At 44.3% G+C, this 144,179-nt stretch overlaps 1 protein-coding gene and 1 long non-coding RNA gene across 5 annotated transcripts; one reads left to right on the top strand and one right to left on the bottom strand.

The window, feature by feature from the left end:
• Window positions 1-55,569: 55,569 nt before the first annotated feature.
• On the bottom strand, window positions 55,570-84,860 carry LOC126531603 (dermonecrotic toxin SPH-like). 4 transcript variants are annotated; one of them, XM_050179202.2, is made up of 7 exons: window positions 84,745-84,860; window positions 79,985-80,065; window positions 78,354-78,600; window positions 69,920-70,051; window positions 67,186-67,308; window positions 62,271-62,502; window positions 55,570-56,115 (listed from the first exon to the last, which is right to left on the bottom strand). In XM_050179202.2, the coding sequence occupies exons 2-7, from the start codon at window positions 80,042-80,044 to the stop codon at window positions 55,908-55,910; spliced, it is 1,002 nt and encodes a 333-aa protein (XP_050035159.1). In that variant the 5' UTR covers window positions 80,045-80,065; window positions 84,745-84,860; the 3' UTR covers window positions 55,570-55,907. The 4 variants fall into 4 exon arrangements, with proteins under 4 accessions (XP_050035159.1, XP_054927260.1, XP_054927259.1 ...); XM_055071285.1 differs by having other exon boundaries at window positions 67,186-67,257; XM_055071284.2 differs by lacking the exon at window positions 84,745-84,860 and adding an exon at window positions 81,131-81,322.
• LOC129385145 (uncharacterized) lies at window positions 79,313-91,834 on the top strand. Its single transcript, XR_008612729.1, has 3 exons — window positions 79,313-79,372; window positions 82,803-82,900; window positions 91,660-91,834. It is a non-coding gene; the product is annotated as an uncharacterized lncRNA (long non-coding RNA).
• The last annotated feature ends 52,345 nt before the right edge of the window (window positions 91,835-144,179 follow it).

Genomic DNA, 144,179 nt, shown 5'->3' with positions numbered 1-144,179 from the left:
GGTTACAAATTTAAGTGAACTGGCAAGCCGTTCAAATGAACCGGTTCATTTCAGTGAGCTGAGATGTTCCGCGCCGCTCACTGAAGTGAGCCGTTTTGCCCATCTCTAGTCGTGTACGGTTCTCCAACGTTCGCCATATCCGCATCGATACCATTTTACCGCCAGGTGCACGCGTCGTCTGCTTAGATGCTATATCAAGGCATCTAATGAGAAAATTAGACAATTACCAGCCCAGCGGATTCGCCAAAATTACATTGATAGTATAAGCTAAGAATTTATAGGCAATTTACCCAAGTGATATTTCGTTGTGCACTTGGCCTTTACCTGCTAAATTGCACTGAAACTTGGTTGAGTAGTCAGGTGCCGCGATGCCTGTAAATACTCCAGCACCAGCTACATATATCACTTTGAGAAACTGAGGCCACTGCGACCCTTTAGGTTCATCCTCAACTGACGCTGTTCTTGACATATGCTCATGAATTATGAGTTTGTACGGTTCAGCAGAAGTTATTTTTAAAATGTCACTCGTTACAAAGCATGAGATATACGAGATAGCTTATAGCACCCGTTAATTAATGATCCAAATGATCGCGTGACCATTGGCACGAACAGAGTCGTTTATCTCCACAGCGTGAGCAGGCGAGACCGACAGGTGATTTTGCAACAACGCCATAGTCTTGCTGACGAGCGCAGCGCCACTGCATGCGTCACGATGGTTTGTTTTACACCATGGACGGCATTGCTCCCGCCTTCGTTGAGGCGGCTTAACACCCCCGTATACCTCCGCCATGTTTTACATTTCCCGAGAAAACGTGCCTCTTCGGGGCACCTCAGCGATGGTCATGCGCTGTCTGGCCTATAGGATTGCCAGGCTGATGAAGAATCGTCATCTTTAGACCGTGACCGGAGACTACCGGCGTCTCCTCGGAGCAGCGACAGCTACCGGCAGCTGGACGTCCCCCTGTGCTTTTAATGCATACTCGATGTAGGGGCGTAGAGTGGGTGTCACGCACGCATGTCCATCATAGCTTGAGAGACCCTGTTGTTACGCCCTTAAGCTTTTGGGGCACGTGGGACAAGACACCGACCCTATAGACTGGTTACGCCCGCGTTCGCGTTGGAGACGGAGCCGATCACGAAGCGCCTCATTTCGCTGTACACATGAGAAATAAGCTGTTCTTGATGGTGGGCGCCACGCCGGAGCCATATTGCAATGAGACTGGCTTGGTGCGATCGATGAAACTGTTTGCGCAGACGTCTGCTCCATCAGTGTCACCGACACGGCAGGCGCGATCTGCGCCTGTGTATACCGTCAGCTACGCGGCACGAAAAGATAAACGGGTTTCTTTCGGCGAACCTGTCGCGCGTTGACGGTCGAGGAAAAATGAGTACACACAGGTGTTCGGCAACTATTTTGCAGATGCTTTCCGCTGCATGACTGCCTGATTTTCTACAGTTGTTCAGAAGTGAGCTAGATTTACACATATTAGGAACAGACAACATCAACAAGACAACAGTATAAAACACGGCACCATTGCCAATAACACTAACGAGCGCCGACAGTGAGAGCTTCAGTAGTCTCAGCGTAGCGGAGGCTCCAACGCGGTGTAGCCTGGTGAAGGCGGTGTAGGCCTTCTGCTGAGGTGACGACGCAGTTTCGGCACATGGTTTGTCTTTCGCGTCCGATTAGCCTGTGACGCCTCGTCGCCTCGTCGCCTACGGAGTGTAGCCAGCGCAGCTTCAACATGCATCAGCAGTGCTTACACGCCGCCTACCGCTTCGCTTGCGATGGTACCAACTAAGAAAACTGCTGCGCTAAGCGGCGCAGAAAGGCAACGACGTCGACGAGCGAATCTCGCTTTTGTCTGGCGAGAGACACGCCAGCGTACGCTGCGAAATCTGCTACTCGCATTCGTGAAGCTGAGCGCGTCGAAACTCAACTGGCTGCCTGAGATGCGGAGCCGGACCAAAACCCTCGTATATATATACCTTCGCAGAAGCGACTCGGCAGCTGGACGCCGTGCGCTAAGCAAACCTGCAACACGGTCGCCGAACTGTAAATCGTGCGCGTTTCGCTGCAGCAGACCCTGAGTTCACGAAGCAAACATACGACAGCTTCTGTAAATACACTTTTCACTTTTGTGTTCCAGCGATTCCTTTGAAAGAGGGATCAAGCATAATTTTTTTCATTCTGCACCACTCTGCAAGGTTTTATAGCTTAAAGCAGCTATTTACCGGGTGTAATACAACATTGAGCCTCCTGGTTAACGTTTTAGGGACAATAGATGAGCTATCAGCAGGCTTTCCTATCTTCTAATTTTTCTTCTTATTCGTTTATTTATTCACACCGAAGCGCTCATGCCCAAGAGCAGCGGAGGAATCAATTAGCTTATTAGCTGATTCGCGAGCCACGAGCGCCTCAGGCATGCCGATGCTGTTGTTAAAGGTAACGCGGTGTTCCCAGAGCTGCCAAGTCCACTTTCATGTCTTTCTTCATTCCTAAATTATCGTTTTTTTTTTTCCTTGGGGGATGTCTCCGTAGCTACGATTATAACAAACTTTGCTCTGAAGTATTTTGGGCGTGAGATTACTTGATGAAGAAAACGCAAATGAATCCTGATTCTTATTTATTATGAGAATGACGCTGGCCACTAAATTTTTGGCACACAGGGTGGATAGTCTAATAATTGTTTCTAAATACTTTTACTGCCTTCTATCATTTTTACACTCGCTAGTGCATTGAAAAGCTTAAGTCACAGCTTTGACGTCGAAGCCCGCTTATCTCAGTTGCTTAATGACTCCTTCCTTCAGAAAATGCAAGGATCCAAATCTCAACGCTATGCGCGCCCTGACATACGCAACTGGAGTCCCAAGGTGCTGTGGCTTTGGTAATGAACAAGGAAGTCCTGAAACGCGCTCCTCGTTTTGCCCGAGAAGCCGAAAAGGACGTGCTCACTGACCCGCAATGTGCACTTGGCGCATCCATTTTTAAAGACATAGGCTATAGGCGGGTGCGCGTGCTTGCAATATCCTGTTCAGCGCAAGGCTAAGAACAAGACATGTATTCAACGCTGAGAGATGCTGTGAATATTGCGTGATATGCTAACACTGCTAAATGAATACATGCGAAGTGCGAATCAGTTTGAGCGCTTGTTGGGATGGACCTGACTCACCCTATACCATCAGAAATGTCTGTTCAAAGCTTTCGTGGAGAGATTCGTTTTCCTTGTACAGTAAAACGTTTTTGGATGCGGTTTATTCAATTTTCAAAGTTTGCTGATTGCGTGGACAGGAGACGTCCTTGATGTGCAGTTAGCGCAGAACACTCTTTAATACATACACGCGGCCTGAAGTCAAAATGCGACCCCGCGGGGCGTACATAATTAGAAAGCGTATCGTGTTGGGCAGGATGGTGAGGCTACGCACATGCGCAATATCAATGCCGCAATGGAGAATGCCAACACAACTCGTTTCCGCATTATATAAATCGTAGAAACAAGTAGGTTCGCTTTTCGGATACTTGAGGGATTGATGCTTTGAAAGGATGCTTATAGTACATCGCAAGAACAGATTTTCCCCATTGCTGTTCCATGCACGGACAGCCGTTAGTAGTGCGTTTGCAACTTGGTGGCGTCTCGACTGCAAAGTTCATGCCTCAATTGGTCACCAAGGTAGGTCTTAATGCAATGGGCAATGCCAGTTTCACTTGACTTCGCGAAAAAAATCCCAAGATTGGCGTCCTTTAAATAACGACGGGTGTGTGCGCTTTACTCTTACCAAGAGCCTATATGCCAGACTTGAGTAATAAGCAAGGTGTGTTTCTTTTAAGTCCCCTGAAAGATAGATGCTTTGTTTTCTGGTATTGCTCGGGGGTACCTAAGGTTTCGTCGGTGACTCAACAGAATTGAATTTTCAGGCTTTGGTAAAGTGCCATTTAAATCCACCGGAGAGCAACTCACGAATGCCATTTTGAGACATGCTGTTCTTACGCACAATAAAATGTTGGTCAAAAGGTGGCGATCAGGGATATTTGGTTAAAGTTTATGTTGAACAGATTTTGAAGCGCACTGGTACACTTACAAAGGTTACAGAAAATCAGACAGTACTCTTTTTTTGTTTCGTAAACTTTTTTGTCTGTGTGCCGGTGCGCTATAAGGGCTGTTCAGCATAAAGTGTCGGCTGTCTTTTGGGAGCGACGGTGCAGCTTCAGCACAGGTGATACCAAATGATAACTTTAAACAACGTTCTAGAAAAGTTTGGCCAGCTTAACTCCTCTAGAACAACGCGGTGTCAGATACAGGTAATGAGTGCATAAAGCGGGCACTTGGCGGGCACTCATATCGTGCCGCATGAGGAACATGCTGCCCTAAATTGGAAAGCTTCCGAGACGCTCAGTGGAATATTATAGGATGAACGTGAGTTTCCATAATACATTCAATTCAATTTCTGACAAAGTCAGGCGAAAATACAGCAGACCTTAAGAAATGAATGCACCCAAACGTGTGAAGACGCATCTCGCTGTGTTTATATTTTCTTGCATTTCCTTGCATTTTCTTTAGTGTTCATTAATTTCGCTCAATTTTCCTCAATGCTAATAAAGATATCCGCATTTTTTTTGTTTATGTATGCCAAAATTCAGAAATCTGAACACTAATAGAATAGTCTAGTGGTATTCGATTCGTACTCGATTCAACCATGCACTATTCGAAATTGTCGAGTATTCTTTTTTTGTTGTTGTTCGAATTTAGGAAATAACAGCGCTTACTAGAGTCACGAGGGAGGAAAACCTATGCAAGCATTGACTGGTTTGAATGATTCTGTTTAGAAAGGAGTCATGGTTACTGCCCAGATGCACCAGTTTCTAAGTTAACGCACGCGGCACATTATGCTTGCTCAATAATTTCTAGTCATGCAACCAGAATACCTCGGTTTCGGACAGCTAATATACGAATTTCATGTCTCGTTCTAAGCGAAGCAAAGCATTATTTGACCAGTCTCACCATTTTTGCACAACTTTAAAACAATACGCGGTGCTGTATTACCACAGTTCTCTCCTTATACGAACAAAACACTCTGCGTTCGCGCGCTGTTTCCTTGTTTTATTGCTGTCATTGTTTCGGTGCGACATAAAATTGGAAGCAGTTGTTCCTCATTTACGAGCTCCTCAATTGACAGGTTCCCAAAATTGGAGCGGGAATACAAGCATGTAAAAAATAACGTAAATAAACGTCTGTTTTTTTTTTTTTTTTTTTGCTACCGAAGGGACTGCACCATGGGGACTTCATACTTCACTTTGTTTAGAAGTGAGAAAAAATATTCTATATTTGATTCAATATTCAGTCGTCTTTCCCGAATATTCGTATTTGATTCGATTGCGAAATTTCGGCATTAGAGCTCCCTTACTGTTTGTGAACGACCATTTCTCAGCGACCAGGAATGATTGACTAGATTTGATGTGTCGGGATTAATGACAACAGCAGACATGACCATCGATATCTAAATCGCAAATGTCTTCAGCGCTGTTGTTCATATATATTCGTGATCGCGAAGAACGCCTCCAGAAAGCGGCACAAGGTTTCGTTGTTGGTAGCCAATGCTTATGCTCGGCAGTGTGAACATTTGCTGTTGTACGCAAGTTTCTAGTGGCTTGATTATGCCATCGAGTTTAGTGACTATCCAGCGAATCGTCGGATCGTCGAATCGTCGGATGAAGAAGTTGTAGTTATTTGTCAATGGTCGGATGGATGAATGAAGGAGGCGACACAAGGAGGACGTCTGTTTTGTTGTTTATCGCAATAAATTATTTCTCAAGGAGCCAGTTAACCTCCGATAGCTAAATGTGATAAATTGATGAGCACTACACCGACGGTTGTACTTTTTTACCCACGGTGTCTGTGGCAATACATGGTTTCATAACAACTATAGCGTCCCATGCGGTTTACGCACATTCGGCGCGCGACACAGGTACGTAAATATTATTGTATAATAAACCAAGCGGACATTGTCAATCTTTACTGTAAGTACCTTATGTAATTTTTCGTTTAAATTGTTTCACTTTTGTTAGCTATGTAATAATTTCCACGCATTGTATTATTTCAAAATATATACAATATAACGGACCATTAATTATTACCCTGTAAACTACGCAACGCCAATGAATCTGTTTTCTTTTGTGTGTGTTATATGCGTATATATACTAGTGGCAATGACCAAGGTAAGCAGCAAACTCGGTCATTTTTGTATCTATATTTTCCACAGTGAAGGCAAGAATGGCGCTGCTCTATATGGTTTGTCAATTCAAACCTTATTGTTAAGCCAAAAGACACGCAGCAATATGTTGCTGAACTTTCTACAAATAAAAAAGGCGACTGCATTTTCTTAAGGATCTGGCTGAACGCATTGAATTCACTCTCGTAGGTAAACACCAGTATACGCACCAACGGCGGAAAAATGGATGCCTTACTTCGCAGGAACAGGCGACCCATTATTTGAAAGCAGAACTTTCCACTTCTCTGAAAAGGAACGTGATACATAGGATTTGGCTTCAAGGGCTGAAAATTCGTCTCTAACTCGCGCGATGAATAGCAATCCTCTCAGCGATGCATTTCTTTTTACTTGAGCCACAGTCATCTGCGAAATTCGCCCCCGAAATGCGGTCAGGACCTGCGGGGTGGCTCAGAGTGAAAACGACTGGATGCGGAGGTTGCGAAATCCGGCCTAAAAAGTTCAGCGGTGCGTGACAGCGGGACGTGTAATAAATCGTCCCGAAAGAAGACGAACGGCTGGGAATTATCCCCCACTATGCCACAAGAAGGGAGGCCCCCAAAGCTTCTAGGGCGCGCATTATGATGCGAGCTTAAAACTTGGGTGCACCCCGTATACACTGGCGCGAATACGTGGACCTCACAGAATTGCGGTGATTGTCACCGATTCCTAGAATGTCGCTGCTGCTAGCACTTCATACTGTGCTCGCGCGTAGACGCAATGTCCACAGGAGTACTGTACTTTCTGCTACGCGCGAGATGTATTCTACGTATTAGATGCCACGTACTGCTGGATTAACTCCTTAATGCAAGAGTAATTGCATGTTCAAGAGAGCTTGCTGCTGAGTTATCAGGTACATGGTATTCGGAACTGAAAGAGCGCACAGAAATGGAAAAGGAAGTGTTCGTATTCCGTGGCGGGGTTGCTTCAACGTCCTGTAACCTATATCAGACTAAAGCTGCTCCATTGGGATTCGTGAGAACTCTTGAAAATGAAATTAAACGATTGTACAAGTAGTCACTCCCACAACACCAGTTGCCAGAACTTTTTTTTTTGTTCATAAAATGTAGCAGCGATGCGCTGGAAGTGGCCCAAGAGCATAATATGCGGAATACATTTGCGACTAAACTATAAGTTCCACTGATGCTAGCTGTTATTGTTATGGCCTCAAATTATGGGAGCTGTGTTTATCTTCCTTCGCCGTGTCCTTTCATCTGGCTTGATTGAAATACTTTCAATATGGTTGAAATTCTCCATTGGCTAGTGACCTGCCGTGGTATCTTAACGGCTACGCGTTGCGCTGCTGATCTCGAGGTCATGGGTTCGACCTCGGTCGCGCGATTGGGGCGAAATGCAAACACGCTCGTGTACTCAGATTTGTGTGCACCCGAAAAAACCCCAGATGGTCAAAATCCATCCAGAGTCCTCCACTACGGCGTGCCTCATAATATTATCGTAGTTATGGCTCGTGAAACCGTACAATTTACATATTAAAAATATTATTAGCAAAACGGCGCTTTTAATGGAAATCGCGGGAGAAATCTGGTGGCTAAAATAGATACGGCTCTAGCGAAGAAATTCTATTGAATTATTGATTTAATTCACCCTATCGGATGCGACATTGCAACAAGCTGCGCCGCGTACACACGCTAAATATAGTTAAAAAAAACAATACTACCTTCTTATGACACTTTCTTTTCACTTTAAGATGCTCTTCAGTGAAAAGAAACGTGGGCCACAAAAGTTTCTTTATTACAAAAATCTGCAAGCACTGCATGTGCTGCCCCTCACTTCAGCGCCTACATTATGGGCATAATCATAGAAACGTGGTCATGTCAAATAAAAGGCTCATTATATTTTTCAACTTTCGTCAGCAAGTGTGAGATTCACATCATTCATTAGTACGCAATCAACAGTAGTCGTACGAGGGATGTTTGTGTTTATCACAGTGTTGATCACCAAGTCTCGCATCTTCCTGCGCTCTTCTGTGCTGTTCTGGTTCCTTGGTACTGCGCTTTAAGCCTATAGGGCCTATTTACATACCAAATATGACGTCATGTCTAACAAAATTTTAAAGAAATTCTAACAGGTACGTGGTTAGATTTAGGTGCACGTTAAAGAACCCCAGGTGGTCGAAATTTCCGGAGTCCTCCACTATGGTGTGCCTCATAATCAGAAAGTGGCTCTGGCACGTAAAACCTCATAATTAAATTTTTTTTACGTGGTACATTATATTTATGTGGTTATATTCAACTCTATGCTTATGGTAACCTAGAAAAGCGTTTTCAAAGGTGTTCGCAGTGCCGGAAATTCTCTGTCCCTCCCCAGTTGCCTTCGGCCTCAAAATACATTCCACGAAGCCTTACGCGATAAGCAATACTTGCAGCGCTCACTGCCACGTCCAAGGATTTCCGCATTTGCTTTCATGAAATATCCTGTCAGTAGGTCTCGGTTGCTTGAGCGTCCTTACAAATTCAGGCAGCAACAGAAACATTTCCTCCAAAACAAGAGCTGTCAGGGTGTCACAGCCGGAATGTCGAGGCCATTTCAAAAGCTGTCAGCTAAAGCCAGAATGCGGCCATCATGGGAGACCATAAGCGATGCGCGAAACAAAGCTTACATCGCAAAAAGAAAAGGCGGAAACAAAAGCTGGTCGTATGAAACAAAAGCAGCGAAACAATGACAAAACAGTTGTGAGACAGCGCCCGTCCTGTGTCCGTCTTTACTCTCGGCCATGTCTGAACTTTTCGCTGTAATTTCTAGGCCATGAAAACAACGGGAGGCGTCCTTGGTAATAAACATTTGAAAGCAAACTAACTAGAAGACAAGAGTCTAATAGCTTGGATTTTCTATTTTCTGCCCAGCTGTCACGGTCATCCTCGATACTGAACGATTTCAAAGGAGTGGTATACCGCCAGAAATTTCACCATTTGCACAACGTGTCCAGGCGACAGAGCATAAATGAAAGCAGTGACACAAACGCGTTGACGGAAAATATCGGTCGCCTGGGTTGCGGGAAAGCCTTCCTTGGGGCAGGAGGAATAAAAATGGCCTGACCGCTGTTCTTGCGACGACGGGTCGCCGTCTATATAACGCCAGTGTCAGAACCTATAGAAGTAGCCACTGTAGTTGCAAATAGAAGTTTCGTTGCTGACGATGAGCGTTGTTTCGTTTTTGTGTCAGTGCTTAAGAGTCAGAGTGAAATGCGGCAGCTGAGCAAGATAAAAGCACAATGAAGGTTGTCACATTTAGCTTTGCACGACAGCTAGCCCCACACAAGCCGGACTCAACAAATCAGAGGCAGTTCGCCAGCCGCTTCTGCGCTGTTTCTCAACATTTCTTCATGATGTGTAGTAACAGAGCACGAGTTGGCTATATATAAGAAAAGGGCGCCATAAACGAAGGTGAAAAACCTCCACTGCAGTAATCAACCTGCGATAATAACGAAGCTGTGCAATTAGTGACGAACGTTATTGTCGATTCTACAGCCATCGATTGCATTTGCCAGTGAAAGAGTAGCCCTATTGTTTTCTTTTTAATAGCAGAAGAAGCTATGTTTCAGGTACGTAACATGGCAGAAAAATGCAGTGCAGTCGCTAACAGCCTGCACTGTAAGAGAAGCATTAGATATTTTTCGTGTAAGCAAATGAGGTTGTTTAGAGAAAAAGAAATGATGTTTACTGCACAACTTTAAACCTTACTCGATACCTTTCTCGGTATTTGTTTCAATCGTCCACTTATATAAATATATATTCGAACTTCAAGTGGCTGAAGTTAGGTGATTGTGTAACGATTTGCACGCACAGTTCTGTAATGTTTGGAGAGAGAACTAGGCAATCATCTCGCAGATCGCTGTGTTATGTGTGAATGCATACTATAACAAAAGTCTATGCAGTACTTGTACAGATGAGCCAGAGTTCAAGACAAAGGCTGCCGGAAGGAAGAAAGTCATTGTTAAAGCTTCAAGGAAAATTCAGACTGGCATCGCGGATGTCTGCTGCTAAATTTCCCACGTCAGAGTGAGATATACTTCTAGTAGACGGAATATTTCAAAACATGTCAAGAGGACTCATTTCGAATACAGTTTTGGCATCATTACTTTTCCTTGTGCGTGGTCTTATTAGTTTGTTGAATTGGGTAATTTCTACGTGCTTCTGGCGCTGCAATCTACGGAGGACCCTTCATCTTTAAAGAAATTACGTGATTTATGAATTCAGTGATTATTATCTTCGTCAGGTCCTTCTTCAGGGCCTTCCGAAGACAGGCTTGCTTTTCGAAACATTGGCTCTGAAGATATCCCTAGTTCGACCACTGTTTTTGGTTTTAATACATGTGTCACGAGGTACGACTGTGCCTTGGGCAAAAAAGCTCCTCTTGGATAAATGGCTTGTCCTGTCCTGGTGTGGTGATGTGGCGCGGCAGGCAAAACTCAAAACTGCAATGGCGCACTTAAGGAAGCAGATTTCAATAATAAATCTTGCTTAACTAAAATGTGATAAAACGTTTGCTGTTCTTTTATGTGAGAATTTAAACTAGTCAGTGCAGAAACGGCAGGCAAAGAATGTACCCAAAAGTAAAAATAACAAATGCAAGGACGTGACCTGTTACAATATTTTACAGCGCTGCAGACCGGCAAAGGTAGAACGTAGATCAAAGGCAGATCGTTCAATAGCTGAAATGCCGCTGTCGCAATAGTTTCCAGGTTAATGCATGTATTCGTATTATTTCTCGCCAGGTCAATCCTGTGCCAGTCGATAAAATATTCAGCATCATATGCTGAGAAAATTTTCGCGGGACACCAAGACTAAGCAAATCGTGCGTGATAAGCGTGATAAAATTGAATATAAGGTTACCAAGGAGGCGCAAGTATGGGTGAAGAAAACTGTGCGCCCGTCGTTCTCTGCTAGTTTAGGAGATATAGTTGCAGAGTCCTCAAACGTACCACCGGCAGCTTCTCCTACACTCTATTTTCATTTATTTCTTGGAGTGTACACAGAAGGCATACGCTCATTTTTACATAAGTGTGTGTGTATGAGAGAGAGTCCTTACTGAATCCTGGATAGGTTTGCCTGGTAGAATGCCTAGCATGCTACTCCATATGGGTATGATGAAAAATGAAATCATAGATCATAGCATAGATCACAACACAGATACATAACATACGCAAAACACACCACTTTTTTACGTAAGAGGATCTGCACAAAAGTAGCGGTGAAAGAGATGACAAGGAGGCAGCGTCGTAGTCGTAACTAGCAGAGAGAGAGAGAGAGAGAGAGAGAGAGAGAGAGAGAGAGAGAAATCACCTAATTCTACGCAAAAAAAAAAATGAATCGGTGGATGGACGGATGGATAAATGGATGCTATGAGCGTTCCCTTTGGAACGGGGTGGTGGGTTGCGCCACCAAGCTCTTGTTGTTATATTGCCTAATGCTCTACCTATGGTAACAAAGAAAAAAAGGGAAGAAAAGAAACCCACGATAAATTCCCATAACCAAACTTTCTGAACCCCTATTGTGAACTTTGTTTTTGTGCGCCACCACTGTATGTCGTTTCTCTACTTTTCTTCCACCAATATTCCAATCGGCCCCTACTAATCTCTATTGCGGACATGTTTACCTTCCCCTGCTCTCGCTGAGCCCAAGGGCTTCAAGGAGACCAGATGTGCCTAAATCGACTGCTGAGCAGGTATCTTCACATTCCAGTAAAACATGCTCCATCGTTTCTCTAGCTTTGCTCCAGCAAGCACATGCTTCTTCCTTGTGTCTCGCTTTATAAGTGCGTGTTCTAGGCATCCTGATCTTACTTCGAAAAGTAAAGCGTTTCCCTTTGAGTTATTATAAATTGTTTCTTTCCAGATTTATTTTTTCCTCTTAAGTAGTTACTCACAGCAGGTTTCTTTTCCATTGCCGCCACCCATGAGATTATCCAGCCTCTCTCATTTTCCGCTTGAAGTCCATTGTTGCCATGTTGCTCACCAAACAGGTCGTATACTTGCTGATAAGCTTCCTAGTTCTTTTCCTCCACTGTGAATCAATGTTTTTCCTGCACAAATACCTGAACAGTCTCCCAGCCCGTTTACTTACTTCCATAGTCCTCACACGTTCTTCATAATCAATTTTACTGTGACCTTCCCTCACTTCAAAACTTGTCCAGCGCATATCACCCTGCACAGCTTCATTTGTAGTCGTCCCATCAGCGCCCAATGCGAGGCGTCCCACTGACCTTTTGTTGCCATCGAGTCCTGATTGTACAACTGATTTAAAGCAAACAACCGCATTTTCAAATGAAGTTCTGGAACCATTCATTACACCTTTCCACATACCCCGGAGCACCTCGTACATATTGTATCCCCATTGCGCTCTGTGTTTCATTATGGCCGCATTTCTCTTCCCCTTTATTGTTAGTGTTTTTTTTCAGTGTTTTCATATAACTAGTGCCTTCGTTTACCCATATACCAAGGTATTTATATTCTTTTACGCGAGGTATTTCGTAGCCTTGTATTGACACTGTCTGTTTACTGTTTTTATGAAATATCATAACACCTGATTTTCTTAACGCGAAATTTTAGACCTAAATTCTCGCCTTCCTGTCCACAGATATCAGCCAGACGTTGCATATCACTTTGCTTGTTAGCCAGCAACGCAATGTCGTCCGTATAAATTAACCTGGAAGCTGCGGCTCTACTACTGTACCCGCATGTTTGTATGAGAGATTAAACCCGATATTACTACTTCCTTCTGGCGCCCTTTCCATCGTCACCATGTACATCATAAACAGCAGTGGGGATAAAGGGCATCCCTGCCTCAGTCCCTTCTTTCCCATTCAAGGAAAACGGCATTTTATAAGTAAACCTCTCTCAAAAGCTTATACAATCGTCGCTTGAGCCTTTGCCTTCCAGAATATCCCACAACATGTTGTGGTCTACGTTGTCACACGCTCCTGTAATGTCTAAAAAGGACACATATAACGGTCTCCTTTCTACTCTGGATATTTCAGCACACTGAGTAAGGACAAATAGGTTATCATCCAGACGCCTACCTATTTTGAAGCCATTCTGAAGTTCTCCCAAAATGCCATTATTTTTTGACCATGCTTGCAGCTTTAATTTAATTGCCTGCATTGCTAACCTGTATATTACCGATGTAGTGGTCAACGGTCTATATGAGTGAGTTATATAAGCTCATTAGGGCCCAGGACCAGACCTCTTTAATCCTGGCAGTCCAGAGGGCCTGCGAGAGGGCCGTCAGGTTTCACCTGATGGCCCCCGAGTGGGTCTAGGCAGGTAACGTTGAGTTTACTCGCATCTATTGTGCACCGAATAAAGTTGTTTCACTCACTCACTCACTCACTCACTCACTCACTCACTCACTCACTCACTCACTCACTCACTCACTCACTCACTCACTCACTCACTCACTCACTCACTCACTCACTCACTCACTCACTCACTCACTCACTCACTCACTCACTCACTCACTCACTCACTCACTCACTCTTTCCGTTACCTTTATAAATTAAATTCATTCCACTTTGTCACCAACTGTCTGGTATTCGTCTATATTTTAAAGTTCTTTTCTACTGTTTTCAACAGCGCTTCCTTACGTTTTGGTCCTAGTTCATTAATCAGCTTTACGGGCCCGGAACCTCGTCTAACCCTGTGGCTGTGCGCTAGGAAATTTCTCTTCGGTTTTGTTCCAGTTAAAATTTGTCAACACCATCTCCTTTTCCATCTGTTTCTCTTTCATGCTCCTGGTTTCCTCAACTACAACCTCGTCAATTACTTCGAAAGATTCGGCTGTTATTTTTCGGATGTTATTTAATGCCGCGCCCCCTTCCAGTTTGTTTCCATATTCCTCTAGGATTTGTTGTAAGGTTCCAGACTTGGTGCCTAATAATTTTATGTTGTTCCAAAATATTATAGGTGCGGCCTTCTTTTTCTCACGTATTCTGACAACCAACGTTCACTTTCGCCTTTTATCTTTGCTTGCACCAGTATTTGAACCATAGATTTTTTTCTCCCGGTATATCTTCCCTTTGTTATCCTTTTCGCATGATTCGGACATGACAAGGGGCGTTGACGCCTGCGTTCCTGCTTTTCCTTTGTGGCCGCCTCAAGGTAAATGCAGCATCTTCAAGCTACCCTCTCCCCACGTTGCACGCATTCTATATGCTTTGACGACACTCCCTGCTATGTCACGTCGGGAGCCGGTGTTCCATTGTCATGACCATTCTTGTTAATGATGGTAGCCCTGTTCAGCTTTCCCTCGGCTGCTTGAAGTCTTTTTTTCCACCCCCTTCCGTGCATCACGCTCCATATTTAGCTAATTTTTGAGCTCTTCGACCTGTTTCACAAGCTCATCCAGGAAATCCTCCATTTCGTTTGGCCTAGAATCGTCATCACAGTGTCTGCCGATTGACCCGATTTCCTCTCGGTTCTCATTCGTTCCCTCGTCTACCTTAAGGGACTTCCCGCACACTGCACGCTTTACCATCTTTCTTGCCATGCGTTGCACTTATTTTTCTCTAAGGCACACATCGAAGCTTTCAGAGCACGTGCCTTCTAGCAAAGGCCGATACGCACACAACCTAAATGCTTAAATTAGCGCAAAGTAATTATCACCATTGTTTTAGAATCAATAAATGCCGCACAGACGTAAGGTATGTTATGAACTGTTATAGTGGTTTTAGTGTGTGTGTGTGCATTGGTACAGAGAATATTGTTTTGGTGAGACAGTGAGAGCGTGGCCATCAAAACATTTGCGCAATGCTGAACTCGATACAAAGATTTGCAAGAGATGCTCGAGAAAAAATTTTCAAACCGCGATTTGGCGTCACTTGACTGTATAATTACAGTCAATTTTTGTTTGCTGCATAGTCAAACACCTGAAGAACATTCTCACGCACAAATAAACATGGAATCTGTGTTATCTGGTCCAAAATCCGAGGAAGAATTGGAGGTTTGATTGGCTACTTACGAACACAAAGATATAGTGCATTGAGATGCAGAAATGCTCCAAAGAGTTCTAGACACAATTATTGGATTAGTTGGCACAAGCCTGAAAGTTACACATCGGATAACATCCCGGTTATAGACGAAGCAGTGAATCAAAGCTAAAGCGTTACTACTCCTGAAAGTTGGGTGAGCTTGTTACTGACATTATGAGCCTTGGTTACGCAGCTAAAGACGACAAACTGCACAGGACGGACGCTGGTGATGATGATAATGATGATGCAGATGATTCCTTCAACAATGACTTAAACCCACTGTGAGGGATAACCTAAAGACTCGGTGACAATACTATTGAACTACTATTACAGAAAATGCCAATGAAACCGACCATAAATGAAATCAAATAATGCGTAATTGAGTATTCGGCCGTGCATCAAAAAGAAGAAATGTATAGAACCTACGAAATAAAAATAATTAGGGAAAGGACAGGTTTGAGGCAAAAGGTAACTCATAGATTTAGAACGCAATTTTTTTTTTTTCATGCAACCTTCTTGTGTGTTCTACGGATACACAAGAAGTATTCTGCTCGCCCATCGCCCTGGTGCAGGATACTTGGAGCTACCGGGGAGACTTCATTTTTCTGCGTGCAATAAAATTTTTTTGCGTGGCAATATAATGTCGTCGTATGCGACAACGTTCTGCCATCAGTTTTCGTTGATGATTCGTTTTACCGTCATTTTTATACTTCTATTGCACGCCGCCGCGGTTTTCGACCAGGGACGGCCGGCTAAGCAAGGGAAGACGGACCAATCGCAGACGCCGCCACCACCCTCCTCTCTACTTTCAATGCGTTAAATTGAACCCACCGAGACCTTCCCCACTTTGCGCCGTGCTCGCCTCTTGTAAGCTAATTAGATAAGAAAAACCTGTCAAGGAGGCAATGACATGTGCTTTCAAATCTCACATAAGTGACCTTCTTTGAAGGAGGAGAGCGTCTGATTGGGACGTACAAACAATGCTGAGGGTCACCACTCGATGATTGCGTTGGCCGTTACGTATAGATTTGACGTCAAGAAATTGGAATAAAACCAGAGGGGAATAGTTTTGCATTATACAGCCCTAAGAGACGCACGGCGTCATATGCTATTATTTTTGTCCATCCGGCTAGATCCTATACACTTCATGCAAGGAAGAGGTGGCGAACTCTCCTAACATGCACTATCGCGCCTGTTAGCTATCATGCTTGGTAATATAACAATAACCTGGAGAAGGCATTCGAGGTTGGGCAGTAACCAATTGTGAAAGCCTTCCTTGGCTAAACATTTTCATATCTCGAGCTTTTGGTATCTGATTTCATCGAACATGTGCGTAAACCAGTTGAAAATTGCTCACCACTTGTAGGTGGTTCTAGGTGAGTGTAGTACACCCCTGCTATTGAGCCATTGAGGAGGAGGAAGAAGAGTAACATCCTCTATGGTGTCCGTAGCCCCGGTAATCTCAAGTGCTCCATTACAGACCACATGTCCCCTTCCTCCGAGAGTGACATACTGCACCGTGTTGGCTACCCACAGCTGAAGGAAGAGATGATCGTTTAAGAAATTGCAACTCCGGAGCCGCGCCATTTGGTGTAGCAGCGAGGAGCAGCCTTCGCCCTAATGAATCCCTGCTCCTTGGGTATGGAATGCGCCGCGCCAGAGCCTTACAGTGATGAAAGTTCAACATCGCATCAGCCGGTCGGGGATACTGTCTTCAACGGTCAAGGTTCGAGCCTGTCCTTGTGGAAAAATATCATCATCCTCAAACGGAGCCGCGATCCGCAACAGCCATCTTCCAGCAACACCAGCGACGGCGACGGACCACGGGTTCTTCTTGAGCGGCGGCCCTCCCTATCCGATGCATCACAACTTTACAGCATGGGCGAGTCTTCAAATACGAACACGTCTTTCAGGGTCACGGATTTCGGAGGAAACGCCAATATCAAATGTACGTCACCCGGAGGCGACGATAAGACCTCGTGCACACGCCTCTTCCGGTTTCGCAAAGACAAGAAACTCAGGCGCCATCACAAGTCTGGTCAGAGGGCCACGTCCGACGGCGAGGCTAGTGAGATAAACGAGGAAAGAAGCAGCCACTGCTCCTCTTCGCAGCTGAACGTCGGTAAGCTTGCAAAGGCGAATCGGACCGACCACGCTCTGCGACTGCGACATCGCTATAACGTCACCGACGTTGCGAATACCAACGAATTCCCAGCTGAAGAGGAGGTCAGTTTTACTCTTCGCAGATCTTTCAGCACCACTGCCCCAACCACAGAAGCACCATTGCTGCCAGCAGAAGTTGACCCACCTGGCGAGGCCGTCGGAGGACAAAGTGCCCAATATTACGGCAACACTGTGGTAACGCAGTTTCGAAGCCTCGTCTGCTTTGTTCAGTTGACAGAACCTGGTGATTCTAACCATCTTGAAGAAACGGAAGATTTGCACGCACAGGACGTCTGCGGCGAGAAATGTCACAAGTATCCAGATATCAGGTTGATGAAGAAATACAAACGGAGCGTGAGAGGTGAAATAACTGTGTTAGAAAACGAGGTCGCGGCTGGCATGTCCATTTGTAGCTACATTGAGCAAGAGCGAATAAGTATCAATGACGGCGACGTATTAGCTACGCGGCCTGCTTCACCGCCATCAGAAGATACGGACAGTGCCACTAAGGAGCACTATGATCACAAGAAAATGCCGGAAGCGAACAAGTCACAGATTTCAAGTGGTTGTTTCCATCGTGCTGTATATCAACGCAGTCGCTGCTGAACCTTTGCGGATCCAACAAGACAAACACCAGCCTTGTACTCACAGTGAAAGTTCGCGCTTCTAGTGGAACCTAATGCGATTAAGTTAAACCCAACGCATTTCTTCGCCCGTCTAGAAAAGCTCTGTGGCATCCGTGATGGCCAGTCATCCCCGCACTAGTGAGAAAATCCTCCGTAAACCACTGTCAAGAAAAAACTGCACCTTCCAGACTGATTTCATGAGACTGTTACCGACAGCGATAGCTGGTGTCGCGGTGCCCTGCCGGTATGAATGCGCCTTCGCGAAACAAAGAAAACTGCCAGAAATACAGCGAAAAACATGGCAGCAAATAAACACAACGAAAGTCAAAGAACTCCGCCTGCGAAAGAGACTCGAAACAGCTCTCGCGCTCTGAGGCGCTTGCTCTGCTTGTCTCGCAGGAGCCCGCGGTCACGTATTTGTGTCCTTTAGGAGCTCCCGAAGCTTAGTTCCAGGGGTCACCCGACTTAAAGGAACAGCGCCAGCAAAGAATCGTGCAGGAGTGGTGCAAATCAGTGCAGTATCGCTGCGATTTTACACTAATTTATTTCGTGATAATTGTGAGTTATTGTATATGTGATATACTTACGTGACAATGTTTATGTTAACGTATTTGTTTGTTTTGTATTGGTATACATGCAAGGCTATACGCTTATCGAGAATTTACAATAAGGGGAATTTGAATGCATATTATTGTGTTTCTTTGTCTTTTTTATGGGTGTACTTTATTCTTTATTCTAGAAGAAAATAAAGGTGTCAGATAACTGATAGGTCGTCGACCAACAACCACTGTATGCTTATAAGATGACGAACGGATGGTTGTATGAGAAAATCAATTTGTGTGTGTTTGTGTGCGTGCGTGGGTCTGTGTCTGTGTCTGTGTGTGCGTGTGTGTGCGTGCGGGCGCGCCAATGTGAATAAAATAATATTAACGCCCAGAAGCCAGCAGCGTCGAGCCTTGTAGATGACTTCGCGATGGTGCACGATCCTGTCATGGAATCCGCGGGATCTTCGACGCGAATCCTAGCGCTTCAAATGGCCGCACAGTCGTCGTCCTCTTCTTCTCTCCTCACCACCGCATCTGTTTTCGTGCGTAGCTTTGTCACACAGGGACGGGGAAATGTATTTTCTGATCGTCCTTAAAGCCGTTCAGCAATTGCCACCGTTTTTTTAACACTCTTAGCCTCCTGCGTCAATTTAGACGTTAACATTGGGACCATGCACAATTATAGCATGTCAAAATTTCGGTTTAAATTTATTGAAATTGCTCGTTTACATGCGCTAGCCTTAGCGTGGGAAACTTTCTGACCTGTGTGCATAGGTCTGTCTGTTCACAGTTCTGTCCGCTCTTAACCGAATGAGACATGATGCAGACCTGTATCACCTGTCTGGAACAGAGCCTTGCAAGTATATGCAAAGGAGACCATATATGTCGTTTCCACGCATCACACGTGCGGAGCATCGCAACAGAAATAAATTCAAACAAGAATTTTCGAGTGGTATTGTAGTGCACATTGTGCAATTAATTTCTGCATAGTCGTTTTGTCGTCGTCAGTGGCTGTCGTAGTTCGACGACTCCGAGTCTTCAGTTACGTTAGCGTAGCCGGTAGCCTAGTTCAGCAGTATCTACTGCCGAATGCCGACGCCCCAATCTAGTCAAACGATCCCTTCCGTCACAGACACATTGTCATTGTCATGTTTTCCTGTCTTCGAGTCTATTAACAATAAAAGTACGTAGTTCAAGAGGCATCTGCGCGCTTCGGACAGAATTGGTTATACACCACCAAAATGTACTCTGTAAGGTGAACAGAATGTTTCTCATAAAGTGAAACAATACAACTGATTTTCATTGGTTCGGCTCGACACGCTGGGGATAGTGGCCACTCCGGAATCAAAGTGGGCTTGAAAGCATTCGTAAAGTAAAGAGTGCAGAAAAATAAGAAATACGCCTTGAGTTTTTGTAATGCAATGGCATTGCGAACGCTCCTCCGCGTAAAGGCAGAGAAGCGTTCTCTTCGGCTCAGCGTGCTGCAAATAAAAGCATCATCCTGCAAGAAGCCGCGTATCTGGAGCAAGCCATTATTAAATATGGAAAGCAAGGGACGTTGTCGTGCGCGAACTATCTAACAAGGCACGTTTATTCTTTTTATACTTATACTATTAATGTCTCACGAAACAAAGACAAGTGCTAAGTGCGTTTCTCTGCGTCGCTGTTGCCCCTGTTGCGAGAACCGCACTGCAAGCACCGCTCAGCGCCGTCGAGAAGTGCGTCTAAGAAAAATCGTGGACCGCCTCCGTGTCAACGAGCAGGCGTGTAACGCATGTGCAGAGCACCGTGCATCTTGTTCGCTCTCAGTGGAGCGAACAAGAGGAGCGAACCGTCCTAACTTGCGTGGTTCAGTAGCCCGGCTATCAAGGCAAGCCGGATCCCCGGCCACCGAAAATTAGCCGGCGAAACAGCTTCTGACAACCGGTGTACTCACGCGAAATGCACTCGTAATAGGTTGCTTCGTGAATGGCGTCAGGGTGTCTGGAGGGATGCTGGAAGAAAGAAGTGATGACGAAGCAAACATTTGGCTGCTCCTTGGTGTACCCTTGGCTGAGGAATAGAAACAGAATAACGAATTAGTGAGCTAGGTGCGTAGCTAGGACGCGAAAAAACAAAAACCCGCAAATAAAAAAAGAGAGGATTAATAGAAGCGCAATACTACTGTTAGCCATAGTGGATCACGGGAGACACTGAAGCGTTTGAAAAGACACAGCATCAACTGTGGCTTAGCACCGATAAGAATGTTGTCAAAAGGGAAAGCAAGTGCAGTGCCGATTTCACTTGAGAACGTTGGAGACACGCGGCAATTTCATGCTATTTCATGTAATTTCGTGCATGCTATGCTTGCTTATCCTTTTAGTTTTACGAAAGGCACTTCTTGCAGCTTAGTACTGACAATAACGACAATAAATCTAAGTGTCACTAACCGTCGACATGTGATTCTGCAATGGAAAACTACATGGAAGACGTTTGCTCTAAAGATCATTATTTAACCCATCATTGATAACCACCACATTTAGTTCGTTTATACTAAAGACAACTCATAATTTTCCCACCACAGTAGTTGTTCTCAGCTGCCACCTGGAATGAAAGTCGCGCCCGTCGCTCCGACTGGCGTTTTCCAAGGTCACTGCTCGGGCGACGTTCTCCAATGTCGATAAATATCGTCCTCCCTGTGGAGTCGAGACGAACTGATGAAGCCACATCGATGATCGCACCTTTAAGGTCTTCAGATGACCACGATTATAAATTCGTTTCTCTCCGTCTCTCTCACTCGTGCCAACTAGCACTTTGAGAAGCTATATGCGTTATTGCACCGCCCTGGTTATCGACCAAGGTCGGCCCAGACGCAATACTCAGCAGGTGTAGTCTACATGAGTATTTCAGTGACTCATTGTACGTGAGCGTCTCCTCATCTTCTCTACGCTGACTTATTGTGCTTTGTGCTCCATGTGGCGTTAGGCGCTCTCTCAGTCAGTAGCCTCCGCGACGCGCTTGCACAACATGCTGTAGGCAGATGTTTCAGAGTGGCGCCAAGCGTAATCTCTTTCTTCCTTTCTCGTACACAGGAGACGATGCGTCAAGTTAAGCTTCGCCTGCGTGCGCGGGAGTGGCTCTTCCTTTACGTCGCCCTGATCTGTTGCGAGTCCCACCCGAGATGGCGGTTGGTGTTATACTAAACATGGCATTAGGGATATTAAGGTCACAGTCGTGTTGTAATGACCGGGTGCTTAGAGTGTATGCACCGGTCTGTTGCTGAAGACGTCTTAGAGAGTCTGAAAGAGGAAAGTGAAAAACATTACTATGCACGCGTTGTGCGGCAAATGTTTCATATTACCATAGGTTCCCATGGCTCGCGAAATCTGTGTTTCTTAATTTGTTTTGTCCTTTCCTTCCGTTACTTTTATTTTTAGTTAAGCTGTTAAAGCACCCCTCACCAGGCCACTTGGGAAATTTCGAATATATTGCAGGTGATATGAGAAACAAAAATGTCGCATTGACATAGTTCCAAGAGAGAGAGATTAGGGGGGCGGGGGGGGGGGGGGCGGAGACGGGTGCTGTTTTCTGCAACATTTTAGGGAGCGCGGATCAGCGCCTGTTATAGCTTCAGGAGGCGAGCTTCACTGGTAACATAGAAACTCTCGATTTGCCTCGACTAGCGTCTACAAGTGTCTTTCAGTCTCTGCCTTCTACCACGCCGGTTCCAAGGAACCGCGTCACGCTTACGTCAGTCACAAGCTCGGCTCCTTTTTTTTTCTGTTCATTTTCTTCTTTTTTCTTGTTCTTTTTTTGTGATGTATCTATAATGGCAGTTTGGCGCGTACTGCACTGGGTGATTTACAAAAGTCCCCTTGTCTAATCAGTGACGTTGCAGGCAGTGGGTCTGACCTAGAGGCGTTTACGACTTGATCCTTCCGCACATCTGGCTGAAGAGGAAGAACAGACGGGCTTTCGTTTGAAACTTTGGCTATTGGCTGTTTTCGCGGCCGTGCAGTGGTTTGATACTACGTAGACACGATCACCAGTGCTTTATCTGTGTTCTGTTCTGCGTTATCTGTTTGCAATGCCGATAATGCGTGAGGGGTCCTCTAAAGTTATGTTTTCTGTCGATAACGAAACTACAGTGCCAACACAGGTAGTCCATCAATCCAATACGCATTCGCGAAATCGAATTTCACCTCGTGAAGTGACTTGTTCGAAGATATCATACGGACTCCGTGAACAACTGTCACTACTTAAAGTTATTGACATCTTTTAGTTCGGTCCACTGCTAAGCTGATCTTTAAAGGTTACATGCTGGAGGAATTCGCAGGTTTAGAAATTGCGTCAAAAATGTGGCGCTTTTTTAGATGATCGCGGGGATGAATTTCTATGCTTCTCGAAAATTCTATTGTTGCTTGAAATGCGCGTTTGATGTACTGAATTATTTCTTCAGATACCGCAACGAACACAAGAGAAAGAGTACTGTTATCGCTCCGCGAATGGCCGCTCTTGCTACGCATATATCAATTACTTCTACGTGTAGAATTCGTAGTGTCCAAAATTCGCGTCCGAAAGCAAAGCGAACTTGCGCGAACGTTTTACCGTAGCAGCTGTCTTTCTCAAGGTTTCGCGAAGCTACGTCATCGGTCGACATGCTAGAACCCGGCCTGGCCAGTTCAGGTCGGAGGTGTAGCCGTTTCTAATCCTTTCTTACTACTTCAAAACATTTCAGGACATACGCATGTAACTCATGAGTAATTTTGGCCCTACGGCTCTCATTTGCTCGCGGGATCTCGCTTTTTTGAGACGACTTAAAGGATAGTTTGTTCACAAACGAACGAACGTGTCGGACGCGGACCATATCGTCATTGGCTAGGATTCGCGCTGCTTAAGGTGGCACTCGCCAATGTGTATGCTCCTCTCGCTCGTTCATCGAAACTCGGACGCGCAAATAGCTTTTATAAATACTCATGATTCGTTAACGCGTAGTTTGTCCCTGCTATGCAGCAGCGTCCCTGAGCATTTTCAGTGAACAAATAATTACCATACCCTTCTTGGCGTAAAGAAATATTTTCTTGCCTTCTGGTCCACGCACTTGCAATGTACGCTAGCTGCGTCCATGGGTATATACATTTCAATGGCACAGACGGGCAGCCCTATTGCAACCCAGCTCCTGCGGTAACATATAGATTGGTCCGGAAATCAAATAGTCCCAAATTCTTTGAGAAAATAAAATGCAAGAACATCAGCAGTACATTTCTTTTTAAGGCTGCTGTCACTACATTTCTGACGAATTGCCACAATGAACGCCACCGGCAATGCGGCCCGCAACGGTGACAAGTGGGTGAAGCAACTTTGTGATGGTCTTTCTTTTCCTAGAAATTCCCCACTTCCCACAACCTTTCATCGGCAGTTACACTTGACATTTGGGCGCGATCATCGACATTTTGGGGTGGCCATTGACAGATATCTCTCCTGGACCCCTCACGTGAATTATGTGAGAACACGCCTGACAGAAATTTGCCATATGTTTAAGTTCCTTGCAGGAAAGACCAAGGGAGTGCCAATACAATCTATGCTGCAACTGTACGGGGTCCCCTTTAATGGATTCCTGAGGTTCAGCCTACCGGTAATGTCCAACACCTGGAGAACTAACATGAATATAATCCAAAGCATCCAAGCCCAAGCCCTCAAGATATGCCTTGTTCTACCGTGGAGTGCGTCAACGACGGAAGTTATTGCAGTAGCTCAAGATTACACTTTTAGAACACACATTACCATTGATACAATGCGTGTGCACATGAGAAACTTCGCCCGGGCCCCTACTCACCACCTCGCAAGGCTCCCAGTAGATAGGCTTCACACGACATGGGCAGTCTTCTGCCCATGTCGGCAGAAGACTGCCCATGGGCAGTCTTCTGCGATTTAAAGCCGGCCTTGCAATGTGTGCAGTCATTTCTCCGACATAGAACTCAGGATCAGCTCACATGCGATATTATGGAACTTGTCCATCACTTACGAGAAAAAGGCAATGATAGCTTTTTTCAATGGATTCCAGGTCATTGCGGTATCATAGGAAATGATGACGCAGATAAGGCAGCTCGGACGTACAACCAAGAAGACCACTGCGTTCGCATTCCTCTCTCAAGGACCGACGCCGCAAAACAACTTCATAGTCTAGCTCTCACAATGTCCTTCGCAGAGTGGAATACCGCACATACAACGCGCGCAAGACTGCACAGACTAAACCCGTCACTGCAACTCAGACCTCCGGCCGGTCTCCACCGACGCGAAGCGTCTCTTCTGTGTCGGTTGTGGCTTGGAGTTGCCTTCACGAATGCCTACTCGGCACTAATTGGAATGGCTGGTTGTCCTTCATGTGATGTTTGCGCATGCGAGGAGAACATCGACCACTTATTGTGCCATTGCCCTCAATTTCAAGCGCAAAGACAATCTTTGTCCAACACATTGAGGAAATTAGATGATCGTACTCTGAGTGAACAGACAGTACTAGAGCACCGTCCCCATCGATCATCGGCTCAGAAGGCAGTGAAGGCACGTTTGTGCTTTCTAAAAACACCTGGTTTGCGCGAGCGGCTTTAACTCAAGTACTGTCCGTACACGTCTCTACACGTTCTCTCTTTCTTCTCTCTCTCTTCCCCTTCTCCCTTCCCCCAGCGTAGGGTAGCCAACCAGACCCTTGACTGGTTAACATCCCTGCCTTTCTATATGTCCTCCCATCTCTCTCTCTCTCCACTTGACATACTGCTACTTTACTCTTTATGCATGCAGAATAAAATTGTTGGTTTTCTTTTGCCCACGTCATCCGCTAGCTCGACACGCAGTGGGAACTTGTTAACTAGGAGTGAAGATTTTTTTCCTTTTTTTATTTCTTTTAGCAAAGTTCTCTTTCGAAACAACTTGTATGAGCTCCAGTGTAAACGGCTGGTTGCCTGGGAGACCGGGCGCTTAGCGACCAAATGAATTTCTTCCAGTCGACGTGATTAGCCTTCTGCTCGTCAGTTTTTATAATCTGGCCAGGCAGCACTGCTTTTTAAAGTTTTCGTAGGTATGCTACGCAGCAATAAGAACACTCTACAGAAATTTCTAAGTCATAGAAGTTGACTATACAAACAACAAACTACGGATAACATCACTGTCTCATTAGCCCGAAGGTACACCGCGGAACTCTTATAACTCACATCCACAAATGCAGCGGGATGGTACATACACAGTGACCCAGCAACAGCTACTCTTGAGGTATGTTCCTACGACTTCTGGGGGATATATTTTTAATAATGAGCACGTCAGCTTAGTAGAACCACAAACAGAAATATGGCATTATTTAAGCTTAAAATGGTACTGGTGAAAATCGACCGATACATTTCGCACCAGTTCATTTTGCCCTTCTGAGTACCGCAACTTACTTATATGGTTGCCAAACGACCCACAGAAGCATTTCGTCGTCACTGACGAGACGAAAGGGCGCGCGAGGTCCCTGGGACTTGGTCTGGCCAAAAAAGAATAAAAAAATATGCTTGACCTCTTTGTTGTCAGCGTAATTTTGGCAAAGGTGGTCTTTACAAGGCTGCCATGCAAAAACCAGGTAGTATATTATTTTCCTTGCAATCCTATGCGCAGAAGCTGCACAATATCGACGACGACGTCGGATTACAGCTATCTGCGACAAAATAAACCAGCCAAGCTTTGCGTTAGTAGGTTATGTGCAAAAGATTCAACAGTGCAGTCCATGCAGCGCACAATTCGTGATGTTGTTTCTTTATTTCAGCTGCAACATTTTTTTTTATTACAGCGGCGTAAATTACGGGGACGTTATGTTTGAATTCGAGGGTCCAGATTGGGAGCCGTTCTATAAGAAGTAATTTGCAGAGTCGACACGCTGCAATGACTCAGTGGCTAAGCCGTTCTGCTGTAGAGTAAAACTGCATAACCACTGATCGATAGTTCGTTTCCTTGGCTATAATGTGCGCCATATATAGAGACAACTATTCACTCAATAGACTTATTACAGTGAGTGAGGTATACTGAACATTCTCTTTTCAGGTTAAAGTTGCTGTATCATGTCGGACTTCAGATTTTAAGGCGTACTGTATAGTGATTGATTACAGTGACGAAAAAGAAAGAAAGAACCAACACACTAGAATTAGAAAGCTTGAAAGTTTACAAATGGTGACGTAAATTTTCTTCGCTAAATGGAGTTTATATGTTTATGTCCTGAAACTGACCGCAAGAGTGACCCTAATGAGGACAGAAGCGCCCTTTTAGTCCAAAAAGCGGATAGGCGCCACAGTGTGCAGTCAATTGCATCCTTTATCTGGCTAACGAAGGGGCCAATATATTTATTGGCATGCCGGAAGGTTCTAAATGATGATAATCAGACTGCCTTTACTGGAACCCCACGCTTGTGCAAGGCGTATCTGGAACCTTCTTTATCCGAATGATAGCCAATTACTCGCGTTACCAAGCTAAATTTTCGAGTTTTGAAACTTTGAACTTTAAGTTAGGAGTTCCCATTTCATGTGAAGACCTCTCACTTTACACCTCTTTTGACGCTGACGAGCTGGCAAAGAACGATGACTTGGAGCCACAAGCAGCCGCATCTCCAAAAAGACTCGATAAACTGGGCGGCATGAACCTGCGTTTTGAAGGTGAAATGCGCAAAACATAATGGACAGAGAATTCCGATAAAATGGTGTGTGAGCCAGACAGCCTTCGCGTCTCCATCCACCTTTTCCGAATTTATTTTCTTTCCGACAAGCGAGTTTGCGTTCGTGATAGGAAAAGCTCTCCCCCACATAAATAACGTGCTTGCAGAGAGCTAAAGCGGCGCTCCGTCTGAACTATATCTATAGCGACTTTCTTGTTCTGTTTCTATAGCTACTTTTCTATATTTTATTTAGACATCAAACCTCGAGCAAGAAAGAGGCTATATATATGTTTGTTGATTCCCGTATTCTCGCCGAGAGATAAGTAGTTTATTTCGTTCAATGTGGCGCATTATATTCAAACAAAAACAAGAAAGAAAAACTCCCAAAGTGCTGCAGGTGACGGCCACCTCGAGATTAAAAAAAAAAAAAACGGTAAGTACAACTTGAACCTTATGTTCAGAAAAAAATATATGCACGTCCTTCTCGCGCTTCCTGGAGCAAACACTTTTTTTCTATGAGAAGCCGCCTTGTATTTCACACCTCCTTTAAGTTAAAGATGACGTGAGAAACTAATGTGTTGCACCATTATGCGCGCAAGCTTATGTCCTGTATATATATATATATATATATATATATATATATATATATATATATATATATATATATATATATATATATATATGTATATATATCATCAGCCTATTTTATGTCCACTGCCGGAGAGGCCCCTCCCTGCGATCTCCAATTACCCCCGTCCTGCGCCAACCGATTCCAACTTGCGCCTGCGAATTTCTTAATTTCATCCACCCCATCCAGTCTTCTGCCGTCCTCGACTGCGCTAGCCTCCTCTTGGCACCCGCTCTGTAACCCTAATGGTCTACCGGTTATCTAACCACTTTGACAGCGAACTACTTGTGTAAACAGGGTCTCAGCATTTCACCTGAAAAATGCGCACTAGTCGCATTTACTCGGAAACCGATGACGCCTTATGTCATCTCAATCAATGGGCGGACCATTTCCTATGTCCGAAACCACAGATTCCTTGGCGTCATTATTGACCGAGACCTCTGTTGGAGCCCACACGTGGCCTACATGAAACGGCGCCTGACAGCTACTTCCCAGTTGTTCAAATACTTGACAGGGAAGACGTGGGGGATGTCAGTAGACGCAATGCTTAAACTCTACAGAGCTCTCTTTCTCGGTTTTTTAAGATACAGTCTACCTGTACTGAACAACACCTGCAAGACAAATATTCGTGTTCTGCAGGCAGTACAAGCTCAAGCACTCAGAGTCTGCCTTGGTTTGCCCAGATGTACGTCAACAGAGGCGACTCTTGCGATTGCTCGGGACCATCCAATGCGAACTCACATTACGGTGGAAGCCCTGAGAACGCACATCAGACATTTTGCACGTGCCCCCTATCACCACCTTGCAGCACTACCTTCAGACAGGCACCAATCATCATTCTCTAAAACTATCAACAAGTACAACGACAAACTTCCCTCGGGCTTCACCGCTGCATCTAAACCATCGATACCCCCTTGGTGTCTTATCAGCCCCACAGTACATCTCAGTGTACCAGGAATCGGAAAAAAGTCTGAACTGTCGTCGCCTGTCCTCAAACAACTGTCTCTGCTTCTTCTGCACGAGAGGTACGCGGACAGTGAACACATTTATACTGATGGTTCCACAAACACCCAGTGTTCGTCTGGTGCTGTGGTTGTCCCAGCAAAAGCTATTACCATCAGCTTCAGGACTGACCACCCGACAACGTCGACATCTGCTGAACTAGCTGCTCTTCGCGCTGCACTCCGTTTCGTCAGTCGGGAGCCACCTCGACAATGGTCCATCTTCAGCGACTCAAAGGCAGCCCTACAATCTGTACTATCAGCTCTGCGTCGCGGGCCATTCGAACAGCTCGTATTCGATATTAGATGCCTACTCCATACATCACAGGAGAAAGGACACCACGTGACGTTTCAGTGGCTGCCAAGTCACTGCGGCGTCACTGGAAACGAAGACGCCGATAATGCCGCTCGGGCAGCTCTTGAAGACGCACAAGAAGAGGCCATACCGCTTTCACGATCCGACGCAGCTAGCAGACTTCGAGTGCTTGCACAGGAGATGACGCTCTCTTCATGGTGCACACCAAACAGCCAGACCAACCAGAGCAACCGTCAATACCACCTGCCCTCTTTGATGCATCTCTATATGCCAACTGGACTCCGCCGAAGCGAGGCGACTCTGCTTTATCGCTTATGGTTAGGGGTGGCTTTCACGAAATCTTACTCATTCCGCATTGGAATGGCCGACAACGCTCTCTGCAATGCCTGTCTTTGCGAGGAGACGCTGCAACACATTCTGTGCGACTGTCCTGAATATAATGTTCAGCGACAGTCCCTGGCATCCGTTCTCGCGCACCTTGACACTAGACCATTGTCCCTCGACACGATTTTCACATGCCGCCGACAGAAGACATCGCAGGTGAAGGCGACGAAGGGACTACTTCAGTTTTTGAAAGAGACGGGATTGGACAAGCGGCTCTGACAGTGTTATCACGTACAATGCCAGATTGATGGACTCTACCGGACGATGTTTGTGTGCTGTGCTATGTGCTCTCTCTCTCTGTCCCCCTTCCCCATCTTTCATCGCCCCCATCCCTCTCCCATGTGTAGGGTAGCAAGCCGGTTACGCTAAACTGGTTAACCTCCCTGCCTTTCCTTCTCTACTTTTTCCTTCCTTCCTAACCTACGCATTACATGACCTGTCCAGCTCTATTTCCTTATCTTAATGTCAACTGCAATATCGGCTAACCCCGTTTGCTCTCTGAGTCACAGCGCTCTCTTCCTGTCTCCTTAACTTTGCGCCTAACATTCTTCGTTCTATCGCCCTTTGTGCGGTCGTTAACTTGTTCTTGAGCTTTTAATATATATATATATATATATGCGGGTAATGCTCTCGCGCGGTCTTATATAATAGCACGTGACGTTTGTTACGTATATGACTGCTACAAGCGTATATAACACGTATTGAGCGAACATTGCATATTTTGAAAAGTAACAGCACTAAACGGACAAGGAATCAGGCAAAGAAGAACACGATATTGGCGGCAGCAGTGTCGTGTTCTTCTCTACCTTAGTCCTTGCCCGTTTGGCGCTGGTATACTCTGTACTAACCACTTTATACTAACACGCAGAAGTTTACAACACCGCCGTTGACAGTGATTGGTATAGGCAGCGAAACGTTGGCCAGCCTGCCTGAGGCGTTTTATTCTGTTTCTTCCAATTTTTATTGCGCAGTTATCAGTCGTGAGGCCCTCGTGTTTTATTAAATAAAATATCCGCGATAAATAATCATGAGATCCTACGAGGGCAAGATTATACAGTATATCATTCGACATCCCGCTTTCGCCAGCGGGAGTCCACGGAAGATGCAATGGTCACAGTCTTGACGTAGTCGGCTAGCATCGAGAAACACCTCTTGGTTTTTCCTGGTGTGAAGAAATCTAGAAACAAAAAGAACTGTTCATTAAACAACTTTTGGTGTTTTTTTGTGTATAAGGCAGTGGGCAAGCAAACAGTTCCCTTTTGCGACTCACTGTAGAGACATTGTGTTCACGATCGTAAGTGATCCACTCTTGCATTAATTGACAGCCACATAGTATCTTCTGCACCTAAGAATGGAGTCCGAGCGCGAATGCTACAAATCAGTCGTGCATCGGTTATGCCGACAAAGGCGGCGGCTGCGTGATATCTCCCAAGCGGTGGGAAGGGAGCAGCCTCGAATAGACACGTGGGAGACCAATGCGATTCAGCGTCATCCCACAGGCTGCGGTGCCGATCGTCGAATGTACACTTGGTCGAAATGGCGCCGGATCACGCCGACCTATACCAGAGCGTCGGCGTTGGTCTCTCACGTAATAGAAGGCGGAAGTTTGTTACTTTCAATTTGTCACCTTCCTCTACGCTTGAATATCAACCCGACAAACGGCTTTTTTAAATAAAACGGATATCGTGTTTGCGCTTACGTGTTTTCAGCTGCGCGCTACAGCCTCTCGCGGTGGCGCTTTTTCCGCGTGTTTACAAATATGCAACCTTCCACGAGCTGGTTTGTAATTTCTCCGCTGCATTTAACGTTGCGGTAACTTATACTGAAAACTTCGCTTGTGGTTGTATTCCTGTCGTTGTTGGTAAGAACACTCTTCACTTCATGGTAAAAATGCATTTACTCGCCAAACAAGCTTCTGTTTAGCATGTAGATATTCATTCGCTGCTTTTGGACTCGTCGCATTGGTTCTTCTTTCCGTAAATTTTCGAACGTAACTCAAAAGTTGTGACTCTAAGAGGTCCAAAGTATTGATGGTGAAGTGATATTTTTTTTCCTCTACAGATGCTAGCTTTTTAAAAAGGAAGCTGCAAGTATGTACGCTATGCTCGTGCGTTCGATCCTGATTTTTCAGTGCAATACGACGTGTTTGTGTCTTAGTTTTCTAAGTGTTAGTAAACGCTTAATTCCGATGCCGAACATAGCGGCTTTCCTTCTTGAAAACATCGACGTTATCTGCGTTTCCGTGTCTGCAAGTTAGGCATGGTTCCACAAGGCTAAAGACGGGATTTGTTCGCCATCCTGGGTACTTCTAATAACGATAGCAATCACGTAACGTATTCGCATTATTCATTAAATTGTGGAAGAATCATCGTAAGTACGGCACGAAAAACTGCCTAATATTTCTTGCAAGTAGTGTTGAGCATGAAAACCGACCTTGATGGTAGTTTTCTCGAATAAAATGACTTTTGACATGTTGATAATTAAATAAACGGCGCATAAAATTGCATTTGACAATGCAACTGCCCCAGCGGGTGTTGATAAGGCATGTGAGGCTGTTTAGGTTTCTTCCATAAATTCCTTTCCGTTTTTGCAATTGAACGTAAACCGCTAAATCTAGAAAGAACGCACTTTGCAGCGTATAGGCTATTTATTGAAGCCAGTCATTGTATTCGTGGTAGTTTATCGTAATTCAAGCAGCTGCAGTGTTGCTTTCAACGAGCATCGTTTACTTACACTCCGGGAGCGGGAGGGAGCAAGAAGGCTCGTTTCATGTTGCGTATCCGACGAGTTATAGGCAATACTTTTGGATCCCACTCAGCGTCTCGGTTGAAGTTATTAACCACCACAAATTGGATCAGATACAAACAATGTGGTGAGATTCGGAATAAACTCCACTTAATAAGTCTGCGTGGACTTCAGCGCTTTTCTTTGCGCCGCGAATTCACATTGCGTCTGTCGATCTACTTGTCTTTCCAAATACTTAAACAGTAATATTTAGATGTAATATTTTAATTTGCGTTACTTCCAGTTGGCGCCATTAAAAAGCTGTGGGCATTTTTATTTTAATCCCTTTGTTATGGTCGTAAGTTAGATTCGACAAATTCATACTTTGATCTGTCTTCAGTTCTCATGTTTCTCTTCTATATCACCTGTACTGTATTGTTATGCTGTTAATGTACTAGTTCGACTTATATATATATTTTCATTTATGGACTTAAACGTAAAGGATGCAACTATTGACTGACTTTATATGACTAGCTTGTATTAACCTGTTACAGCAACGCTTAGGTGTCAAAGTTGTCGAATTGCGATGTATTAACCTGATCAATTGCAGCTACTGTAAATACGTTTTTTTCTCTTAGCGACTTTACGCTGTATTTCGCATGAGATTGACAGTGTTTCTAAATAAATAATAAAGAAAATCCACCTTTGTCACCAATTTATTTTATTTTCTTAGTACGAATTTGCTGCATGAGAGGCTAATGCAATTCTATTTCTAGCTTTCTGCTCTCTGCTCTACAGAGAGTGTAATTCTTTCTTCGTTCAAGACAAACTAAAGCAAGAACAGCAAGAAAAATAAAAAAGAGAGATAGAATGACAGGGCTTTCTAGTTGCAGAGTTCCTGGGACAACCGGACCATCAGGGCCGATTCAAAGAGCTCTGTGACGGGGTTCTGAAATCCGCCCCGTTAGTAAACCAGAAAAAGAAAAGAAGTTCGGCGCGTTCAGAACAAACACTCATTTTCGATGTCTTCTGTCCACAATCGCTAGAAGGCGCCGTACAGCCATTGCAGTAGGTGCTGCCCCATCAAAAGACATATGGCACTGGCACAGCTTGATTTAGGGCCCCATTAGTACAGCGCAGTCGTTAGTTCAAACTGCGGGGACCGTAACGCGCTGCCTGTTTCTTTTTTGTGCAAGGGCGTGAGCTGGGACACTTAGGACTGGTACCTCGGAGCAAAAGTGCACCACTGTCAAGAACGAAACTTCGAGAACCGTCAAAGAAAGGATTTTGGTGGGCACTGTGCTGTGTCCATCTTTCTTTGTGTTCAAAGTGACGTTTCTGTGGTGCTTGCTTCTTGCTGATGTTTGTTGCTTGTTACGGTTCCCAATCGCGCAGTGGACCCCGTGCATCCTTGTTGCTTTTTTCTTTCTTTATGCTATTTGCGCCGGCCCTTCTGTATTGATTACACCAACACATTCCCGTTGTGACTCATGCGCCAAAGATACTGAGAAGTGTTCCTCATTAAGTCGGATGCATTTCTTTTAGTTTCCCCGTGTTGTTTCCTTTTTCTGTCTCATATTTTGATTTCCCTTCGCCCCAATCTGTGCCTTCTATAGCTCTTATCAATTTTTTACACATATTGTTTGAAACGTATAGTTACGAACACTTTTGGACAAATACGCGGAAGGTGCTGATCATTTCTTTGTACAACTAAATGAAAATAAGCACCAGGACTACCTGCCTTCGCAGTAGAACCACCAAATGTGCGAGGCAGACAGTTTTTATTCCCCGCCAAAGCCGCCAGGATTTCGCACTTTTAGCTCAAAGTTGACTTAATTCAAGAGGCCTTTGGATGTGAAGCCGGTTCTGCATAAAGTTTTCGGCTGTCATACCAAAATGTGTGAGATCAGCTGGTTATTATGTGGCTCGTTCCCGATTACTTTTAATTTTTGTACCGCCATCTGATGCCCTAAAAAGCTTTGTTGAGGCTATAGTGTATACCACCAGTCTTTTCCACGTCTTCATGGAACTCACGATCAGCTCGCGTGTGAAATCGCGGATATTGTCCACCACTTGAGAAAAAAAGGCCATGATATCTTATTTCAATTCATACGAAGTCATTGCGGTATCATTGGAAATGATGACGCAGATAAGGCAGCTCGGACGTCAAACAAAGAAGACTGCTGCGTCCCCATTGCTCTCTTAGGGAACAACGCTGCGAGACAACTTCGCATTCTAGCACACACTCTCTCCTTAGCAGAGTGGAATACCGCACATACAAGGCGCACCAGACTGCACAGACTAAGCCCTTCACTGCAACTCAGACCACTGGCCGGACTGCACCGACGCGAAGCGTCTCTTCTGTGTCGGTTGTGGCTGGCAGTTGCCTTCACGAAAGCTTACTCAGCACTAATTTGAATGTCTGGTAGTCTTGCAGGTGATGGTTGCGGATGCGAGGCGAACAATTATTGTGCCACTGTCCTCGATTTCAAGCACAAAGACAATCATTGTCGAACACATTGAGGAAACTAAATGATCGTGCTCTGAGTGAAAAGACAGTACTAGAGCACTGTCCTCGCCTATCATCGGCTCAGAAGGCAGTGAAAGTACTTTTGTGCTTTCTGAGAACGTCTGGTTTGCACGAGCGGCTTTGACTCGAATGACTGTTTGTGCACGTCTCTATACCCTCTCTCTATCCCTTCTCTCTCTTCCCCTTCTTCTTTGCCCCAGCGCAGGGTAGCCAACCAGGCTCTTGACTGGTTAACATCCCTGCCTTCCTTATATCCCCCCTCTCTCCTCTCTCTCTCTCTTCATGTCTTCATTTTGCTTGCGGGCTGAGCTTTGCATGTAGGTTGGGGTGTTACACTCGTCAGTGTTTTTCAGTGATTTCTCGGCTTTACTTTTTTGTTGGCTCTGTGATCAGAAGTAGTCGAGCTCAGGTGAGTCCTACAAACTCAAATTAATATTATTAAAAAACAGCTACTATATATGACTATTGCGCTACAAGATGAAGAAATCAATGGCGGTATCACACGCACACCAGATACATATTTTATGCCATGTCATCAGTTTTAGAACATGCCACAACTGTCCACCGCAACCAAAACACACCCTTCCTGCATTACCTTTCCCATCTCCCCCCCCCCCCCCCCCCCTAATTCTTTCTTTGCCTTGAAAAATCAGCTTGAAGTGATCACATATGTACTAATAAAATACCGTCGCTCCCTGCTCCGGCAAATTACAATTGCAGTATAGAATGTCTTGCCTATTTTTTCTTGCTCATTTATTGCTGCGGTCTTAATACAGCTGAGGCAGACAACGTTCAAGAAAATGTTTCTTAGAAAATGGTGGTACTTCCCTTCGCTGCCAATACCGACATAATAAGCAAATGTGAAACGAATAAGTAGCTGTTAAAATTGCTCAAACCTGATGAGGAATAAAAAAAAGTTATCAAGATTGGGACGAGCAGCAGTCAAAAGTCATTAGCAACAGACGACCACTACGTTGATTATATTCCTCATTCATCGCCTAAACACCGATTTACAGAGCGCAAACGCACGTGATCATAACCGGCAAGGTTTTTGATCGATCAGTCTCTCTTTCCGGCTTTACAACACTCACCATGCAGCCCTAAAGCAACCCATCATTCGGCAGTGAATATCGTGGCCCGTTTCTCTGGAACTAATATTCAGCTGATGTGCGGCGTTTCGCACTCGCTGCGTCCAGCGTTTTAGCGCACGATAGAAAAGATTTCACGCAGTACTGAGCACAGCGCTAGTCCCGAGTCCAAGGTTTTAATACTGGCCTGCCTTGCAAGCAGTCTTCAATATTGTCACTTGAAGAGCATGCATCTGTAGCACATAGGTGAACCTGGCTGTCGCGTACTTCCGGACGTTTGTACGGCACGTTGGCACGGTCTGTTATAGGACCAATGTCGGATTAAGATACCCGGTGAAAAGGCACTTCTATAGTTGTGAATCACGTTTATTTGGCAGTAAGCACGACAACTGATTTCGTTATTGTTGTGATAATGCGTTTTGTTCAAATGAAAGTAAAAGTAAGAGGAAAGGAGTAGGGCCACCTTACATTGTTGACTTTGTTTATCATAGTTATCATATCTATAGTTGTTTGTCCCATCCTAACTTCATCTGGATTAAGGTATGCATATAATATAACACTAAAGAAAACAGCGAATGTCTTTAAGCGACGATTATAAGCAAGGGGACGATGATGATATTGGATGCAGGCGGATCTACCCGAGACATGTCGGCAATTGCTTTGCACGGACGCCGCCTTTCACCAGAATATTAAGAACCGTAAAGTACACATTCATGTTCATTGCGTCATCATTCCGAAGCGCAGCGGGAGACAGGCGAATTCATCGCACAATTCGTGGAGCTTTAAGATCCAAAGCAACACTGGGGCTAAATGAGAGACGCTAAATGAAAGACTCCACGTTTGTACAGCTCTAAGTCAGATATCAGATAGGAAACCGTTCACCTTGACCAAGATCTTCGGACCACGGCCTCGCATATCGCAACTACAAAAGACTACAAAAGCACTTCTGCGATTTTTGAAAGCTATTGGATTGAGTGATTGTCTGTGATCCGACAGAGCGACCATTAGGGATATAGAGCAGAAAATTGCTACCACGTCGGCGATATCCACAGTGGACTTTCTCTTATTTTCTTAATTTTTCCCTCACCTTTTCCCTGCTCCCAGTGTAGGGTAGCCAACTAGACTCAGTCCTGGTTAACCTCCTTGCCTTTTATTTATTATTTTCACTCTCTCTCTCTCTCTCTGTTTAGTGAAAAGCTCCGGATAAATTTTGACCACCTCGGGTTCCTTAATGTGTGGCTAAATTTAAGTACATAACCGTTTATGCGATTCGCTGCCATAAAAATGTGGCCGCTCCTGCCAGGAATCGAACCAGCGACCTCAGCAGCAGCTCAGCATCGGAGCGCCACAGCCACTGAGGCTCCACTGTCAGCGGACAGGTGAACAAGGCGACTAGAAACGCGAGGCAGGAACGAAGACGGGTTTTCACACCGCAATACGGTGTGGAAACTGAAAATAACGCTCCTAAATAAAAAGATACGTAAAGAGAAATAAAAGAAGAAAGGCAGAGAGGTTAAGCAGAGCAATCGTCGGATTGGCGACTCTGAATTGTTGGGGAGGGCATAGGGGAAAGGGAAAAGGTAGGAAAGATGAGGAGAAAAGATATGAAACGGCTCTGTCCGTCCAGGCACGAGGAAAGCAACTAGCAACTGCAATCTTTCATATAGTCCCTATGCTTATCAATAACTCATTACGTTTGAGCATGACAATATTCCAACCATGTGTAGAGGGGATACATTAAATGAGTGAAGACAATGGGGAGTTAGCGTTTGTTTTGTTTGAATATGACCTGTTTTGTCTTGCACTACACAACATTTTTTGTTTCTTCTCCGTAAGGTTGAGTGTTAAGCCCCGCTGCCGTTTTCACAAGTTTCAGCAAGCCTTTGGGCACAGCGTCCTGGTCTTTCCGCAGAAGGTACTGCAATGTGGTCTTCAGGATATCAAGAATCTATATCCCCAATCAATCAAAGGTCATTTTCTAGTTGAAAAATTTTTCGTTTATCCAGGCCCACAAGGAAAAGTTCGTACAGTGTCAAAAGAGCGCAGCGGAATTTTGTGTCCCGAAGCCAGCTGAGCGTATCTGAAAGCGTGAGCTTACTCCTAAAGTTATAGGTGATCAGCGAATGGCTTCAAATGGCATTGTTGTTGACGTCGTCGGCTACGACTGCAGAGCAAGTTTCCAGCTTTCTGTAGTATATGATGAAGTTTATTTTATGCAAATGATGCATTTATCAATATTATGTACGAACGTAACGTGTACGTTCACTTTCCGGAAATCCCCGTCAACATATGTGCATTCAAACCAATCAAGGATCACGATCATTTCAGTTTCAAATTGTGGCTTGTCTTCTAAATGCACATGCGTATTGTTGTGTCTTTTACCAAATACTGCGATGCCAAACATTTTTTCGAAGAGGTACTATAAATACAAAGGGTCAACTCATAATCATAGTTCGTGTGGCTTACTCGTTTAAAACAAAAGCTACATTTCTTTCATTCTTTCTGGCTAAATGCACTCTTTCTTTGTGGCTTTCATAAAAAAGATAATTTAATGTGCTCAGTAATATCTTTCTTCTAAAAGTCGGGTATAAGTAGTTACGCTAGCACTATTTCTTTGCAAGCTGACGTACTAACTTGAGTACTTGTCTCTGCTATTTTACCATTCAGCACTGGAAAACACCCGAAAAAAAAAAAAGAAATGTCATAAAGGAATTGTATTTATGCGGGTATTTTTCCATCAGAGCCGAACTGCACACTGGCGTATGACATCCAATCGTCGGGGCCAACCGACTGTGAAAGCGAGTCATCAGGCGCATTTCATCTCTGCTAGCAGGTGCCTCCATTCAGACTGAGCGAATGTATACGACATGGGCTGCTGACTGCTCTATTGTCCATGCAGGACACCATTCAACAAAGGAATAACTTCAATGGCTTGAAATCATTCCAGTACAGGTTACCTTACAACGCCGTTTTACACTGAATATAATAATAGTAAACACACTTGCATAATTGACGATGCAAAAAATATCACTCAGATCTTTACCCTTCGCTAGTTTTACACAGACGTAACTATTCGTAACGGTAACGTCACGTGTCTTGCCAGCAGCCCGTGTCTTTTGCCATATCGTAAGTTGCATGAAACAGTCACAATCGTTACAAAATTAACATAGACGGCGAAATAACAATGGGAAGGTGTAAAAAACAAAATCACGGAGGTGAAAAGGCTGAACTCATGGTGAGCAAATACTCATGTCACAGTAAGGAGGCTCAGGAGGAGTAGTTACCAGTGATGTTTGCGCGGCTGGCGCTGCCTGAAGCAACATCATCACCACTCCCACAAGAATCTGTCTGAAAAGAGTGAAAAATAAATTAAGCTGTGCTCGTAGTGGGCTATGTATTCAAAGTGAGCTGATTTTTTGCGGCATTTCACCTTTCATATCTTCACGAAGTTATGTCCTTCAAGATTCCGGCAGAAATATCAATCGCCGACGGAAAGAAATAACTTTTCAGAAGCAGCTTCCGACAAAAATCCTAGGCTGTAGTGACGTGAGTCGGGGAAAAACGGCTTGCCAAAAGGTTACACGAAGCCTAAAATAAGTTTAACGGAATGCTGAAGTCAGCTGTATCCGATCAATTTTGTGGTTGTCTGAGTATTGGTTTTCTGGGAAATAGTACTCACTTGAATTTTTCTTCAGTTGAGAAGTATAGTGCGAAGATGATGTGAAAATAAATTAAACTTTCGTGACTTGTACGTTCAAGTGTTTCTGTTTTCAAGAGAAAACATTTGGTTCTGAAGCATTATTCAGCAGTTTTATTTCTAGATACCGTGTTTCGATTGTGCAGAAGTCAACGCTCGCTACATTGAGAATACTACACATCCTAGTGGCAAGGGAGAACATGCTTTGTTAAGAAGTGCAAGCTTAGTTTGTCGAGAGTAGAAACAAAGCAACGAGCGAATATATGAATAACGCAGGTGAATAAGAAAACAACTGCTGATTAGGTCCAGAAATGTTGGGTTGACATCGACATTTGCTTGCAAGCATCGCGAGCTACGGGAAATATATACCTTATCTTGACTATTTCATATTACCATTGTTATTCTCATATGAAATGTTAAACTTCCGCTATTGCTTTTGATTGCTTAAGCGACACTTTGATGCTTGTGTAAGCTCATTTTGTAATAATTGTGTGCGCTGTAGCGTGCTGATGCTAAACGGTACTTAGGGGCTGCAGGCTTGTCAAGCTGCATAACTGCAACTTTTATCTGCAGTCCTACCTTCTGTTACTATTCTACATGGTGCGAAGTAAATTTATTTCATTTTAACTCATTTTATTTATTGTGCCGCTTTCCCGCGCGGCGCAGAAATGCAGATATTTGACACAGCTGTGTCGGACGCCGTGAATTAATACATACGTTTGAGTGAGATAATTTCAATATCTAGATATTTTGAACTTACGAAAAAATTATGGCCACTGGTAGGCATTCTACCTTATGTTGTATCCGATGGTAAGTTCGGAATAGAATAAGCCTGTATAGTCAAGCAGGAAGAACGGCAGCACAAACATCTTCGCTTGCCGGCCGAGAGAATCCACACGCGCATAAACGTGATAACTGTACTTCTTTATAAGCTAAGCGCTCGCTTCCTGTGTAAGTCGAAAAACATTAAATGACCATTTATGCGATGTCGAAGTCTCGAAATAATCAACTTGCTGAGTGTTTTAGTCTGTTTTCCAGAACGTATTCTAATTGTTTCTTCGTAGCCACAAGTGCTAGCTTTCGTTGCCAACGTTGGCTACAATTTTCTTTCTTGTATTTTTGTGTGTAAAGCGTAATTTAACGCAAAATAAGCTCTAAGATGTAGTAACGCTTCTCTGTGGAAACTACATATCGCATCTTTTTTTTTTTTTCTGCAGTGACGCAAACTAGCATAAAAAGCGTCGTGGCCTGTCACTAAATTAGGTTTCTTAGAGTATTGCTATATCATAGTCGCATAATGAGGGCAAATAAAAATAACATTCTAAACTGCTTAGATTACAAAAGCTCTTTCTCTTTTTATCTTTATTTTGAACGAAAACTTTAAGACAAATTTCCAGAGCAGATTTACTTCAACATCTGATGTTGTCTTTGTAGACCCGTCTGAACATTAAATGTTCAATTAAAGTAAGTGATCGGCTCTACGTGCGGAAAGCTGATTCAGGCCTGTATGAATACAGGCAAGCTGTAGGAAAGAAAGAAATCTGCTCTTTATTTTTTTTAGCCGTCCACACTCAACGGCAGCACCGCGGAGGCAGACCCTTGTTACCATTCCGTGTCTCACCGAAGAAGCCGGACAAGATTATATTCACAAAAACTCTCTTCCTCCTCCGGCAAACGGACCAGTAAACCAATTTCCTATTAGCTGCATTTCTACATATTCCGTTGTTTGGCTCGCTGTGGTTGTGTTCTTTTGTCTCTGGATATTGCGGAAGTAAGGAAAGGGGAAGAAAAGACAAAGGAACACTCAGTTGTTTTAGGCAGAAACCTTCGAGACCTGCGCTGTTCACCCTGGTGAGGTTCCGAATTAATTTGACCTTCATTTGAAGTTCATTTTGACCTTGGGGCTAGGGGAACCTCTGTGAACGGTCAACGTTCAATGCCGTCAGTTTTAACTTGGTGTACATTCTTTTATTTCAGTTGGGCGCTTTCAAAATTTTCTGCATAGCTTTGGATCCCTCATTTCCTCAACTTTTTTGGCATCGGCCACGTTTGAATGCTGTGGCGATGGAGCAAACTGCATCCAGCATTGGTTCTTATTGTGCACAATTTTTTTTTTGATGGGGCCTTCAAGTTGAACTCAAATACGTTAACAATTAAATTCTCGATGAAAACGCACTGCATCACAGAAAAATGCTACAAACAAAGAGCTTCACACTAAACGTGGTGAATCTCGTTGCTTGAAGGATAACTTTTGGTTACGATTTGCTTTCCATACGAATAAAATGCCTCTCCTGACGAATTACATAGTGTAGCTCATTGTAACGAAGGATTTTCGCTTTAGCGTACTAGAATATAACTTTGCAGGCAGTGTGACAGGCTGTTGCAGTGACCATGCTCAATAACAACAACTGAACTAAACGTTCGAGCAAAAGCGGACGCCTTCCATTTCTCGCATATTGTAGAGGCCAAAAGAAATTTAATTTACTTGCCTATAAAATGGATAGCCGATCCCTTCGAACACAGCTCGCGTCGACAGTGATTAGCATTTCATTCCTAAAAAATAAGGTTGATCCCTCTTTCATAGGAATTCGTGGAACAAGAAAGGGAAACCTGTTTCCATAGAAGCCGTTTGTTTGCTTCGTAAACTCACGGTCCGCTGCAGCCAAAGACGCACGACTTGCGAGCCGGTGGCCGTGTTGCATGTTTGCTTGGCGGGCGGCGTCCTGCGGCCGAGCCGCTTCGGTGAAGGTACGAGCATTTAGGTTTCCGACTCCGTAGTGTCTTGTGCAGCTAGTTGAGTTGTGACGCACTCAGCTTCAGGAATGCGAGTGGCAGAGTTCGCAGCGTGCGCTGCGAACGCGCGAGAGCGTTTCAAACGATATTCGACCGATATTCGAACCAAAACGATATTCGACCGTTTGACGTCGTTGCCTTTCTGTGCCACTTAGCGCAGCGGTTTTCTTAGCACCGTCGCAAGCGAAACACTAGGCAGCATGTAAGCACTGCTGATGCACATTGAAGCTGCACTCCGTAGGCGACGAAGTGTCACAGGCTAACCGGACGCGAAAAACAAACCATTTGCGGAAACTGCGTCGTCACCTCCGCAGAGGGCCTACACCACCTGCACCAGGCTACACCGCGCTGGAGCCTCCACTACGCTGAGACTATCGATGTGCTAACTGTCGGTGCTCGTTAGTGTCATGATGCAGTACCTCGCTTCACCACTCCTAGATGACGGCGCCATCCCTGTCAAGAGACAGCACATTTTACGCGTTCATGCCGACGTCACATTTGTTACAGGAAGTTGACAGTGGACCCCGACATAACGCACTGTCGTGTTAAAGGGATAATATAGCGGCACACACTTGTGTTATTCACTGCCATATTTACTTCATTAAGTACCAATGACGAACACTGTGTTGTCAAGACAGCGACTCAGCGTGAAGTCAGCGATGCAATATGAGGAAGTGGCGAAATTAGAAAAATTAGAGTGATCAGTAGAAGAAGCTTGACTGAAATTTATATGATGTCAACGTGAATTTCAAGCACAAATGATCAAGTCACCATTCACTGTTTTTTGTCAGTGGTTCCCCAGGGGTAGAGAGTTACGTATCTATCGCAAAACGAAGGTTCGTTTGACACTTTGATGAACAGTAACTGTGCGACAAGCGCCGAAAAATAAAAGGCGACCTAGTATTTTTTGTTTACCTTTATTTTTATTTATTTATTTACTTTTATATAAATGCACTAGAGGCTCCTGTCGGAACATTGAGTGATGGGCGAACAGAACAATAAAATACAAATCTAGCATGGACAAGAACAAAGAGGACTCTATCAGCAGCAAAAAATGGCATCATGATGCATTTTTTAGGAAATGTGCAAACAACTGCTCACGGAAAAATTTTTGGTCTGTGATTGAAACAATGGCATCTAGAAGACAATGTCAAAGTGCGATGACTCGTGGTAAAGCTGAGGAATAGACAGTATTAGTTCTATTAAATATATGTTTGATGCTGAGTGGATCATGAAGGCGCCTGGATGTACGCAATAGTTTTCGAAGTGGCAACTGAAATAGTGTTATGCTAGAATGCATTTGTGTATCAGGCACAAAAAATCACCAGAGTGACGAGGACTTGACGTTTGGAACACAACGTTTAGCCTTCTTTTTGTAGTGGAATGGCAGTCATAGTTTCATAAAGTTACTCGATTGGCCTTGTTCCGAACTGCTTCTAACATCAAAATGAAATATTCTTGATGAGTTGAAGAGATTGTCGAAGCAAATTTGAACTCCAGCACAAACTATTTTCCCCAAAAACTGACTGTCATTAAGATCCCATTGGTTACGAAGGTATGACAGGGTAAAGGGAAAATGCATGATACTTTTCTCATTGGTATTTCATAGGCAGTATAGCATAAATGTGAGTCGTTCGGAATGTCGGAGCGGAACTAAATGTAACTAGTAGGCCCTAAAACTCTCCTTCTCGATCCTGCTCTTTTTTTTCTTCTACATTTCTTCTTGCCCTCGTGCAGAGCGAAATTAACGGCACTCAAAGTAACTCAACTGGGTCAACGCGCACTCAGAACTCTTCCTGATGGCGAAGAGTGCGTGCCAGGGACGTTCGCACTCTCTACTTGCCGGAGGTAATGGGACAGAGGCAATCAAGTTCGTTGCAACGAACCTCCGCATTCCCTATTCATTCCCTGCAAGCAGGCTCGGATGCCGAACCAGGTCCATCTACGTATTGTCTACCAATGTGGCTCCCGCGGCTCTACTATCCAGGACGCGCAAATGCAAGCACTGGACTGCAGCCAAATAAGACAGCGCGGAACTGTTTTATCCTAAGTAAGCGCAAGAAAAACAGGAGGAAGAAACCTGAGAACCTCGAAGAGAGCAATTGACCGAGGGTTCCTATTACACTGAATGCCGCGCACCTGCTTTGTTTATCTGAACGTGATGCAACACTGCAGCGGAGTCAGCCACGTTGCTGTGGAATAAGTCCATGGCTTCTTGCACTTCGATTGGCCTCACGTGGCGTGAAACGTGAATAGAAGAGCCTATATTCCCTGTATAGCCGTCACGTGGCGACATGAGAACGTGACACCTGGAGAGGTCGTTTCTAAAAGCTTGGGAACTGAGTACGCACGTGCAGAAAAGAATGTAGACGAGGTAAAAAAAATAATAAAAAGATAAGTATCTCCACGCGGAATTTTGCGCCACGTCCTCACTTCCCTAATTCAATTTTGGCACTAATGAAAGCTCTGTGGTGTGTGTGGAAACGGCGCTGAAGCTCTCAACAGCACATCGTACGATGCGGCGCTAGCTGGTTTGTCGAGTGCCGCAGGAGACTACACACAGGTGCGAGACACTTACGAACACGTTTACTGATAATGGCCTCAATAATTGTATGCTACTACTCCGACGTGTACCTAAGTAAGGGCTTTGTTCCCTTTAACTGCCTAGCGTGGAACTCACGCTAACCATTTCTGTGTTGCTGTCACCTCCCTTCAGAAGAGTACGCAGGCGTTGTGCCCCTTCCGGTGGCAATTGCCAGCCTGCTCCTCGCTTTCTCTTTCCTGTTAACTGTGTATATGTGTATATGTGTTCAAAACAAATAATAATAATAACCACTGATCCGCTGAAGCAGTGCTCGCACTCTGAAAGCTGGAAATAAACAAAATAAACTGACAGTAGTTGTTTAGCAGGGTTTAGATTAATGCTTTTTGCCTCTCGAGCGGCAGACTATTCAGTTTCTTAATTTTTGCCCTCTTTGTGCAATGTCTCATAATAACATAACCAGTGCGCCCTTTTTTTTGCATTGAGTTTTGCATTGGTTGGAATGGCGTTTAGGGAACTTTATGCACCCTCCGCGGCATAAGAAAAAAATAGTGTTACGAAAACGCCCAGCTTACCGTTCTCCTCAGTAAAAGGAGCCGGCGAATCACAATCTTTTCCTTCCAACAAGCAAACGCTCTTCATTCCGCAACTATGCGCGAAAAGACGGGAGATGGAAAAGAAAGCTAACAGTACATAATATGAATCGAAAACCATGGTATCGTCAGGCCTCTGAACCAATTTTCGACGTCCCTTCGATGGTTTAGAGTTTGGTATCAGCCAAGAAAATAAGAAAAATGAAAAAAAATAAAGGAAGACGTTGGAACATTGAACTCCTGTAAAAAAAGAATGTGGACCAAACGTCGGAAACAGAATAATCCGAATTCGCCTGAGTGAATGGATGCAATCATTGGGTTCAGGAGACGATATGTACAACGCGCTTCTCATGAGATCGATAGGCGAGTAACTTATGAGTATGGTGGTGTCGGACAGAAGTTCTCTGAAACGACGTGCACTTGTTTTATTTTCTCAGCAGCTACGTCGTTTTCTACGTGCGCCTTTTGCGCATTGTCACCAATGATCACGGCGCCATCTTCTTGTCACTTCATTCATCCTTCCACGCACAAACTGGTTCGAAGTCATGCTTCCCCGCATCGCTGTCATTCCCACAGTACTACATGCAGGTCTCCATACAGAGCGAGCGTGGCCGATTCCCATGATGCCCGATTCAATCGGGAAAATCGTGTCCTGCCTTCTCAACTGCAGCCACCGAAAGATCTTCGAGGTTTCGACATCGACCCGGACGAAGCTCAGACTAGCGGTCCTTGGTCTAGCAATCTTGGACTTGCTCGGCTGTATTCTCGTCTTTCCAGCTTCAATCGTTATTTCTCTCAAGCTTTTCTCGTTGTGCCAGTAAAATCTGCTTTGTCCCCGTTTTACGCATGCACAAGACGCGATAGGCACTGTGGTATACCCGCCTTTGAATAGTTCGTGATGCGGCATGCTTACCGCATCCACAAGCTTGCCGAGTGGCATGTCAGCGGCCGGAGTGATAACAATGGCGGATCTTTGCTGCGGGCATTGGAGGAAAAACTTGAGCAAAAGCGCGTAGTCAACTGTCGGCCTGTTCGTACTGAAAAACCGTTGAATGTGGTATAAAATTTGCGACTGTTCAGCATTTGTACAATTCCGCGTGGTGGATCGTGCAGATGACAGCACTCGGAGTCTATGTTTCACTTGAGGACCAATGCATTTAGAAAGTCGTATGCGTTTTAGTTACAGCGAACACGTCGATGTTCAGTGCTAAGGGTTCAGTGTGTACTAGTTAAACCAAAAAACAAACAATAAAAAACAATGAAACTAGCTTAAGCTAACTGATCCAAATATGAATTTCACAATGTATGAGCAAATGCAAATACTTGAAGTAAAAATCAGTGATAATAACAGTTCCAAAGTTTTTCGAGTACGAGGGCCAATTAGAAAGTATTTTCCCCTATTCTTTATTAGCCAAAATAAGGTACATACAGGTAATTACAAATACACGTACTAGTCTATGTACCTTACACTATTTTTCCACATAGTCCCCACGCCAATTCAGACATTTGTCCTATTCAGCACTGAATTTCGGGTCTTCATGGCCTTTTACGGGACTTCATGGCGTCACAACACCACCACCTCACACTTCTCAAAGCGAAACATCTTTCCCCAAACGTGGGCTGCATTTACCTGTGGATTTCGATGGGCATTCGTCCCTTTCTCTATAGAACACGAATCACACTTCGTTGCTCATACGCCGTGGACGTGTGAAGCACAACCGCCATCTTCAAGTGACAGCAGCGCCGTGCCGGGAAGCTACCGGCAGAAAAGGCTGGGCCGTTCCAAGAAATGTGTATCGCTGGGAATGGATATGTTGATTCGCATTTACAGCCGTAATTTGGCTAATTGAAAGAGGGGCAAATACTTTCTAATTCGCCCTCTTAATTGAATTAATAATTACTTCAAACATTTTCATCAATTCCCTTTTCTGGCTCATGATTGGTGAATTTTAGTCCAGTTTAGTAAGTTTATTTTCTGCAACTCATCTCTTCGCTTTCAAAGTTTCAAGCGTAACGACTTGGTGCACGTTGTGATATCTAAGAGATGCAAACAAAAACATTCTCTGTTTTTTTAGCATAGCTCGGATTCATATGAACACGATGCTTTGTAGCAACCCACCAACGCGAGAGCCTCGCTCGTAATGAATTTTTGATGCCTTTTGGAGACATACACACACACACAAAAGGCGTTCCAGTTAAAGGCGTTCGCAAAGGCCGGTCGATCGCAAAAAGCGCAATAGCGCTTGTGTGTGCGCGTGTGTGCGTGTTTCTTTTTTTTTTTTTAGCGTTTTCCTCTCGGTCATCTTCCTAACCTTTGTCCCCCATCCCCAGTGTAGGGTAGCAAACCAGAGACTCATATCTGGTTAACCTCCCTAACTTTCCTCTTCACTCTCTCTCTCTCTCTCTCTTGATGCCTTTTTCTCCTTGCTGACTCGTTAGTTCGAATTAACATTCTTTCGGCAGCTAACTATAATCTAGCTTTGGAAACAACGCTTATTAGTGTTGGCGGCCTAATTGCAGTACTACGTGCGTACGACTTCGTCCTACAGTTACGCGCTCTCTCTGTCTGGAGGTTCATTACGAACAGAAGGGGCCTTGTTTTGGCCCAATCACATTGGCTAGACTGCTTCCTCTTCGAATCGCCATAAGACACACAGTTACATACAGTACTGGATACGGCACGCGAGGCCAAAAGTGAATAGCACAACCTCAGGAGGACGCAGGTCCTAATGAGATCAGGGTCGAGATATTCGCGGCACGAGCCAGAGGAACTGTTGCTCGTCTTTCCTCGGGAAGCACTTTCGTCCGACTACATTGGCCTCTTGTTGGCGCCATGAAATGCTGTCAGCGAGGGATGGCATCTTGCTGCTATCACCACATGCGTATTCTCTTTGTACTCTCTCGGCCTCACTATACTGTCAAGAGCATTAGTGAACGCAAGAAGGTAATTCTGCACATATAGCTAGCTTGGGCACGAAGTCTAGTACATAGTAAACCAGCAGTACCAATAAGAGATTTGAGAGAGTATGCAAGACTTCCTTAACCCAATGTTTATTTCGCAGCGTGGCAGCGAAGAACAAGATCCTGCAGTTCTACAAGTTAAAACGAAGCCTAAAACGCCAGTGCGACGGTTTCTAAATTGGGACACGGAGAATTGAATTCAGATGAGGCCTAAAAGTCATTTGCAATGTTCTACGCTGGTTACAGGTATTATACCACAAAGACTTGTTGCCACGCGACTTGTGCCCACAGCATATTCCTTCACAGACAGTGCCAATTTTCAAGCAGGGAAAAGGGCGGCAAGAGGGCCACTTTTCTCAAGCTGCTCATTTAAGGGGGTAGGGGGAGGAGAGAGACGGAGTGAACGTTATAATTGCGAAAGCCGGCAATCGAAGTGAATGACATTTCTTCACATGCATAATTTTTCTAGAGCAATACCTGCACAAACGGCTTCTTGTGCCCTACAAATGATACGCTCGTATCGCGTTCGCAAGTCCGGCAATAATTATTACACGCTCGTTTTGCTTTACTCTAGATAACGGTTCTGTCCCCTAAGTATTTCTGAAACCATTCTTCGTGGCCTTTGCGTTAACGTCAAGTTCAATAATATTGGGCGACATGATTTCCGGAGAAGAGAAATTCTTTTCAAAGTGGCTTTGAAATTGGGAATAAACGCGCACTTTCATTTCCGTTTTAGCACTGAAATAACCCTCAATATATTGTCTAGACAGACTTGTATGCAGTTCAAGGCTTCACATTACTTACGAACTACATTTATTTTCCTAAATTGGTCCAGAATTCAATGCCTGTTTCAGGTATTATGCAAGCGCGTGAGTTCAAAGAAAATATGTCTGATTCTTTCAACGCACAGACTCCAAGAGAAACAAATCTCAGTTCTTGTTTTTCTGCTTGAACTGTTGCGCCACGCTTTGTCATGAGAATTTAATCATGCTTAAGGCCCTTTAGTGGATAAGCTCAATCATCAGGCATGTTAACGTATTTCCTCTATAAAAAGAAAGGGATGTTATAACACAATTCATAAAGTTTGCTTTAGACGCTTGCATTATCAAACTTAGCTCTCGCTCACTCTAGGGTACGTCAGGTCTAATATAGCCGACGCTAACTCTTGACTAATTGCGCTGGAACGCCAAACTGCGCTGGAAGTTCGTTCTCGAGGATTTCGTGCCCCATTTGCAAGAACCATTTGTACCGTCTGAAATATTGAACCGTTTCTGAAATGAATTTCAAGTCTGAGTTCTTGAATTGTTTCCTGAACATTTATCCTTGTAGTTTTAAATATTCCTTTAAAATGCATTCAATTAAAGCTGTAATTGTCTGGAGAGTTCTCGCGTTCTAGCATGCGTCTAAAATAGGATGTGAATTTACCTAATGAAGGTTACTTTAGTCTTTCTAAAGTCATTCGCCAGATTAACAGCACATTGTAGTTCTAACCGAAATTAGGAGAAGGCGCTCCCGATGTATGGCACTGCGCCGTCTCACACAGAGCCGCTCGTAATAAGAGTGCGTTGTTGGAAATCCTGGCTTCATACTTTGTCTATACGTACGTACTACCTTGAAGAACTAAACGCTGCTTCATATGCGGGTAATAGCTAATGATTACCGTGATCTCTTGGCTCTTGCTTTGTGCCGATGCGGTTTTGATATTATAGCAGAATTTGTGTTTACTTTATATAAAAATGAGTTACCAGAACCTTTAGCGAGAGAGAAAGAATTAAAATTAAATTATGGGGTTTTACGTGCCAAAACCACTTTCTGATTATGAGGCACGCCGTAGTGGAGGACTCCGGAAATTTTGACCACCTGGGGTTCTTTAACGTGCACCTAAATCTAACAACACGGGTGTTTTCACATTTCCCCCCCCATCGAAATGCGGTCGCCGTGGCCGGGATTCGATCCCGCGACCTCGTGCTCAGCAGCCCAACACCATAGCCACTGAGCAACCATGGCGGGTGAGAGAAAGAATGAACTTTATTCAATAATTTGAGTCGGCTGTTCTTGACGCGAGGTGGGCGGCTTCTCTAGAGTAGGAAACCATAAACCTGCACTGCCTGCTTGGCCCTGTCCACCAGGCGTGGCTGGTCCTTAAGCATCGCGCACGTCAGCCGATCCGCCCACTGCTCTTTTGTCGTCGCTGTATTGTTGTTTAGCCTTGGGCTGCATTCACACTGACATGCTATGTGGTTAGGGTGTTGGGCGAGAGATCGGTGGGATATTGAGCAAAGAAATACACATAACTGACACAGTTGCTATTCTTCGAAATAGTGTCTGCAATCATTACGAAACATTTAGTCCATTAAAATCAGTTCGCATTTGTTAGCTCTGTTGTTTCTGTGCAAACAATATAGAAAACAAAATAAAACGATACATTGGTCTTAGAGGTATATAGACGTAAAGCTAAGCGTGTAAGTTTTTTTTCTACCATAACGATACGACGATCCTGCAAAAATTGTTTCACCTAGCCCCCCTGAAATGTGCTTGTAACACTATAGTTGGCATAAAACATGCGTCAAAGCACCGCGTCCCATAATCACACGCCTGGTGTTACCTGCGCGGCTACTGCAAAGAAGTGCTGATGCTTATACATAGGAGCGCCAACCATCAGCATTCTCAAGTGTATTGGGGTGCGGATAACGCTTTCGTATGCAGCCATGGATACTGTCCATGGCTGCATGATATTATCCACATGGAAATTACAGGGTCCAAAAAGAAAAAGAAACCATGTCGTATGACTGCATATAAAATTTATAGGGTCCTAAATTAGGATCGTGGTATTTTTATAGTGGTGGAATAATTTTCATAAATTTAAATGTGTACGACAATTGACACGGATACAAGCGTCGTTTTCGTTACCGAAGTGGCGATCAATTAGCGAAGCTAAATGCAAGCAACAACGAACACGTTGGGGAAGAGACAACGAACCCGTGTTCATGGCGCCATAGATTTAGCACTGCTATATGGCGCTCAGAGTAACCAAATCGCCCAGAATTTATTATAAACTACTGTGACCGCTAGTATTTTCCGACCTTGAATTACTGAGCAAGCTTTTCTCTGTGCGTTACATTCAAAGGAGGAAGGAAGTAGCACACTTACCCTAAGCAGGGCCAAACCGAACGGTGGAGACGTAGGGTAATAGATGTTGATTTATATTTTTTTTGCACATAAAAAATAGACAAAAATTCAGAGTGAAATAATAAACAAAGAGAAAACAACGCTGTCTAGACTAGAGCACTGTAATAGATTTCGAAGAGCATAGTCCATGCATATTGAGAAAATGGGAAAAGGTAAAGAAGCCAGTAGCAACAGGGTAGCTCCAATGAGACTCTCCATTCACCCATTCACAACAGAGACCTCTGGCGAGAGATATGCAGGTGAAATGACAAAGAAAGAAACGGTGCATTCGTTTTACGGGGCTAGAGCTACAAGAAATGGGAGAGGATAAAATTGTATAGAAATATTCCTATAGGGGGAGAAACTTCACGGATAAATCAGAAAGTGGAAAGGAAAAGCCATAGAGCTAGCCATTCGCAGGAGCAGGAGGCATGGAGCAGAGTTGGCAGCGAGAAAGCAAGGGCCTCCTGGTGCCACTCCCACAAGCAAGAGGAATGGGGGAAAAGTGTGTGCGACGGCTGGGATCGATACCACGAATGGAAGTGAAAGTGGCAATGGCCAGTGGAACGAACGTTTCGCAGGCTGCTGCTTAATGTACCGCAAAATACATCACGCCAGAACATCTGCTTTTACTCCTTCAGCATATTGGCAAAAATAAACCATTCCAAGAATGACGAAATCAAATAGGTTAAATAGAGATAACGACTGTACCGAGCGACAATCGAAAGTGATGTTCGAAGGCTGACGTTCCTTTCTGCTCGTTCTGACTTCGCTCTCTTACGAAGGAGCCCTGTGCAGTAGCTGACCATGAAAAACCGCTTATTTTGTGCCTTACTTCTCGCGTGGCGTTGGCACAGTAGAAAAAGGAAAGGTTGCTAAACATTCACAAGAGCAAGTGTCGACAGTGATCAATGAACTACTTGACGATTGAAGAGGTTGTCTACGATTCAAAGTATCGGTGGATTTGAAAACGAGCTTATGTCACGACATCCGAGATCCACTAACATAAACTCCGAAGTGTCCTTAAAGCGCGAGCGTTCTTGCTAGACGGGTATCCGCACCTTTACTTTCACTGGCGCCTCGTATAGCAAAACGGTGTCTGCGCTAACCTTTATTAGTGAGTTCGGGATCTAGATACACGGGAACCTTGTGTTGCTTGTGTTTTCCTGTAAACATACAGGGCGTTTTTTTATACAATACAGATTTCTTATAAAGAACGCCATAAACGCTTTGAACGTGGCGTTTTTGCAGACGAGTTCGTAGGCAAGGCAGACGTACTTTGCCGCAAATAACGTGAGCTTCACAAGACTAGTTAACGAAACGTTATTAGTGATATTTTTCTTAGTGTCCTAGAGGCAGTTCTTTGGCTAGGGAAATTGAAGGCAGTCCCATTTTCTTAATACACGCTTATTAAAAAAAAAAAAAAAAACTTGAAAGTCGATTGTGCCAAATTTGAGATACTTATCACCGAATTTCAACGGTAAATCCAGGCAATAACGAAACCGAGCGTCACAGGAGCGCGGAAAAGGCGGCCACGCTATCATATCAGAACGAAACGCCCCGTGACGACAAGCGCGAGTCAGTTTGACACCGAACGGGCCGTACTTCTCGGCCAGTAGTGGCAGCTAGCGATACGGCCCGCTTTGCCCGGCAAGCATGCGCGGCTGTGTGTCCGGTCAGGATTTGCCGTGGCATGATATCAAACTTCGCCCTACACTTCTCTACGGGGCGCAGCCGTCTGACGAGCAGCGGGACGCACAGACTCTCCATATTGCCTCGATTTAGCTTCATTGATCGGTGTTGCCTTGCATGCCTTCAATCTTGCCTAATCAAATGATTAGGCAAGATTCAAGACGACGAAAACTCTTAACATATCCGAAAGTTGCGAATCTAATGCAGTTGCAGTAGCATCTAATGTAGTTCCCTAACGCGAAGCCAGAGTGTTATAGTTGATGACCATACGTGTTTTCACGCCTACTGTCTTCCAACAGTATTGTCATACTTATTTCTCGCATTGCTCACCCTTGACTGGAGACTGGGATCATTGTCAGTGGGTCGCCCACACCAATCTCGCGATACGCTTAGAGAGGTAGTACCGCATAAGCAAAGGGCAAACGGAAGCCTAATGTCATCATTGTGAAGTAACCGGAGTGCCGGTCTCACAGTCCTCATTACGAGCCTAATTAGACACACTGTCACTTTTTATGCACGCAATACCCAAAACACCGAAATGTAACACAGAAAGTAGCTTTGCAGGAAGTAGCTGTGTGGTACGACCCTATGCGCATTGTCTCGCTCTCATCTCTAACAATGCGTCCTGGTTGCTTATTTCAATCCTGGGATGGCATGTGGATGTGTTCAAAGGCAAAGGTTTTCGAAAAAGTGTCATTGAAATCAATACATCAGTGCAAGCCCAATGCTAAAGGGCCACCACAGGCAACTATTTCCAAGCCATTGGACTTTGAATTATTTCAGTCAATTTAATAAATAAAATGAATGCGATTAGCATTATTAAGCACGTATATTACGCACTAATAAACATGCCTGTTTGTCTGTTTGTCTGTCCCCGTTTTCCCGAACATGGTTTACTGGGTAGTCCATGGTCTAATGGTTAGAGCATCGGGCTTTCGTTATGACGAAAGCGGGTTTTATACCATTCGTCGGGCAAAGTTGGGTCTCGGGTATGTGACAGTGCGTGTGTGCCGCTCTTCCATAAAGCGCGTTTAACTCTCACCACAGCAGCCAAATACTCTAACCGCTCAACCATAGACAGCCCAATCAAGAAAATTGGCGGAAAAACAATTAGACAAATATACAGATAGATAGACAGACAGCCCTCGGAAAGTGCGTGAAGTACCCTAATAATGCTAAACGCATTAATATAGAAAACGGAATGCGAACTCGATAGCCCTAAGCATGCTAGATATGGAACTCAGAAAACTCATGACCCTAAACCCCACTTCTCCTAACCTGATTGTAACAAAATTGAGGAGTGGCGAGAGATTACGTGCCAGCATAATTAAAAACTTCTTGATAGACGTGTGAAAAAGAAAATTCATCATTGAACAGAAGCATTTACTAAAGTGACTTCCTAGGTACCAATGAAACACGAAATCCGCGAAGCTGCTATATTTAACCACGAAGCATTCTCAATGTTCGGAACAAGGCACGCTATTCATTAATCGGATTTCTCCGCCAAAGTTTCACGTACTACAAAGCCCTCAGAACGAACATGCATAATTAGCGCAGCCACATGCTGCCAGCCCTCGCTAACACGGCTAGTATTTTAATGAACCAGCTTAGCCATTGCCTTCGAGCGGTTGTATCTCGGACGCCTGATTTCCATGTGCTCTAGCAATGTTCAAACTTCTGGCGCCTTTGCAGTTAGGCAGTGTTCCCGTAAAGTCTATTTCGCAATAATTCACATTACATGACCGGCAATGCGCCGGCATCATTGAGGGAAGAACTATCTGAGCACCTCTGCAATGTTTCTTCGATAACGATGCTGCCTTTCCTTGCGCGAGTGATACTGGCCGAACGAAGGTTGGGGAACTGGTCCCGAAAACTTTCAGTAAAGTAAACTGCGCTGCCATGTTGAACCAGAAACTTCTGACGTCAACTGTTTCTTTTCTTCTATATATCTAAGACAGAGGGAGCACACATTATACATGTAGCTACGCACACTGTAACCGCAAGCGTTTGCTGGACGAACTTTCAGCAGGCCTTGCATCGCAGTTTGTGTCGCGATGCCACTGTTCATCGGTTTCAATGCAAAAAAGTGCAATGAAGATTATTATTCGTCTATTCCTACTATCAAGTTCGTGTTATTTCGCGGCGGCATTTTTAGAACTCACCTTTTCACACAGGCGGCTTAGCTTCGCTGAAAGTAGTATTCTCGACATACAATAGCAAATAATGAAGGATTTCTTTATTTAAATGTTACTGTGCTGAGCCGGTTTTACCACCTGATGAGTGACGGAAGATGTGCATTTGTTCTAAAAAGATACGAACAAATTTAGCTATAAACGAGTTCCTCACAAATCCTTATGTTGCAGTTGAATGTAAAATTTTTTCTTGCGAGTATTGCCTTAGCACCAATAAATTTTTTTAATACCCAGAAGATTGTGCATGAGCAAATGCCAGTGTGCGTCGCCAGTTTGCAAGTAGCATACAATTTTACCCCGTGAGGAGCGCAAATGTATATACCAGAGGGAACAGTTTGTGATCAACGAGGCCGCATGTCGGTTTACTCTGGTAACAGCTCCTTGATGTACTGTTCTTCCAGTATGTCGGTGTTAGCGTCTACCTCGTTGGTCGCCTCCTTCAGATGTCTCCGAAATTTCTTCCATGGGTTGTCGCCAGCACCGGCGACCCTAAGTTGATTTGCAAACTCGTGTACTACGACGTAAAATGCGTTGTCGGGCCTGTTGGTAATGATGCCATCAATTCCAATCCTGTGAAAGAAGGACAGAAAAGATAGGCTGCAGTTCCACTGATTGTCCAAGCAGTACGTGCGTAAGTGTTTGCGTTATGTGTGCTCATCAACGCTGTTACTTCCCATTAAGAGGAAATTTTAGCTGGAGAGCTCCTACCTGAATACGTGGGAACGAAGCAATCAATTTTCTTGGCAGAACACTGCACCGATTTATTGAAGTTTCTTGCTTGTTGAAGAAGAAACTAAAATCTAGTATCTGTAGGAAGTTAATCTTCCATTGATACCATCAATTCAGAGTTTTGAAAATTGCTAAGTTTTGAAAAAACTTAAGTATTAGGTTCAGTCAAGGGTACAACTCTGCAACTGCGCAATAAAAACCATATCACAATTTTGTAAACTGCATAATTTTGTAAACTACACTTAATAATAAATCTAAAGCACGCTAAATCAATCCATTATACACCGCTCTGAAAGAGGCTAGTTTGTCAGTAAGACTTTTGGAAATACCGTCGTAAGTACTAACATTTTTACCTAAACTGTAAGTTCATATATGAAGTTTGTCTGCTTGAGATGCCCTATCAAACGGAATTTACACAATTGTATGATCTGTATTTGGTGTAGAGTTACAAATTTGTAAACTTAGTGCCTTAGTGTAAACTTAATGCTTTTATGTCTTTCAAACGCACCGATTTATTGCAATTTTTGTAAAAAGTCATTTTACATTTCAAATCAAAAGTCTACTTTTTAATGTTGCTAGAATTTTATTTCGCTCTCTTAGATGAAACAATTAAGGATCATTCAAATCAGTTGAGTGTTTCTTTAATACGAGCATTCCTTCCTTTTACATGTATATGAATAAGAAAATAGGAGTTGGCCCTGAGCTTTCTTTTAAAAGAGCGTCTTGCGATAAATGAATCTCTGCAATTGACCTTTTTTTACGAATAAAACAGTACAGACGAGTTGTATATTAATGCGAATATCAAAGTGAATAATATTCTTTGGATTTTTCGCAGGTTCCGTGGTGGTCGGTATTTGCTGGTCACACTTATGCCGCCTAGGCAAAGACACCAATGCAAAGGCTCTCTCGCACCGAGGAGAACTATTAAAGCTGTTTGACGAACTGTTACAGCTGCTTCAGGAGCACGTGCTCTCGCGGTGGAGCGTTCGGGACGAACAACCCCCCCTCCCCCCCCCCCCCTTCACCCGATGTCTTCTATGACGGCGGTGGCAGTGGCCTCTGGTGGCAGCAGAGGAGGATAGCACTTGCCTTCCGCGTCGGCGCAGGCGCCGGTGGAGACAACATACATATGATGGGACGATTTATGCAGTTGAACTTGCGACATTACGAAACTCGATTTTACGAACTTCTCATCTTTACGAAGAAATTTTCATTTCCCTTTATGTTTTTCATTGGGTATATTGTATTCACAAACCCGAGATTACAAAGAAAAATTGACCACTGCTCCCCATCTCACAGAGCCACCCCGAAGAGGCCACATGACTTGGAGTGAAAGGGCTGCGGCCTGGAGTGAAACAAGGAAACCCGTAATCATCAATTGCTTCAGGCATGCCGGTTTCGGAATGGTCCACGAGGAAGCTATCTGCCACTGCGACGCCAGCCCCGAGTAGCAGATATAACAGCCGGCTTCCACTTCCAGGGAACAGGTCAGCCGGTTTGACGCTATCCCGCTGTGCGTGGTGTTCGTGGACTACGTAAGCGCTGATTCCAGCGCAGGCATAGGAACGCCACAGAAAGTTTGGACTACAAAGGCTTCGTGAAACTTGTTGCCGACGCAGAAAGAGACAGACGATGACGACACCGAAAGCAAGCCGAGACCATGCACCGACGGCTAGCGAGGTCATGGACGCCGTTCACCTCCTCAGGTGATCTGCTGAATCTCGAGGAGGAGAACGCGCTCGCATTGCTCTTGCGAGCTAAGAAGACCGCGTGATGCCCTTGATGAAATACCGCAGGAAAACCTAAAGAACCGACTTTTTCGTTAGAGAGAAACTGGTCATTATACCTCGGCGTTCTTGTAGTTTTCAAGTTTACGAAATTCCTGATTTTGCGTAGTGTTTGGTCCCTCCCCGTCAACTTCATAAAATCGCGGTAAAACTACATATAAACGCATAACCACCTATACTACTGACATGTGCTGGTTAACGTGTCTGTTCTTTACGAAACAATAAGCGCTAGCTAAATATCCTCACTGCAACATACCCCTACAAACACAGCATTCATAATGCTGCGCTTGGATTCACTTTACACTGCGAATAGAGAGAGAGAGAGAAGGGAAGAAGGAAATGGAGGGAGGTTAACCAGACTGAGTCCATTTTGCTACCCTACACGTGGGGAGGGGAATGGGGAGTGAAAGAGAGAGAGAGAAAACTAAGGTGTAGGATGTCTATAGTCGGGCACTCAAGTCTGTTGCCTTCAGGCAGTGATCAAGCGCTATATCTTTCTAGAAGCGCTAGGCGCTTACATTACCAATAACCTTCAATGGTTTCTGCATGCTTTTCGGGCTTCTGATTGCAGGAAAATGTAGAGGAACACATAAGCGAAAGACCCACAACATTTTTTTAAGCAACAGCTAGCGCCCAATGCAACGTCGCCCAAAGGAATTTCGCAGGAACAGAATTGTGTTCATAGTTTAGATTACCTTTTGACATTTTGATGCCGAAACGTGCATTTTTACAATAAGAGATGCCACAGTGAAGTGCGTTGGTTTGGCTTCTACTGAATGGTGTTTTATAACGTTCACGTAAGGACACTTTGACAGGCAATAAGAGATAGGAAATAACGCGATCCTGCTTATGCATTCATACATTCTGAACGAGACTCAGGCGCACGTCGATGTGGCGCGAGAACAGGACATTCGTACAGGTACTGACAAACTAGTTTATGATCCATGATTTCGGTGAAGCAGAGCACTTAGAAAAATAGGCGTTCACACAAACATAAATGCTGAGGACACACTCTAAGCTGCGTACAGTATGGGCGCATCATTCATGTTTGTGAGGACATTTGAACTGACCAAGATGAAGGCATTAAAAGCTGGCATTCTATTGACAGTTGAACCTGTACTTTTCGCAGAGTTTTTAGAACCTTTAACTCAAGATTTGCTTAGTCCTGGAACCTTCTCCTGGTCGGCGCTCTTGGGTGAGGAGAATGAAAGAGATAAACGCAGTTGCGTTGCGCCTTGTGTTTGACTCACCGCCGTAGTGAAAGCGAAAAACTCTACAAGAACATGGAGTACTGTTTGTAAGGACTAAAGGCGAGAGAACGCATTAAATATCAAAAGAAATGGTGAGCGTAACTTTTAAAACACACACAAACACACACCCGCACGCATGTCTGCCCCTACCTCCTTTATACTTAAAAAAATCCCTCTCAGACAGTATCTATCCATGCAGGTCACATGAGGCACGCTGTCAGACGCCGTTCGGCGCACCTCTGACAGGCTTGTGAATACGGCTGCACAAATTGGCAGACGAGAAGAACTTGTATGCGGAGGAGGTGGCGAATAAACGCACGAGTATTCCAGTGCTGCCGACGAGATTCTTTACACCAGGAGCCTCCATGCAGTACCCTAGTACTGATGTAGTCTTTAATTATCAATCCTGCGCCAACAATGGTGGTGTTTGGCATATGTCATTCGGTTTCCATTTCACGTCATCAGCCAAGGCAACCCACATTACGGTACCCCGGACGAAACCTTCCTTCTTTAGGCCAACGAGCTCTCGATCGAAAGCTATCTCAAAGAGAGCAGTATATTTAGCGTCCAACCTTCGTCATTTACGTGAGATGGGTGAAGATAATAGCGTACATCATCCTTTGCTTCTTACGGACGTGCATTACTCCGAAATGAGATCAGATTTAGTGCGAAGTGAGAGCCGTCTCTTCGATGGCTGCTGCCGTATTTGTTTAGGCTAAGCTTTTGGAGTGACTCAAAGTGGTCTCACGGCCCCACGCTATTCGCAATTTTCGGGTCTTGGGTTGACGCAAACCCGAAACCTCAATGTTGCCTTGGGTTCTGCACATGCGAACATGTAGGCCACTATTTACGTGGGTGCCCCAGGCAGCGCGACACTGCCTTTTATGGTAGATATGATGACATGGCCACCATATGATGCGAGAGTGGCTATACGATGAAATACCGCTTACATGAATTCGACGCAATTCGTGGTGGCAGCCATGCTTTCGTTGCCAATTGACATTAGCGGTGGTGCAGTTATGTAAAAGTTGGCAGAATAAAAGGACTATCCATGACTCTGCTCTGTCCTCACATTAACAAAAACGATCCTTTGCTGTGAGGCCGTAGTCAGAATCTTACCACGGGGCATTACAAATTTCAGTTAGGGGATGCCACATTACGTATTTTTTCTCAGAAAAAGAAATATCTTCCTTTGATACAAGTGCAGTCGATGGCTTGCGTAAGTTAGGAGTTTGTCTCGTTCCTGTGATATATGCCAGGTGCTTTTTGGAATATACAGAATGAAAAAAAAAGGTCATGTGGAAACTAGCACAGTTGTAGTCTTTGACTTGGATTACTCGTAAAGGCCGATATTTCTTGCGCGAGATATCAAAATGCACGTTCCACTAACTAAATTTCACTAATGAAGTTTCTCAAATAATTACTTTGCAGCACATAAGGAAATTTATGAACTCCAGCCCGTGAGCTCAAAAGGCGTATCCGCTTGGAACGAATTAGAAGGACGACACTAGTTTCATGACGTTCATTCCCAAAGTGTGTGACCAAATAGATGCAGCGTTCCAGTTATTTCTGTGTTTGCTTTAGCGCTGTGAGAATATTGGAAGCCCCGAATACGAATCAAATAGTCTTTGCGTCTCGATTCATATTCGATTCGAGAATTCACTATCTGAAATTGCCGAATATTTCTTTCTTTCGAATATGTGAGGAACAACACACTCATTAGGGTCTCAATGGATAAGGAACGATGGAAATGTGAACTCTTCTAAGCGATTCTGCCGCAACGAAGCTGAGCTTGCTTCGCGGGGCCACCAGTTCCTGAGTAAACGCACGGGGCAGATAACTTGCACTCGATTTTCAGCTATTCATCGTGAAGGCCTCACGTTTAGGTAGCCGAAGGCTTAGTTGTCTCTGTTTAGGTAAAGCAATTCATTATTTACCCTTTGGCACCATTTCCGATTCCTTCAAAACTATATGGAGTGCTGTAGTGCCACGCTTCTCTCCTTGAACAAAGTTATCGTACGCGCATCTGGTGACTTGTTACTTCTTTCTTTTGGTCCTTGCTGTCATTGTCACCCAGCACTAGATAACTGAAAGAAGCTGTTCTTTATAAGCTCACCAGATGAGCGGATTCTTAATTGTGAACCGCACTACTTGCATCTAGATATGTTTCTGAATAAGTCATGTAAATATTGACAATAAGCTTCTTTTTTTTTTGACAAGAGAGCTTCGCGCGAACTTTATATTTCACTGCGTTTAAAGCAAAAGATTCAATAATCCATTACATATGCGGGGGTCCTTTTTTCCCGAATATTCGTATTCTATTAAAACATTTTGCTGTTCGAACATCCTTAGTTTCAGTGCTTAAGACGGCAGTTCGTTAAAAAGGTAAGTGCAACAATAGTGGATTTTTGCTAACTCTTTCACGGCGCACATCGCGAACCCGTGCCGTCCTTAGAATTCCTTCCAAGCAGGTCTACAGTGCGAACTCGGAGCCTACAATCCGTAAATTGCGCTATGTGCCGTAAAGTAGCTCTGGAAGAACTTAATTAGCGAATTGTTATTTGGTCAATAATGCATTTAGGTTTATTGAGGAAGTAATGTGCGCCTCTTCCAACAATCCAGTTAAAAAATTTCGATTGTGCTATCGGCCACAGGCGATCTTTAAGAATTTTGTGCAGTCTTAAAAAAAAATTCACCTGATATTGTGCTCTTCGGTATGCTTCCGTCAGGGGTCGAACCCCGGCCGCGTCGGTAGCACTTCGATGGGGGGGGGGGGGGGGGGGGGGGGGAAGGGGGTAAAATGCAGGACTCTCGAGTAGTTTGATTTAGATGCACGGTAAACAACCCCAGCTGGTTGATTCTGAGTCCTTCACTACATCGTTCCTCGTAGTTGTATCGTGGCTCTGGCTCGTAAAATCCCAGAATTTAATTTACGCCGCAGCTGAACGCAGTAACTCACTTGATAGCATCCGCTATATAGGCAGGCAGGTCGACGGTCCAGTAGTACACCTTGTCGATAGAACCGCCCGGCCTATCACGTTGCTTGATTGCCTCTATCAGCCTCTCGGTTGGTAGCAAGAATCGAAAGCAGTTCATGAGACCATCGCCCTGCCACCGGTGGCGTCTGATGCCCAACTTTTTGTACATGCGCTTGATGCTTTTCAGATCACCGTTCATACCCACGTCGTAACCTGCGTGTAATTGAAATTGAAATTGATTTATTCATTATAGACTACAGGTTATAAAAATGAATAATATACAGAAGGAAGTCCCATAGTCAAAAACTGTATCGGGACCTTCTGTTACTTATAAATATGGGTTTTCTAAAGCAACGAGGAGAAATACATTAAAATAATATGGAAGGAAACATGGAAGAAAGTAAGCACTGGAGAGCGCAAAACAAGATTAGGAGTTACAGTAAATCTAACGAAGGAAATTGTTCAATTGCAAGGAGCAAATGCAGCAATACTACATTAAACGAAATTGACAGTAACGGACAAAAAATTTTACCCAAACATGCAATACAAACAACAACAAAAAAAGAATTTCAAAATATACATCACCATAAATGTAACAATAGAAACAAAAAAAACTTCTAAATATACATGACCATTAATCAGAAAGAAAGGTATCAGGACAGCGGAATATTTGAAGTAGTAAGGGTGAAAAAAAAGAGAAAAAAAAGAAAGAAAAGTTAATGTTAAATATTTGCTGTTAGAAGAAAATTCTTCAGATATGTTTTAAATATGGATATGGAAATAGATGTGGGTTTAAAATTTCGTGCTACCTGATAAGCACCGCCTAGGAAACATTATTCTAATTAGCACATCCCAGGGGATGTTTTCTATATCAATCGGATGACCCCGAAAGCCCCTCCTAACTACATGGAGAAAGATAAGCAATGGAAGAAGTGAAGTCTTGATTCAAGTTGAGTCTCGTATTCGTGCGTTTTACGGCATATCTAATCATTTCTGGTGCCTAGATATTGGCTTATTTATTTACTTTAATATTGCCAGTCTCCTTTTGAGAACATAGCAGGCGGGAATATGATTGTATGATGCATGACCTAAACAATAAAGATTTCAGCATATGTAAAGCCTGCACGTTAGTAAACAATAACTCAATGTGAATGTATAACAAGCCGGCTCAATGTACGTATTTATAACAATAATTGTGTCCATACACTGAACGTATAACTGAAAAGTACCAAGTAGCATATTTTGTGCGGTTTTTGTTACATTTTAGTACAGAATTGAACGTTGTTACAAAATCAAGAAAGATCCATAAGAAAAACACAATGACCTTATCTATAATTAAGATAAGGGCAAATTAGGACGAATATAAATAAAAAATATATTTTTATAATCATTTATTGCATCTTCTAATGATGGTAACGAAATCAGGTTGCGATAGTGTAATAGTTATTGATGCATATAGATCGTTCTACTCGCAAAAAAACTTATTGTCGGGCGTGAAGATGTGAAAGAAAATATGTTTACAAGCCAACCTAAGGGATAGTCTTCCCTGAAAGCAGTCTTCTTCACAGTTGACATTTTTCTCACAATTACGAACGCCGTCGTTTTCGTAATGCTCGCAGTATCGTGATAACATGCACTAGCGCTCTCCATGAAATGTTTGCGTCACTTTTGGTGACAGACGTCGAATTGCTGCTAAACCGATGATCACGAAGCCGAATAACGTCGCAAAAAGCAAAAAAAACAAACAAGAGAAGTAGAAAAGGTACACTCGTGGTCAAGAATACGCGGCCCACAGCACTGGGTGCAGGAGCGGCTGCGGGGCCACACCGCCACGTTGCCATCTCCATCGGACGCCTGCTTTGAGGCTGCACCGAGTGACGCTAATTTACGCCCTAACTCTCGTGCGGCCAAGTCACGCGCTAGATAAACTTCAAGTGCGGCCTTCAGCTGTTTCGCAGCTGGCGGTCAGTTACAAAGAGGGTTCGTTCATAGAGTTTCTCACTATATTAACCTAGAGGGAAATCTGGCGCTGCTGCGCGGTGGTGTGCATGAGAATGCCGGTATATTGTGACTTCGGATTGGCATCATTCTCGGAGAGCCAGGAAACCTTGAAGGCGCGACTGCCCAGCACCGTTCCGTCTGTCACAATAGCTCATTTTCTACTGAAACAGCACGTAAAAAGCTGTTTTAGCCTTGATGTCACACAAAAGCAAGTTTTGTTCAAGTATGACAACTTATTGTTGCATGTAAAATTACATGAAACATAAAATTATCAGCGGGCCGCTAAAGTTGGATGACAGACGACGAGGTTTTCGCTCACTTTGGAAGAGTTTGCCATCTGTTCTTGCTTTTCTTAGCTTGGTTATGCATTGCAGGTGAGTAAACTTCACTGAAATATGTAATATACGCTAATGAAAACCTTTTATGAAGATTTTACTTTAAGGACGCGTTATTTGTGCAGTCATATCCCCGTTTTAGACGAAGTCTCTTACAACACCAGCCAACACAAGCCTCGCAGACACATATACCGTGATTCCCATGACGGCACAGTGTCTCTTAGGAAACTCCCGTAGAAGGTGGCACTAGATTTGCCTCTAGGTGTTATGGTGAGAAACTCTTCGGGTTCGTCAGTGCGCGCTTGCCTTCCTACCCGCGCCAGCCGGCATCTCTTGCGTAAACGCACAGACTCCGGCAGGCGCGCGTTTGGCCGTTCGGCTAAATGCACGGAACGTATGCCTGGCAGTGTGCAATTTGGTTTCACGCTTCATGTTTAGGTGCGCCTCGCGCCCGTGCGTGCCGCGCTTCCGTGCCTGGCGTTTGAACGGACGGCGCACGTGCATGCAGGCTCTCATCGAAAGACGCCATGACAAGGAGCAGCAAGCAAAAAAGAAAGACGCCATGACCAGCATAGGAGCAGCAAGCAAAGAGTCGCCACTTTGTTGGTGTCAACGCCCGTCCTGACTAACGTTCCATTCTCGTTTAACGCGAAAGCGTCACTGGGCTCAAACTGCAGGAATCGTCGGAACCTGCCAGCCGTGCACGGAAGCCGTCCGCCGCCGCCGTGCCAAGAACTACGGCAGCACGGCAAACGAAGCAAAATGGAAGCGCCCTCCTGCGCATTGACAATCAGCAGCGAAACAGCTGAGCGCCGCACTTGAAATTTGTCAAGTGGGTGTCGCGGCTGTACGAGAGTGAGGGCGAAGTTTGTCACCATTCGATGCACCCTCGAAGCAGGCGCCCGATGGAGACAGCAGCGCCGCCGTGTGGCCCCGCAGCTGCTCTTGCGCCCGGAGCCGTGGGCCGCGTATTCTTGACCGTCACTGTACATTGCTCTTTTCATTTTGGCTACTAAATATTAAAATGGTTTGCCCTTGAATGTCGTATTATTTGCTCAAAATCTGTTGCATGCCCTTGTGGTCCATAGAAATTTTAAGTCCCTAACACGGACAGGCTGAGAGAGAGAGAGAGATAAGAATACAGGAAGGCAGGGATGTTAACCAGTCAATAGTCTGGTTGGCTACCCTACACTGGGGGAAGGGAGAAGGGGAAGAGAAAGAAGGGAGAGAGAAGGTGTAGGTACGTGTACGGATAGCACTTCAGTTAAAGTCGCTCGAGCAAACCAGAAGTTCTGAGAAAACACAAAAGTGCCTTCACTGCCTTCTGAGCCGATGATCGGTCGGGACGGTGCTCTAATATTGTCTGTTCACTCAGAGGACGATCGTCTAGTTTCCTCAATGTGTCGGACAAATACTGTCTTTGTGCTTGAAATTGAGGACAATGGCACAATATGTGGTCAATGTTCTCCTCGCATGCGCAAACATCACATGCAGGACTATCAGCCATTCCAATTAGTGCTGAGTAGGCATTTGTGAAGGCCACTCCAAGCCATAACCGACACAGAAGAGACGCTTCACGCCGGTGCACACCGGCTGGAGGTCTGAGTTGAAGTGACGGGTTTAGTCGGTGCAGTCTTGTGCGCCTTGTATGTACGGTATTCCACTCTGCTAAGGAGATAGTGCTTGCCAGAATGCCAAGTTGTCTCGCGGCGTCGGTCCTTGAGAGCGGAATGGGGACGCAGCGGTCTTCTTGGTTTGACGTCCGAGCTGCCTTATCGGCGTCATCATTACCAATGATACCGCAATGACCTGGTATCCACTGAAAAGAGATATCATGGCCTTTTTCTCTTAAGTGATGGACAAGTTCCGCGATTTCGCACGTGAGGTGATCGTGAGTTCCATGTCGGAGAAATGAATGCACACATTGCAAGGCCGGCCTTGAATCGCAGAAGACTGCCCGTTTTCTAGGACTTTCAGTATTTATCACTTGAAGCGCGTCGCGGAGAGCCGCGAGCTCTGCAGCTGTAGACGTAGTGACATGGGAAGTCCTGAACCGCTTGGTTATTCCCATTGCTGGTATAACTACAGCGCCGCCGGAACTGGTTGATGTAGTTGATCCATCAGTGTAGACGTGTGTGCAGTCGCTGTATTTCTCGTACAAGAGAAGTAAAGTTAGTTGCTTGAGCGCTGATGATGGCAAGTCCGACTTTTTCTGAAGTCCTGGGACTGTAAGGTTCACTTGAGTACGGCTGAGACAGGCTGAGAAATTGCAAAAGAAGGCTGGACAGTACTATCAGGGAGATTTAGGCGAGATTGTAGATCTCGTCTGCTTATGGTGTGTGGTTGTAAATAAATGTTTATTTCTGTAAGTCTTGTGCTCTCTTGTAATCCTTCATGCACATTAGCTGATTCGCCACATTACTTTAATGTTAAAAGCGACGTATCAAAACTGTTTTCTGCACTGTAAACCACTAAAGGACTTCGAGCACTGAATGAAATCAATATTTACACTTCTATTGTTTCATTTGCAATCTTCAGAGAAAAGGAGACAATGGCTTACCAACTTTGCGCAGAAGGGGAGAATATTCCTTCTGCTTCAAATACTTGATGGCTCCTCTCAGAACGTCTTTGTCTTCAACATACCCGATGGAAAGCAAAACGTTCATACGGTAATCTTTAGACACTGCATAGAAAGCGTACAAAAGAGAATGGCAAATCAATACTTGAAAGGTCACTAATATGCAATACTAAGCATTGTTGAAAGCCCAAACTACTTTGCACAAAGTACAGTTAGTGGGAATAACTGCACATCCTTTTTATACCGTTACATACAGCAGTAGATGACAGAAAAGTACGCATTTAGTAATGTTGATCCGTTTATATAAAACGCACCTATAAATTTTTGAAGTGCAGAATGCCCTAGCGTGGGTCAGTTCTATGGGACGTGCGCGGTGCAATATAAAGATTATGTAAACTTGTGACGCTTACTCGTTTAGAGTACTGTGAGCCCTCCCGTGTGCACGCAGTGCTCCTTCTCTCCGTCTTTCCCTCTTTATATTCCCCTTTCCCTTACACCCAATGTAGGGTAGCAAATCGGACGATCGTCTGGTTCACTTTCTTCGCATTTTCTCTCCTTGCTCTCTCTCTTTCTTTACCACTTAGTGTGTCCGTTACGCGTGCGTACACCGCTCCACGTCTTAAAGCTCTACTACTCTGAGGTGAACAACAGTGCATGGTAGAACAACAAATGTCGCTGAGGCCAAAGTTTCAACAAGGGTTCTTGTCAGCGTCAGGTCAGCAACTGCTTTTGGTTCCCTGATGCAGACAGTTGCTGGCGTAAGCAGTTACTGCCCTGAAAAAGACAAGTCCCCTTGACGAGGTGTTGGCTACGGCGATATTTCTTGTTCTACAATTGTTATTCCCTTCAAGCTTCTGTATTGCTGTGAACCACTCTCTTCTTTTACTCTACGCCAGTCTCGTTTTCTAAACGACGTGCAGTCGACTGAAATCGATGCTTATAAAACAATTCTATAGGGAGCACTCTCTGTACCTTGATTATCTTCTGGTGTGACTTCCTATAGAGAATTTGTGTTATTCGTGCGCCACACAGGCTCTATTTTTTGGCATCTTCACATTTTCCGCCGTCCTTTGCGCTATCAAGAGACAGCATTGCATCTGTTAAACGTAAAAAGAAATTATCGATCTTCGCAGATGATACCTTCCATTTCGGGTGACAACGCAGTACAAACATATTCTACAGCACTGTTACTCGTTGTTGTTGTTGTAAGTGTCATTAGTTCTATGCATAAATGCTAAATAGTTTAGAGAGATAAAGAGGTGCCAACTTTAACAATAATCTGGATATCTTTGCCTGGCTGAGTGTCTCGCATGTAATCCGTGTGTGTATGTGTGTGTTCTTTAAGTTTGTTTCTCTCTCTCACATATCGCATCCCTTTGACCCTTCCCGGGCACAGGGTAGCCAACCGGAGATAATCTCTGGTTAACCTCCCTGTCTTTCCTTTGCCTTTCTCTCTCTCTCTACTCCAGGTTATCAGTCATAATTATGGTGCACACAGTGAGGTAAACGTCTTGTACAGTACAAGAGAGTAAGTATAGAACCAAGTTATTAAAAACGTGGTACAGTGTAGACATATGTGACAAAAATAATTTTGTTGGCCAGAGTATTTAGCTTGTAAAAATATCTTGCAGTTTGTTTAGTTGACTAATCCTTAATTATTATTTATACAATTTTGCACGTCCGATTGACTCTTTAAACTCGTTTGAAATGCGTCGGTCAAGTTCAGACATATAAAGTAACTTTTTCTATAAAGGTAATTTTTTTTTGTCTTCTAAGTATGGAAATACTAAGAAATGACGTCACAGCTCTTATCCATGTCTGAAATATTCCGCTCTTAATCATGATTCCATAAAAAGAAGCCCGCATCTGAGCGACAAAGAAGCCACCAGAACCAGACTCGACAATCAGGCAGCCGTGTCAACGACGTTCTTGCAAAACGTGTAAAGTCATTACGGTTTCAGTTGCTAGAATATGGGTTGGTTCCACGTGGTCGGCGCAGAAAGTTGACTGAAACGCTCCGTTTCGTTTGAGCTACTACCGAAATGCACACGTTGTTGATCAATCATTCAGCTCATTGTGAACCGGGCCGCGTCCTTTGAGGAGACCTGTCGCAATGTGCTGGATCGTTTCGGGAACAGAGACAACCACTGGGAGGTAATCAGCAGGTTGTTGGCAGGCAGATAAACACAAAATGGCACCATTACATGAACTGTAAGAGAGTGGCTAAGACGAAAAGATCAACAGTCCGCAAGAAAGTCGACGCAGCATTAAATTATGTCGACGTTGATTAAAGGATTGGGACGACTCTTGCAAGCTAGGTGGTTCCGCCTACGTTAAAAAATTTCTCCGTCTGATACTTTGGGTTGACGTCTACGTTTCGCAACTATGCAATTCTCTTGTAGGTAACTTTATGCCAGTGCAAGCCTAGATATATTCCTCCCTGCAACACTGCTCCTAAAACCGAAATATTTGCGAGAAGTTTATCTTTTAATTGATAACTGGTCGGGATCGAAAAAAAATACATATATTCGAGTTGTGCGAGAACGCAGTGGAACAATGCTTTGGTGGGCGTAAGTTTTTTTTAAGAGCTTCGACTGCGTTGTATGAGATATTCGGTGTACATGTATATGGCTGCTATCGCAAGAACTTCTTTATTCCGAATTTTCCTGCAACCACCTTCATTGCCAAACGCTACAGGGAGAAAGGTGAGACTCACCGCCTTGCCAGAGGTGGTAAACAAGATTCTCAGCAAGGGTGAGCCCGGCCGTGAACTTGGAGGTGGCGGGAAGCTTGGAGGTCTTCAAGTCGAGGAATAAAAGTATCATTTTTCCGGCGTATGGGGAGCTTGCTGCAAGAAATAGAAATCGCAAAGTACTTCCAAGCTCTAGATGAGACGAACAATCATTTTTTTTAGGCAGCAGCAGTGGCGGCGGGCGGACCCTCGTCTAATCGAGGATTTTCTACTGTCGTTACAGTGCGCAGTCGTCGCATCGTGTTGAAGTTATCAGCAGCCCGAAACTCCACAACGCCGCACACTGCACGTGTGCAAATTGGATTTCGAGCGTACCAAGGTCCGCCCCACCTACCGATCCTGCTGCTGGTATCTGCTTACTGCAGATAGCCGCGTCACGACAACGGAAGTGGAAGGCGCCACCGTCGTCTACAAATATGGGCGTCGCTGCAATTAGCTCCTCATTTGGCAGCAGCAGTGGCGGCGAGCGAACCCTTGTCTTATGTACTGATTTTCTACTGTTGTTACAGGTTGGTGTTTGCCGTCCTTGTTTTAGTTAACCGCCTAAGGATAGTCTGCCGCTGCCTATTGTTCTAGTTTCCTGTCGATATTGTTCACTTGTTACCGCATCACTTGAACCAACTACCCCCCAGTACGTCCGTCAGAATGTCTAACTCTGTTTGTGACGAATGTGACGTGGCCATTAAGGTAAATGATGACTCTCTGCTTTGCTGCGAATACTCGGGACATTTTCACATCAGTCATAATTGTTCGGGAGTAACCAAGAAAAAATTTCGGTTCAATGATGTTGAATTTAGGAAGTCCTGGCGCTGCCCTTCGTGCCGCAGTGGTAAGGCCAGCTCCGCCGTTTGTAAGGTGCAGGATGCCTCAATCGCCATCATGCTCCTGGAAATCAACAAAAAAACTTGATGAGGTGCTCCCACTCAAGCATACTGTTGGCGAAATCGAGGCATCGGTAAAGCTGCTATTGGAGAAGTACGATGATGTCGTTGTGAACCTTGCCAAGCATGATGGCGAAATAAAGACGCTCGTTGCCAAAGTGACTAAAATTGAGTCATTGTGGGCTAGCTCTGAAGTGCATGCCTTCCGCGCCGCGGTTAACGACCTGGAATGTCATAGCCGAAAGCTTAACCTCAAAATTCATGGCATGAAGCAAGAGAAAGACGAATCGCTCATGGACAAGCTAAACGTCATAGCGTCTAAACAAGAAACACAACAAAAAAATCGAGACACACAACACCGGGCATAATCATTCGCTTTACTCGCCAGTCAACAAAGGACAAATGGCTTGCCAAAGGACAAAGAACAAAGAACAAAGGACAAAGGACAAATGCTTGCAAAAAGAAACTCCTTCCAGGTATCGTGCCTGATGCATTCATGCTGGAAGATCTGACGACGCAGGATCGAATGCTTCTGAATACGGCGAAGGAATGGGCACGTGTCAATAATTTCAGCTTTGCATGGTGTGAGGATTGGGGGCTCAATCCCACCGTTCGTAACTCGTTGTCAAGATTGGAGTCGGGCTTGAATTAGAAGGTAGCTGGCCCATCCCGTCGTCCAACTTATCCACGCTGAGGACGTTGTAGAAGGGAAGGACTGCTCCTCATCGAGAACGAAGAATATGGGTTTATTTACAGTATCTACATAAGGACGTTGCAGTACATCAGTCTAGCATGACTGCGAGAGAAAGTGCATCAATCTAACATGACTGCTTGAGAAAGTACACTGAGCAGCCGCACAACAGCGGTTTATAAATACTCGGTCCCCCCTCGATCCCAAGGTGAGGGAAACGTTCGTCCAGTCATCGTAAACAAGCCGCCTCTCTGCGGGACGGCTTACACACACACACTTCCGCACAGGTTCACGGTCCGGAACCGACGTCAGACGGACTTCGTAGAACTCGGGGCTTACTTCAGGAAAGGCGCCTTTTATTCCCCGAGCTGACCCCCGCAGCACGGCCGCCGTGGTGTCCATTGTCCTGCGCCTTGAACGGCGCGTGGGAAGAGGCCTCCGTAGACGTTCCCGCGGGCACTCCCCCGCTCATAGCAGATCAGGTAGGCGGTGTCGTGTTCAGGCACAAAGCCTGCTTCGTCGAACGTATTTAGTTACAATGGCGACGAGGCTAGAGCGTAACGGTGGCATTCCAAGGAAAAGTTGCCGCCACTGTCGCAACTGGCTGGCAAAACTTGCACTTCAGCTGGCCGTTCTTAACAATGGTACCGTAATGCCAAAGTCCTCGTGAGGAAAGAAGAGGGTCAGAATGCTTGCCTAATAAAGTGCGTGACTGACCTTGATAAGCTGGTGTTTTAGGTACAAGTAACAACACATTCTTTTTCTTTCATATCATAATGGCATCGTTGTGTGAACCTTATGTTTTTCCTTCCGAATTAAAGGCGTTCATTGAACCTGGACACAATGGATCAGTTCGTTGTATTCATGTAAACTGTCAGTCGGCGCGAAAAAAGGCAGCTGAACTTGGCGCCATGTTTAGCAGCCTGGATCCTGAGTTTCATTTTATTATGCTGTCAGAAACTTGGTACCACCAGAGCTCGTTTCCCTGACTGCTCCCGACCTACGATTATTTTATTCGATCCAGAACTGCTTCACGTGGCGGTGGTGTCTGCATGCTAGTGCGAAACTGCCTCAACGTGAAATGCTCAGTGGCTATGGTGTTAGGCTGCTGAGCACGAGGTCGAGGGATCAAATCCCGGCCACGGCGGCCGCATTTCGATGGGGGTGAAATGCGAAAACACCCGTGTACTTAGATTTAGGTGCAAGTTAAAGAACCCCAGGTGGTCAAAATTTTCGGAGTCCTCCACTACGGCTTGCCTCATAATCAGAAAGTGGTTTTGGCACGTAAAACCCCATAATTAAAAAACAGTGTTTTGAGGAATTTTCGTGTGTCACTAATGATTATGAAGTGCTGTCAATCCCTCACGCGCGTACGGTTTACTCCGTTTTTTATCGTCCACAAATTGGCAATACCGATTGTTTTTTGCTCTTTCTTGAAAGGCTTCTCGAATACACTACCGATTTCCAATACAATATCATCATCGGTGGTGACTTTAATATAGAACTTTGTGGTAACACTGTCCTGAGGCGTGTGTTTGACCTATTGTTGCACTCTTTTGCCTGCCGTAATGCCATACGTTCTCCTACTACTGTCGCTTCTGATACTTCAACGTGCCTTGATTTGTTCATCACGAATTGCGGTCAGGCTGATATCAAATCTCGTGTTCTTTCATATCACATCAGCGACCACATGCCAATTTTTTTTAGTTGGAAACGTAAATCAAAACATAAAAATAAATGTCTTCCTATATTTCAAACCATCACCAGCGATAACCTTGACCGTTTTCGCGAAGAACTGTGTAAAGTTGATTGGAGTTGTGTTTATAATTCTCAATGAGCTGACACCGCGTATGAGCTGTTCATTGACACCTGTAGCATGTGCTATCAGAAGCATTTTCCGTTCCGTTCACGAAAACCTCGCGCTTCCCTAATTCGCAAACCGTGGGTCACGAATTATCTATTTAAAAAAACTAAAGAAAAAAAGGTTTTCAACCGGTTTATTAATTACAAAGATCCTGGGGATTTGCAAACCTTTAGGTCCTTTCGTAACCGGATTACAAAGCAGACACGTACGGCTCGTACCTCATATTTTGAAAATAACTATTTAACATGCCATAATGATAGCCGTAAAATCTGGCACAAGTTAAACACATTCACAAACAGAGAACCGTGTCATACACCTGAGATGCAAAGTGCCATTAAGGGTGAGGAAATCTGCAGTGATGCGCTTCCTCGTTGTTTTAATGATCATTTAACCAGTACATGTCACCGAACTGCCAGCTTGAGTGCCTGTAAATGTATAAATGCTCACTGCACAGAATCAATATTTTTGAACCCTACAAATGAACATGAAATAACACTGCTTTTCCGTGACCTGAGTAACAGTAGTTCCTGTGATGCTGATGGTCTGCAAATCAGGCCTGTCAGCTATGTGTTTGATATTATTTCACCTGTTCTTGCTCGTATCTACAATATCTGTCTCTCCCAAGGCCAATTCCTAAAAAGAATGCAGGTGGCAAAGTGCTCTCCATTTTAAAAAAAAAAAGGTGATAAAACACTTATTTCGAACTACAGACCCATTTCCCATACTCTCGATTTTTCCCAGAGTACTAGAGAAGGTAAAATTTTGTAGGTTATCCTGTTTTCTTGACAAACATAACTTATTAACCCAACATCAACACGCTTTCCGCAGATTCATGTCAACTGAACTAGCACTCCTTAAGCAGAAAGAACTAATCCTTGGAAATTTTGAGGCACGTTTATTAACTTTAGATGTTTTTATCGACTTATCCAAAGCCTTCGATTCTATTGATCATAAAGTTTTGGTTCGTAAACTAACTTATTATGGCATCGGAGCCATCGCACTCAGCTTACTTGAATCTTACTTGAGTCACAGAAAGCAATTTGTGCATGTAAATGGATTATCATCCAGTGTCCTTCCTGTTCATGTAGGTGTCCCACAAGGAAGCATCTTGGGCCCTCTTTTGTTGAATAATTTCGTCAACGAATTTATTAACATTGATTCTGGCACAATGTACATTATGTATGCCGATGACACCACACTTCTTTGTTCATCCAAATCCCTGGATGACCTGGTCTTACGTGCTAACAGTGTGCTATCTAAAGTACACCAGTGGTCTCTCGACAATGGTCTAACAATCAACTCCGCAAAAACCAAAGCCTTGCTCTTTCATCCAGGAAATATTAATGTCGTGGTACCTGGAGATATTGTGCTTAACTCCTGTACTATTGAAGTTGTACAATCAATCAAATGTCTGGGTGTGCACTTTGATCGTGATATGACATGGCGCTCTCAAGTATATTTCCTCACCGGCAAACTGTCACAGGTGTTGGGTGTTGTCTATTCCTTTAGATACCTCCCGCAATCCATGAAACTGCTGATTTATAACTCACTTTCTTTTGTCACCTAAATTACTGCTGCCTCGTATGGGGGACAACTTTAGCCACAAAGACTCACAAGCTGTTTGTTATCCAGCAGAAATTTCTTCCTGTCATTTGTAATAAGCCTTGTGATTTTCATTCCGATCCTCTTTTCAGCGTGCTTAGAACCCTTAAATTGCCTGCCCTAATAAGCCTGCGCTTGTTGCGAACCTACAGAAGATATGAGAAAAATATTGGCGCCCTCAACTCTCTCGCTAATCTCACAAAACGAGAAACCCCTTACACAACTCGAGCTCCTGAGACTTGGTGTGTTGCTCAACTTCGTACTAATTATCGCCAGCAAATATTATGCTACTGGCTGCCCAGTTTACTCAATAATCTCACCAGATGCAATATCGATGTGCTCACTTGTTCCGCAAAGATCTGCGTGAAGTGTTTCTGCGATCTTGACTGTGTACGGTTGTACATTGTGATTTTTCCCCTTGATGTTTTTGCTCTTTCTTTTTTCTCCTCTTTCTTTCCGTAAGACGTTTCCCACCTGCCCTGCTGCTGCCATTGTAAACGGAAACTGGGGCCAGTCAAGCTGCTTTCTCTGCAGCTTTTTTCTCCAAATACATAATACATTTTTTCCCCAAACAAATCAATAAAATAAATAAAATAATGGTATATTATCGCGTGTGCGAGGACGTTCCCGTTGTTTTCCGAGCATTGGGTTTACTTCAGAAATATTCCTTCTCTCATTTTTACTGTGGGTGTTTCGGGGAGAAGTAGCTAGGGTTTCTCAGATGCGAAACTTTCTGGCACCGTTCTTTCATGAAAATAAAGTCACCGTACAACGAGGAGGAAGGACAGGAAGATCAACCAGATGGGCGTCGGGATTGCTACCCGACGCAAGGGGAAGGGGGTTGAAGGGAGGAAAAATTAAAGGGGAGGGAGGGAAGGATTCGCTGTGGGAACAGGTGACGCTGCCTATCACGCCTACAATTTGTCACCTAGGCCAGTCGATTTGATTAATTATGTCAATTAGGGCCCACGCTGCTTTGCAAGCATGAAAAGCATGGCACGATGGTCCAAAATATTTGTCTCGAAAAACGGTTTAAAATATGGCCCGTTTAAGATAGTACAAATATTGCTGCAGTGTAAGAAAGTGCTACAAGCATTGACATAACACGACTTATTTTTTCACATCATTGTGCGGCTGAAGTTATTATTCAAATCAAGCAGTACTGATTAAGTTGAACGACGATTGTGCTCACTGAAACCTTGAACTGCACGTATGAGTTCAGTCACACACAGAATGGTACTAATGCAGCCGGTCCAGAAAGGGAAATGCACGTTGTGTCGTAGATGCATGTTTACTGTCAAACGACTCCCCTTTAAGAAAAAAAAAATACACTTCAGCGTATTCCCAAGAAGCTATCAATAATACACGAGGGAGGATCAAAAAGTAGCGTGAATAGCCTTGTTTTTCTAATTCTAATATCTTGTTGGACATTCCTAAGCATCAATCACCTCCAGCGTACTCTGAATTAGACGCAGTGAACTTGTTCGACCAATTTATGTATCGCTTAAAACTATACGGCGCCTCCTGAAAACTGATGATCCTCATGCTTTCAGCGTTTTGTTCTTTGCATTATTTACAACTTGCAAGGGCTTTCCTTCAAGGCCTCGTCTCACTTTTGGAGATAAGTCGCAAGGGGGAGCATACGGAGAGCATGGGCAAACTAAGCAAACCTGCCGTGGTTTGCTTAGTGGCTATGGTGTTGGGCTGCTAACACGAGGTCGCGAGATCGAATTCCAGTCATGGTGGCCGCATTTCGATGGGGGCGAAATGCAAAACTGCCGTGTACTTTGATTTAGGTGCACGTTAAAAAACCCCTGGTGGTTCAAATTTCAGGAGTCCGCCACTACGGCTTGCCTCATAATGAGATCGTGGTTTTGGCACGCAAAACCCAGAATTCATTTATCTCATTTTTAGCAGAAAAAGCAGCACGCTCCGTGTTTTGCGCGCGGGAGAGTTTGTCATGGTGCGCTTGCGACTCGCCCGAGCTACATAGGTGGGGCCGCTTTGTAGGAACTGCATCTCACAAGAGATCGGGCATCTGCATGTAAAAAAAAAAAAAAAAAATATGGTTGACCTTCTGACCTTGCGAAAGTAGTTCAAAATTAACAAGCTCTTTGATATATAAAAAATAATTCTCAGGAAAGAAGATAACTTGAGGCAAGCAGGCTGTTCTATGACGTCTGCAATCGCAAAACTGATGCAGACGGCGACAAAGACTCAAAAATAAAGATAGCAGACGTGTGCGACCTTGCTGAATCATTACCAAATTTCCAGCAAAGCTGTTTCTTTCGAGCATTTGCATTAAGAATTTCAGCTGCCTGAAATTAAACCACAAAATTTAAAATGTTGTCCTTATATGACTCGAATGTCTGAAAGCTTGACCGCATATAGCGTGGCCGAGAACTTAAAAAAATGGTTTTAGAAAAGCTGTCTTTGAATTACAGGTTATTTCATTGGCATATATATTTCCTGTAGCTTCCAATCCATTTTCGCTAAATTTGATTACGTTGGCACTTAGAATTCTCTCAAGACGACGGGTTAAATTAAACCGCGCTGGCGCGTCTTGACGACCGCCCACTCTTGGAACGCCGAACTATACAGTCGTCACACCACAAGACAATCAAGACGCTCTTGAAATATTTGGGCTCGAGTGGCCTATCAGAGAGACTCTAGTTCTCACGGACGTTCCGAACCTCCTCTATTCATTCTTTTTGTCTTTGCTTTTTCTTTCTTCTCTTCCCCTCGTGCAAGGTAGCAAACCAGAATCTCCTCCGGTTAACCTCCCCGCCTTTCCCACTCCGCTTATATATATATATATATATATATATATATATATATATATATATATATATATATATATATATATATATATATATATATATATATATATATATATATACTGCCTGATAATCTTTACTAGTTTGTTTTCTCATTCGTTTCTGCAACTTGTATTCTACATTGTTTGCACTTTAATACAAGTGTGTTTTCTTAAACGTGCGCCGTTGAATTCCTCTGTCTGTGTTGTAGAATTCTGGGGCCGAATTCGCGAAGTTCTTCAATCCGAAGTGCTCGTTTCCATTGGCCAGCCGCCTTCGATAATAGTATGTACATAATCAGGATTGGCTAGAATTTTCTATTGCAAATCATTCTAACTTAAGAGCTCTTTGTGAATACGGGCCCTGATATTTTAAGAAAGGAAGCGGATATTTACGCTCAGGCTGGAAACTTTTGTAACTTCTTTTGCTAGTTCGACGGTAGTACCGATGCCACCGGTGGCTGTGAGTAACTTTCTACCAGATATGTCACTGCGCATGCAATTTAAGATATTAGTTAATATACTGACTCTAACTTATTACTTACGCGCACCGGTAATCTCGCGGATGTGCGATAGAAACGTCTTGATTTTTTCTCGCTTGCCGCAGACCCGAAAACATTCGCAAGGAAACATTTCGTGATATGTCCCCAGCACGGTGCCGTTATCGGCAAACTCAATGTCCACCTCAACGGCATTGGCACCATCTTTTAGGAACGCATCGACCTCCCCCAAAGTGTTGGCCATGTGACCGATAATGAAGAATGGTCGTCGTCTGTCTCCAATTTTCGATGCCTGTAATAAAGAGAAAAGTCGAAATGAGCTCAGTCGCAATGATAGTGGGGATCCAGAACTGGCCGTCCTTGTCAATGAGCCTAGCCGCGCTTGCTTGAAAATACTGCATAATATGCCAACAGTTAATTAAGTAATCTTTCCTTGCTTCTCAGGTGTTTGTCTTATCTCTTAACAGTAATCACTTTATAATCAGAACTTGCTCATTAGTAAAACACGAGTTCTTCAAATTGCGTGTCTAGTATAGCAATCAAGAGGCTTCAAGCTGTGGATACTCATTTACTACTCCAGCACCACCTAATAATAATAATAATAATAATAATAATAATAATAATAATAATAATAATAATAATAATAATAATAATAATAATAATAATCCTGGATACGCCCACTGCAGGGCAAAGGCCTCTCCCATACTTCTCCAACTACCCCGGTCATGTGCTAATTGTGGTCATGTCCCTGCAAACTCATCCGCCCACCTAACTTTCTGCCGCCCCCTGCTACGCTCCCCTTCTCTTGGAATCCAGTTCATAACCCTTAGTGACCATCGGTCATCTTCCCTCCTTATTACATGCCCATGCCCATTTGCTTTTCTTGATTTCAACTGAGATGTCATAAACTCGCCCTTTGTTCCCTCACCCAATCTGCTCTCTTTTTATCCTCCCCCCCTAACGTTACACCCATCATTGTTCTTCCCATAGCTCGTTGCGTCGTCCTCAATTCAAGTAGAACCGTTTTCGTAAGCCTCCAGGTTTCTGCCCCTAGCTGACTACTGGTAAGACACAGCTGTTATACACTTTTCTTTTGAGGGATAATGGCAACCTGCTGTTCATGATCTGAGAATGCCTGCCAAATGCACCTCAACCCATTCTTATTCTTCTGATTACTTTAGTCTCATGATCCAGATCCACGGTCGCAATACCTGCCCTAAGCAGATGCATTCTCTTACCACTTCCAGTGCCTCGCTACCTATCGTAAACTGCTGTTCTCTTCCGAGACTGTTAAACATTACCTTACTTTTCTGCAGATAAATTTTTTGACCCACCCTTCTGTTTTGCCTGTCCATGTCAGTGAGCATGCTTTGCAATTGGTCCACTGAGTTACTACGCAAGGCAATATCATCAACGGATCGCAAGTTACTAAGGTATTCTCCATGACCTCTTATCCCCAGTTCTTCGCAATCCAGGTCTCCGAATACCTCCTGTAAACACGCTATGAATATCATTGGAGAGATCGTATCTCTCTGCCTGATGCCCTTCTTTATTGGGATTTTGTGGCTTTCTTTATGGAGGACATATGGAGGACTATGCCGCCTAATATCAACATAGACATTTCCAGTTCAGAACATCATGTCTGAATACGCAGTTTGTTTTTGCGTTCCACGTACCCCTGCAGGAAACACACTTGTGAGAAGAAGAGAAGTTGCGAGTAAGCTCCTGAATGTCATGACGCTTTACACCTGTAAGATCTGGAAAAAGAGAAGTTTCATTGTTCATTGTCTAATTTTTTGAAATTGAGCAAACTTAGCACTTGGAGCCGAATAACATCGTCTTTCTTTCCATACGCTGCTCAGAATCGCTGATCTATGAAATAACGAAATCGCGAGGTGTGCTATCTTGTGAGGAGTGGTAAAAGAAATGAGATTGTTAATTCAATTAGCACGCTACCACTACTTCGGTGTTACGTGCTACTAGCAATTTACATAGGATACTTTTTTCGCACTGGCTTCCATATACCAGGCGCTCTGTTTTAACGTTAACAGAATAAAAAAAAAGGCATCTCATGGTAGATCACACAAGCCTGCTCACTCATCTGGACTAGTCGAAGAGGCCGATATTACTTGCACAAGAAATAACAACTGCGTAACTCACTAATTACAGCATCTCACTGATCAAGTTTCCAACTAATTACTTTAGTGCACATATTACAATTATTCAATGGAAGCCGTTTAGTTCATAAGGCTCTTTCCCTTGGAAGGAATTTAGAAACTATAGCACCTGATTTGAAATCAGCACTGTTTTGCATTGAAGGCTAGTAATAACCGGAGCAGCAATAAATTTAGTCGAACACATTCGAAACTGGTGTCACATTTTGGAAATGGCTTCACACTTCGTGCTCTATGGAAACTTGTGTCATCCTTAGAGGCAGGGACAGAAGAAATAAAAAAGGCAAGGAGGTTAAACCGAATGGGAAATCCGGTTAGCTGTCCTACATTTGGGAACAGGGTAGGTAGAGAGATAAATGAGGCAGATAGATAGATAGATAGATAGATAGATAGATAGATAGATAGATAGATAGATAGATAGATAGATAGATAGATAGATAGATAGATAGATAGATAGATAGATAGATAGATAGATAGATAGAGAGAGAGAGAGAGAGAGAGAGAGAGAGAGAGAAGGAGCACAGGCACACAATCACAGCCGATCACTAACACGGTGCACTTTCACCGCGCAGGTTCACAGCCCAGGATCACATGCAGCACAACTGACACCAATACAAGCTACATACTCTTGTGCATTGAAAACATTACCAGTGCTTTCGTCAGAGTGTCAGAGCGAAATGCTTTTCGTTCTGGTTTCAGTATCGTTCCATTGAAAAAAGTTCTGTTTCGGTTCTGCTGCGTAAAGAAAAAAAAAAAAGATCCTTAATGGTTCATAACGGTTGTGGTTCGCATACAAAAGAAGTTCGAAGCAAAATAGCGATAAATAAATAGTATTTAGCTTTTCAATAAGTGGATTGTGAATTCTAAGGTCATGCTCAGTGGCTTGAGTCAAGGCACTGAGCAAGATCACAGAACCATCACGTGATCAAGTGCACTCGCCGAAATGCGAGACCGCCGTTCGAATAAAGCGAACTTGAACGAATATAAACCAACGATAAAACTTCGGTAACAAAGCATTGTACGCTTAGAAAACGAAACAATAAGCTCTCGGGCACCGAAGCCTTGGATTTTGCTACGATGATGACCTGGTAGTGCACCGAGCGGCAGGCTTAGATTAGTGGAGCGCTCGACGACCGGCTATCTCTGGCGCTGTCCCTGCCTGAGATAGGCACTTATGCGCACCTCTGGAATACGTGCTAGCTCTGATCAGAATTCATAATTCTGGCGTTCTCTGACGTCGGTTGTTTCGGATTGCCGACTTTCCCCTTGAACCGAAAACCGATCGAAAATATTTCCGTTTCACTGTGAAACAAAATAATAAACAACATTTCGGTTCCGTTTTCATTACAGGCAAAAATACCTGTATGTGTCGTTTTTCGTTTTTGTTTTCGTTCCGTCCAGACACACTGCCTTTGTAGCCCTCTGCTGCGATAGCTTATGGGTTCGGCATTCTTCAGAGTTAGTTCTAGGTAGACACGACTTGCAAGCTCATCTGCCACAATTACTTATTTGTAATATGTGACGTAATAAAATAATTAGGTTAAATGCTAACTAGCAAAATGTTTGTAATTAGTCAGTTATGCATCTCATTTTCCATGCAAGTCATGTCTGCCTATTAAAGTAGTCCAGCTCAAGGACCAGGCAGCTGCATGCCACAAGCAGGTTTCGAAAATTTTACTAACTCGATTAAATAAAACAAAAAGAAAACGTTCTGTAATAAGCCGATCTGGGCGCCTCATTTTTCAAGTTGTGTTATGTGGCAAGTAAATAAAGGAATCATTCCTTTCTCTTACATTGCTCCCACCCATGCGATATGAACGAGTGGCATTCCATCAATTTTTTTTTTATTTACTCTGGTATTCTAAAGTGATTGTGCTTTTGTGCCTTTTGAATTTTCGATGCTTTTTTTTAGAATTCGCGTATACGATCAAGTGCTGTGTTTATATTAACGCCCTACATGTCTCGACGCTGGAAAGGGCTTGTATTTGTGTTAAGAGTCATATTATTTATTTCCTAATTTAACCCTTAGTCATTGTCTCAAACGCCACTGCGCTGCCTTTATCACCGGCACCAGCCTCGTAGCACGCAGGGGGATAAATGGAAGCGAAAAGAGAAAAATAAACCTGCTAAATGTGACGCTAGATTTAATTTCGCCACAAGTATTTCCACACTTTAACCAATCATAATTGTTATCCCGCGAAAAGCAGCCCATCGTGCCGCAATTATTAGACGGATGTAGAAATACTAAGTGCGTGTGAGCAGTCTCAACGATGGTCCAATGGAACCACCTCTTCAAAAGCATTTTTTTAATATTCTATAGATATCTTATGAAGGAGAAGAAGGAGAACCGAGGGACCCGACCTTCGTTAACTACAACCCTATAAAGCCAATAGAAAATGAAGCCAAGGAAAGCAAAGGGTAAGTTAGTTGTTGTTTTAATTGAAGTGTAGAAATGAGAAATTAAAATGAAAGTGGGCAAATAACTCGCCGCCGGTGTGAGTCGAACCCACAACTTTCGTATCACACGTGCGATGCTCTACCGATTGTGCGACGGTGGCAGCTGTCACAATGTCCAGAGTGTATCCAGAGTGTAAGGGTGCTGGTTAGCACTGGTAATTGGAAAAATACTACAGTATTGTTCCACTTGCTATAAATGCAGTAATGCAATTTCAACGAATACCAGTTATTAGAACAGTACTGTATATTTACCGCAACTGTCACGGCGCATACCTCGAAATACGTTCGATACTTTGGTTCCAAGTGGATTGATTTACCTTTGCAATCTCACCGGGTACAATTCGTAAATTAGAACTTGCGATGTAATCAAGAAATATTGAAGGTAAATAATTTTTCTAAATTAATCTCATACGCATTTCCATTTATCGCACAAGGAATCTCCGCCCCTTCGAGAAATCCAGCTCAAGGACTACAATTTTGCTATCTGCCACAGTTAAAGCAAATTTTGTCCGGTCTAAAAATAAAACACCCTGTGTAACCCGAGCATCATAAACGCAGGTCTTTCCCGAAATGTTAACGTACGACGCCGCCACTGCGGACCTGTCGCCATAATAAAAACTTAGGTCAGTTATAGTTTAGCACGACAAAGTGCCTTTTCCTACAAAGATACATTGACAACGATCAAAAGAAGTGTGCACAAAGGGATTGAGAGAAAGAGAGATCTTAATGGAAGTTTAAGATGTCAGTCCTGCTCTACGCAGGGACTGATACTTCAAATAATATGAATGTGACGAAAGGAAGCCGAAAAGACTACTGGAGAAGAAGAAGACAAACGCAAGAAAGAAAATGTGGGAATAAATAAAATATTAAGCCCAGGTGACTAACAGAAGTTCAAAGAAGAGACTTAGGTGCTCGTTAACCCTAGGGGTCCAAATTAATCCGTGAGTCCAACACCATACAGCGTGCCTCATAATCAGATGAGGCACGCTGTGAAACGCCATAATATATTTTTTTTTACTTGGCTCAGATTGCATCCCCTCTGTCCAAGGGCCTTAAAGCATGCCACGCGAGCTCTAGGGTGATCCACCTTGAAACAAGTGCTAAAATGTAGTGTTCCGAGTGTTCCAGAGAAACTCATTAGCTGCTAATGCTATAGTCAGCGATTGTGGTTCACAAGAAACAACATTCCTGGATAAAATAAAATTCGCGAAAATTCCTCCTCAACCACGCAATAAGACGGCTCGCTGCAAGCCTTGCGAGCGCTACCAAGGGAGGCGGAGCGGTGTCACGTGATCCAACTTTCGGCACAAGAAGGACAACAATGCTAGCGCTTTGGCAGTATGTCGCGCTACATAAATAATAGCACTGAATAGCTGCGACTATTTGCATCGAGTAATCTTGTGCAAGGAAGCAGCCTTTATGCCAGAGGTGCCCACATGTATTTGTAGAACTCGTCTGAAACGCGATAAACAGACTGCATCGTGGCCGGCGGTTGTTTTCGCCACCGAAGAGCACTGGCTAATTGCTGGCGGACCGAATTAACTCATAGTGTGTCATAAAGGCTCTCGGCTTTATCTTCACTGTGCCCCCCAATGCACCAGCTCGCTGTCCTCAGCGCACAGCAATGGCGCAAGAAGCGCCGACAGCCATGCGTTCAGAGTATCACGTTTGAATCGCTGAGCACTTTACCTAGAATCAAGCGTCAGCGATGATCACTCTTTATACATGTACAAATGAGCCTAACTAGCGCCTTTAAACTTCAACGTCGAGATAGAAGTGTAAATAATTAAATACGTGTCCCTTACCTAAACCTGGATTAGGCTTGGAGTTCCTCCTTACACTTCTGTGTCTGTCGACACGCTGCAAGTTCATCGCAGCCACACGAGGCCCGAAAAGTGCCGGTTGGCGATATATTAGGTTTGCGTCGACGCGGCGAAATCGCTGCTTTCTAGCATTGTGCTGCATCACAGAATAGCGAGGGAAAATAAGGTGCAAGAAGGACAATGTTTCTTTTGTTAAGGAAATGCAACACCTTTGCTTGGAGCTGCGCTCAAACCACCATTGTCTGGTGAAAGCTACAAGTTCAAGATGCGGTGCTACAGGCGCACTTATTTCCTACCTCCTGGGTGAATGCCGTGTCCCACAGCCTTTTGTTGGACCGAGAATTCTGTACATGTGTACGTGTTAAGTGGCCTGCATATAGTGTATCTCCGGAGGCAACGCAATTAGTACCCTGACCCAGAAATATCAGGACCTATTACTGAATTGCGTCCTTGGAGTATATTATGTCCTCGTTTTTATCAACGAGTTTGTTGAAAACAAACTACTGGATACTGAAAGACTCCATGAAAAGAACCACGCAACAACCGGGACACAAATTTCGCCAACAGCGTTCGTCATGTCCTCGCAACTTAATAATGGCTCTGTAGATGAGACAGATGTTTCATGTTGCACAGCCCAAACAAGAAATCATGTCTTAAAAGGGATATTGCTGCAGGTTAAACTGTGCAGTACGGGTAGCTTAACCAAAATCGTAAACGCCCTGGAGTCTATCACCTAATAGGCGAACTAGGGTGAAATGCGTACGGTAATGGTGTTTAGAAAATGAATTTCCTGCTGTTTGGTAGAAATGGCAGACAACAATGCGATAAATAACAGTAGACAACAGGAAAGCAACTACTGACAACTTCATTTTCTGGAGGCGATGCAAGACTTGGTCAAGAGCGTTCAGTTGTCGGGCAAGGATGTGCGCCGAGTCTGAGAAATTGTAAGCAACAGCACGGCGTAATTTGTTCAGCCCTTGTTACATTTGACTCGTACACGCCGGCATGGTGAAATATTTCATGTGTAGAAAGTTCATGAAAACTCTGTTAAGATAATCGCCGCCGCAAAACTACACGAGTAACATCTATATGTGAAATACTATGAGAAACACATGACGTGTATTTCTGTTCTACCACTTATGCAAAGTGAAGTGAATGCATTGATCTGTGACGCTCGCGTTTGCGAATCGCAGATGCGTGCGAGTATGCGGAAAAAAAAATCAGGAAAAAAAAAAAACATATTCGCAACGCATTTGCCAAACGAAGATGTGAGCAATCGAATTTTTTTTTCCTCCTTCAACACTTGTTTTTTGTCTCGCATACAATTCCGCTCGTAGCCTTGTGACGTAATTGCCCTGGGGAACAATTTCAATTTTCTGGCCGAGAGTTAGCTGAGAACCGCACTGCTGAGAACTACCAAATTTCGCAAGTACTGCAATATTTTGCGAGAGCAGCAGTCGATTTGGTCAAGTGTTTCAAGCTTGAATTTAATGGAGAAAATTGGGGGAAATAAAGGTAACTGCATATGAAATCGCATAACTCTATATAAGCGGTGGCATTCTTTGCAATAATAGCTAGTAGACAAATTCTCTTGAGAAATAACGCATATGCAAAACACTGGGCTTAACGAGATGCTATAATTCTGTATGTTGCGCGTTTTCCAAGTGTTATGTCTCTGACGCACACCCTACCCTGTGTGTATCACAAGTTTCATTTATCATCGAACTGACCCGATGCAGCATGGTTGGCGTGTCGCTAGGGGGCCTCTCGAGTATTTCTTAAAGAGCCTCTCTCTCTCTTTGCATGATAACTCGAAGAGAGGAATAATGGGTAGATGCGATATGCGATAATTGCTGTGTGCCTCACGTAGGTGCTTCAGAAGATAAAATGAAAGCATTTCAGCGAGTTAGAAGTGCAAAATAAGGAGCCTAGGGAATGGAACAGCCGAGATTGTAATAGTGTTCTGAGAAAAGCTGTGTAGTGAGTTTTCCATTTTGTACGCTCTCCATCCAGTTTGGCATATTATATTCGTGAACAGAAGAGAAGTAACCTGACCGCGTCATAGTATTCAGGCGAATGTATGGGTCGCACATCTTCCTACTCCGTCGAGAAGGAAAAAAAAGCTGCTACTGGTGTTGAGCAATGCACTACGTTTCGAATAAGTCACATTCGAGACATGTCCACGCATCGCTCCTTTTTGGAACGAATTACGATAGTTGAGGAGTGATTTAATGTTTATTAAAATAGTTTGGTGTCAAGGAAATGTCCTGCAACGGCCATTGAACATCTAAAGCATATGTTAAAAAAAATCAATAATGTTTTAGCCGACACAAAGAAACGCTCAACGATGGCACATCCCTAGTTTTGAAGGTTAAGACACTCATTGCTTAATGAATTTTTGAAAGTTACGCGTGTTCACTCTCGGGAAAGATCGCATATGGGCCACTCTCGAGGACAATAACAGGATCACCTCTCTGTCAGTTGTCGATGGGGAGTTTAGGACTTTCCTTCTCAGAATATTTATATAACAGTATAACAAAGAAAATGAAATTAAGAAAATATATTTCCCGAAAGCAAAAGCCAGAGGCAAGGGGAAATGTCTGTTTTTTTTTTTTACTGCGATGAACACATGCCTTAGGTATAAAGTTTGGTGGTTATTGTATGCGTGCACTAAGGCCTGTGCTTTGTATGAGTTCAAAAAGTGTTTTGTGGTTTCTGCTATCATGTGACAAGCATATAGCACTTATGAGCTTTGGTGAACGGGCATTTTTGCGCTTCTAAAGCGGTAGTCGGCTCTGAAGCCTGCTCTTCAATGGCATTGTCCCATCACGTGAGACAAATCACGCCGCCTTTGTCTTTTCTCTCAGTGCCATTCACTGCCCCTGTTGTCCTCTCTGTGGCTGACAGTGGTTTGTCTCGAGCAACACACGAATTACGTAAAACACTACATCACGTGGTAGCGTGAGCTTTAATGCGCGAGCTTGAAAACTTCTTGCTTTTAGGAAGATTCAAGAACTAAAGAAAGTTAAAAAGTGAGGAGAAAAAAAAAACTTGTGGCTATATTTTTTCTATTTTATCTGCGAAGTATTGCCACAGATAGGGTGGAATATGCCAGAATTATAGCAAATACTATCACAACAAAAAAGGAAATGTTGTGAAATTGCAAGACGCTCCTATAAAAAGTCTATAACAATATAAAAGAATCATAACAACGCAAGACCACAGATCGCAGAAAGAAAATGAGAAAGAAAGGCGACCAAAGTACAAAAACAACACAAGCATGGGTGGGTCATAGGTATATAGAGAAAATTTAAATGTGAGAAATCACAGAGGATTTATCAAGTAGCCGTCCATGAGAAAATCCGCTAGAGCCTTTAGCACTCACCTTTGTTTGTTATAGCATGACGAGAGCCCAAGCCCCGGGCTAAAGCGTTCGGATGTCTGCGAAGGTTCCCTAGCTGCTGACCCTGCTGTAACCACTCAATCAGAGTGTGCTTAACATAATCTTGCATTTGCCGAAGCTGTCTTGCAGCAGAAAATGAAAGACCTTACACAGACAGAAACATTAGCTGCAAATAAAATAAAAAGAAATGTTTGCAGTCTTTTTCGACCATCACTGTGATTCATCAGCTGATTGAGAAAAGAACCGTCTGGAGCGCAAGGACAGCCGTGCTTACACGCAACAAGCCTTCGTGTCGGCTTAATTGCAGTGTCGCCCATTTGTAACGATGCAATTTGTAACGACGGTTACTTAGTTAGCTTACCACACGGTTTCTGCTCGATATTAAAACCAGCCCGCGTACAGCCTAATCGTAGCTACAACGATAAGGTTCGGGTTTGTAGGCGTTCTCAGAGCATGATGGCACGGAATCTTTAGGACGTTTAAACCCAAAGTGCTTTACAAAACATTACGTAAAGCGAAGCTGGGCGTGTTGGGCGCCTCTGTTTCGTGTTACGTCCAGTGAAACGGATCTCTGTGGCATTACCGCTCGAGCCAGGCCTCCAGGACAGATTTTTGTACGGGGACCAGTGATGAGGTTCTTTGCGCAAGCTCATGAGTGCCTTTCCGGATCAATTAGCCTCGACGCACGGTGTACTCGTGGATGGTAGGCTTAACGTAGCTTAGCTGGAGCAAAGACGCGCATTTATTTTGACACGCCATCTACTTTGCCCTCGGTAATGACGTTCGTCTCAGGTTACGTGCCACAACAAATAGGGCTGATCTGAGTTACGCGGGCATACCTTGTTTCGGAGTGAAATAGAGGATGTTTATCTCACTGCCGCCGTGATCGATGTCCTTGCGAAAGCCAATCGCCATAACAACGTGCTGAACAAAGCCCTGCCCTCGATGCTGTACATTCCATCTCATATTACAAGATACTCAATTTTGAAATTTAGGAGATCCTGAATCTCCGATTGAATTTTAGAGCGGAGCTGTTATACTCTAGGTTCTGGCGGTGTGTGCACGAAGGCAGAAAAAAAAAATTGGCGGCCACCCCAGAGCTAAAAGAGCTGAAGCATAAAGCAAAAGCGTATCGCCGGGTATGCCCCAGCTGCGTCTTTTTTAAAATTCAAATGACTCACAGGCTTCTTTACGTGGGAGCATTCTGTGAGCGGGACAATATACGTGGAAATCGCAATTCATATGCGCAAATACATCGATTGAAGAAATACGTTACACAACTGTTAACGACAAACACCAGCCATTATACTCTTAAAATCAAGGAAAGCAGTTATACAAATTTTAGGTTCTAGAAATGTGGCTATATAAAAAAGGAACACAACTTGGCACATAACTAAACAAGAGTACAGTTTCATGCATGTAATACAACATTAGAAAGCATTTTGTTTTGGTAAGAGCACATAAAAACAAAGATATTAGATAAGTATGGCGGTTATCTTGTCTCTAAATGCGTTAGTATCTCTGGTGTTTGTGACGTCATGAGGAAGACCATTCCAGTGGCTTATGGCACGTGGGACAGCAGACATGTCAAATGCTTTATTATGACCGAAAATGTCGTATAAAAACCTAAACCGGAATAGACACGGTTTAGCATGGATTGCGGTTTATAGGCAAACCACGTAACCTTATCTCAATTCCCTTCTACCTGTGCAATGAGTAGGCCGCGCGTGGTGAGGACTGTGGAAGAACAGCGCGCCTACGAAGAACACCGTCGTGAACGGAAGCGGGAATGTGCGCGACGACGGCGGACGGCGCGTAATACGGACGATGATCGGGCCGCAAACGCTAAGCGTAGGCACCTTTGGTTGGATCACCCCTGCCGACTATACTCCCAGCGCAACTGTAGGTGATTTCAACATAGACTTGCCTCGGCCAGACGGAAAGTGCTTTGTGGCGTTTCTCTGGGTAAGGTTCGGCATTCAATGTTACACAAACATCGGTGCGTCCACGACGCGTCATCGGTCGTGTATAGATCTCACATTGGCCAAGAACATTTCCAGTGTCACCACAAAGCCACTGGCAAAAAACCATAGCGATCAAAAAGCGACAGTCACCTTGGTGACCAAATAATAAATCCAAATCAAACAAAACAAGGTTTAAACAAAGAAATTGCATTGAGCATGCAATTTCATAAAACAACAAAATACATCGTGAGAAAACGAAATTCACGGTGGTATGTGTCTTTTATTTTCAATCAACATATTAATTCACAACATATTAATTATCAACATATTTATCACCATATATACAGCTCCGCTGCTCCTCCACCTTCACACAGTGAAATGCCTCTGAATATTTTAAATGTTATTTCAGTAGAGCACGCACAAAGCTTATCGCGTTTCTTATATGGCCCGCTCTAGTGCGAATTGAGCGCTATGCCAGGGTCAGCGAAAGTGCACTAACAAATTTACAAGCACCATGAACTACTGATTACGGTAACTCACGCTCTTTAACTCCCGGCTTGCGAAGTACTGTTTGACAGTGATTTTGTTTTCTACACGCATAAAATCTAGGCATGAAATCTGACGCAGCATATAGAAGCGCCGCATTCCTCTTGCTACAATTTGTTCTTCGTGTGTGAAAACAAGGGGTCGTATAGCGTAAAATATTTCCAATCTGCTTTTATTCCAATCTCCCAACGTAAAATTTACGTAACCGCCGACCGAATCATCAGGCGGGGATCCTCCGCGTTTCTTTTTTTTTTTTTGAACAACCCGATCAAACGCTCTCCTTGTTTACGGGAGGTCACTTTTCTTTGGTTTCAAAGCAAATAGCATTGGCTACCTTGGCAGGTTTCTCTTATCTAATTCACTGACAAGAGGCGAGGGGCACACATAAGTGCAGAGTGTTCCGTTGGGACCAAGCTAGCGCAGTGAAAGTAGATAACCGCATGAGGAGGGTGTGGTTGGCGCCTGTGATTGGTCCGCTTTTCCTTACTTAGCTTGCGGTGGCGTGTCTAAAATCGTGGCAGCGTGCAACGGATAGTTAAAGATACCCCTAAAACGGATACTAAGCAAAAAAGAGTTGGCAGAGTGATGTCGTATACGTGTGAAAATGCCTCTATAAAGTTATAGTACCACTTAAAACTTTTATTACACGAAAATAAATTAATTCGAATCGGCAGCTTCAAGTAGACAATACCAGAGCAATCGGTGGGCATACATCCTCTATTACTTTCAAAACGGGGCAGTTTCCGGCTATGTGAAAAAATCTCTGCTTTGTTCGTCACATTAATGCATGTCTAATGCGTATACGTCGCTTTGACGTGGTGATTTTTCGTGGTTTTGTGACGTCGTGCGGCTGAAAGGCGAAATGGGGGCAGCCCGAAATTTTTTGATGAATAGCGCTGGGCTGATAGCAAAAACGTTTAGGAGCGAGGGAATACTAAGGAGTGAGGATCAACGATGAATTTCTCCGCAACTTTTGGTTTGCAGATGACATTGTCCTGTTCAGCCACACTGGGGACGAGCTACAACTAATGATTGGGGACCTTACCAGAGAGAGAATAAGACTGTGGTTGAAGATTATTATGCAGAAGACAAAGGCAATGACCAATAGCCGGGCAAGAGAACAAGAGTTCAGGATCACCAGTCAGCCTCTAGAGTCTGTGAAGGAGTACGTTTACCTAGGTCAATTACTCACAGGGGACCCTGATCATGAGAGGGAACTTTAAAGATTAAAAATGGGTTGGAGCACATATGGCAGGTATTACCAAATCCTTACTGAGAACTTACCATTGTCTTTAAAAAGAAAAGTGTACAATTATTGCATTGTACCGATGCTAACATAGGGGGCATGAAATATGGAGGTTAACAAAGAAGCTCGAGAACAGTTTAAGGACCGCGCTAAGAGCGTTGCAACAAGAAATGGTAGGTCTAACTTTAACACACGAGAAGAAAGCGACGTTAATAAGCGAGCAAGCGGGAATAGCTGATATTTTACTTGACAATACGAGAAAAAAATGAAGCTGGGCAGGCGACGTAATGCGTAGGGTAGATAACCGGCGGACCATTACAGTTGCAGAATGGGTGTCAAAGGAAGGGAAGCGCAGTCGGGGACGGCAAAAAATTAAGTGAGGTGAGGGACATGCAAAATTACCAGGCGCAATTTGGTATCAGCCAGCGCAAGAGAAGGGTAATTGGAGGTGGCAGTATTATTCGTCCTGTAATGGAGATAAAAGAAATAGGCTGATGATGATGATGATGATGATGATTACGATTGGGGAAGCGGTGGGGAATAGGAAACAATTATTTTCCATTTGCCCGATCGAATCATTATAATAAACGAGGGGGCACGTCATATCAGATGGGGAGTATCTGAGGTTTTCGTGACGTCGCGTGAGAGACATGCCAAAGGGAGTAGCCCGAAACATTTGACCATTAATGGTAGGCTGATTGCAGAAACGGAATAGAAGCAGTTTGGAATATATCTTTACGTTATAGCACCCTAAGTTCTCTGTGCATAAATATTAAAAAAACATGCTGCTAATATATAGCACCTCATATTGTTAACTCCATTGCGAATCTGTGCCGATTCCTTACATAGGTTTCACGAAAATCTGGGCACACAGTTACCCCAATTCCGGCTACGTGAGTTAACAGGAAAACATTGCTTTTTATTTATATAAAGAATACCGTAGGTGAACTACTAGCCCAAACAGGAGTGGATTATTGCTTATAGAGTTGTGATGGGTAATACAATAAGATTCCAAAGAGAAGGAAAAAAGCACAGTGTACAAAGCAAGTGATTGCCTATGCATCGCAATAAAAACAAAGAGAATGTTATCACGCAAAGCTTGTAAAGAGCTAGGCGTATAAACCAAATCATTAGACATGTCTGATTGGAGTTACGCTACAATACAGCAAGAGAGACTCAGTTTAATTATACAGGAAAGTATAAACTTCAGCGCACAAATTACTGCAATGATTACAAAGGATATCAAAGATCAAAGTGGCAATCACATAGGCTCATCAGTAGCTGAAAGGCACTAATGAAAGCTGAATGCTCACCAGGGAAAAAAATGAAAAAGAAAACAAGTTGTGTTCACTAGGTTTTTAATAAACCATTCTGCAAAACAGACGTGGCAATTTCGCATGTTGCGTAAGTTTTGGACTCAAATACGACAATTAACTTGCTTTTAATGAAGAATACAGTGAAGAATACAGTGAAGATGGCAGATGAATGAGATGAAGAGTATGCCCGAAGGACGCCCATTTTGGACAATTTTCACCGCTCTTCAGAGGCCTTACATTTCTATAGTATACACAAGACTATATATTGTAAATTCCCTACGCAATGAGGAAAACTAACGCTTTCATGTTACACAGAGGCTAATTCCCTCTCTTCAGCATTAGAACAACCGATGTACACTGTAAACAGACATTGTATACAGCAAAGACGGAAATAACTGAGAGCAACGACTAGATAGATCAAGTAATCAAGACGAACAGGAAGTGTTGCAGGAAGTACCTCTCGCTTAAGCATCAACAAAACCCAGATTTTGCCTCCCTGTATAGGGGCACGCAGACAAACCACGGTGCTTTCTTGCGGTTGGAGCTTCTCTAGCGTGTCCCAATAGGCGACTGTCGAGTGCCTCGTTAATGCGCGCATCTTTGATAGGAGGTGGCCCCAAGTCGAACTGCCAATCATTATTACACAAATGTCTCAAGTGCCTCTACCGTTAGGAGCTCGCATGGCTGACCAACGCCGCAAAGAAAGTGCTGCCACTTGCGCTGTCTGTGTGTTCTTTCTTAGTCCATACAGATTACGGCTTCTGCGCTCGCACCGTCCTGCGAAACGCTCGATCGAGGTTCACTCAGGTGACCTCAATATGCTCGTCGGTGAAGGGAATGAGTATGAAAGCGTGGAGGCTTAGCTGTCGTTAACGCCCGAAGTCTCTGTAGGGCACTGCGCACGAATGCACGGATGATAGCTGCTGGTGACACCACGGATGATAGACCAGCTGCTGGTGACACCTGTCGGACAGGGGGTAGCGATGAGACGCTCAGCGCATTGTCTTGGTAACTATAAAATTCAAACAGCGCTAAACGACAGGACCAGAATGAGGAGGAGACAAATACGGCGCTGATTTGTCTCCTCCTCATTTTCTGTCGTTTAGCGCTGTTTGAATTTTATAGTTACCATGGGAGGAGGAAAGAGAAAAGTAGAAGGCAGGGAGGTTAACCAGAATAACGTCCGGTTGGCTACCCTACACCGGGGGAATGGGAAAGGGGACCATGCAACACCAACTCGCCCAATCCGCTGCCCTTCTGCATTGTCTTGCCGGTGTGAACGGTGGATGCCACAACGTACGACGTGGATTGAGATCTATATTAGCGGAAATTGAATACGGCCAGCGCAAAGTCATCATCATCATCATCATCATCATCATCAGCCTGATTACGCCCACTGCAGGGCAAAGGCCTCTCCCATACTTCTCCAACTACCCCGGTCATGTACTAATTGTGGCCATGTTGACCCTCCAAACTTCCTAATCTCATCTGCCCACCTAACTTTCTGTCGCCCCCTGCTACGCTTTCCTTCCCTCGGAATCCAGTCCGTAACCCTTAATGACCATCGGTTATCTTCCCTCCTCATTACATGTCCTGCCCATGCCCATTTCTTTTTCTTGATTTCAACTAAGATGTCATTAACGCGCGTTTGTTCCCTCACCCAATCTGCTCTTTTCTTATCCCTTAACGTTACACGTATCATTTTTCTTTCCATAGCTCGTTGCGTCGTCCTCAATTTAAGTAGAACCCTTTTCGTAAGCCTCCAGGTTTCTGCCCCGTACGTGAGCACTGGTAAGACACAGCTGTTATACACTTTTCTCTTGAGGGATAATGGCAACCTGCTGTTCATGATCTGCGAATGCCTGCCAAACGCACCCCAGCCCATTCTTATTCTTCTGATTATTTCACTCTCATGATCTGGATCAGCAGTCACTACCTGTCCTAAGTAGATGTATTCTCTTACCACTTCCAGTGCCTCGCTACCTATCGTAAACTGCTGTTCCCTTCCGAGACTGTTAAACATTACTTTAGTTTTCTGCAGATTCATTTTTAGTCCCACCCTTCTGCTCTGCCTCTCCAGATCAGTGAGCATGCCTTGCAGTTGGTCCCCTGAGTTACTAAGCAAGGCAATATCATCAGCGAAGCGTAAGTTACTAAGGTATTCTCCATTTACTCTTATCCCCAATTCTTCCCAATCCAGGCCTCTGAATACCTCCTGTAAACACGCTGTGAATAGCATTGGAGAGATCGTATCTCCCTGCCTGACGCCTTTCTTTATTGGGATTTTGTTGCTTTCTTTATGGAGGAGTACAGTGGCTGTGGAGCCGCTATAGATATCTTTCAGTATTTTTACATACGGCTCGTCTACACCCTGATTCCGCAATGCCTCCATGACTGCTGAGGTTTCGACTGAATCAAATGCTTTCTCATAATCAATGAAAGCTACATATAATGGTTGGTTATATTCCGCACATTTCTCTATCACCTGATTGATAGTGTGAATATGATCTATTGTTGAGTAGCCTTTACGGAATCCTGCCTGGTCCTTTGGTTGACGGAAGTCTAAGGTGGTCCGGATTCTATTTGCAATTACCTTAGTAAATACTTTGTAGGCAACGGACAGTAAGCTGATCGGTCTATAATTTTTCAAGTCTTTGGCGTCGCCTTTCTTATGGATTAGGATTATGTTAGCGTTCTTCCAAGATTCCGGTACGTTCGAGGTCTTGAGGCATTGCGTATAGAGGCTGGCCAGTTTTTCTAGAACAATCTGCCCACCATCCTTCAGCAAATCTGCTGTTACCTGATCCTCCCCAGCTGCCTTCCCCCTTTGTATAGCTCCCAAGGCGTTCTTTACTTCTTCCGGCGTTACTTCTGGGATATCGAGTTCCTCTAGATTATTCTCTCTTCCATTATCATCGTGGGTGCCACTCGTACTGTATAAATCTCTATAGAACTCCTCAGCCACTTGAACTATCTCATCCATATTAGTAATGATATTGCCGGCTTTGTCTCTTAAGGCATACATCTGATTCTTGCCAATTCCTAGTTTCTTCTTCACTGCTTTTAGGCTTCCTCCGTTCCTGAGAGCTTGTTCAATTCTATCCATGTTATACTTCCTTATGTCAGCTGTCTTACGCTTGTTGATTAACTTCGAAAGTTCTGCCAGTTCTATTCTAGCTGTAGGGTTAGAGGCTTTCATACATTGGCGTTTCTTGATCAGATCTTTCGTCTCCTGCGATAGCTTACTGGTATCCTGTCTAACGGAGTTACCACCGACTTCTATTGCACACTCCTTAATGATGCCCACAAGATTGTCGTTCATTGCTTCAACACTAAGATCCTCTTCGTGACTTAAAGCCGAATACCTGTTCTGTAGCTTGATCTGGAATTCTTCTATTTTCCCTCTTAGCGCTAACTCATTGATCGGCTTCTTATGTACCAGTTTCCTCCGTTCCCTCCTCAGGTCTAGGCTAATTCGAGTTCTTACCATCCTGTGGTCACTGCAGCGCACCTTACCGAGCACGTCCACATCTTGTATGATGCCAGGGTTAGCGCAGAGTATGAAATCTATTTCATTTCTAGTCTCGCCGTTCGGGCTCCTCCATGTCCACTTTCGGTTTTTCCGCTTGCGGAAGAAGGTATTCATTATCCTCATATTATTCTGTTCTGCAAACTCTACTAATACCTCCCCCCTGCTATTCCTAGTGCCTATGCCATATTCCCCTACTGCCTTGTCTCCAGCACCTTCTTGCCTACAGCGCAAAGTACCAGCGTGCAAACAAGCGAAACAAGCAGGAAAACTAAAGAAACAGACGCGTACCATCCACAGCATCCACAAGTGAGCGCAGAAGTCATGAGGACAGATTTAGTTACGGCTTTGCGTCCGCGAGCCAACTGCGAATCAACACAGCATATGCGGATAACTTAACCATAGGATTTGGCTTTGCGTGCGTGCGAAGGCATCCCTCCCTTGCGTGCGGTCTTTGCACGCTCTTGTGGTGCGCTCTCGCGAGATCCCGTTTCTGCCAGGAACGTAAGTGGTTATACAAAATGTCAGAAACTAATATGGACGGTGCGTACGGTTGCTTTGCGCGGCTACATTTCTCAGTCGTGCTAGATGTGGCTTCATAGGGAAAGCTATAAAATGGGCCGTGGCGCTGTTCGACGCCGTTCCGATAGCAACTATACGTTCTAAGGTTACTCGCAGTAGTATCGCGTTGTCCCCAGCTTGCCAGCGAAGGCCTGAATAACTGGTGACATTTCGGCAAGTGGGCAAGTGCCGCGACTTGTTTCGCACGCTCCGGATGTTATAAAGTACATTTTTTTTCTCTTATGCCTCGCGGTGTGTTGCTGTTAACTGCATGTATCGGCTGGCGTTGTGTCGCGTATACGACGAGAGAGAAAAAACCCGAAACGCCTAGGACTGCACAAGATTGCGGTGCCGGCATTTTGTTGGCGTCGCCGCGTAGTGAGGTGACCCTGGTGGAAACGTTGAATCTGGTTTAGTTTTTATGGAATCGGTGCGCATACTTCCCTCAGCACATCCAGAAAAAAGCAAAAGTACGGACAGCGGAATCACCTGCTATAACATATGCTTGACTTAGCACGAAAATTTGAAACTATAAGCTCATTAGAATATTACATTCTGGGGTTTTACGTGTCAAAACCACGATCTGATTATGAGGCACGCCGTAGTGGGGTACTCCGGTAGAATTTTGACCGTATAGGGTTTTTTAACGTGCACCCAATTCCCGGTACACGGGCGTTTTTGCCTTTCACCCCCCATCGAAATGCGGCCACTGCGCCCGGGATTCGATCCCGTGATCTCGTGCTTAGCAGCGATACGCCATATGCACTTAGCTACCACGGTGGGTAAGCTCATTAGAAGGTCATCAATCTGCTTCCAGCTGCAAGGTAGCACTGAATAAATATCCTTACTGCAACCATTCCTGAAAAAAAAAGGACAGCAGATTTGTGCGACTCGTGCAGGAACACAACCCCGTTTCCAGTGAAGTGGTTTTTTTCAAGCAGTTGCGAACACAGTTCCAGTTACCTGTAATTCAATCACATACTTAAAAACGTAGCCCGTATATGAATGATCGACACTGAAGACTTGCCCGCATATAGAGCTTAGGAGCACTTAAGGAATTTCTTTAAAAAAAAGGCGCAGTAATTCATGCATTCGCATTTTACTACGCCAAAACATTGATCGTACTTCACCCTCGTCTCTCATTATCGGTAATTTCGATCTCGGTTTCATTCACAGCTCTCCAAGGGCAACGGGATCAGTTCTGCGTTGTTTGTAAAACACACTCATAGACCTCTGGATCCCTTGCATGCGCCAGTTACTGTAAAAGCCGTAATTAGTTCCTATAATTTGAACTTACATATTACATATAACGTGCCCTCTATTCTTGGCAAAAATAAACAAGGTGCCGTGTTCAGTTCATCGAGGACACCGGAGAAATCAACTACGAACGTCGTATGACACATTAAAATAGGAAAAGCGACGGTTCAATAATTAATTGCAAAGCTTATAACTAGTCCAGGAACGTGATACATTCGTCACACGTTGCACTTACTATAATCTTCCCTTCTCACGAAATATAAGATTGGTGGAAGAAACATTTATGTCGGGACATGTCGTAGCATAGCTGACAGCGGCCGTATTTGATCCACACGCGTTTGAGTTCGCACTGAGATGTGATACAACGTTTCACTTATTTTTGCTAAGTTTAATCATGGCGGCATTTGTAGTTCTGCAAGGGCAATGTGCTAAAAATTGTGCGCCGCTCGTAAGACATAGTGACAACGCTGCCTTACTGTCACCAAACGTGAAGGAACCACCTTGTTTACTTTACTGAGGACACCAGAAGGTGAACCTTATATCACGCATGAAAAGAGCTGAAAAAGAAACGAGAGTTCAATAATTATTTGCAACGCTTCTAAGTAAGAAACGTTAAAGTTTCGCTGAACATTGGACTTCGAATGCTCTGCATTTCTACTACCCATTAATTTTGTGTAATGCGCAGTTTTTTAGGAACACTGGGAAACGTATCTGGTAAGGGCGGCAAGACACTTTCGAGCTTTTGCGAAATAAATTTTTCGAAAAAAGCTCCCTTTCACGCATATGCGTTTATACACGCACAAGAAGTTGCGATGGCATTCCCCTCAAATTTGCTGAGTATGATTTTGGTGGCACTTGTAGTTACGACAGGGCCGCGGGGTAAATTTTGCAGTGCTCGTGAAACACGCTCATAACGCTCCAGGGCACTTGCATGCATGCGTAATTTATTGCAATGACCGTAATTAACCCACTTATTTTGAAATATGCCTGCGCATTACCCATAGACTTGCACAGACTACCTCTTATTTTCAGGAGATATAAACAAGGTGTACTGTCTAGTTCACTGACGACGCCAGAGAAACTATGTACAAACCTCGTGTAATACAATAGGAAGCGAGGGAGAAAAAAAAACGAGGGTGCAGAAATGATTTCCAAAGCATCCATTAAGGTAGGAGCGGGAATGTTTCACCATAAATTACACCTAATATTACCCCTATTTCCACCGAAATTGAAGTTGGTATTTTATGCAGTTGTTTTGGGTGTCTGGGAAACATTGCGATTAACGGTAGTAGGACACTCGTGAAAGGCTCAATAAATAATTTTGTTCACTGTCTATAATTCACTTACAGAGATCAAACATTTATTGTTCGTTACTCACAACGCACTTCCCACTTTCTTTTTTATTTAACCCCTAATTGATACACGTTTCATAATTTACCTACGCATTGCCCTTAACATTCCCCACATTTAATTAAATATAAACTTTGTGAGTACTGCACTTTCTTTTTTAGAAAACCGGGAGAACTGGCATATATATAACATTTTTGAGCGCCCCTAGACGCATAACACCTTCGCTGTGGAGCAACGAAAAAAAGAAAACTCCTTTGAAGCGAACGGGCTGATGCAGCTTCATCACCAAGATCGCGCACATTCAGAACATAACTTGTGCAACACGCAAATCAAGCAGGATAAACGTAAGCAGATTGATATGATTTGGAGAGGGCGAAACGCAGTAAACAAGTGAGCTACGACTTGTCTTGATTCTTGAACCAAAATGAATGTATTTTGTGGGAGCTCCGTAATGCTGCTTTTCATCTGTTTGATATTACCCTAGAGGGTGAGGGTGCTAGTCATGAGACGAGCCAAGCAGCCACACATACCCACAAGGATGTTAAAATGCTTAGTGTATGTCATCCTGTACGTCTTCTTCTTTCCAACTGCAAATATGTCTTGTACTTAGAGAGATTCCGCGAAGGACGAAATAGTAGTCAGTTCGGCTCTCGCACCGACAAAAACAAAGCTGAAAGCAAAACAAAAACAAACCCTCTTCGATTGCTTCTCCGCCAATTTGTCTTCATTGAGCAGTTTATTCCCGATCGATGTCCAGTAATTTGATCAGCGCTGCTCGCTGGCAGCGCCTCGAGAGACGCATATGTGGCGAGTTATGGGTGGACCGCTGCCGAATCGACACAAGCGAATGCCGACTCATCCTCATTTGTGCCTCACATGAGGACATACGGGGCGCGTGGGAACTGTATTCGTTCTAGAAAAAAGAAAAAGGTAAACGCCAACGGTAACTTGAGATTTTGTGACTTTTGTTCATTCGCTACTGTCCCAGCACTCTTTTCGTGTAGTCTATGCTTGAGCGTCACATTTATCAATGCCTACGCGTTCCACACAGGGGTGGTCGTCAACGCATCCTGTGGTTATTGCGGTGAAACTAAAACACTCCGTCGTGTTCTGTTCCACTGCCCGCAGTACAGTGTGCACAGACAATCGCTTTCCGTCGTGCTCAACCAGTTGGATAATCGTTCTCTGTCAGGAATAAAAAAAAATTGCAACATCGACGGGACCTAACATCGCATGAAAAGGCGATGCAAGTGCTTCTGCGCTTTTCGTGATCCATCAGCCTCTGTGAACGCCTTTAATGGGAATGCCTTTCCTGTCACTTTATTTCTCTTGTTCTTTCTCTCTCTCTCTATTTCCCTTCCAACCTGTATTTCCCCCACCTCTGTACAGGAGAACAAGCCGCAGACTCGCATTTGGTTGGCCTCCCTCTCTTTCCTCTTCTCTTGTTCATCATGCACAAGAAAATTCTCTATTTTTTTTATTGCTCTAATATTTTAATGCAGTATGGTTACAAAAATTGGGGGCCTCAAAGCGTTCCACATCTTCACGTCTTGAGAGCTATACGCCGTGCATAGAAACGAGCGTACTTGAGAATAAAGCAAAGCTTAAATGACAAATGTTTTAGCGATTGAAGTTGAGAATGTTCATTTATCTTCGTTTTGTCATGCGGCTCCCTTTTCGCCCAAGCAATACAAGAGGGCGACAAAGGCTGGACACTTCGGCACATCTCCCGGTAGTGGCGCCTTTTTTGTGTTTGGATATCCAGCCGTGCTTATTCCAGATTACCAGTTGACATGAGCGGGCACGCTGGGCACATTGTTAGAATGACAAATGTATCCTGCCCATGATTGATCGCTCGCGAGTTCAAAACGAAATCATTTATGCCCATGGCGGTGGCGAACTTCACGCGAATGCGTCGCACCCAGAGGCTACCGTCTTCACGAAGGAGTGACAAAATTTACATTTAGATTCAAGGAAACAGCGAAATGTGAGGAGTTGTAGAGCTGTGCTGTCTTCCTATTTTCCTTTCTATTGCGCGCGGAGGAACTGACCTGGAAGTTGTGCTGGAAATAGCTTAAATATTTGCTCTATAACTGTCGCAGATGACTGAGAAAAATGATACCAGAAGGCAAATGATTAAGCAAATGTGCCATGATTCAAGAAGCTCCTTCACGTGTGCCACATTCGGGCTCAGTGTGACAGCTTTTGATGAGAAGAAGTTGCTTTAAAAAGTGCGTGTTCACTTGTACGCCGTCAGTTTCTTCAAGTGTGAAGTTTGGGTATGTAGGACGTGAGGCTTTATTTTGATAAACGAGTCTGGTGAAGACCAGTGGCGAGTGAAAAATATGAGCTATAGCGTAAACAACCTTAAGGATATGAAATCGTGCGCGTGTACAAAGTGCTCAACGATGTTTATAAGCGACTGTGTTATGCACTATCATCTTCAAAGCTGACGCGAACGAATGCTATCTCGCTTTGTCTTGAAGCTCAATGGCTTCTAAACGTCTTTCGTTATTATGCGTTAGTCACAACCTATCGACTATAATACGTTCACTGGGATTCGATCTAGCATTATATTAACAAGCTTCTCCTATAGAACAAATAAAGAAATAAATGCGTCCAAATCCCTGCAATTAACATTTTAGACTACTCCAACAGGATGCTTTCTTGCAGAACCTTTAGGACGCTAGTGCCTTTTGCCACCTTCCATGAAAGTTGGTGTTAATGAAGTTTCATAGGTGGTTGATCTGACAAAAGACCAGCGATGAACGTATTCCATCGGTAGTTTAGTTCCTGTTTTCTTTGTTTTTGACTTTGTGAGCACGTAAAAGCTTTGTGAAACGTCTAACAAATGGCGCAGCTCTAGAAAAACTAAGCTGGATGTGGTGGGATTGGGGGAGGGGGGGGGGGAGGAACACGCAACTGACCAGTTTGTATCAGATGGCGGTATTCGAACCAAGAGCCTCCGGTAGCCTAGCCGGCTATCCTGCCTGCAGCGCGCGCAGCGGCTACGGAAAATCGGAGCAAGATAACAGTCAGTAGGATAGCACTTCAGGCATCGAAATATTTTATGAGACCCTATAACTGAATTACACGGGCCGTTGTATTAATTTGTTCAGGATTTATAACCAAGCAGAGCGCAAAAAAAAAAAAAGGATACACACGAAAGGTATGGGTCTACAGAGTCTGTTCTACCGCGTCCGTTGGCACGTGCTGCCTTTTGCGCGGTCCTCATAGCACGAAGTGGATCTCATGTTTATGATGCACACAATTACTGTGGCTAAATCCGCGGGGTCTGAATTCTGATGATTCTTATATAATTTATTGGCACAAATCCTCCGCAAAACTCAGTTCCATGATTATTACGGAGAAAATTCTGTGAGAAATGTTATTGCAATGATCTACTTTATGAGAAGTATCAGTGCGTCTATCGCACAAACCGACGCCCGCGAAGCAATGTACGCAAGCATTCATTCATATCCAAACTAAAAAAACTTTCCACCACGGCGATAACTCGCGAACCGCGAACTGCAGCATAAAATATGTATATGACAGTAACAGAAGCTAAAGCGCCATGTTCTCTCCAACATATATGCTCCCCTTAGCACTCACTGTCCTTCCCATTGCACGGGGTTCCAGAAAAAGTGAATCTACGCAAAATCACGATTATAGCTTTTATTGTGCGTGAAGAGGAAATGCAAATATATGACCCCGCACGCGGGCGCCAGAAAAATAGGAGCAATAAATATCAGCCCTGCCTCAAACCAAGCAATGCTGCAATTGCGCTTACAAAATCGCACGATGTTGCAATGGTTTTCCTGTGGCACTCGGTGGCTTTTACGCGTATAAAACGACGAGCATTCGTTTCTCCGGATATTTCATGCTCCCAGGGGCGCTATTTTCCCATGACGCATTCGCCAGCACGCGCCTTCGGCATCATGAACTATGATTTGCATAAAGCGTTTGGAATGCTTTGATTTTGATACTTTTGCCTGCACTGATGCCAAATAGGAAGATATTTTGCCTCCTTTTTTACGTGAAAGAGTGAAACGGCAATCGAAAACAGTTTAGTGTTGTGTTGGATAAAGACGTACAGCAGTGCACAGAATCAAATATTATTAAAGCTTTTTTTGCACTTGCTTGCATTCTCATCGCACAAACCTACAGCGCAGCCAAGACAGCTGCTAGAGCAAAATGGCGCATTGGTTTTTGATATGGAAAGCAGTAAACAGAACCTGAAGCGCACATGACCCCCCCCCCCCCTTTTTTTTTTTATCCACTTCGTTAGAGAAGGAGACAGAATTGTGGTGATCAGCCACGAAGCGCTAGAAATGTTGCTACAGATTCAAGCATTGCAGTACAGCCAGCATGATGTGAGTAGCGTAAAGAATCGCCACGGAGAAACAGAAGTTATGCAGAAACTACAGCAGAAAACTGGCGGATGTATATCGAAATAAGTTTATGAAAACGAAAACGTTTCACATAGTTTGAACCATATGTACAGCAGCAATCGTTCCTTGTGGTCAGATATACGTAATTAGGCGCGCAAAAAAAGAACAACTTAGTAACATTTATTATGAACTCACGGACGTGCTGCTGTTTTACGTATTTAGGCGTCAGTGAATTTTCACGCAGTGCTCACACATTAGGTAGAATCACAGGATCATGCTATTTCTTTCTTGTGGTAATTCTACTGACTTTCTTTACAACTACTCCGTTCTTGCTGTACCTGTTAGGCGACGTCAGTCTTCCAAAGAGAAAGCTTGACATGTGGCTTCTGCAGGGGAGTAATCTCAAATACGTGGCCAACAGATGTCAGTTTTATATTTACATTTTCCACTCTACAAGAAGCACATGAACCTCTCTACTGGAAGCTTCTTGACTTGTATGTTGTGCAGATTTGAAGACACTTGCACCTGTATGTGTCTAGGCAGCACATGCAATCATTCAGCGCAGCGTGCTGTGCTTTGTATGAGCTGAACTCAGCACAGTATAACTTAAACTGAGAGGTGATACGCAGGTAAAACAAGGTCTGAAACCACGCTCGAATTTCCTATGTAGACGCTCCTGGCGTGTTGAAGTACACGCATGAATGCTTCCGTGCACCGCGCAGCTAAGCTGGTCGCGCTGGCAAAATGAAATGAAATGAAACAAAAATAAATAAATTGCAGTCCAAGGAAAAAACAGTCATGTAAGACATAGTGAGCGAACATCGAAAGCCGCACGCGCATAAATGTAAACAGCGGGCGAAAGACATCGGGCTTGTACCGCCCGCGATGCAATGTAAGCAAATATAAGGTTGGTAGGATAATCTGAATTGAAATGAAACCATTGGAAGAGAAACAAACATGTGCAGTCTGATCTAAGCAACGCGTATGTTCAGGTCATGCGTGACCCGATCCGCAGTCTCATCTATAGTCGCGTGCATATGAATAACGTAAGTTAACACCTTGTGCAGTCTTCAAGATGGCAACTTCCTTCCTTTTTCGTTTTTGGAGGAGGCCCTTCGGAATCAAACCATATTGAACCGTGAATATGCCGGAATTGCGTGCACAAGAAGCGCTCCGACGGAGCAGCCGCAGCAGCTACTTCGTATATAAGTACAGCGGTAGCGTTGTTGATTTGTGCTTGCGCATTCATTATTTCCGCATTGTTTCATTATTCAGAGAAGTAATAAATGCAGATGTACCCTCTTAGATTTTATAAACGTTAATGGTATCTAACCATAAATTTAACATTTAGAAACATTAGATTTTTGAGTATATCACGCATTCATTCTCACATCAGTTTATCAAATTATCATCCCCAGTAAATACGTCCGTGCTAGCAAAACAGTCGTGCACGCAATCCCATGCAGAGGACGTTTCAACTTATAGTTTTGGTTATGAGAATGTTGCTCCGCGACCATGTCAGTAAATCCCTCATTTATACTTTTACGCTTCGTCTCTTTACTATATATATGTATGTAATTATAATATACAGGGTGTCCCAGCTAACTTCAGCAAGAGGTTAAAAATATGCCGATGCACTATAAGACAACGCAATTAAATACATGTTGTTGACTATTGTATGGAGTAAGTCACACTATTTTTTGTATTCCGCTTTATTGCATAATTAGCCAAGATTATTTACCAACTTCGGAAGCAACGAAGTTAGGCAAGAAAATTCCAATTAGAAAGCTGCAGGGCACTTTGCAAAACGTCCAATTAAACAGTTTTCTACTTTCTATCTATCAGGCATTAGTGTTTTTCTGCTTACTGCAGATGCCCGCGAAATACATAAAAATGCCACGTGACATCTCCACTTGGGCGCCATGATTTCAGTTTTGGAAAGTAACAGCGCTAAACTGACAAGGGCTTAGGCAAAGAAGCACACGACACGGGTGCTGCGTAAATGTATAATAAGAGGCGCTGTTACTTACCGAAATATGAATTACCACCAACTCGCCCAAGTTTCCCTTATTGTACTGCGTAATCGTTTTCAGTCATCCCGCAATTGCCAGTTAACGGCTGCAGAGAAATTTCATGACCTTTTCCATTCACGTGCTGGTGAAGTTCCACGATTTCGCAAGTCAACTAGTCGTGAGCTCACCATCAGAGAACCGATTATATACGGCAGATACTGCGTACAATGTGTCCAGCCTGCCACACAACTTTTATAAACCTTGAAAGTACCGAACTAAGTTAGCACGGCGTTTTGCTTAACCGCTGAATGGACGCCGGCTGAAATGAAATGAAACTTCTTGGAATAAACGTCGACCAGGCGAGCCACTCCGCGTCATAGATTTTCGCCTGCGCACGCAGGATTAAACGCTAAGCGCAAAGAATCGACGCGAATTCGCTGGGTCACAGCGGTGTCGTGGGCTGCTGCCTCGTGGCTCGACGCTTTCTTCGTCTTCCGGTCGCCTGCGTTCTTACGAGAAGACCGGAAGGAAGTGACGACAGTGGCCATTACAGCCACCACCGTCCGCGCCTTCCTACAGCATGGAGCCTATAGCGCAGAGATTAGACGGCCGGATTGTGCACCTTAAGCACCCAACGGTCTGCTCAGGAGCGAAAGAAAAAGTAATGAAAGAAAATAAGATGAAGCAAGCGCAACGTGAGTAGAGGTCGCAGCACGAGTGTTCGCGGACGATAGAAGCTGCTCCACAATAAGCTTCGTGTAAGCCATGGAAGCGTACGCCAGGGCTAGGCAGGCAGAGTTCGCCATAGGCTGGTATTTCAGTTTCAGTTTCAGTTTTAGTTTATTTATTTGATAAGCGGATATACATGCTTGCATAAGTATGCAGAAGGAGGTCCCAGAGCATGTGGCTGAAAGGGGACCTCCTGTAAGAAAATATGTACATTAGAGCAAATACACAGCATAAAACCACAATATAGTAGTCACCAAGTGGAAGCTTATGCAAAGTAAATGTAGTACAAAGTGCGAAACGATATGTACTCCATAACTAACCGTAGAATTAAAACAGTAACTAAGGCATTCGCACCAGAACAAACCAAAAATATCTATATAGGCTACAAATAAAAAAAACACCTAGAAAAAAGAAACACGAAAAAGAAAAGAGCACGCAGTGAAGGGAATAGCTTAGACATGTCGATTATTTCGGTTATCTAGTAGAAAAGTGAATAATTTTTTCTTGAAGAAACCTAAAGACGAAGAGCGCTTGACATCTAGTGGGAGACTGTTCCAAGTAGATAAGGCTGCGAAATAACCAGATAGTTTTCCATAATTAGTTTGTATTAGTAATAATAAGAAATTGTTGTTAGCTGAAGATCTTGTGCGGTTTAAGTTAACCAATGTAGCCTCAGAAAATATATTTACTGGGGGAGAATTACGCGTTACCTAAATAACATTACGGCTAAATTATATTTAACAAGATTAATTACTGAAAGTATTCTGTGGTTGTGAAGCATATCAGAAGCACTGCAGTAGAATGAGCTGAACGACAATATCCGGATGGCTTGATTCTGCAAATGCTGTAGTGGTGCTATATGAGGTGGATATGTGTTACCCCACTCTAGTCCCCTTTTCCCTTTCCCCAGTGTAGGGTAGCCAACCGGGCTCAGTCCTGGTTAACCTCCCTACCTTTCCTTTATCATTTGCTCTCTCTCTCTCTGTAATGCAATAATTGAGATGGCTGTGAATAAAAGAATGTGGGTCTGCGCCTAAATATATTTCTCAGCCTTTACTTTGGTTATTTATTAAATATCCCCTGTAACAGTAATAGTTCACCAATATCCTAGCTGTAAAGCCAGCATAAATAAGGACCAGAACTATTTCTTACCTCATTTAACCAAAGACGGTTACCCAACTAAGTCACTGCTGTCCGATATATATATATATATATATATATATATATATATATATACAGGGCGTCCCAGTCGGACGATTTTTAAAAAACCCGAGAGCTCTAGAGCAATCGTACCGACTGCATAGTAGCGGCACTCGTATGTACTTAAAGGCAGTATTATTTTCGTCATGAAGTATCAATTAGTTATTCGCTTTTAATTAGTAAACTATTTAATTGTTGCTTGAATCGCAAACATAATAATTACAATGTTGTGGGGCACCTTAAATAACCTCCAAATCAAACATTTATTTCGTGCGGAAGAGGTCCTGGTTGCTTTTTCCAAGAAAAAACAAAAGCCCGCCAAATACGCGGAATACGCAATAGATGCGCACTCGCACGACGCTACTCAAGTGCCTACAACAACCATTGAAAGATATACGGCTGCATTCTCTTATGGCCGCATCGTACAAGGCTCCGCTACGCTTATCAATGCGTCAGCGGCGTGTTCTCTTGATGCCGCGACCATCACATAGCGTGAAGCCCTGTATCGAGCTGCTGCCGCTAGTAAAGCCGTGTATCTGTGGCAATTCGCTTGGGAGCGCTTGAGTAGCGGCGAGCGAGCGCGTATCTATTTTGTATTTTGGATGTTTCGCACGCTTTTGTTTTTTCTCGGAAAAAACTAACGAGGCAAAGCTGAGCACTAAACAAATGCTTGATTCGGAGGTTATTTGAGCTGCCCTACAACTTTCTAATTGATATGTTTGCGATTCAAGCAATAATTAAAAAGTTCGCTAATTAAAAGTAATTAATTAATACTTGGTGATCAAAAATATACTGGCCTTAAGTACATAAGACTACGGCTACTATGCAGTCGGTACGATTTCTCTAGAGCTCTTCGGTATTTTTAAAATATCGGTCCAACTTAGCTGGGACGCTTTGCTTATATATATATTTTATTATTTATTATTTATTTACAAATACTGCTGTCTCAGGTTCTGAGACATAGCAGGAGTGAGTACAGAGTAAAAAAAATATACAATTACAAATACTTTGAACAAAATTCACCAGAATACAAGAAAACATTAACAGAATACATAATTACGCAATTCATTTTCAAAATGCTCAGTACCGAGTCTGCGCAGAGACCCATCAAGTTTATTCCATAAATCCACTGTCCGCGGAAAGAAGGAAAACTTAAAAGAATCAAGATTCGACCTGAAGGGCACAATGTTCAGGGGATCAGATCGTCGAGTACAGCGTTTAGAAGCTGCAACAAAAGAAATCGGCGCCAGAACACTCAAGCCGGTGTGAACTATCTTATGAAGAAGGATAACGCGATCAGAAGTACGCCGATGTTCGAGAGATTGCAGCGTTAAAACGTGCGCATGCGAAGTAGGCGAGAATTGCCGGTCATAGCGACGAAAAATGAACCTGATTGCTTTTTTTTGGACAGATTCTAACATAGCTATGTCGTGCTTGAGGTGAGGTGACCAAACAACCGATGCATATTCTAGTAAGGGCCTAACCAAAGTTTTGTATGCAGTCAATTTGCATTCTCTTGTTGAGTTACTTAACGTGCGTTGGAGATACCAAAGTTTTCGACGAGCCTTATTGCAGATTATTTCAACATGCTTGCGCCATTTTAAATTTGGTGTTAAGAGTCACACCGAGGTATTTAAACTCCTTAACATGTGTTAGACTGACTCCGTCATTAGTATAAGTAAAAGAAAGGGGCTGTTTCTTGTTTGAAAAGGTCATAGCTACAGTCTTTTTTAAGTTAATAGACATTTGCCAGGTTTCACTCCAGTTACAAAACAATGAAAAAACGTTATTTAGCGCAACCTGATCATGAGCATCAGAGATGGTGTTGTAGATAACGCAATCGTCTGCATACATTCTAAGTTTAACTTGAGTATCTCCAATGATTTCTGCTACGTCATTTATGAAAATAATGAACAAAAGCGGCCCAAACACCGATCCTTGCGGCACCCCAGATGTAATCTGTACCTCTGACGACTTCGCGCGGTTAAACGTAACAAATTGAGAGCGCGACCGTAAGTAATCAGCTATCCAATCAACCAGCTTGCTGTCACCAAAAAATGTACGAAGTTTAACTAAAAGCTGAGCATGGCAAACCATATATATATATACCATATATATATATATATATATATATATATATATATATATATATATATATATATATATATATATATATATATATATATGTATATATATATATATATATATATATATATATATATATATATATATATATATCTGGTACCAGCAGTTATTAACGAGTTCTCTGCTCCTTCTATCTTTGCCCCTTTGTTTATTTCTTTAGTTCTACAATAGCTTTATTCCGCATGCCTACAGCCCTATGTGAAAGCGTTTGGGCCACCACTGATTCACAACTAGGAGTATTGCCATCAATGGCTTTCTTTCTTCGAGCTTGCTGCCAATTGAGCTTAGCTCTTATAGGGTGTTGCAGTCATAGAGACAGGCACTGGGATGCGACGTTGTGCAGGATTTGCATATTCCCTTTCGTGATTTCGCGGACGCTCTTCACTTCTAACATGCGCCGAAGGAGACGTGTCTTGAAAGCGCCGGAAATAAAATGGTCAGTAGCTAGCAGCACTCGTTGCGGAACTGCTCGTCATAATTCACATCTCGCCCGAAGTGCACTCATCGAGAGCCGAGTTTCGCAGGGTCTTTATTTCTCCATTCAGAATAGACACGCCGTAGCAGCCGGATACTGTCGGGTAGAGTTGAAAAATGGTTTTCGCTTCCGTCTTGTGTGGTTGTGCTGTGGTTGAGCCTTGGCCGTAGTAATCATAATTTATTACTTCTCTACTTAAAACGTAGTGCAGCGTCAGGAATGATGCGTAGGGGTCTGGTGCTTCACGCTAGCCGCTGCGGGCAGGTTTTTAGGTTTTGCTGTGTATTGAATTCATTTTGAACTTTTAATGTGGCGAAAAGCGTTATGGGGCGCTAGAACGTAAAGCTATTCCAAATTTTTCTATTCCTATTCTGCAATCGGCCCTCCGCGATTGGTCAAACACTTTTTTGGGCTACCCCCACTTCAGCTCTCTGTCACGCGACGTCACGAAAACCGGGATATCTCCCCATCTGATATGACATGTACACACTGATTATGCATGATTGGACCGGACAAAAGAAAAATAGTGTTTTCTGATTCAACGCCTTTTAACCATTGGCTCTCGGCTATTGGTCAAAAGCTTTAGCGGTGCACCCACTTCACCTGCCTGTCACGCGGCGTCTTAAAACTGCGAAAACTCACCGCATCAAAGTGACGTGTACGCGTTAAAGATGCATTAATATGCCGAATAAAACTGTTATTTTTTCTGAACAGCCACAGGCTGCCCCGTTCCGAAAGGAATAAAAGACGACTGCCGCCGATCGCCCAGGCACTGGCTACTCGCACCTGCCGGAGAGCATGTGTTTATTTGCGTAAGTGAAACGTTTTGCGTGGCCGTGTAACGTTTTCGAGCACTTTCCGCACGTTTACGACCTCGCTCTGTCAACTCTTCTTTGCTGAGGATCCGTTTTAGCGGCATGCTTAACCTTCCGTTGCATGCCGCCGCGATTTTCGACCAGCCATCGCAAACTAAATAAGGTAAAACGGCCCTATCGTAGACACCGCCACCACGCTCTTCATCCGGTTATCAATTTTCAGTGCACTGGCTTGGCCCCATCGAATCCCTCTGCACTTGAGCGTGCTCCTCGCCTCTTGTCAGCCAATTAGATAAGACAAGCCGCTCAGTGTAGGTAATGTTATTCGTTTTTAAAGCAAACAAAAGTGACCTCCAATAAACGAGGAGAGCCTCTGATTGGTCTGTTTAAAGAAATCTGCGGGCCACCGCCCGATGCTTGCGTCGGCAGTTACGCAGATTTGACGTCAGGAGATTAGAATAAGAACCTATTGGAATAGTTTTACCTTATTGGGGCCACGGTCGCAGAATGCAGGCCTAGAGATAAAGTGGGCACTTACTGTATCATAATTCTATAGCCTGAGCGTGTTTGTCTGACAACTACGAGAAATATCGTGCGCAAAAATTCGGTCCTAAAAAAATATTGTCATAACTAGTTGGCACTCGTTCTGACAAACTGATCATGTTTCTTAAAAATTTATTCCAATTCTATCTGATTCGATTCCAGAAAAACAAAAACAAATTGAAGTTTTGATGACCCTGCTCAACCTAGCCTTCAATTCTAGATTCAAAATTGCAATTATGTTACGTGTAGTCGCGATAAAGTTCTCGTGGCACTGTCTTCAGTATGTGTGGAACTCCTCACTTTCCCAAAATTTGAGGAAGAGAATGGCAACAGATTTTGTTGCCTTGTCTTCATGATCAAGGTACAATACCTACTTGCCGAGGTTTTATTTCTTCAAGGTGCATTAGTTTGTCTGTTTGTCGGGCAACAGAGGCATTCTGCGACGCAGTTATATTGCAGAGGCATGTCTATTTTAGCTCATCCCTGACATTGTTATCAAGAAGCCTATTTTTAATGCTTCACGTGACGTCATGGTGTTCACAGCGTTAAAATTCGATTAATGTGATGTTTATGAGAGAAACGAAACATATTAGGAGCGAGAATCAGATAAGTGAACATTTAGCAATTCTTGAGTAATTGATTAAGATGATTATCGTAAGTCGGCCTACCATCGTTCAGGCTCTTTCCCCATATATGCCTGCTTTTAACCTTTTCTGGGGCAAATATGCATGACCGCAACATAGATCTAGTTAGCATACAAGTTAGAGCTTAGTTTGTAAATGAATACCCCATAAATATTGGTATAATGAAATAAATAATCCGAAATTTCTTCGTAATCCGAATTCAAATACTGTGAAGTCGAAATGGTGAGTCCCGAAACTCGACATAGAAACTCAAGGACAATTTTTTTATCTGGCATATATATATATATATATATATATATATATATATATATATATATATATATATATATATCTTGTGACGCAGCAGTTATCACGACGTTTATTCCGCGTCTAAGATGCGGCGAACCGACCACAGCACGGATCACACTCGAGAGCGAGCCCCACAAGCGATGATGAAGAAACCCATATAGACCCCAGATGATGATGATCATGTACAGGTGACAAAGAATAGCTTATAAATTCCCACACTAAATATACATATATATATATATATATACATTAGCATCCGTTTACCTTTCGCCTTGTGCATACAATCTCACCGTATCGTTTAAATCGTAACAAAATCTCATTACATAGTGATTAGCTATCTAACCTTCTTGCTGAGGGGCTCAGTGGAATGACGTTACAGTTTACGGGGAGGATAGGAACTGGTGTGGCCTGCTTCGAAACAAGAGTGATCGCATCGCGATGTTGCTTTACCGTAAGAAAGAAGCAAACATGTTGGAACCACTCCACTGCACAGTAGATCGATCATGTCCGCTTGCACCCTAAACTTAACGGATCACTCCGAGAATTCTTTCGAAACTTCAAAATGGTGCAGCGGTATCTGCGGCTCATCGGAGCTCGTTCAGCCGGTAGCTTATGAAGAGTTACCATTTTCGCTTTTTTCGCTCCCTGTGTCGTTCAGAACAATATGTTTCGTTGACTTCACTGCCGACACGTTCCATACGGCTATACAACAAAAGCTATAACACAATAATGAGGTTTAAAAGACTCGACTGTCTTTCGGCGATTCAGACTCGCACCAACATTTACCGCGATCAATTGCTCGTTTGTCGGCAGCATTTCTTTGCTTATAAGAGATGCAATACATTACTGTGAAGTCTTTGGTCTTTTTTTGAAGAGACGCAGTATACCCCTTGAGCCGATAAAGATCTGCAGGAGTATTAGCGGGGCTATAGTTTGTATTTTCTGTCCAGTTATCTGAAGCGCCATAAAATATTATTCTTTGATGATCACAACACACTTCATCTCTCTTGCAGTTTTTTCTTCGTGGTCTTTTTACGCCCACCCGGGGATTGCTGCAGGCCTAGCTGTCACACTGCAGCCGGAAGTAGAGGGCCGTTAGTACAAAGTATGATTCAACGACTTCTGCGCTGAAAACGGCAACCTTTCCTGAGGAGGTCTTTTTTCAGGAATGCATATTTTGATGAATTGTACTTACTTTGAACTAAGCAAGACCGCAATCTAAAGTCCTTAGCGCGCAAACTTTCTATGCGTGCTCCTGAGTGTACGATGACTTCGCCTTGTTCATTCTACTAATAAGCACGTCCTATAGGCCTGGTTTCCGAGGAGTGGGATAAACCGAGAATCCGCACGTTGAAATCAGAAAGAGAGAGAGAGAGAGACAGAGCTAGATAGATAGATAGATAGATAGATAGATAGATAGATAGATAGATAGATAGATAGATAGATAGATAGATAGATAGATAGATAGATAGATAGATAGATAGATAGATAGATAGATATAGAAGGCAGGAAAGGTAGGGAGGTTAACCAGACGCACGTCCGGTTTGCTACCCTGTACAGGGGGAAGGGGGTATGGGGATGAATAAATAGAGAAAGTGGAGAGAGAGAGAGAGAGCACAGTTTCACGTACAGTTGAAGGTTCGCACCGAGTCTACACATGGTTCCCAAGACCTGTCGACTTGAGGTACTTCAAGAGCGCTTTCGTGACTTTCTGTGCCACCGATGCGTACGACCAGGGTCCAAGGACCTTCATTACGGAAAATGGTCTAAAGTCCAGCTGGTTCAGTGCTAGCTGCACGCAGAACTTCACGCTCCACGTCGTGTTGGGAACAGATACATAGGATGTGTTTAATCGTTTCTGTGGTTCCACGGAGTCGCACATTGGTGTATCCCCCCATTCCAAAGCGGAACGTGTAGGCCTTCGTAAATGCCACTCCGAGCCAGAGGCGGCACAATACTGTCGGCTCAGAGCGGGAAATTTTTGATGGCACTTGTATGTTCAAAGATGGATCCAGCCTATGAAGATGACACTTCGGAAGTTCACACTACACCTTTATTTGCAAGTACACAATGTTTCATGACACCATTATGAAGGGTAATGTGCAATAAAACAAACGCCGTTCGGAATTTATTCAATATAAGCTTACAAACCGACAAAATAAACGAAAAATACAATTTAATCTCCAGTAGATGCAATTTAGAATCGGTACAGCTTTGTGACAGATGGAAAAAATAGAGAGACCTGCTGTAACCTACAAATATATTTAAGCAAACAATAATGTAATTCTTACATTGCACTGCTGCCTCTGCAAATCATGCTTCGAAAAAAAATTTGACGGTGCTGACGACACTATTTTCAACTTTTTTCTTTAAGGTCACACAGCCACCAATGAGTTAGCAGCCACGAATAACTAATACTTAAGAAATACTGTTATCGTGTGACCTACAAAACACAGGGGGAAATCTGACGAAATAGCCTTGCACCTAATTTTTGAAAACGTGCAATCTCCCTGTCCAAGCTTCTCCAAGTTACTCGTGCAACAGAATCATCCAGTGGCAATCAACTGCTCCCACAAGTTGTGCTGCTTCACGACCAAACGGCATAACCATCTCCATGAGGCAACTCCGATGGCAGACGAAGACGCAGTCTTCTCAATCTCTGTTCTTCGACCTCAGCACAGACTCTAATGTTTAAATAGGAGCCTGAAGTCTCGAGGTGATATAAGCACATGAGAAACAAACAACGAAATGATTTTAGAGGTACAATAAATATGCTTTCCAGACATGAACACTGGATTCTAATGCCTTGGGAAAACAATATCTGCGTGGGTAATAGTATTCTTCTGTACAACACACGTTGCAAGACTCCGACACCAAAAAATCTAACGTTGTTGAAACAAATAACTTTTGCCTTGACAATACATTATGCTTCTCCTCAAGTACAGATATGTGGTGACAGAGCACGGTTTATACGCAAGTAATTTTAAGGTGGAGTTCTAGGTGAACGTTTACTGAAGCAGGGAGTGAACACTGAATAATCGCCAGCGTGCGCCTGCAGTAATTAGCATACCGGTGTTTTATTTCAACATAAGAAATCCTTTATTCATTGCTTAAGAACTTCCATTCTGAATATTCGGTACTTTAATGAACAGAAACTAGCGTTATAAATTACAATTGAAGCAAGTTAGTAAAATTTGTGTTTACAACCACCCAGGCACTTCGTTATAATCAGGTCGAAACACCGAGAGCATCCTGGTGACTAATATACCGTCGCTTCACTTCAGAGCGTCCGCCGTTGTTTGGATGCGTATAGCGACTCTGCACAAAGGCACGTGCCTAAAATATTTTCTTCAATGAGGCGTATCCTTTCAAACTTAAGACCATGACCTGACGACTCACAATGTTGAGCAAGCACTCTCGATGATACATGTTGCTTCTTCACCTTCGATGTTACTCGAAGCCGGCTTTCTAAGTTTTCACTTTTGTATACGGACAGTTCGCGCACAGGCATGAATTCACCGATGTTAATACATAACCTACAAAAAAAGAAAAGTTCCTTTGTTTATTGTACGCGATTCCATGTATGGAGAGTAAAAATGTTTAAGTAGCAACGAATGTGTTGATCTGCCTTATTATTCGTAGAAAAACAAACAAACATGTAGCTGTTTTATCTTGTCAAAGTGTTGAGACACGTTGGAATACTTAAGGTGAGTTTTCATATTTCCATGCGTCTATACGGCCGGCAAGCTTCCTGCTAAAAGGCCCAGGTTTATTCTCCTTGCGAGCTGGAAGTTCAGGCTGACGGATAGAACTCCTGCGCAGTTTGATAAGTACGGGACGATGCTTCACCCCAGATCAGAAAGCAACCAAGCGGCACCCGGAGATTCTAGCCGCTTCGTGAAAACCGTTCAGCATTCATAGAGAGAGCCTGCAAAGTTGCCGCTCACTCGCGCGATGAACGATTATCCTCTCTGTATGAATATTACTTGTCTAAGCTAGCATCGTCATCGGTATACTGCTGCGTGCTAAGCGTTCCAGCAAGCACGCAAAACGTTGACTGAAAGAGCTTGGATGTATCGAGATGGCGATAATGCATTTCAAAAAGCTCACCGAAGCAATTCCACGCGATACGTATTACGTGAATCCGAAGCGAGCGATGACATTGCGAATATTCTGGTGATATAGTGTTTGGAGGGATGAGTTAGCACTTATGACCATTAGAGGGGGCCTTACGTGAGGACTGGCTCAAAATCTCGAATACGCACTGCGAAATGCTTCGTGCGAATAGATAGAGCCGGTGGAAATCCAGCCAATGAGGATGTCCCTGCTTCTGCTGGTGCTAGGTTTTTGGCACGGCTTTGGCTCTGAGGATTTCCGTTCGTGCTCAGATGGTGCCCACACGAGTACCGCATTTCTTTTTCTTTTTCAGACGCATTCCTGTCTTGATGTTTGACGTGTCACGAATACTTTGAGGTACAGCACAAAGTTTAACATGTTAGAACTGTTCATATAAACAGTAGCTACACTCATTTGTCAATACACTACGAGCCCTCGCGCCCCACACACGCTTATTGTCATCACTGTTCAGGTTACTTTTTGCTTTATACCCAGCCACACCGGGCACATTCGATCGCGATCGAGCCCGATCGGCATAGAATGTTTTGGTCTCGATTTGCTCACTTGCGCAAGCTGTAGAAGAGGGTCAATTGCGATTGAGCAATTTACTCCTTATCGGGTTAAATGGCAATCGAAAGTGCCCCCGTGCGGCAGGGGTATTAGTTTGTCAGATACTGCATACACCGATGCTAAATCTTTAGTAACACAAATGAGGTAATAGATTTTTATGTAATTTCTTTGTCCTGCTGGTCTGTTTCGTGTTTTGTCTTCTTATTGCGCAGCTACATACTAAATTGGGAAATCATTTATATTTGACGAACCGAGAAGAGGATCACTACAGCTGGGCCTCGCTTACGCGCATACGATTCAGAGACGCCACGTTAGATCCAACAGATAAACAATACACCTTGAAGGGGCAGCGCAACAGGATGAAGACAGTAGGCAGGAACACCCAGGACAGCGGTGAACTCACAACTCAGTTCAGCGCTGTCCTGTGTGTTCCTGCCTTCTGTCTTCGCCATATTTAGCATCCCCTTCAAGATGTTCAACCAGTACCAACTCCCCGAAAAGTCGATCCTTCTGCAGATATACAATACACCCAACGCTATAGCCCTAAGCTCGAGTGAATCATCCTCGTTTGTCGGAATAAAATAAGAACGTTCAAGTGTTTGTAACCGATAGCAAATAAAGCTTTCGCTTTCTTGTTTCTCATACTGCCTCTCCCCCGCTTCCAACATGCCCAATAAACAGAAGCGCTAAACACAACACTCCTGTTGAGGCTGGAAAAGTTTAGCATAGTGGCCTGTGAGAGACAACAAAGCAGTTGTAAGTGCAAAAAAAAAAAAAAAAATATTGAAGCTGTTAAAACAAAGCATGAGACTAAGAAGTTTATTGACCGGAAGAGGCAAAGAGATAGGTCGGAATGTGGAGTATCTGGCCTGCTACTTTGCGCAAGGGAAGGGGAAGAGAGGAAGAAAGAATCGCAATGGGGGATGATGATGGGAGAAACGAGATGAAAGAACACATCACATAAGTGCTACCATCACACACGCGTCCAGGCCTCAACTACTGCACAGTAGAATTTTCAGTGTGACCTAAGGAATTATTTGGCTCACAATCAAACGACGCATCGGCATATTACTTTTCTGTGACCTTTTTCCTCAGTGACACGTTCCTTTTACTTGTTGCTGTCTGCAACCAGAAAAGCGCGCCTTACCTAGGAGGTTATAGTGGGGCGAAAACAGTGTGGCGCTGCTTGTTGCATGCTCTTTAGCAAAGGTCACCGCATGCTCCCCGAAGCGGTATCTCCCTATCCCATGACAGCGCCTTTCCCTTGTTTTCCTTTGCGCAGCCTGCGATTATTGCACAGAAACGAACACGAGTCGGCAACGACTGGCTCGGTCAGGACACCGACTCTCCTCGCTCGGGTCGAGGCGTCGTAGCAAATTTGCGCAAATAAAGAAACACAGAAGAATCGCGCTCATGCCACGCGGTCCTCGCCACTCGATAACTACTCGCGACGCTCGTGTCCGCTTGACGTCACGGGGTAAACGCTGCCAGCAGTTGCCTCGGAAATTTGCGCGCCTGGCGACACTGCTCCGCATAATAAGGTGCGGACTCCTCTGGGCTGCAGCCGACGGAGTGGCGTAGAACGCTCTAGCTTCGTGACTTTAGGGCGAAAGAGTGGCTTGGTGAAATTGCCAAAGAGGACGCCATAGCTCGTAATATCGTAAGGGTATACGCGACATTAAGACAGTGATAATAACCACTAAAGAAATATTCAAACTGCCGCCGAGTAACCTCGTTACGATAAAACAGAGAAATTCAGCAGGGCAAAGTTTATTAGTTTGCTGTACAATATCATCCTACAAACTTAATTACTCCCCCTGCGCTAGCGATAAAACAGGGGTGAATAATTTGCTTAACCAAGCGAAAATCCTTATAGTTGTACGCATATCGCGGCGCATGAAGTACGTAGATTTATGCACGCTTCGCAAAAGGGCCTCTTATCTCTCCGGATTGTAAACTAAAACAACGTTTGAGTTTCAACTTTACTATCGCAGCACCATTACGCGACCTTGAATACTGTAATAATAAGCACAGAAAAAATAAAATAGCTTTAGTGCCTCTGGACAACACTTAAAAGTAAGTAACCCTGAAATGTCCCATGCAATATAACATGGATGTGGATATTTATCGTCACTCTTACTTACTAGCCAGATTTTTTTTTTGTATCAGCGCATTCCATCTAACATGACGCCTGCAAAAGAATAAATTCCGTCTTGCTGTTACCCGGATAGTTTAATGAACCGACAGCTAATCTGATGTAAGTGCCCCATTTCTGGGAAATTCACTGTGGAAAGCACCATGATTCAGGACGTGTATAAAGAGTTCCCTTGTTTGCTGCTCAACAGTATCCGTGTCATAGGTGTTGCTTTTTCGCAGGAACTAAAAACACAGGTGCCACGGCCGGAAATAAACTTTGCAACCGTCTTTCATGCATACCAGAATGAGGTGAAACAGAAAACATTTAGACAGAATTTTTCAACAGTCGTTAAAGCTAGGGTTCCCTGAATCTTTGCCGAGGTACCGCACAATATAGTGACCACCAGCGCCTTCTAGAAAAACACATGTAATACTCACAAACACTCACGCATGCACACACACGTACGCCCGCACGCAAAAAAAGGTTATTTTCACCAGAATTATTATTAATGCCAGATTCCAGCCAATCGTTATGCCGAAATATTAGCCCAGACAGCTGCCTAATGCCAAGCAGGAGTTTGAATTTAGCCTCACATGCGGTATACTTCTCAACACAGCATCTCAGCTCTTAAACAATTACCGCCTACAGAACACAAGACTAGTCACCAGTGTGATGCAATCAAGGTTATCAGTGGCACTGTAGAACCTCACATGGTGGTCCAAAGCTAATTTTGAGATTTTTTATGGCCCTCAACAAATCCTTTAAAGACCAGGAACTAAGTTAAAGATGATGGATTCCGTGAACATTAACTTCAAATATGGCGCTAATAAAACACTGCTTAGTAACAAAGAATATGCGCCGTCTTCAGTTTCTGGGGTTCTAAATGATTATTGATTGTTACAAAGGCTTTGCAACACTGTGCACACCAAACCAGGAATATTGAGCAGTATTGTTTGGCTAGCCCATATTTCTAATATTCCGCCCTGTTTCACGGCTTCGAAACGAACATGCACGAAATATATCTACTATTTCGTGTGTGCTGACGAAAGAAGTAGTCTCTTCTCAAGCAAAGGCTGTCAACGGCGCATAATTACTTTAGTTTTAATTTTTACTTTCGTTCCCACACTACGGACATCAGCCATTGTTACTTCTGTTTATTCCTCTTGTTTTAACCTTCTGGAAGTAAACGGCTTCTGCTGAGGACGTTGTAGTCGAGCATTTACCCGCCGTGGTTGCTTAGTGGCTATGGTGTTGGGTTGTTAAGCACGAAGCCGCGGGATCGAATCCCGGCGACGGCGGCCGCATATTGATGAGGGCGAAATGCGAAAACACCCCTGTACTTAAAGTTAGGTGCAAGTTGAAAAACCCCAGGTGGTCCAACTTATTCCGGAGTCCCCCACTACGGCGTGCCTCATAATCAGATCGTGGTTTTGGCACATAAAACCCCATATTTTTTTTTAATATTGTAGTCTTGTACATTGCTTTGGTGTCGATCGCATTAATCAAAAGAAAATATTTGTTTCACCAGACTGGCCAATGGTGTACACATTCTAAGAACTCGCGATGTTGAATACTTGAGTGTTGTTTATTGAACTGTGAAGCATGATATCTCCCCGTCTTTTTGATATATAATCCTACTATACATCTATATATATAAATATATTCCTTACGGCTAACTTAAAACTGATAACCGCAAATTGTCACTCAGTTTCTTGTTCCTTATTTATTGTTCAGTATTCTTGCGTATCTGTCATCAATAGGACATCCAGCGCTTCTCTCAAAGGAATGCGCTAAATTGACAAGTCTCTTTAAAACGCTAGCAGGGGCGAAGATTAGCACCCGCAGAAAAAAAGAAAAGGAAGTAGAAAAAAAAGGAGAGAGAGATAAAGAGAAAGAAAAACTAATCGAGGGTAACTGCTGTCTTGGAAGTGTGCCCATTTGAGACCTCCCCCACCACACACATACTGTCTGGGTATACCTGTGCATTCACTTGTGTCCGTGCAGTGCTCACTTTTATTTATCTTCATATCCCCTTACTCTAGCGCAAGGTCGGAAATAGGACGGTCAGCTCGCTCACCCTGCGACCTTCCCATTTTCTCATTCCATTTTTCTCCTTTCCGTTTTCTTATTCTTTTGACGCCCGTCTGACAGATGCGAGAGATATGGCTCAAAGCAAAAGATCTTGACATACACAGCCGATATTTCATGTTTCCCGCTGTGAAATTATTCACCGTCGAAGTCTCCATCCACTGTTCTTCATTTCCTGTCAAAAATGTCGACGATAAATGCTTTATCTGGGTGGCACAGATCCATAAGCCAATTCTTCGTCCACATTATGTGATTCTTTTCAAGCTCGCGTCACACTTCTTATTTTTAATGAAGGCAGTTCGGTTTCCATTGTCTAAACACATAACTGCAACAGGCTGTTTTTCTTACTGCAGCTGGAAATTCATTTATTTTTATATTAGGTTCTTTTACATGAGTTTATTCGGTAGAAGTGCCTAAAGCTAAACTGTTAAAAATCATAAACACTGAGGCACAAATTTTCAAAAGTGCTTGCGAGCGCTTCAGTTGAGATTCCACTGTTTCTTTGTGCCTGCGCGAGCGTTACTGACAGCAGATTCATCTCATTTCCTTTCGAGAGGTATGCGATGGACAATCAAGTATGAGTCGCACGTGCCTTCCCTGCAGCGGCTTTTCTCCTCATCTAGCGATGGACGACTGCAGCTTCGAAGTAACGCGGCCATATTCTTAACGTTGTGCGCCATGAGTGGTGGCTTTGAGTGGTATCACGCAGAAATAAATGCAAACACGGAAAAACAGACCAAAATAATAATTTCCTTTTGTGCATTCGCAAGTGCGAGTGACATTGGTGTGCTTCATTCACAGACATCTAGCTCTGGCGTTAAGGTGCATTTAGGGTCTTGTAGTTATAAGAACGCACATCCCAACTTTACGTTATGAAGTCTTAAAATCGGCCCGCTTTATTCCCCGTCACTCGCTTTTGCGCCTTACGTGAAAGTACATTGCTTCTGGTAATGGCTACGTTGCTTAAGTCGGTAGAAAACAATGCCCGTTTGATAATATTAAGATGCGATATTACAATAAGCATTAGTCAAAATAAATATCGCTTATATTCGAGGAAGAATCTAAATAGGCAGCAGATATTTCAACAAATATAAGACAATGAGTTAGTGAAGGCTGTTAAGAAGTCGCGTGTGGTTAAAACCAGCATTCAACCGTAGGAAAAGGAAGCACATATTGCGACATTCGGGCAACCAGGACTAATAAAGTCTTGGCAAGTTATAAAGTACAACTGCAAAGGCGAAGGCGGAACAGCGGTGTCTTAGCACTTCGGTAATCGTGAAGTCTCATTAAGAAAAAAAAAAAAACTTGTTTGCAGCGCATGCCTTCACATCCGAGACTCGCATCGCAGGCCGCTTCAGTACTGCGATGCACCCTCTGTAAGAACTCAGGCGTCGCGGTGTCAGCTTCTTTACACGAGTATGTTCGTCCTTCTCAAACACACACACAAAAGAGTGATTCTCATCACTGGCTTGCTCAATACAAAAATGCATCACGACAGGCTGGTCGCGTCTCGCGCCATAGTTGGGTGGTCCATAGCCCCGATTCAAGTTACCTCTCTCAGAATGCCAGTTCAACCATTCCCGTTTTCCACGCCATCGACCAAGTGCCTGAATTCCAGCTGCACATACTGAGTTCCTCCAACCTCATCCATTTTTGGCGCGCATCGAGTTGTGTCGATGTGCACAAAGAGCCCTCTCATTCAGCGACAGCTCAATTTTGTGGCCAAGTGTAGTCTGCGTCTGGTTTCGCAAACGCTAGACAGCCTTTGAAGTTGCTGGTGACGCAAGCTGCGCATGAATGCCGAGAACTGCAGGAACACCTCCCACAAGATCGAGCTCGTCCTCCATAATCTTTAAGGGAGAAGGAAGAGCAGCTGAGGAAGGGACGCGCTTGTGTTGGTTAAAAGTGCGCGCCATCTTTCTTTGGACAACACAACCGTCGCAATTCGCGTGGTTGGTGAGACTATATGGGAAACTGATAGCAGAATCATCGTTAAATAAATGCCTCCTTACGTCTTTTAATGGTTCATCTCACTGTTATATCACTAAACTAAACTTTTACAGTAAAGCTCTAATTCATTTTTAATGGGACTCGTAATGATCCCCATAATAAAAGATAGAATGCAATTGAAGTTGCCGAGTGAGCAGAATGTCGGAATTGCAATAAGACTGTTCATGTAACGCTGATATCACACCACCTCACGAGACTGGCGCGCAGAATAGGACCCGGTATTGACGCTTGCGCATTACCTACGCCTACGAGAAGAATACACGCAAAGAAACAACTATCGAAGAGAATATTATAGATTTTGCTTGCAATTTACATTTTATGACTCATTTTCCTTGCTTTCTTGATACGTTTGTGAAATAATTATATTGTTGCAGGAAGAAAGCAGGCCCACGAGTGTAAAATAATGTATATTTACAACTGAGGTTAATGGCGTTCAGGCAACTGCCAGACTTCGTCTTCCTCTCGTCCAAACCAACTTCTTCCTTCCCTTCACCGTATCATCACCCTCCCGGCGGATTAGCTCCGTCCCGGTGCAAGTTATAGAGCCTCACTTAATGGGGGGACATAGGGCTTCAGCCTGGCGACGTGAACAACATCGCTGGTGACGTTGGAAGGCACTGAAGGCTGGCCGACTGCGGCGATCTCGTATGTCACGTCGGACAGTTGGCGTAAGATCTGGTACGGTCCAGAATAACGGGAAAGTAGTTTTTCCGACAAGCCGACTCGACGTGAAGGCGTCCAGAGAAGGACAAGGGAACCAGGTGAAAAATGGGAGTCTCGGTGCCGAAGGTCGTAGCGTCGCTTTTGAGAAGCTTGCGAGACTGTGAGGCGATGTCGGGCGACTTCTCGGGCCTGGGCGGCTAAGTCAATAGCATCGCGAGCGTAATTAGTGCTGGGTGATTGTACTGCGGAAGGTAGCAACGTGTCAAAGGGCAAGGTGGGGTTGCGGCCATATAACAGATAAAATGGTGAAAATCCGGCAGTATCGTGACGGGACGAGTTGTATGCGAAAGTGATGTATGGTAAAGCGACGTCCCAGTCGCGGTGATCGTCGGAAACGTACATGGCCAGCATTTCAGTTAGCGTGCGGTTGAGTCGCTCGGTGAGGCCGTTCGTTTGATGGTGGTACGCAGTAGCAATCTGGTGTTCTGTAGAACAGGAGCGGAGCAGATCATCGACGACCTTCGATAGAAAGTAGCGGCCGCGATCCGTCAGCAACTGGTGAGGGGCGCCGTGGTGCAGGATGACGTCTTTTTGCAAGAAGTCGGCGACATCTGTAGCGCAGCTGGTTGGTAGCGCTCGTGCAATGGCATATCTCGTGGCATAATCGGTTGCTACAGCAATCCATTTGTTTCCTTTGATGGAAATTGGAAAGGGGCCAAGGCGGTCTAGGCCCACAGGGAAGAAGGGCTCTGTAGGGATGTCAATTGGTTGCAGCAAACCAGCGGGAGGCATAGCAGGCGTCTTCCGGCGCTGACACAGGTCGCAAGAAGCGACATAACGGCGCACAGAGCGATAAATGCCGGGCCAGAAGAAGCGTCGCCGCAGGCGGTCGTATGTTCGAGTGATGCCCAGATGTCCAGCAGTAGGAGCGTCGTGAAGTAGCTGGAGCACGGCTAGTCGAAGGTGCTTGGGAACGACTAGGAGGAGCTCCGGGCCGTCAGGACGAACGCTACGACGGTATAAAGTTCCATCGCGCAAGGTGAACATCCGGAGGGACGGGTCATTGGGCGAGGAGCTTAGGCGTTCCATGAGCGTTCGAAGAGCAGGATCTTTGCGCTGCTCGTCGCCAATATGGAGGAAGCCGGAGAGGGATAGAACACTGATATCCGAGTCTGCATCGGTATCGTCCGGTTGATCCACTGGATTGCGGGACAGGCAGTCAGCGTCTTTATGCAGGCGCCCTGACTTATACATAATAGAAAATGTATATTCTTGTAGACGCAAGGCCCAACGTGCAAGTCGTCCAGTTGGGTCCTTCAAAGAGGAGAGCCAGCAGAGGGCATGATGATCGGTTACGACGCAGAAGCTCCAACCGAAAAGGTACGGCCGAAATTTCGCGACCGCCCATACGAGCGCGAGACATTCTCTCTCAGTGATGGAGTAATTTCGCTCGGGCGTGGAAAGAAGGCGGCTAGCGTAAGCGATGACACGGTCTTGGCCCTGTTGACGCTGAGCGAGGACAGCGCCGATGCCATGACCACTCGCGTCAGTTCGTACTTCAGTGGGCGCAGAAGGGTCAAAGTGTGACAGAATTGGGGAAGTTGTAAGCCGCTCAATCAGGGTGGAGAACGCTTTCTCCTGCAGTGGCCCCCAAGAGAAAGAGACGTCTTTCTTAAGAAGGTCAGTGAGAGGGTGAGCTATGTCGGCAAAATTTTTCACAAAACGCCGGAAATAAGAGCATAAGCCCAGAAAACTACGGACATCGTTTGTTGAACAAGGTACAGGAAAATTTCGCACGGCGTGAACTTTCTGTGGATCAGGTTGGATTCTGGCGGCGTTTACGAGATGGCCGAGCATGTTAATTTCACGGCGACCGAAATGGCACTTGGTGGAGTTTAGCTGAAGGCCAGCCCTGCGAAACACGGAGAGTATGGTTGTGAGACGCCGCAGATGGCTCTCAAAGTTCGGCGAAAACACAATCACATCGTCGAGGTAACAGAGGCATGTAGACCACTTCAAGCCGCGCAAGAGAGAGTCCATCATGCGCTCGAATGTAGCTGGCGCATTGCATAATCCAAAGGGCATGACTTTAAATTGGTACAGACCATCCGGTGTGACGAAGGTGGTTTGCTCGCGGTCCATCTCATCGACGCTAATCTGCCAATAGCCGGAGCGGAGGTCAATTGATGAAAAATATTGGGATCCGTGAAGGCAGTCAAGAGAGTCATCAATGCGAGGCAGGGGATAAACATCCTTCTTTGTTATTCTGTTGAGGTGACGGTAGTCAACGCAGAAGCGCCACGAGTTGTCTTTCTTCTTTACTAAGACAACTGGTGATGCCCACGGGCTACTTGAAGGTTCAATGATGTCCTTGTCCATCATCCTGTCTACCTCTTTTTGTATGATGGCCCTTTCTGTTGCGGAGACACGATATGGCCGCCTATGAATGGGGCTGGCATCACCGGTGTTGATGCGATGCGTGACAACAGATGTCTGGCCAAGTGGACGGTCGTCCGAATCAAAGATGTCCCGATAAGATGACAGGACGTGAAGAAGAGCTGCAGTTTGCTCGGAAGGAAGGTCAGGGGCGATCATCTTAGAAACATCGTCCGTAGGCGTCGAGGACGGAGCAGTGGGTGACAAAGGTCCGTTGGTACTGAGGAAGGATTGAGAGGTCAAAGAAAAAACCTCAAATTCTTCCAAAGGAGTGATATGCGCTATGGCGATACCGTGTGGCAGCACATGCGACGAAAATCCAAAATTGACGATGGGCATACGAGTGCAGTTTTCGCGGATCCGGACTAAGGTGCTTGGCAGGGCAATATTGCGCGACAAAACCACGTCAGTAAGCGGCGACACGACGTACTCGCCATCAGGTACGGGAGGACAGGGCGTCAGGAGGACATTTGTAGCCGCTTGTGGAGACAGCCTTGCAAACTCAGCTGAACATAAGCGGTGTGAAGCGCAAGTTGTTGCGTCGGCGGGAAGCGGCAGATCCAACTGTACAACACCTGCGGAGCAGTCAATTTGGGCAGAGTGTTTGGAAAGGAAGTCGAGGCCGATAATTAGGTCGTGCGGACAGTGTTCAAGGACGATAAATAGAACAACGGTATAATGGCCCCCAATGGTCACACGTGCTGTACACATTCCAAGGACAGGTGAAGTACTCCCATCGGCGACTCGCACATTGCCCAGTACGGCGGGTGTCAGAACCTTCTTGAGCCTTCGGCGGAGAGCAGCGCTCATAACTGAAAGCTGCGCTCCGGTATCAACGAGAGATCTAACAGGAACGCCATCAACTTCAATGTCCAGTAGGTTTCCACATGTAGGCAGGGTCAACAGAGGATTTGTGGGCCGGGTCGTAGTTGCAGCTTCACCTCCGGGAGCTGCACCGCCTAGTTTCCCGAAGCGAAGCGACTGGTTGCAGAAGGGGACGAAGAGCGGTGAACGAGAGGCGAACGGGACCTACGACCTTGCGGAGACGGGGAGCGGCTAGATCTTGGTGGAGCACTGTCGGCGTTGATGTTCCTAGACGGGGTATAGGGCGAGAAAGTACCATTCTCTGGTACTTGGCGGTAGTGACTCGGAGACGACCACCGAGGGGGCGACGACCAATGGTTACGGCAATGACGGGCGATGTGTCCAATACCGGAACAATTAAAGCAGATGGGTTTATCATCCGCTGTGCGCCAGTCAGCTGGGGTGCGACGGCGTGGCGGAAAGCTTTGCGTCTGGGAGCGAGCGGCCGGAGAAATCTGGTAGGTGTTTGTATGGCGGACCGAGCAGAGAGATGGAATGCCCAAACTTGCTATTTCCTCCCGAACGACCGCTTGTATGAGGGAGATAGCGGGCACGCTTTCCCGACAGTTGGGACGAACTGGAGCCGGAGCCATGGCCTCAAGCTCACGGTGAACGATGCGCGTGATATCTTCCGGTCCTGCGGGCTGAACGAACCGCGGCGGGTCTTCGCAAGAAGATGTCGCGGCGGTATTGGGCAGCCGGTCAAACGTTTGAGCGACGCGGCGGCCCTTCGCTTGTTCGAAGCGCCGGCACTCCTTTACAATTGCATCCACAGTAGCACAATCCTTACACATTAGGAGATTGAAGGCATCGTCTGCAATACCTTTCAGTATGTGACCAATCTTGTCTGCCTCGGTCATCTTGTCATCAGCCTTGCGACAGAGGGCCAGCACATCCTGTATGTACATGACATAGGATTCTGTGGACGTCTGAGCGCGGCACGCAAGTTCTTTTTTCGCTGCCAGCTGACGACCGACAGGTCTGCCAAACAGGTCTCGCATTTTTTCTTTGCAGACATCCCAGCTCGTTAGGTCAGCTTCGTGTGTGTCGTACCATTGCTTCGCAGTTCCTCTTAGATAAAATATCACGTTTGCAAGCATCATTGTTGGATCCCACCTGTTGTTGTCGCACACTCGCTCGTACATCGCAAGCCAGTCCTCGACGTCGGCGTTGTCCGTGCCACAAAATGTCCCTGGGTCCCGCGGGTGAGTGAGGATGACCGTTGGCACGGGCTGCGGAGGCATTGTCGCTTGTGTCGGTTGATTTGCCATTGTGGCGGCAGGTAGATGACGTCCGCTGCGAAGTTCCGTGATTGTACCCCGCACCTTCCACCAAAATGTTGCAGGAAGAAAGCAGGCCCACGAGTGTAAAATAATGTATATTAACAACTGAGGCTAATGGCGTTCAGGCAACTGCCAGACTTCGTCTTCCTCTCGTCAAAACCAACTTCTTCCTTCCCTTCACCGTATCAATATGTTTCGCTCTGTAGAACTGTTAAATGAAGTAACACTTCGTATATTGCTAATCTATAGCCTGTACTATCGTCCCTTTAAGGAGTTTCCCACTTGGCTATCACACATTATTTGAAATGCAGTCTACAATTTCTGAATTAATTATTAACTGTTCTTTTAAATGTCTTTCCTTGCGTTCAGGGTTTAGAAATAAAAAAAATAAGAACGTAAACTCATTTCTTTCTAATTTACCTGTTACAGAAAGGTTTCTGCAAAACAGTCAATATTGATATGACACATTATGTATCGTACAGCCCACCTTAACACACATGTGTGCTCTGTACCTGTATGCATAAAAAAGGCTCGATAAACCAAGCAACAGCGCATCGGATACAAGCTTTCAGTATTTTAGGCAGATTCTGCAGTATTGAGCACCCAAATTAATGTTTGCCATTGAAGCCTATAGGTATTGCACAGATTGCATTCGGCGTAATCACAAGAAGATGCATGTTATCTTATGAAAAACCAAGAAAGCTAATGGAATATAGATTTGCGATTGAGCCAGAATTTGCGAAATACTTTGTGCGCATTAAAAAGTTAAAAAATTGTGAGGTTTTACGGGCCAAAACCACTTTCTGATTATGAGGCGCGCGGTACTGGAGGGCTCCGGAAATTTTGACCCCCTGGGGTTTTTATTAAAATAAAAAAAGAAGTTTCGCCATGTGCCTTTGTCACCGGCAAAGACTCAAAGTGACACGACTTTTTTATGGGTGCTTTTTTAGTGTAATTGGAATGTTTCTACAGCTTGTTAGTTTTTTATATCGTGTTTAATGGACTAAGATGTGGACTGATAGTCATTATCGCATACTGTCTTTTTTATACGTGTTCTGCATCATGCAACTGCCATCGAATCGGGACACAAACGCTGCCTAAAGAGTAAGGCAGGCTTTGTGCCCATTTCGGTTGCAGTTGCCAGCTTGCTGCTTGCCTATTTACCTCTCGCTGTGTATGCATGTTTTCATATCTAATAATAACAATAATCACAGACTGTTACTCAAAAAAAGCAAAAACATTTTGAAGAGTGGTACAGTGTTTATAGTTGAATATCACTGTTTTTATATACCCCCTATTGTGCCTCGTTCTAATGGTGACTAACGGCAATCGTCATTTGACAATGTTGTCCATCAGAGTTCCATCAGGGGGCCAGACTCATTGACCACCCCTGGAACGACTGTTCAGCAGTTTGAGACTGCAACTGTGAAAGATAAGTTCGTTTGCATTTGGAAACATGCGAAGACATATTCTTACTAGACGGTAGTTTCTTATGGAGACAATAGGGACATTGCCATAACAAGTGGATAGCTTGCGAGGCCTAATGTGCTTCTAACTTGACTCTCGAAGTCAAGCGACCATCACAGATGTGACAAATGTAGACATCGATATTATAAAAGACTGTATGTTCCATTTCAAAGGTTATACGTCACCCGCGGTGGTTACAATGAACCACGTCACCCGGGGCAAAAAAAAAAAAAAAATAAGATATGCAACACAAGCCGAAGTACGAAGTACGAGACAATTTCAGAGCCTAGTATGTGGACAGTGGTGACTAAAGTTGGATGGCGTAAACAGAAAATCCTAGCTCAATAGGAGAGACACTTTCAGCCCCGCAAACAATTACTGCTTTGTTGAAACAACAGGTGCAGCAACCTTAAACCTAACCCTGTTTTGCAACAGCTGGTACAGGTAACCGAAGCCAAAACTGCTTTACTGGAGCAGACGGTGCAGCTAACCGTAAAATTATGTAGTCGTAATTTCAGACAACTTCACGCGTGGCACAAGATCAAGTTGGATCCAGAGAAGATTCTGTTAGGAGCAAGCTCCCCTTCCTTGGCAAGCCAAGGGCGTGCTTTTGGGCGGGAGGCACGGACCCACTTTAGGAGGCGAACTCCTCTTCCTTGGAAAACCGAGGGCATGCTTTTGAACGGGGGGCACGATCCCACTTTAGGAGGCGAACTCCCCTTCCTTGGAAAACCAAGGGCATGCTTTTGGACGGGGGGCACGATCCCGCAACCACGTGATACACCTTTTCGAGCGTCCTTGAAACAAGAACAAACGCCCTCCTTTGCAAAATAAGAGCCAGCCAAACAGTTTAGTTCTTCGACCGCTCATTGTGGTGCCTCGTGGGATGGGGCTGCATAACGGTTGTGCACAATCGAGCTAACATTTAATTGCGCAGATACTTAACTACGTACCGAACAAGAACTCGGCACCGTATAGAATCCTGAAGATTTTCGGTGTTCTCACCGTATTAGGAGGATGAGTAATCAGGTGTTTCAGTTGTGTCATTCTTCCTTACACTTCCCACATGTGCGCCAAGAAAAACAAACCGGCAGCTGTAGACTTGCTTACCGTTGGCCATTGGCAAGAAAAAAGAGCAACGAGCGCTCTTGGCAAAACAATCCCGGCCGTATTCCGAACATAGACGCTGCTAGAAGGCTGTGTAAGACTCGACGGATTGTTTACTTAGTAGGTAGAGGCGCCGTGGTGTTTTCTCTCGTGCAGAGTGACTTACACGAGAAGCTTCCACTAGGCTGTCTTCCAGATCTGTGTTTGTTAATATAGTTTGGGCTAGAGATGTACGCAGTTCGTATGCCATAATTAGCACAAACAAGGTCTGTGCAATTTGCAAACAATTTTGAGACAAATCAGGAAAAACCAGCATTTTTTATTTGTTTCAAATGTAGGCACCTGGCAGCATCTACATTATACCGGATAATGCAGTGTGGGTTATGATGGACTCTGTAGGGCGGAGCACGGTATTAACTTAGACTACCTGGGGATCTGTAACATCCTCCTAAATATAAATACACAACGTTATTGCATTTCGCCTTCATCAATAAGAGGCCACCGCAGACGGAAATTGAACCCGCAGCATCATTCTAAGAGGCGCGGTGCCGTAGCCACTGATTCACCGTGGCGGGTCCCAGCTTTCAAAACATTACGTGTTAGCGGAAATGCAATTTATTGAAGAAATATTGGAGCTTAATTATCTTCAGGGCAAGTAGTCTACACCTTTGGATAAAGAGTACCCTTCTGCGTGTTGGCTGCACATGTCTGGAGCGGAAACAGCGCTATGTGTATACTTAGACGGCGGTGACTTCTTCATACATTGTATACTTCGCTGACTCGTTTGCATTGGTCGCACGCATTCCTTGAAGACACAACACTTCTAATGCTAGAACATAAAAAAGAATACTGGGTGTTACGTGCCAAGGCCATGATATTATTATGAGGCACCCCGTAGTGGGGGACTCCGGAAATTTGGACCACGCGGAGTTCTTTAACGTGCCCCTAAATCTAAGTACACGGGTGTTTTGGCATTTCGCTCCCATCGTAATGCGGCCGCCGTGGCCGGGGTTCAATCCCGCGACCTCGTGCTTAGCAGCCCAACACCATAGCCACTGAGCAACCACGGCGGGTTGCCGGCCATGACATCTGCCGGTAGCGGCTACCTCATACTCGTGAAGAAAGGATTGGTAAATATAATAAGGTATGATTACAAGCAGGTATTAGAGCATGCGCAGTGCGTTTGTGCAATCCCACTTTTTTTTTTGCCAATACATGATAAAAATTTCCGTCAGGCAATGCGGAAATATTTTTGGTGTGAAAGCTTCAAATGGCTCATTGAGAGACAATGCCGGCGTTTGTCGTCTGGACAAGCAAAAAACGGTACCTAAATTCCCATTGGCTGCAACGGCAACTCACGAGCGCACCTCGACGGAGCAGGGCGGGCGAAAGGGAGCACCTGCTGCCGAAATAGCGCGCCAGATGTTGCGTGAGGGGAGAGGGCATCGCCGCGTCGCCATGCCAGCCTCGCACTCTCTCTCTCGGAAGTCTGTGTTATCCGCGCGTTCCTTCGCGCAAGTTCTAGCCTGCGTTCTAACTGCGCCTCGGTAAGGCTAAATCAAAGCGAGCCAAGCCAAGCCTGTGCACTCTTCTTTATGAAGTCTTGCTACTCGGACCGAAACTGCCACTGCCAAGCCGGGCGTGACGAACGCGGTGACGTCAACATCACCGCGGCTTTCTCCGGAGCCTTCCCATTATAGATTCCATGGCAGTCGGTTAACGTAGCCTAATGTCACGGATCGATGTGCACCGGCCTTGTGGCCAAGCGTCTCAACGCGCTCGCTTGCCCACGAGGAGTTCATAACTAGAAGGACCGCTCAGCGCGGGTCAGTTGCACATTAATGCTTTCGCTTTCACAACTCACAAGTGCTTAGGTGTCCTCGAATTTCTTTTTCTCTGTCAGAGAAAACTCTTACTTAGCAGGCACGTCAGCCGATCACATTACTGAAAATGTGGTTGTACTGAAGCACATAGGAATTGAACTTACACTATATTTCTTTCTACATAAACGATTTTTGTATCTACTTTTTTGCTCATTCTTCTGCCTGTTTCGCCTCTTACTTCAACCAAAAATCTCATTCTGTTACCACCGGTGGTATTGTTAAATCATTATAAAGATATCGGTAACCCAGTTTAGTTGGTCTCCATAATTGGGAGGTGTTTCAATATGCTTCTATACTCGTGGAAAACTTTCTGTCGCAATGCAGGGAAAACTACGGAGGCAAAGCGCGCACAAGTAAGAGCGCTTCTGAAAAGAATCCCGTGTTTTCATCCACGTTAGTTTAAGCTGGGGAAGAGAAAACATAAACACCTTATTCGCAACAGGTAAATAAGATAAAACACACGACTGAATGTAAAAGTTCACTTATATTGCGGCTTTTCCTTTCCGCGTCTGGGCAAACGCGAAACCGTCGAACGTGAAGCTGCGTCAATTCAGCGTCTGTTCCGAGCAACCAAAAGCACTATCAAACGCTGGCGGACTACTTGGCGCCGTAACACATGTGCAGCAGCCACGCGCCCGTAGCTTTCCCTTCATTGCCACAGAAAGTTGTCTGCGAGTATAGGTAAGCGAAAACCTGATCGGGCCAAACAATGAAATGTTCCTTACCTCAGTAAGGAAGCCTTCATTGCGGTGAGGCCACTTTATGTCCCTCTGCATGAAAGCTTCCTTGCTGAGGAACCCTCGGTGAAGGCTTCCTTGGTGCTTCCTCAGCGTAAGGTAGCTCCGAAGCTACCTTCATGCGTCCATACGCCGCTTCTGGCCATGAACAAGCACTTCACTGCTTAGCCACGTGACGTTTACTTGCGCATGCGCGCTGTCGCCCACCTGCGGAGACGCGCGAGCACGGTACGTCTTGCCAGACATCTTCGTTTCAGTCACGCGTGCGGCATGAAAGCATTGCTGGACGTTGCTAGGCGTTGCACGACGCCGGCGTGCCAGCGTTGCTGGAGCACATAAAGTTTTGCACTCTAATGTGGTACTTCTTTAAAAAACGTGTAGTAAACAAAACTAGAAGAAAGCGCCCACGCATCTCTATATTAGCTCTTCAATTTAAAAATTGTGCGACGATACAATATTTTTTATTGAATAATGGTGTTCGCGTAAAGCTTGTAAGAGATGATCTCGAACCCAGGCATGCGGCAACCGCTCCTCACGTGAGGACGGGCGAAGGGAGCTTTCAGAGTACGCTTGCTTCCTCCATCGGTGCTTCGCTGTAAGGAGGACTAGCGTAAGGTTAGAAAGCGCTCGAAGAAAAAGACTGTTTCATTGTTTGGGCCATAAGTGTTACGTATTACAATTTTTCTGACCTTACATCGGTAATATGAATACCTGCTAAGAACAATAAACGTGCCTTCATAAAACGTATTTAACTCAAAGGGACGCAGTAAATCGACCTCTCTTATTCGCAATAATATTTAACACTTTCTTTAGGATATTATATTTCGGAATTTATGGCGCCTTCACTTTGCGTCGGCTGCTCCTTTTCACATAAGATTGCATACAATGACGCAATAATGAAACAAAGAAACACATAACGCTAACACAAGGTAATCTTAAACACGATAAATACAGACAACGAAAAGTGCCATATAAACACACTAAAACGGCAAGTCCAATCACATGAATGTATTAAAGAAGGAGCAGTAAGGAAAATATAGAGTAAGACCACAGAAAGGCACATTATGACTTCTTCGCACCAAGAATCGACACAGTGGACAAACGGGATAGTATAGATGCTTTACTGCATTCAATATTCTAGCATATGTTTGCAAATGTTATGATATCTGTACGCATACTGAAGTTGTAAGATATATCAAATACTTTCCAAAACTATGTATATTTCTACATGCCCTTGATAAGATCGTCCATCCTTTGAATAGCCTTGATTTGCTTATGCATCTGACAACCTATCATCCTTTTTTCAAAGTGTCCGCGGGTGCTGCCCGTCGGTTTTGGTCGCCCCGGACGCCTCGTGTCAGCATTAACACTTTGAATGTTACCTGTTTAGTAACTTCAACATCGGGTGGGATAGCACACCACATCACTCACAAAATGCTCAACTTTCCTACATTACCCAAAGTCTGTTTTGAGGTACCAGCCTGTCGTAGGCGATTAGAAAGGCGACCTTTACACCGTGTATGTTGTATAAAATTAAGTCCGTTCGCTGCTAAATCACGTTCAGGCGGAGAAATCGCCTGCGTTGATCGCCAGGCTAAACCCGCCTGTTGCCACAACTCACCACCACAATGCGTTACACAAAGGCGGTTAACACAACGTAGCATCGAGAAGGCCCCGTAAACAGTTTTCATCGGTATATAGTTACCTACAAACCTGTTTTTTTATAGTGTTAGAACTTGCGCTCAAAGCACCTACACACAAAATTTATCATTCGATACTTTTTCACAAGGAAAAGAAATAAAAAAATGTTGCTTGTTCATGGCGGTTTTGATCCCGGAGCCCATTTCATTTCAAGCTACAGGAAACAAACGCCTTTTGTTTACCTTTTAATGTTCGCACACAGTCTATTGGTGCGTCTAAAGCCCGTACGGCTCTCAAGACAACTTATGTTTTTTTTTTTTAATAATGAAAAAAAAAAGTGAATGAAAGTGAGCTACTGAGATTTATATTGTCCATGTCCCGTATTTGACGACGGATACGTTCCGCGTTCCTTGAAAGCCTCTGCTATTAACGTATTGTTCTTCTAAGCAGGGGCATCAGCTGTCGGCGATAGTCTACCTGTGTTGACGTTAAAAGTAATGGATAGGGCCGAAATGATAAGTGACATGAAATTTCGAAGTGAATAGAACGTATTTCTTTTACAACGTTACTCGCGTCACGAAGACCTCCGATATGCCGTGTATAGCACCGTCAACGTGCCAGCCCAACAGTATCCGTTTTACGCGCTTTAAGGAGACTCACTCAAGAGCAAGGAGTGCTTCATTTTCGTTGGCCCCAGCAATTTTTTTTTTTTTTGAGGAGGGTCCGAAGAAACAAATTGACGATACAAAATATTCCCTGCGCTTACCACTGGAAGGTTAAAAATGTGCCATTTTGTCTTTTCTATGCTAAATGTTGCATATTTTGTTGAATTCAACAGATAGATGAAGTGAACAGAATCGAAGCGTTCGAACAAGAAACACACATAGAATAATGCCACCTCGAATTTTATCGCCCGATTTCAAACTAAACTTGGTCGCTTTCGAAAAATATTGAGAAACGAGTGTGACAATTTAATTTCGCCAACGAGGAAGGCGTGCTTGTCATGAGGACTTTTTGACGTGATGAGATCGTTTCAGTGTGCTGAAATGAAATCATCACACCGATCAAGTGTGCGCCGAGGACGACATTTATTTATTGATTTTTACTGATACCTGAAGGGTCCTAATAGGACATTACATGAGTGGTTAAGCGATTTATCCCGACATTGCAGTGTCGGGATAATAATTTAGGTGAATCCGTTGGGGTCTATGAATCAAAAACAGCGCAAAGCCCGAAGTGCGGCGATAACAGCTATACAGTTGAATAAAATAGTTACAGGCAGGCCCTATATGTATATATCACGAGCACCTACGGATGTCGCCTAAGAAGTGAATGTCATGACGCAATACCCCTGAGTGTTGATGATGCTTTCTTTTTCTTGAACCTGCCCGGTAAGAAGATATTTGCGCGAAGCGATCGCGAAGTAGTGCTTATGTCCCAATCGTACCATCTCATAAACTCGAGTTTTCGGGAGATCCATGAAACGGTTAGTAATTCGCCGACTTGACAACCGACTACCGCGTGTTTATGAAAGCGTTAGGTTTTTCTTGTTTCAGAGCGCAGCTCTTTGGCGCCCATTCCCGCATTTCGCGTCGCCGTCGGCCTCGCCGTAACTAAGACAACAGTCTTAGTTACGGCGAGGCCGGGGCTGGGGGTCTCAGATTTTGCTGAGAGCCCCAGTCATTATAACTGGCGACACGTTCAAATTGGTCCAGCCAATCTTGAACATCTTCAAAAGCGTCGCCATGGAAACTTTCTGGTATCTTAGGATTCTGCAGCGTCACCTGCGATGGAGTTGCAGTAGCCATGGCGGAAGTAGGTAGACGCGTTCCAGCAGGGTCCTGCAAAGAGTTGAACTCGGGCGTCAGGCCTAGCAGGCGGCGACTGTACCGGTGAACAGGAGTTTCGACGAACCAAGGTGATTCCGTTTTCGAGGTATGGCTCCGCGAAGGGGTGCCGAGCATGGGGCAATCTTACCCAGCACCTCCACCAGTGTCGCAGCCTAGTAGAAGACGGGAAAGCCGGCGTAGAGGACGTATGGAAGCACTTTATCAGAGCAGTCAACGCGACGTCATTGTAGTCTCTGTTTTTCCACTCGCGCGCTACTTCAGCGTCGTTCTCATCGCCCGGCACATACCCGCGGCGACCATATAGGATGTGGCAATATATACATATATATATATCTTTTATTATTTTTTTTCTTTTAGGGAAAGATCTGTAGGTCCGGTGCATAGGTAGTTGAAGGAACGAAGGCGCACACTTACGAAAATTGCATCTTTAATGATTTTAACGTTTCTGCCGTGGCACGGCCTTCGTCAGAAAAGGTATTTCTGGCGTAGGCCGTGCCAACATTAAAGATGCAATTTTCGTAAGTTTGCACCTTCGTTTCTTAATGAAGCGAACAAACGAAAACACAAGGAGAGCATAGGGGTAATTACATGTACTTATTAATTGAATTTAAGAAATTATACATTAACGGAAATAAAAGGGAATGAAAGAACAACTGGCCGCAGGTGGACCAGCCTTATTTTTTGATCCGCTGTCATTTCTATTAGTTTATAGATTACATGTGTTACATAAAATAAAAGCAAGTGCTTCGACTAGCGACTGCCTCTTACCTGTCTTTACAATGGCGGAGTCATCGAAAATCTACCTATGAGACGATCCAGCTCAAAAACCTACTGCGGAGAATACGATTCCACCAGAAATTAAGCCAGCTTAGGCCTTGATTACAGAAAAAAAGGAGTTGTTTACGGAGATATCACGTACTTTTCCGGCACAAGGCAAAAGCGTCCAAGTCCTTAAAACTGCTCTACTTTGAGTCAAGCAAATATCAAAGCCACCTCACCGTCATTTGCGAATCAGCGGGTAGCATTTACACAACACTATCTTTAGAGCCAACAGGACATTGCGAAAACCGGAAAGAAGAGTTTCGCTTTTGCCAAATTTACGCTGCAACTAGTCGAAAATGATGACAAGAACTGTTTCGTGTAATATCAGGATACATCCTGTCAATTTCTGGGGGTATCGCAGTAGTCACGTGAGGAAACGTTTTCATCGTGACATGAATTTTTTACGCCCTTCCAACTCAACGAGAGACTGTTTTCTAGGAGTGAGAGAGTCTTTTGTCGCAAACATGACGTATTATGTTTTCGGAAAGGCTAGTTCTAGCGGGACAACAAAGAGCTTTGTGGTCGTACAAGCCAGCGCTTGCACAGCTAGATACGCGTGTGGCAACAAAACGCATGCTCATGCACACGTAAATTATAAACACAAGAGAATCGGAGGAGTGCGTCGAAAAGCATTCTTGGCCTACACAACTACTGTATTCGAGATCACTTTATTGGCAATAAGAGTACAATGCGTGAGGTTTAGCTGATGAAGTTAATTATTTTCAATGTGTCGTCCATCAGCGATCTTTGCGACAATCTAGGGCGAAACAAGAGTGGGAATAGATGAATCAAACCTTATTTCGAAAAATCTACTTCTGTGCCGACAGTCTCGCCTTTCACGTTTTAGACCATCGTCTTAGTTTAGAACAAAAATATTTCATTTTTCAATGCAGTAAACAAGCCTCATTCTGTGAACTGGTAAATGCATTGGCGATTATCGTATAATTTCATACATCTTCCAGCGCTGCATAGCTTGGTCAGCAAAGTGATTATTTCGTTTCTAAGGCCATATTTTTTATGCTTAGATGTTTAATACCAATAATATTTTTAAAAATCAGCTTAACTATATCGTATCCTAAAGAAGACTAAATTTAGCCAGGCCGATCCAATCAGCTTCTTTTTTAGTCTGGAATGCATACATTTGAAAGCGTCAAACCGCATGTATGTTTGGCTCTGGAGAACCATGACAAAAGAGGTCCGAGTTCTCACGTAAGTATTCCATCTCGTGCCGCTATATTGCCGTCGCCTGGCTTCTTGTTCAATGCTGTTACATCAGAAAAAAAAATCGTCAGTCGTTTTTGTCTCGCGTTTCCATTTACCATCGCTCGACAGAACGCTAGAAGAACGCGCACAACAGTTTTGTCAAATTAGGCGACATAATGAACATTCGCGAAAACCTCACTTTTCCTGCGTCCGAGTACGCGTAACACCGGTGTTGTCTGCAATGACTCGACGCGCCATTTACGCTTTCCAGAGATATATTTCACGTGTCTTTTTTGCTTTTTTTGTGTGCTGTCGTTACCAATACAACACAAATCGCGGCGGACGCAGCTGGGGATCACGCGGACGCCGACTGCGATGTCGAGGAGTTTCCGGCAACGTACAGAGAGGTGCCTGGTCACTATAGGAAAGAACGAAGAAAATATCCACAACCCCACGGGCGCCTAGACAGGTCCCAGGCGGTCGACCGGAGACGGTTGCAGACGGGCACTTTCACCAACCCCTACCAGCTGCACCGCCTGTGGCCCGCGCTCCACCCGTCGCCCGGCTGCCCGTGGTGCGAGCACGAACGGGCCGATATGGCCCATGTGCATTGGGAATGCCAACACCATGAGGAAGAAGGACAAGGAGGAAGGGGGAAGACAACAGTAGGACTCTCTGAAGCGGGGCGCCTCGCTGAGAGATGGCAAGCCGCCCTCCTCAGCGGGGCACCCGTAGACCAGGAGTGGGCCGTCCAGCGGGCCAGGACCGTTGCCGAGGATCTCGGAAGATCTTCCTCGGGCGAGAAACCCCTGGCAGTCTAGCCCCGGGCACCAACATCAATAACCGTTGGACAAATAATGTTTATTCCTATCCTATCCTATTTCACGTGTCTTTGCTATATGTAGCGTACATTGGGAATGGCACTGATTATAGAACAACACAAAAACAGTCACAGGAAAATCTGATGAACTGAATACTTGATTTACGGAGATCTACGTAAGAGACGATATCGCTATACTGTTGAAATCGACGCGGGGGCGTTGACTGTAAAACTTATACTCGCATGAGCGACGGCTCAATGCCGCCGCTTCACGGATCCCTCACAGAGTGAACATGAAACTGTATACATCGATTCGTGACTTCAAGTTTTGTGCCATATATCACCGCAATCCTTTTTTATTTATATTTTCGTTTATTTGGTGGAAGGGGGAGGAGGTTTGATGACGATGGAAGACACTCACCATTCCTCTTCTCGCCTCCCCCCTCCCCCTATTTTTTTTTACAGATGCAGAAGTTGTCTCGGCACTTCCTAAATGCATTTTCCTGCGAAGAAAACGGGGCAAACGTGCATGGTACCATTCGTAGTTAGGAATTTCATTTTTGAAGTAAAAAAGACAGAAGGAACCAACTTGGTTCACTAAGTGAGCAGTATAGATAATAGAAGATACTGTCTTTGTGGATACGTTCGTATTGCTCAGCCAATGCACAGAGCGGGCATCCCCAGTATTGGCAGCAGCCTGCTAATTACGCTGTTGCAAGCTCCTTGCATAGGCCCTCACACTATTCAGCTTTTTGTTAGCTTAAAACCGCCGGAGCTACGGGATACTTTACAAATGATTTGCTAAAGAAAAGGTTACTAATTCGTTTAAAATAACTTCAGTTATTGGTGATATGATCTAGTGGCCACAAAGCCAGAGCACTTTATTCACAAGCGCGTACATTTTATAGGCAGGCGTCACGTCACACATAATATAGTATCGGCGCAGCTTCCATGCGCCGCACGTTATCACAATTGGCTGTTCTTGAAGCACTGTAGATATTCAAAACACATGTTTGAACGCTTCTGAACATTGCCAGACGTGGTAACACGCATGGTTTCATTATTGTTATTCAAGTAGTTTAACCGGTCTTTTCGCTCCACCTGATTTGCACATTCGCAGCCTTATCGCGAGATATATAACTTCAACTAACCAAACGTATTTAAAATGTGGGATTTTTTGCCATAGTATCTTTGTCTGTAGACTTCCTTGCACAGCATTATAAGCGTACGACTGAATACAAATAAACTAGAAATGCACATATATTGATCAAGCGTATCCGAGGTTTCTTCTTGACGAAATGAGGTCTCTCCACCGATGACAAGTTCGCTATCGTAAAGAACAATATTTTATGAAGGATGTGCGGCGCAAGGTTAAAATCAACAGAAGCATCTTAATTTCGCGGAGAGATTCCTGCGCAGCTCTTCCAAACACGGAGTCTAATATGACGTATGCCTATCACTGCCGAGGACTTCGGATACCAATGTCGGCTTAAATCGCGGTGAAGCGGGCTCAGCCGGTGAACAGCCCGATGTTTCATATACTGTACCACACTCAGTCACCTGGGAAAACAAACAATAACCTCTCTACTTGGTTGCTGTGGCTGGGTGGAAAAATAAACGCTCGGAGAAGCGTTACCGCCTAGGGACCTAGCAGGCAATACTACTTCTGCGCGGTTTAAAGAACACAATAATCACGTAGGTTTGTTTGCCTAGTACGGAGACACTGCTTTGGTTTCCGCTCGGCGATGTGGGTCACTTGATTGAGCGATGCTTAGAGTGACCTGTCCCGCGAACCTGTAATCCCTATGGCCCTATAGTGCGAACTTGAGTTAGGGTTGTCCTGGTAAAACGGATAATCTGTGCGCACCTCAAACGAGCTCTTAACCCTTTCTCGTCATGTTATCCTAGCAGAAATCATGGCACCTTGTACAAGGAATACATGACGCAGAGAAAAACAGAAGCAACATTTAATGATAGATGTAACAGATCCAGCAACTAGAATTACAATATTCATCAACACTTCGTGCTGCGAGCCATTGCCTTTAATTGAAATTTCACTTCCAAAGGTTAAAAGAAGGAAATATTAGGCCTCTGTTCCGGTCTGTTCGGAGACGGCAACCGAAGGCGTGCAAATAATTGTCGTGTAATTTTTGGCCATACATTTCATTCTTCGCGCACTTCTTTTTATTAATGAATGAATTCCAAGTGGCAGAACATTCCCGTAATCTGAGTAACTCATGATATTATGCTTTGAGAAACTTCACACAAAATTCCATTTTCTTGCTTTTCTCATTCGGGTGCACGAACCATAACTTTGTCACTTTAAAAAGAAACGAAGTGGCCTAGAACTACAGCTTCACAAATTATATTAAATTATTATAACACTTTATGGCTGCCACGGAAAGGCGGTGGTCCCGGGTTCGAGTCCCGGACCAGGACGAATTGTTATTCAACTGCGAGGCTTTTCTTTAGAGGAATCCGTATGGGTTTCCTTTGTAGAAATTGCTATGACTGGGTGGATGTCTCATTTTCCATTTATTAATTACTTCTCTCCACCTTGCGGGTTTCCGCAGAACTATTACGTCAAGCTTCATAAAGAGCTTCTGCAGAGCTCAGAACGGCACTTTTTGTTTCTGCAAGCCGCGGGTTCTGTTTGCTTCATCATGTGGTATCAACTGCGCCTATATGAAGAACCCTTATTGGAGTTCGAAGACCCTTTTACAAGCTCTGTATACCATGTAACGTACGATGTGATACTGAAAATTTGGACAGCTGCACTTCCCACTAGTATGAGAACTTGTTCTGGTTCCCTAAGATGCTCGAGGCCACACAAAGGAACACATTATTCAAACACTTGAGGCATATTTTTGGAAGAATTAAAGCAACGGAAGTCAGAAGATAAAAAGAACGAAGCAGTTGAAGTCGCACTACTTACAATTGAATATATTACTTGGTAACACTGCAGTTACGCTCGTTGCACCTTGCAAACTACGTAATTGACAACGCAAGAAACACAATGACATCAATCATGTACTCGGCGGGAATATAAGAGGGGTTAAAAAAAGAATTTCTTAGCAATCTACAAATACATCAGCCATACCGAGATAGAACGGGCGAGAACAAGCGAAATTTCTTTTTTCGAAGTCAAACGGAAGCTTCAATTTGCTCCGCGGCCTTGTGTTGTTTCAAATCTCTTCAGTGTGATATTTGCGGCAACCTAGCAGGGCAATAGCATCTCTAGCCCGAAGCTGCCAATGTCTACGCAAGACGTGGCGCTACCATGAGCTCAGAAGTTATTCGTAAAAG

This window comes from Dermacentor andersoni, chromosome 5, assembly GCF_023375885.2.
Source record: "Dermacentor andersoni chromosome 5, qqDerAnde1_hic_scaffold, whole genome shotgun sequence".
Lineage (NCBI taxonomy): Eukaryota > Metazoa > Arthropoda > Arachnida > Ixodida > Ixodidae > Dermacentor > Dermacentor andersoni.
This window is presented reverse-complemented; position numbering and strand designations above follow the sequence as displayed.

Excerpts from the sequence above, each read along its gene's own strand:
- LOC126531603 (XM_050179202.2), bottom strand. The coding sequence starts at position 80,044 with ATGACATTCAGGAGCTTACTCGCAACTTCTCTTCTTCTCACAAGTGTG. Across the intron at positions 78,601-79,984 it reads CAAGTGTGTTTCCTGCAGGG|GCATCGAAAATTGGAGACAG; the intron begins GTACGTGGAACG and ends TCTTTATTACAG. Across the intron at positions 62,503-67,185 it reads TCCCCTTCTGCGCAAAGTTG|GTTACGACGTGGGTATGAAC; the intron begins GTAAGCCATTGT and ends AATTACACGCAG.